Here is a 144,179-nt window from a genome sequence, read left to right as displayed (position 1 = left end):
TCCTTCACTTGGAGCCAATTCCTTAACAATCCAAAGTCCATCCTGACATTTTCCATTGACTCATTTTTCTAGATACTCCTAGCCACTTAAGTTATTGCCTTTCACTCCATCACATTTTGTGCTTGGGACTCACTGTAAGTTCTGTCCTTCTAGATTACAAACTTATTTTCTCCCTGTTGCCATTTTGCTTTCTTTCTTCTGGCAGGATGTGCACCAGTTCACTGAGGCAACTCCCATGTTGGCTTAATTAAGTACTCTTCCTTGCAAGGGAATTCTGGCTTTTATTTATATCTTCCTAGGACATTACATATAGCTGATCAAGTTGTGATAAGGTAATGCTCAATTTGCTTTCCATGGAGGATGTGAGGCAGATTCTTCCTGGTGTGTTTGTGTGCGTGTGTGTATCCAGATCCATGCATATAAAATAATTTTGACTCTGAAAAAATAAACATGATTTTGAAAGATTCCACCAAGGCTCATGTGCAACCTTGTTTTAATATCAACTGAATTTGTACAAATCCTATCTGATACTTGTTTTGTAAAGACCTGAGTTGTAAGAGATTTAATGTGACAGTTAAAATTTCATTGAACACTCTAGAAATTGATTTTCAAGTTATTTTTCTTTTCCTTTTCCTTTGTTATTTACTTTTAGACATATTATTTTGTTTTGTTTTGTTTCCACAAACACAACTGTATTCAAAACTAGTGCTTTTGGAAAGCAAGTTCTTTCTTGAGGAAGTATATGTCCAGCTGAAAATGCACAGGACACCTGAGTATTTGAAAAACAGTTTCTTTTGAAAAAAATCAACATCAAATTAAATAAAAAACTATGGGTTTGTCATGGAAACTTGCTTTTCAACAAAATTATGGTTTACTTTCTGACGCACAATTAAACTTATTTCTACTTTTAAGGAAGGTAATAATTTTTGTCCCCCAAATTTGACATGAGCATAAGTATAAAAGGACATTTTTTTTTTATAAATTGTGCTATGAAATTTTTAAGAAAAACAGAAAGGCATAGAGAAGCAAATGGTCCCTTGTATGAATTCTATGAAGCATATGTTGCAAAATGCACTGCCTTCTAAAGTTTTTTTTAAATTTTTTTGTTCATTTTTATTTATTTGAGAGTAACAGAGAAAGAGGTAGATAAGAGAGAGAGAGAGAATGGGCATGCCAGGGCTTCCAGCCACTGCAAACAAACTCAAGATGCATGTGCCCCCTTGTGCATCTGGCTAACATGGGTCCTGGAGAATCGAGCCTCGAACCAGGGTCCTTAGGCTTCACAGGCAAGCGCTTAACCACTAACCCATCTGTCCAGCCCTAAAGCTTTTTAAAATACAAATATTCCTCATGATTATGCATTAGCTTGACAGAAGATGTGTGCTCTTTCCTGTTTATTTTCAATCCTTATTGATAGAAAAGCTATATTTTTTTAACTTAATTGTTCTTTTTGGATACATAAGATGTTGGTTACTTCCTAAGACAAACTACATAATAAGGCACTCTGAGGAAGTCTTAGCTCTAGCTTGTTTCTCCTTGCTTTCTCCTATTGTAAGTCACCATGATTTATTAGTATTCCATTTATCCTTCCCCTATTTTTGATTGCTTCCAAAGACAAAGTACATAATAAGGTGTTGTGGTGAATGCAAAATGTCCATAGGCTTATGTGTTTGAACACTTAGCCCCCATGGTGGGACTTCTTAGGAAGGTTGTGAAAACTTTATGAGGCAGAATCTAGTTGTAAGGAGTGAGTCACTGGAGCACAGGCCTTAAAACATTTCAGCCAGTCCTGCTCCCTGTTTTGCCCTCTGCTTCCTGACTGTGCTATTAAGAAGCAGTTTTCTGCTCCTGATAGCATGCTATACCTGTCGTGATGGACATATACATTTAGTTATGCCATGAAATAAACTCCTTCCTTAAGTTGCTTGAGGCCAGGCAGTTTATCCTAGCAATGAGAAAGTAACTAATATACAATATACTGAAGAAGTCTTAATTGTATATTGTTTCCCCTATTGTCTTCTTGCTATAAGTTGCCTTTTCTTTCTCATTTTAAAGATTTATTTTTATTTATTTGAGAGTGAGAGAGAGAGAAAAAGAGAGAGAGAGAGAGAGGGAGAGAGAGAATGGGCATGCCAGGGCCACCTGCAAGTGCCACCTTGTACATCTGGCATTGTGTGGGGACTAGGGAGTCAAACCTGGGTCCTAAGTCTTTGCAGGCAAACACCTTAACTGCTAAGCCTTCACTCCAGCCCCAAGTTACCATTTTAATTAGTTTTCCCCTTATTTTTCCATTCTTTTTGCAGTGTACAGTGATTTCTGAGCTTTCCATTTAATCACATTTTGAAAATCGCTTCAAACCAAAGCATAGTGATTCTCCTCTGACTTAGGGCTACATAGTACTTTATTTTAGGGATGTACCATAGCTTATTTCAACTAGTTCCCCATTTATAGGTACCTGTATTGCTTCTATTATTTTGTTGACATAATGAGAAATAATAAGTACTTTGGTGAACATAATTTTTGTGAGTTTGATAGGTAAATAAAAGAGTAGGAAGAGATGTTTCTGTATAGTCACACTGTGTTATATCTAAAGCATTCTGAATGGATGTTGATTTTACAACTTCTGGTCATTGTAGAAGTGTTTCTTGCATCTAGTGACTTTGAAGTTGGATTTATATCATTCATTGCCTTTGTAATCATTCAAATACTAACCATGACAAATATTAGGGGATTTTCCAATATACTTTTGACTATGTGATTTTGTCAGACCTGTTGGCTTTAGAGTTTCACTGGGTCTTCTCAGTAAGAAAATCATTGCCTTGCATTAAGGGAGGGTGGGTTAATGGCATGAAAGGTCTGGCTGAGACTTTCCTACCCTTCAACTTTTTTTAAGTTTTTCTTTTTAAAATTGTTTTATTAACAATTTCCATGATTATAAAAAATATCCCATGGTAGTGTCCTCCCTCCCCCTATTTTACCCTTTGAAATTTCATTCTCCATCATATCCACTCCCCCTCTCTATCAGTCTCTATTTTCTTTTGATGTCATGATCTTTTCCACCTGTTATGGTGGTCTTACACAGGTAGTATCAGGCACTGTGAGGTCATGAATATCCAGGCCATTTTGTGTCTGGGGGAAGCACATTGTATGGAGTCCTACCCTTACATTGGCTCTTACATTCTTTCTGCCATCTCTTCCACAATAGACCCTAAGCCTTGGAAGGTGTGATAGAGATATTTCAGTACTGAGCACTCCTGTCATTTCTTTTCAGTACCATGATGCCTTCTGAGTCATCCTAAGGTCACTGCCATCTGAAAAGAGAAGATTGTCTACCAAAAGTCAGAGTAGCAATAATATGAGGATATGAACATTAAGAGAAGTGCTTACTGAGCAGTTTGATAAGCATAGTATATACATCTAGCCAGACAGTAGCAGATGTTATACCCCTAGGGCTCATGACTACCTCTGTTTTAAGTTTTCAGTATCAGGGATGTGTTCCTTCCCGTGGATCAGGCCTCAAGTCCAGCTAGAGGGCAGTTGGTTTCCACCAGGACAGATGTGCACTATTGCACCATTGGCTCATTTGGCCTGGCTGGCCACATATAAAGCTTGCAGTGTCTGCTGTTGAGTATCTTCACTGGTGATTTCTCTTTCTCCCATAGAACTGAATGCAGAATAGCTTCTTCCAGCTTTCTGTCAGGCAGCTTTTATTTTTTATAGACAAGTTCCATAATAATAGACATAAACCATGATAATTCCATGCCCTTTCCCACTTTCCCCTTCACAAATCCACTCTCTATCATATCACTTCCCCCTTTCAACTAGTCTATCTTTTATTTTGATGTCATCCTCTTTCCTCCTATTATGAGGGTCTTGTGTAGGTAGTGCCACGCACTGCAAAGTCATGGATATCTAGGCCATTTTGTGTCTGGAAGAGTGTACTGTAAAGAGTTCTACCCTTCCTTTGACTCTTATATACTTTCTTCTCCATCCTCCACAATGGATCCTGAGTCTTGGAAGGTGTGATAGAAGTATTTCAGTGTTAAACACTCCTCTGTCATTTCTTCTCATCACTATGTTGTCTTTTGAGTTATCCCAGACGTTACCACAATCCAAAAAGAGAAGCTTGTTTAACCAAAAGTGAGAATATCATTAATGTATGGGTATGAATGTTAAAAGAAGTGTTTACTGGGTAGTTTGGTGAACATAATATATGCTCTGAGGCAGACACCCACAGGTGCTATATCCCTAGGGCTCATTACCTCCCCCATTGTAAATTTTCAGTACCAGGCATGTATTCCCTCCTGTGGAGTGAGCCTCTAGTCCAATTAGTGAGCAGTTGGTTTTCTCCATAACACAGATGCCACTATTGCAACTGTTGGCTCAATTGACCTGGCTGGCCAAACTTAAGGCATGTAGTATTCACTGCATAGCTTTATCTAGCTTCCTGTCAGTTGGTCTATGGGGAGGAGGTTTTCAACTGAGTTCCAGGCTGATTTCTCAGTGACCTTGTAGCCCAAGTATGTGGGGTCCTTAGCAATAGGGTCTTGTCATCTATCCCTGGTGAAAAATCAAGAGTTTTAGTAATGGCCTATAATGTCTTGGTGGCATCAGTGACCTCCCTGGCCAGAACCTCACTGGAAGATATTCCATTCCTGCTACTGAATTTTTCTAGTAATAGTCTATGGCTCTGGGCCCATCATTTTCCAAAACCATAGGGCACATATAACTTATTCATAATTTTTAATTTTTTTGGTTTATTTTTATTTATTTATTTGAGAGCAACAGACAGAGAAAGAGGCAGAGGGAGAGAGAGAGTGAATGGGCGCTCCAGGGCTTCCAGCCACTGCAGACAAATTCCATATGTGTGCACCCCCTTGGGCATCTGGTTAACGTGGGTCCTGGGGAATCGAGCCTTGAACTGGGGTCCTTAGGCTTCACAGGCAAGCACTTAATGGATAAGCCATCTCTCCAGCACCTTATTCATAATTTTTAAACATCGATTAACCCTTCCCCCACCCTTCCTTTACTCAATTTCTTCCCCTGACCTTATCAGATTATTTTTATTTTTATTTTTTTTTAAATATTTTGTTTACTTATTTGATAGAGAGAGGGGAGAGAGAGAAAGAGAGAGAAAGAGAGAGAGAGAGAGAGAGAGAGAGAGAGGGAGAGAGAGAGAATGGGTGTGCCAGGGCATTTAGCCACTGCAAACAAACTCCAGATGTATGTACCACCTTGTGTAACCAACTTTATGTGGTTACTGGGGAACAAAACCTGGGTCTGTTAACTTTGCAGTTAAGTGCTTTAACTGCTAATCGATCTTCCCAGCCCCAGCCCCAGCCCCAGCCCCAGCCCACCTTCAGCTTTTTTTTTTTTTTTTTCCCAGGGTAGGGTTTCACTCTAGCTCAGGCTGACCTGGAACTCACTATGAAGTCTCAGGGTGGCCTCGAACTCATGGTGATTCTCCTACGTCTGCCTTCCCAGTGTTGGGATTAAAAGTGTGTGCCACCACACCCTGCTTCCTTCAGCTTTTAATTACTCTTTCTGAACCTCTGAGATTCGAATGGCCAGGTTACTCAGTAGAAACCTCCCAAAAGAAAACTTGCCTTCCAAGCTCACAAGAAGATAATGTGCTGAAAAGTAAAAGTAGTCCTTTGTAATGAGATATATTCACTATTGATGTTCTAATTAATTCAGGTTTTCTGTGCAATATCTTTCCTGTAAAGAAGTCTGCTTGGAAATGACAATCAAGTCAGGTAGCAGCCAAATGAACTGGCTATTTCAGAGTTGTAGGAAGGAGACTCCAGAGAAAAACATCCAAGACAGGACCACGTCCTCCTGTGGAAAAGGCACCACCTTTCTGATTCTGTAGACTGAAGGTCTTCATTTTTTTTTTTCTTGTCTTTTGCTAAACCCTTCATGCAAATTACACTTTTCCTCTAAGTTCTGATAACATCAAAGTTCATCTAAATTATTTCTGATAGCTAAGAGGCTTGAGGCAAAGTGATTTAGCAGAATCATAGTTTTAAATCTCAATAAAGTAAAATAATTTATGCAATCAGGAGAGGCAGTCTTCACAAACACCACTAATTCTGTGCAGGAATGATAGTGAGCCCAGCATTTTCCTGGTTTGATGTCACCTATAAGGTAAACCAATGGAAATACTATGATTAAGGAGAGAACTAGGGATAATGAAAGAAAACAATCTTATACCAAAGGAGGCTTATTTGAGATTAGAAAGAAATCACTTAAAAGCTTCTGAAATAAAATTGCAGCAATTAATTTATGCCTTCTGTGAAGAATTTGCCTTCATTCTAAATACTTGCCTTCATTTTTAATGACTCTTCCTTATTTATGGCTCTAACTACAACACATCCATTTTTAATAGAGCTAGAAAGACATTAATGTTATTCATTCTATTTTTCTTGCTTCCTATCTTCTTTCCTTCCTTCTTTAGTTTGTTTACTGTAAATGGGTGGCTTACTCTGTGTCATTCATTGAGCCAGATGCTGCATCTCTTCTCTGAAAATACAGTTTTTATTGCAGCTATTGTCTACTCTCTTCAATAGTGTTTGCAAGATACATTGCTAAATGCATGGCATACATGTTTGTTTTATGTACTTAACAAGCTTTAATCCTACATACTAGCTACGTAGGTCAGTGCAATTTCAATATTACATAAAAAGACACACATCTTTGCTGAAAGCAAGCATAGATACTTAGGAAAATGTCTCATTGTTTATTAAAGTATTTGATCTTCTTTTGCTGTATTGGAAATTTCCCCAAATTCTGTTCCTCAGATTAGCAACTGAAGGGCATATTCAAAAATATGTATGGCACAATTTTTAGTTGAAGTTTATTATACATAAATAACTTTGTTCCAGTGTTTGCATTCCATTTCTTATAAACAAATAACTACTAACCATCTGTGAAGTGAATGAAAAAAACATTATATTACCTGTTCCTACGCCTCCAAGGTTCAGCTTTGCCTCGGTGATGCACATTTTGTGAAGCATCCATTTAGTGATTTCCCTTCACAGTAAAACAGAGAAGGTTTTGAATTTGGATTGGAAAAGAAGTGATGCATTAATTATAGTTTTCTTTTCTAAGTGTCTTATTTGTGCTGTTCAGCTGCTGTAGTTCCATTGTTATGTGCTGCCACCAAAACCCCACATGCTTTAGAAAGACATTGAGTGGCAGCTTAATTAATGCTTCATTTGAATTTCGACAACCATGTCTTAAAAAGGTGCACTAAACAGCAAGTAGTGCTCCAAGTGAATGAAATGAGCAAGGTTCCATGCTTCTGAGATGACAGGGAAGGTTGAAGGTGCTCTGATTCAATAGAGTTTCTGTTCTGCTTAAGAAATGTTAACTGATGAACTTTACAAGCTGCTCGGTTTGTGTGCTTTGGAGAAAAGACAGTGGAGACAGCATTTCTCTCTTCTAGGAGCTTTTAACTGACTAGGGAGAAGAAGGAATTACAAAATAAACTGCCATATACAGCATTATATGCTAGATAACAGGGAATTATAAAGAGAGTGGATGAAGTCATTTTTCCTGCATAAGAAAATGAATAATCCTGGCTGGGGAAATGGCAAAGTTGCTGTTGCACTTGTTACATGAAAACTACAGTTTGGATCCCCAGCACTCATGGAAATGCCTGGTAGGTGTGGTGGTCTGCTTGTGGGAACAAGCAATTCTCTAGCAAGCTATAGATCATCACTATATGAGAAAACATTTTGATCATTCCCAAACGTTCAGGTGATCCAAATAGACTATGTAATAAAGTCTGTCACTATACTTTTCATTTTCTTGAGAATTCACGCAATGGAATCACAAAGCATGTACTATTTATATTTCAACTCTGTTTTGTGTTTAGATTTTTTTTGGCATAGAATGCTTTTACGGTCATCTGTATTACAATCTGGGCCAGTCATTTCTTTGATTGGATTGAAGAATGGGATGCATTACTTGGATACATCACACTTGATACAGATATATATTCACAAGTATTTGTATTATCTCTATTTTATTTAGATAGTCTGAGTAAAGCTTTGATGTTCTTTCTGGAACAAATATTTGTGTGAGTATATTTTACTTCTTTATAAGTAATAGGTATAGTTATAACTAGGAGGACCAAAGATGGTGGCTAAAACACAACATTCTTACCAGGAAAGCATGAGAACTCCAGTTCCTCTGAAGTCTAATGAAGCCTTAACAGTTTTTTCTTGTTAAATTTAGCAATCCTAGTTGTGGGTGGTGGTACTTTTTGTGTTTCCAGTGTACATTTTCTTGATGAATAATGATGTTGATCATCTTTTTGTGCTTATTAGCCATCCACATATCTTCTTTGATCTGCCAAACACTTTTGTCCATTTAAAATTTTGCTTCTTTATTTTTGCACCGAGAGAGAGAGAGAGAGAGAGAGAGAGAGAGAGAGAGAGAGAGAGAGAGAGAGGGAGAGAGAAAAGGAGGAATATGGGTGCACTAGGGCCTCTTGCCACGGCAAAGTCCAGACATAGGCACCACTTTGTACATTTGGCTTTAAGTGGATACTAGAAAACTGAACCTAGGCCATAAGGCTTTGCAAGTAAGTGGTTTTAACCACTGAGACATCTCTCCACCCCCAAATTTATTCTTGTAAATATATGAACAATTAGGCTTTTATTACAACATCTTTCAAATAAAATTTGTTTCCTTTCCTTCCCTCTTTTCCCCATACTCTTCTCCTCTTGTGCTTCTCTTTACCATAGTCTTTTTCTGCCTTCAGGTCACAAGTGTCCTTTTTGACTCCCACCTCCACTTTCTCTTAGGCTCCTCCCATAATTACTTATCTTGTTTTATAGTGAGGGTGGTTTAAATATGAAATATCCTCCATAGACATTGAATAATTAATCCCCAGTTTGTGGCTCTACTAAGGAAGATTGTGGAATATCTAAGAGGTAAGCCTTACTGGAAAAAGTAAATCACTGAGGGTGGGCCCTGAGGTTTTTTGCTCCAGCCTCTCTTAGTCTTTCTCTCTCTTTCTCTATTTCTCTCAGTTTCTCCTTCCTTATTGCTCCTATGATGATGTGATGGTGGTTCTCCTGCTGCTGCCATTATTGACTCTTCCCCTTATGACTCTAAGTTAAAATAAACTCTTTTCTTCCATAAACTGCTTGTAATTGGGTAGTGTGTCTCAACAATGAGAAAGTAGTTGATGCAATATACTACGCTAAGTCTTACATCCCCTTATTTTCATATTAAAGTTAGTGTATGCATAGGAGAGAGGACATGTAATTTTTGTCTTTATGACACTGGTTTACCTCATGTAGCATGTTTTCCAATTCTATCTATTTTTATGCAGATTTTACAACTGAATAAAATTCCACTATGTATCTGTACCACATCTTCATTACCTAATCATCAATTTTTGGACATCTAGGTTGTTTAGATTTTAGGTATTGTGAATACAGAAGTAATAAATATGGATATGTAATTATCTGTGTTACAGTCTTTTGGGCATATCCCAGGAATGGTATAGCTGAGTCACATGGCAATTCAACCTTTAGCTTTTTAAGAAACCTCCTCACTGGTTTTCATAAGTGATTGCACTAGTTTACACTCCCACCAACACTGAGTAAGGGTCCCCTTTCCTCACAGCCCTGCCACCACTTGTCATTTTTCCCCTGGTGATAGCCATTCAGACTATAATGAAATGGAATCTCAAAGTAGTTTTAACTTGCATCCTGCTGACAGCTAAGGATGTTGAACACTTGTTAAAATGTCTGTTTGCCATTTGTGTTTCATCTTCTGAGAATTGCCTGTTCATTTCATTAGCCCTTTTATTGGTTGGCAGTTTTGTTTCTTGGCATGTCATTCCTGCATTTCTTCTGGATTTCAATCTTCTGTCACAGGAATGCTGTAAGCTGTCTGTCCATTCTGCTGATAGTGTCATTTGCTGCACTGAAACTTTAATTTCATGTAGTCCCACTTGGTGGGAATTGCAACTTTTTCATTTCCTCTAGGTCTTCATATTTTTGGAATATAACTTTTCTTGGTATTCTCTAGTAAGCTCCTGAACTTCACTGTGGTATGTTGCAACTACTCATTTTTTTTCTTATTTTATTTGGATCTTCTCTCTTTCTTTGGTTTGTTAAGCTACGGGTATATTCTTTTACCTCTGTTGTTTGTTTTGTGAGTTTTTGGGCATGCTGTGATTGATGTGGTTAATTCAGTTACAGGTCTGCTTTGTTCATACATCCATTTCTTGGTGGACAGTCTTACATGTGGTTTTCTTGATAAACATTTTTGTTCTTCTTCCCTATATAGTACTCCTTTAAGAATAGTGCTGGTTTGGTTGTCATGAATTACCTTAATTTGTCTTTGTCTTAAAATATTCTTATTTTTCCATCATTTAAAAATATTTAGCCGGGCATGGTGGCACATGTTTTTAATCCTAGCACTCAGGAGGCAGATGTAGGAGGATTGCTTTGAGTTCAAGGCCATCCTGAGACTACATAGTGAATTCCAGGTCAGCCTGGACTAGAGTGAGACCCTACCTCAATAAACCAAAAAAAAAAAAAAATTACTTATTTGCAAGCACATACACAGAAAGAGAAAGAGAGAAAATGAGAAGAGAGAATGAATATGGGCACATCTGGGCCTCTAGCTGCTGCAAACAAACTCTTGATGCATGTGCCACTTTCTGCATCTGGCTTTCCATGGGTACTAGGAATCGAAACCAGGTCATTAGACTTTGCAGGCAAGTGCCTTAACAGTTGAGCCATCTCTCCAGCCTCCATCAGTTTTTAACAAATATTTTATTAATTTATGAGAGAGAGAGAGTGAGACAGAGAAAGAAGCAGATACAGAGAGGGGGAAAGAATGGGCATGTTAGGGCCTCCAGCCATTGCAAACCAATTCAAGATATATGAGTCACCTTGTGCATCTGGTTTATGCAGGTACTGGGGAATTGGGCCTGCATCCTTAGGATTTGCAGGCAAGCACCTAAATTACTGAGCCATCTCTTCATTCCTCCATCAGTTTTGAAAGACAACTTTGCTTGGTATGGTTCTCTTGTTTGGCACTTACTTTCAGAGCTTGAAATGTTTCATTCATGCTTTTCTGGCTTTTGGAGTTTCTGATAAAAGACATTAAATGATTCTGGTAAAAAATTTGACCTAAGAGTCTGTAATTGAATTGAATATTAGCTCAATTTAGAAAAAAGTTTACCCATTATTTTCAGTTTTTTGCATGTGCATTGCATATATAGTGTGGTATATGTGTGTTGTGTGTTGCATGTACATGTATGTGATTATGTGGTGCCCCATTCACTCACCAGAAGCTCCTCATGGGTTTGAATTGGCTAGATGCAGAGGTAGGGTCTCGCTCTAGCCAAGATGGACCTGAAATTCACTATGCAGCCTCAAGATGGCCTTGAACTCACAGTGATCCTCTCCCTCTGCCTCCTGAGTGCTGGGATTAAAAGCTTGTGCCACCATGCACAGCTTAATGAAAGATTCTTAACGATTCTATACATTGGATTTTTAAACAACTTCAACTGTTAAACAATTTAAAATTCCAAGTTTTCACTCATCCACTATTGGTGGGAATGTAGGATGGTACAACCACTTTGGAAAGCAATATGGAGACTCCAGAAAAAGCTGACTATAAAGATACCAACAGACCCAGTTATTCCCTTACTGGGCACCAACCCTAAAACCTTCAAACCACAGGCCAGAGAGATTTGCTCAACCATGTTTGTAGAGGCTCAATTTATAATAGCTAAGAGCTGGAATCAATCCAGATGTCCATCATTAGAAGAATGGATAACTAAGATGTGGTATAGCTACACAATGGAATTCTATACAGCAGTAAGAAAAAAATGACACAAAGAAATTTGAGGAAAATGGTTGAACCTGGAACAGATCATTCTCAGTGAACTTAACCAATCACAGAAAAAAAAATCGCCATAGTCTCACTCATCTATAGCACCTAACCTGAATCTACCCAAGATACCTTTCATACCCAGCAAGCATTACATGGACTAGACACTAGGATGGATGGGAGGGAGGGGAGGGCATCGAAGGGGTGGCAAACACTAATCTAGACCCAAATGGCAATGGTATCATAAAATTCTACTTCCTAAAAGGCAGACCAAATGGCTGAACCTTCACCAGGCCCTTATAGGAAACACCTGAACCACAAGACACTGGAGAAAGTAGGATCAAGTCTAACCTAAATCTTCTACATCTTCTCTCCCTCCCTCTCCCTACCCCCCCTCGAACTCTTGTATATTAGTTATCTTTCCTCATTTTCTTAGTGGGCAGCATGGGGCTACCATCCACAATGAGCTTTTGACCAGAGAAACCTACAAGGTTTCCTAAAAGAATGACAGATTTCTGTCAGAGTACTTGATGACCCACCAAAGGTTAGTGGTATGACCCTATTGCTGAAGACACCATATGCAGCTGACCAGTAAAATGGAATGGCATGGCTGGAAGCCAGGAGAGAGTCAGTCCCCAGACAGTTAGCATGTCTAGTGCCAGAAGGTGCTACATGGGTGACTGGAGGAAATGACAAATATCTGTCCAAGCAACTCATGGTCTAACCTACTTAGCAACAAATAACCGGTTGTGATGTTCACACAAGTGTAATAGTGGCACACAGCCATGGTGGGGAACCAAATGCTCTTGATTTGGCTAACTGATCCCCTCAGTAGTACAGGACCCATAGCTGGAGCTGGGAAACAAATCAGAACCATATCCAAACATAAGCCCGCTCTCCATTATCAAGCTACCATCAATCATGGGGTACAAGAGGGCCTGCACCTATTAAACTCTCTATAAAAAAGTAAGGGTTATCTCATTTGTCCTGGTGCTAACTTACTATCTGTTGGAGAATATGCTTCTCTTTTTCAGATAGATGCAGATCTTAAGGAGAGCCACCCCATTATACCTCAAAAGGGCCCTGACTGATACTAAGGAAAATTGGCGAAACAAGCAAGGGTGCTGTTTTCCTGATGAACCGGATACCAGCACAAGGGGGAAGGAGACCAACACAGAGAAAAATCAACTCCCACCAAGTGAGAGAGCCAGAGCCCCAGAGGCCCCCAACACCTCAGCACTGAAGCAGACCAAAAATGAACCCAAAATGGCTCAGGGAATTTTTTTGGAAGAGGGGGTGCAAAGAATGTCAGAGCCACATGGTGGGTCATTATATGCAGAGACATTTATCCTACTAATAACTGTGGGCTAACTCCACAATGCATGACCCATATACCTCAACCAGGAGGGGCCAATGGGGATGGGGTAGGTCATGGTTGAGCCTAATAATGGTACCAAACTGCCTGTATTTGCTGAATAGAAAACTAATAAAAAAATTCCAAGTTTTCGTTATGATGATGCATATTATACATATGTATTATGCATATGTATACATTTTTTCATGTGCGAATAAATCTAATTTGCTTCTGTGGTTATGCTCTGATATTTATTTTTCCTTCCTACTTCACTGGTGAGGCCCTTGGGATAAACATTGAATAAAGTGATGTGATAGTGCCTATTCTTATTAGTTTCTCATTGAGAAGTACTCATGCTCCCACTAATAAGTATGAAAGTGGCTGTAGGCTTTTAATGATTAATTCCATTCAACTCAACTCCATTGTGATCAGAGAACACAATTTGTATAATTTCAATTATTTTAAACCTTTTTTTGTTTGATTTACTTTTTTTCTTGATATTTATTTATTTGAGACACACACACACACACACACACACACACACACACACACACAGAGAGATAGAGAGAGAGACAGAGACAGAGACAGAGACAGAGAGAGAATGGGAGTACTAGGGCCTTTAGCCACTGCAATTGAACTCCAGACACATGTGCCAACATGTGCATCTGGGTTAAGTGGGACCTGGAGAATTGAAACTGGGTCCTAAAGCTTCACAGGCAAGTGTCTCAATCACTAAGCCATCTCTCTAGTCCTCTTTTAAACCTTTTTAAGATATTTGATGTATTTTGAATAATTTCAATTCTTTTAAACCTAAAAGATTACTAAACTCTTTTATTATTTGTTTTTTTGTCTAGTATATAATCTATCTTCATGACTGTTTCTACAATTTTGAAGGGAGTAAATATTTTGCTGATTTTGTTGAGTGAAAAAATTTTCAAATAACAATTAATTCAAGATGGTTGTTTTTCATGACTTCTGTATCCTTACCGTTGTTCTTTTTACTTGAACAATTCCATAGAGAGGAATGTTATAGTCTATAATTACAGAGTTTAAAACTTAATTAACTCTGCAAGTTTTTGCTACATGTATTAAAAACTCTCTTATTAAATACCATATGTAAGGCAGTCATATTCTTATTAAACTGGCTCTGTCACCATTATTAAAGCCTCTCTTTACATTGGCAGCAATTACTATTCTTGAATCTACTACACTGATTTTATGACAACCTCTCCAGCTTTTGCATTATCAAATTTTCTCTAGAAATTCACTTTTATTGATTGATATTTTTATAACTAAAGTGTGTTTCTCATAGTCTGTGCTAACTCCTGTCCAAAGACTGCTTCAAGTATTTTGACCCATTTTCTGGTAGTCTATCATAATGAGGAAGTGTTTGGATTCAGTATTCCTTAGGAAATGTGAGGGAGCCAACCCCTCCCCAAAGGCATGTTTCAGGTTTTAATCATTAGCCAATCCTCTCCTGGCCCTGTGGTGGGACTCTACTACTGAGCCACTAGGTCTGAACTTGGAGATATATCCCCAATACATGTAACAGACTAAAAGGCTTAGCACCTGTTCTGTGAGGATAGACCAAGGACTATAACAAACCCATGTCTTCTGGTGCCTATAAAGACCATTAATATTTTTAGTTTTAGAGGCTGGGATTAGGTAGATGTGAAAAAAAATCAGAGTTGATGACTGACCTTTTAAAATTGTTTTGATTAGTAGATTTAATTTGTTGGATAAAATCTTCTGATTTTCTTATTGGGTTTTGAATATAAGACTTCTATCAAATTTATATAGTGGATGAACTATGAGTAATAAACAGGTCTAGAAGAAGTTGTCTATAAATAAAATATTGGGATTGGTAATTCTGAAATCTTTAGAAACTTTAGAAATAAATGAGAATATAACTTTAAATGGTAAATGGCCTTTTATTAGTTAATATTTAAAGTTTATTCTATGAGTTATTTTTCATATTGAAAAATGAAAGGTGATTTTCAGAAAGAGACTGATGACTGGTATAAGAATTTGTTAAAATTATGTAGTTATTTTGATTTGATGCTACAAATAGATAGACTACAATAGATATTGCTGAGTTAGGATTTGTGTTCATTTGGAACCAGATTATAGGAGTGTTAAGTTTTGCATTATTTGAAGCACAAATTTATAGGAAAATCACTAAGGGAATCTCTAGTTATGAAGGATTTTTCCAAGATAAGTTTTTCTTTCTTTTTTTTCAGGCTCTGGTATGCCCTTTCTCTCTCTCTCTGTCTGTCTTTCTGCATACCTCATTCTCTCTCTCTCAAATAAATAAAATATTTAAAAATACATGTATTATTTATTTATCAGCAAAGAGAGATAGAAGAGAGACATACAGGGAGAAAGGTGTGCCAGTGTCTCTAGCTGCTGCAAACAAACTTCAGACACATGTACCACTTTGTGCACTTGACTTTGCAAGGGAATCTAACTGGGTTGTTAGGCTTTACAGGCAAGTATCTTAAGCACTGAACCATCTCACCAACTTTTTTTTCCCCCCTCATTTTAGTTGTTTGTGTTTTTCAAGGTAGGGTCTCGCTGTAGTCTAAGCTGACCTGGAATTCACTATACAGTCTCAGGATGGCCTCTAACTCACAGTGCTCTTCCTACCTCTGCCTCCTGAATGTTCAAGAAATGGTTTTCTTTATGTATAAATTTATGTTTGCATTTGTTTGTAAAAAAAATAGGTTAACCTAGTTACTCTGTACAACTAGAATAGTGAATTTTAACTAAATTCAAACTTTTCAGCTCTACAATATATTTAACTACTTTTTATGTGTATATGTGTATGTGTGTGCACATGCATGTGTGTGGGAATTCAAGTAGAGACCAAAGGATAACCTTAGGTGGTGTTCTTCAGAAATCCTTCTTTCTCCTCCTTCTCCTCCCCAGTGCTGGAATTACATGTATGTGACACTACACCTGGCTTTTTTTGGAACATGAGTTTTGAGGATGAACTCAGATTTCCATGATTTTCAAGGCAAGTACTTATTGACTGAGCCATTTTTCCAGCCTCACTATAGCTCTAAGTTTGGCAGCTTTAGAGCTATATATAACTACCCACAATTTAATTTCAGTATGTGACTTTCCCCTCATAATCTAAAGTTTAATTACTATGACTCAATTCTTTTAGAAACAACTTTAAGAAGCAGAAGTTAATTTTGGCTTATAGTTCTTGAGGTTTCAACCCATGGGCGTTGGCTCTGTTGCTTTGGGGCACATGTCTGTTAAGGTAGAACATCATGGCAGGGTGCAGTGCCTCTGCTCATGGCAGGAGAAGCCAGAGAAAGAGAGGCAAGAGGAGGCCAGGGATCGAATCCACCCTTCAAAGTTCTAGGTTCAGTGACTTACTTTCTCTTACTAGGCTCTTCCTCCTGTCAGCCCATCCAGAGTGAACTCAGAACGAATTGGTTATAAACTCATTGATATAGTTAGTGCCTCATGGTCCAAAGTGGGCCACTAACATATGGTCATTTTAAGGGACACTTCATATTCAAATCATAACAATGTTTTTGTGAATTTCAGTAATTGCCAATTGTTATAAAATAATGTTCACTTGATTTCCTTTTAATTTGTAAAATGTCTTCAACATTTTCTCTAAGTATTTGGGGTTACTCTATGTGGAAATGGTGGTAGATATAGAAACCTTCTTCAAAGAATTGTAGAAATTTTAGATTTCTAGGTGCCTAAGAAGCATTAGTCAGAGAAATGTGCATAATTTCAATTTCAATGTGCAAGTTTAGCAGTAAAATATATGATAAAGGGAGGGGTTATGTATAGAAAAAAATATATATGTTTTTTCCTTTGAATTTACATTACTTTTTAAAAAATTTTAAAAAAATTACTTATTTATTTATTTGAGAGTGACAGACAGAGAGAGAAAGAGGCAGATATATAGAGAGAATGGGCATACCAGGGCCTCTAGCCACTGCAAACGAACTCCAGATACTTGCACCCCCTTGTGCATCTGGCTAGCGTGGGTCCTGGGGAATTTAGCCTTGAACCAGGGTCCTCAGGCTTCACAGGCAAGCGCTTAACCACTAAGCCATCTCTGCAGCCCTGAATTTACCTTCTTTACCAGCTTAATATGGGCAATTATGATCTAGGAGAACTTGGATGTTTGACTCCTTTGTTTATAGTTAGTAAATTTTAAAAAACCCTTTAGGTTGAGAAATGGGAGTGATACAAGCCTATTATGATCACAGTGATAAGGTATACCTCAAATAACTAAAACAGTCCAACTATTACAATTGGGAAGACCTCAACTCAGAATTTTCCTCAAAATAAAATTCTGAAAACAAAAGACTTCGTAGGAAAGTAAGTGTGACTACAATGCATTGCATAGGTCCTCTGTTATAAAAATGCCAACTGAGTAGTGAGTCATAGGGGAAATATGAATGTAGTTTTTATTTTATTTTGTTTCTTGAAACTTGTCTTAAATATAGCCCAGGCTGGCTTGGAACTCAGTATGTAGCCCACACTTGCTCTGAATTCAGAGCAATTCTATATCAGTCTCCAGAGTACTGGTTACAGTTACAGGTAAGAGTCACCATGCCCAGATTTGTATTTTATTTGTGCTTTAAAATATAGTTGTTTCTTATTTATTCATCATAGAAAATTAATGATGAAAATTAAAACTTAAAAATTAATAAATGGTCTATTTCTTAGGCATATGCATACAGTTATGACTGCAATCTAAAAGTATGAACCACACCTGTTTTGATTAGACTTAGTGTCTAATCCTAGTATCTAGGAAACAGGAATTTATGCCTTATGGATTCGTTGTTAATATTGTAATGTACTTATAGTGTATACCAAACATTTTGAAATAATTTTCTCATTAAAATGAGCACAGTGTCATTATATTACAAATAATTGAACAACAGTTGGAAAATATTCTCTTTTTGGAAATTTAAAGTGGGTGATGTGTGAGGCTACACTGTTGTTACTTTTTTTAGAAGGCTCATGATACTATTAGACTTTATGAGAATATAGTTCTTAGATAAAAGTAGGAAACTTTTCAAAGTTACAATTTGGAACTTTCACTTTAAGCAAAACCTGTATATTGTCTTTCATTGGGTTTCATCATGAGGTTGTGAGGAGAAACTGCTTGTTTTTGACTGATTAGTTTGATAGATTCTTGGTTCATATTAACAGTTCAATAAAAGTCTGGTGAATGTTTGATTAGTAGTCCAGTTGTGTCAATGTCACCAGTGTGGTACCCTCTCCTACTGTATATAGCCATTGTAACACTAAGGACTAAAGCCACCTCACTCACAAAAATATTGGTATCTATGTACAGGAATGTATTAGGTCTCTGTGGGTCGTAGTTATGCCAGAGACCATCTCAAAACTTAAAATTTTGGTAGGATTTTTCAAAAAGGAAAGTCTGAACTGGAAGAAACCTTGTAGGATGATGCTGTAGGGTCTCTGTCTGATGAGAGTACAAAGAAGTACACACAGGGAACCAAGTAGATAAAAACCATTTATATCATTTTGTGTGGGAAATTACAGCAGGCAGAGGAAGAGTTGGATATTGCAACATCAGCCTTAGAGGGAATCCTGGATGGCCTGCCTGGATGACTAGGGGAAGCATGACCACAAGGGATGTTGGGGTGACATATATGATAGATGCAGGATGTCAATTATGGGAGGTAAGTATTGCTCTGGAGACAGTAGGAGGCCCTGTCCATTCAGCTTCATGTCTGTGCTTTACAGGCTGCATGTGTGAACATGCTTACGGCATGTTTGTTATCCCAAGTGTGTGTAGTCTGCTTAGGTAAGCAGAAGTAGCTAGAGGACAATGCACAAAAGGTTTTGGGATCTATTTTCAGATTTCAAGGTATAGAGAGTCAGAGGATACCATTAGGTTGAACCAAATAAGCATGCTTATAACTAGCCTCTCCCCACCAGCATTCCATTATGAGTGCAATCATATCTGACTTCCTCCATTCTAGTATCCTATTATGAAAAAGTTTAAGTATGTAGCAAAGTTGGAAGATTTCTTTGAAGAACAGTATTAACATTTTTTATTGAAGTGACTAAACAATTTAATTTCCATTACCTGGTGAGCTTTGGATAGGTGGCCTTGGTTGAGAGCTGATGTGGTTCTCTCTTGGCTCTCTTGAGCATGAAAAACCCTAGTGCTTTGGCCATTGCCTATGGATGCAAGCAGCCATGGAAAGTACAGATTGAGCACGAATTATCCCGACACAGTTCTCCACTGTCACGAGAAAAGCCTGTAGTAAAAATCCTTCCTAAACAACAGCATACCAACCAACCAAACACTTGTCTCAGGAATGAATATCTGTTCTCTTCATTAGCTGTCCTGATACTTTCATGAAAAGAGCCTTTAGGAAGTCATTACTGTAGGCTTTCCTTTGTATTTGCATAGGTCACATTTTTCTCATTATTTTCAATTGTTAAAATGGGATTGCTTGAGGAAGTAATATTCAGGCTAATAATGAAATGGAAACTGATTTGAATGCAAAATAATCTTTTCTGACTTTCCCTTGTTAATAGATGGGATTCAGGTTGGAGACATTTTTGGCCTACAAAAGAAGACTTATTTATGTCTAACTCCATCAATATTTTACATTATTACTCATTATTCTTTAAATCAATTGAGTATTTTTTATGTTTGCCTAAAGATGGCTTCTTGAGAACTATAATAATAACTAAATCATGACATGCACCTTGATTATAAAAAGAAAAAGAAAAAAAATGTCACCCACCTCAAGGCCAAGCTGCTTTCTGTTAAGTAGAATTGGGTATAACACAGTTAAGGTGCATTTTTTTCCTGAAGTATTAAGTGATTTAAAATAATTATAGCAACATTTATGAGAAACTGTTGGCATTTTAAGCTTATGGAATTGCTTTTTAAATGTGCATAGAATATAAGGCCCTAAGGCTACAAGCATCAAACCAAAACTAATAACTGTAAGCAACACAGCGCCATGCCTGACAGACTATGATTTACTGGAGAAGTTAGTGTTTGGATAAAGTTTTTGCAACTAGAGAGAAGTACATATGGATGCTTTTCTTGACACTCTTAGGATTAAAGGGAGAGAACATTTTGTGGAGAAGCATATTGCAAATGTATTTACATATTTGCATATAGATGTGATTTTTTATGCAAAATTTAAAATGGTTTGCAAAGTTATTTTATAATATTTTTTGGCCCGATGACCCCAAAATGTAATAAAATCTTTACAGGATTCAAAAATACTTTCTATTTGGATAGTCATGTATGAAAAGAGTATGAAAAGAACTGTGAAGGCCATTCATGTGAACTGTGTGGACATGCAGCTATGCAACGTATTAATCTTCTCTAGCCTTTTCCTTATCATACTTATATCACTGCAGAACAAAGGACTTTTTTTTTTTAAACATCTTTCTTGTGCTCTCTGAACCATGCAGGTGGCTGACTCTTGATCTTAAAATATGTGTCATTTTCTGTGATGAGTAACTATTTAGCTTTTTTTCTGAGATGTAATTGGAGATTTAGCCCCTTCTTCCACAAAAGACTTTCTCAGTTTAGCACTTTTATCTGCTACGAAGAGCTAGGTTAAAATCTGAGAGGTATAACTATGTTCCCTCTATTGAATTTTGTTTTTGATTGGCACTGTAAGGTTCAAAATTTTGTCTTAGTTCTTTGTAACAGTGATAATATCTGTGCCTTCAACCCACCCCCCAACCCTTGCCTTGTTCTTTACCTCAACAAGAATCGTGTGATGTAGATTATATAAATGTGTCTTCTGTGGACTTCATATGGAAACTTTTGTTAATAAGATGAATACAATTCTTTCCTTTTTAGTTATAAGATCATTGGAATGGATGCCTGAGTTTGCTTTTGGTTTATACATCCAGGGAACTGCAAGGCCTATGGGCATTAGATATCATTAAAAGATATCATAGTTACTATATGGGGATTCATGGTCAGTCTAAAATTTGGTTTTAAGATTCTTAACAATGTCCTCACTGATGTGTTAACTGAATTATTACTTTCTGAGTGACATTGAAAAGGTCCTATGGGATTATCCTGTCCCCAATATGATCTTGATAAATCATTTGTGAGAAATGATATTTTGTGTAGCTATAACCTTGAGAATGCACAAGATCATTTACACTTGACTATGCTTTCCAGGGTCTTGCCGAAATGATTTCAGCACACTTCTCAGAAAATAAAATTCTTTAATATTATGAGTTTTGTAGATGAAATCTGAGAGGGCTTTAAGACGTAATATGCCTTTGAGACCCAATATCCTACTCAAGTTCTAGGAACCTTCTGGGTTCTCCTTGTAGGTCATTTATAGTCTTCTCATAGTTTTCTTGAATTGTAGGGATTTACATGAGGTCTCTCTATATGACACCTTTGAATTTCTTCCTTGAAATCCCTTCTTTCCAAGGACAATATATACTGCTGAGGATGTGGGGAAAGAGGGATGTTTTAATCACTGCTGGTGCTGGTGGGAGTGCAAACTAGAAAAGCCATTATGGAAATTTTTTTTTGTTGTTGTTGTTTTTTGAGGTAGAGTCTCGCTCTAACCCAGGCTGACCTGGAATTCACTATATAGTCTCAGGGTGGCCTTGAACTCACAGTGATCATCCCACCTCTGCCTCCTGAGTGCTGGGATTAAAGTTGTGTGCCACCATGTCCCACAATCCATCTTTCTTGCTGCTCTATTTACAATAGCTAAGAGTTGGAATCAGCCTAGATGTCCATTGACATGAATGGAGAAAATAGGGTACATATACACAATGAAATTCTCTTCATTATGGCAAAAATGAAATTATTAAATGTATATGAAAATGGATGAGTCTGGAAAAATATATTTTAAGTGAAGTGACCCAAGGTCAGAAAGTCCAAAACAGCCTGTTCTCTCTGACAGGTGGACCCCTGCTTGTATGAATATATAGGGCAAATAAAGGTAAAACCTATCAAGATAGAATAGTAACCAAAAAGGAGCATAAAGAGATGAGTAGGAAGAGGGCTAAGGGAGGGGCATAAAGACACATGTGACAAGTAAATAGAAACAAGGAGGGGAAATGAAGGAAAAGGGGGTTAGGGAATGAAGGGAACCAACCAAACAAATTTTACCAGAAGATGCCAGAGTTAATGACATCCAGATCTCTGTCTGCTACCTTAAAAAGTAAAGGGATGTGGGTGTGGGGAAGTTAGTAGGCCTTGTCCTCTGCTTTCCAGGACCAATCTGTACAGCCTCTGCTTTCTTTATTCCAAGTTTCTCTCTCTCTCTCTCTCTCTCTCTCTCTCTCTCTCTCTCTCTCTCTCTCTCTTGTTTCGTTTCCCCTGCATTATAGCCTTTTGTGTTTTTTTTTTTCTAGTGTTACCTGAGACATTACCTTGAATAGATGAGAGTTGATGAGGATTTTTTTGTTGTTGATATACTTCTTTTAGAAAAAAATTCAAATATAAACATATTTCCAGTGAGTAGAACAAAACAATCTACTGTACAGGCTGGTATAGGCACAACCCACTTTAAGTAATGTATGCATGAACCTCTTAGAATATTTTTCTCTAATAATTCACATAATTTCACAATTGTATATGGGGGTTCAGACCTTGTCTGAGATGACACAATGAATTAGTAGCAAAGGATATGCCCCTGATCTAAATCCCTATCCACAGTTATGTTAATGTATAAATTCTCATCTATTGAAAATTGACTATCTAGAATGTGCCTACAGTAGTTAACTGATGCTTGACAGTGGTTATATCCTGATGAACTAAGTTGGGTAGCTAAGTCTCTAACTTGGTTTGGAACTGCTGATTGGAAGTAAGACCCCTGTGCTATGTATATTGCCACATGGGCCATTTTGTATCTTTCAGTTACACTCTGCCCATGTTGGTTTCGACCACATAGATAAGCATGAAAGGGTGCTTAAGGAAATGAGTGCCTTATGGAATCAGTTCTTAAAGATACATGACATCCAACCCCTAGATTAAGTTTAAAACATGCAATCAAAGAAACCAGGTAAATAATTTTTTAATAAAGTATTTATATAACAAATGAAATGAAAGGCTAGAATACTTCTAATGCCATTTATATTCATTAATATATTACAAACACAGCCATAACCTTAGTGAGTATAAGTTTTGTGTTTTACTACTGGCTAGCCAATGATTATGCTCTTTAAAAATATTTTTACTTATTTATTTGAGGAAGGAAGGGAGGGGTGGACAAGGAGAGGGAAGAAGAGAGAGAGAGAGAGTGTGTGTGTGAGTATGGGTATAATAGGGCCTCTTGCTGTTGCAAATGAACTGCAGATGCATGCACCACTTTTTACATCTGGTTTTAAGTGGGTACTGGAGAACCAAATATGGACTAGGAGGCTTTGCAAGCAAGTGCCTTTAACCATCTCTGTAGCTCAGTAATTACATTTTTATCATCTTAAAACCATATGCATTATCATTTCACTGCTTTTGTTGGATTACAGAGGTATGAATTAGGGTCCTACCAAATTGAAGACAATGTGTTGATTTGGCCTGGAATCTTTTTCTAAGTTTGTTCAGGTTGTTTGCAGAATTCCACCCATATGACTGAGGCATGGCCTCTACATTGTCCTTCAAACACAGTTTGCAGCAGTCTCTGTCTCTCCTAGGCCATGTAGAAAGTGTTCTTTAGTTAAGTCTCCCTGTTTTTGGGGAGGGGGAGGTTTGAGGTAGGGTCTCACTTTAGCTCAGGCTGACCTGGAATTCTCTATGTAGTCTCAGGGTGGCCTTAAACTCACAGTGATCCTCCTACTTCTACCTCCCGAGTGCTGGGATTAAAGGTGTGTGCCACCACACCTAGCTTCCCTGTTTGTTTTTAATTTCTTGGGCCCTCTTGTTTTGGAAAGACTCATCTGGATAGTTCAGGTTCACCTTGAATGCACCCACAGTTTTTTTTTTTTTTTTGAAGCAAGTCTAACAGACTGGTCTTTCTTTTTTAATGTGAGAAAACATGAGAGAGAGAGAGAACTGGTGCTCCAGAGCCTCCAGACACTACGATTGAACTCCAGATGTATGTGCTCCTTTGTGCACATGTGCGACCTTGCACAGTTATGTCACTGTGTGTCCAACTTATGTGGGGCCTGGAGAGTCAAACATGAGACTCTAGGCTTCACTGGCAAGTGTCTTTACTGCTAACCCATATCTCCAGCCCATTTTTTAAAAATTATTTACTTATTTTACAGTGTTGGCTCTCTACTACTCAACTACATCTCTAGTCCTACATTTAAATATATATATATATATATATATATATATATATATATATATATATATTATAACAAGTTATACTCTTTTATCCCCTTTATCCTGCAGGCCCTCCTCAGTGGGGTTATGACATTTACTGTGGGTCATGAAGGCCTCTGTCAGTTCCTGTACGGTAGTGGGGGATTGTGCCCCAGGTATTTCTAAGCACTGTAGCTCTTACAATCTTTCCACCCCTCTTCCTCAACGTTTGCTGAGCCATGGCAGGCCTGTTGGCAGCATGATTTAATGTTGAGTTCTCTGAAGCCTCTGGGTTTCTGCTTTGATGGATTTTGATTGAACACCATGTCTGTCACGATTTCCATGGAGCTAGTTGACATGCTAGCAGTAAGAACAGTATTTGTGCCCCCACTTCCTCCATAATTTTTCCTGGGCCCTGGCAGATGTGGAGGAGTTAACAGGTCTTGTAGTGCACAGTTGGCTATCTTCTTGTTTTATTAATGGATTTTGGTTCTTCTTTGTTTTCTCTGCCATCTGTAAAATAAAACAGATTCTCCAAACAAGAGTGACAAGAGTGAGTACAGCTTGGGTTAAAGGGGGTATGCACAGTTAATAGTTAATTGAGAGAGTTTTATGTGTGTGTGCAAACCCATTCTTCTCCTGAGAGCAGTGGGACTTCTCTCTGAAGTCTGTGAGCTTCCTGACCATGGGATTCTGTTTTCCAGTACCAGATATGAGTTCTCTCACGCTGTGTAGGCCTCATGTCCAATCAGAGAACAGTTGATTACTCACAGAGGCAGCATGCCAATATTGTACTTCTTGTCTAGCTAATTGATTCTGTAGTCTGCAGGGTCCCCTGCTTATTCATGCTGTTGGTGACTGTTGTCCTCCAGCAACTCCTATGGGGCTTTCCAGCACAGAACGGGCTAGCCAGGAGATTTCCACATTTTTTGGGGTCACATGTGTCTATATAGCACTTATGGTGGTGGTGATTGTGTGTATATGGACAGATAGCTTCCCTTCTAGTTTATAGAAAATTTACTTCTTAGGGCTATAATTTCACCTAGAAAGTTCTTTTCACCTTTGCTATATACTATAATCTAGTTACTGGTAGAATAGACTATCATATTCTCATATTCTGTCTATATGTTAAGGGGACAGGTTATTCACAGCATGTATAGAAAAGGAAGGGACTAAGAATTCTGCCTGTCACACTTATCTGTTTAAATATTAAAAGTTTTAAATATATAGTATCCGGGAGAAAATGTTTTATTACTTTAGATTTATGTACTCTTTTTGAGACAGCGTCTTACATAACTCAGGTTGTCTTTGAACTCACTATGTAATCAAAGATGACCTTGAATTTCTAATCCTTCTGCTTCCATCTCCCAAGTGCTAGGATTACAGACATGTGCCATCACTCTCTTTTCATGCACTTCTGGGGATGGAACTTCAGGTTTTGTGCATGTTAGGTAGTCACTTTCTCCAGCAGGCCATATCCTTAGCCCAAATTTTAGTATGTTTAAATAATATATAATTCTCTTTAAAAAATAAATTATTTAATTAATTTATTTATTTGAGAGAAACATAGAAAGGGGCTGATGTGGGGAGAGAGAATGGGCATGCCAGGGCCCCCAACCACTGCAAACAAAATCCAGACATATGCATCAACTTGTGTATTTGGCTTATGTGGGTACTGGGGAATAGAACCTAGGTCCTTAGGCTTTACAGGCAACCACCTTAAACACTAAGCCATCAGTCCAGCCCTATAGTTTTTCTTTTGAGATTAAGACATAGTCCTTGATTCAGAAATAGTCAAAAAATAAAAACGAATCTCCAACAAACCTGCAGCTAAGATAGGTGAGAGCCAGGCTTCATAAATATAGTGCTGACTTATCTGAGTATTGTTTTGAGTGATATCTGCATTTCCAACTCCAGTTAAATGAGGGTAATACTAGGTAGGGTTGGGGTTAGGGCAGGAGAATGGACGGAAGGAATGGTGGGAGGTCAACTAAAACAAAGAATGTATGAAAAAGCACTATGGAAACTTATGAATGTGTAAGCTAATTAAGATTATAATTTAAAAAAACAGAGCTTGCAGGAATGTGCCTTTTATTGTTGGACAATGTTGCTTTCATAAACTATGGGTTATTAAAGAAATTGGTGCCAGATGTGAGATCTCTCTGTATATATGAGTTGTTGGTAAGAGAAGCACCAGAATTCCCCCACTCAAACAATACAGGTTACTGTTATTGCTCTTGGTTACTCACCAGAACTAGATGGCAAGATCCTATTGCTGAAGATGTGGTTGAAATACTGTGGTTACAAATACTGAGAAATTAAGCTGGAACTGAGCTTAGAACTTATTTCTTGCTGACTGGCTTTCATAGCGCTGGAAGGTTCTATGCAGGCTGTTGGGGACCATCAACAGTTCAACCCACCTGTGAACCCTTCATGCCACAATACTGACCTGCCAGGCAAAATGTGACCACTTGTTCAATAGTGGCATGACTGTTGTGGAGGTAACCAACCTCTTTCAGTTGAATTTGAGGACTATCCCAGAGGAAGAAATTTATGCTGAGTACTGTCAATATTATCAAAATCTCATGGCTGGGGAGGCCATATCCACTAATAGAGGAAGCTTTTAGTATTGTTTTACTGAATGAATGCATCAAAGTGTCTTGTACATATTTATTTATATTCATATATATTGATTAGAGCTACTTTCAGCTTTGTCCAGAGAAGCGTCTTTTTACACTGGGAGGTGGTTAATGCAGAAACTGATAATAGCAAAGTGCTGAGGATAAATGATTGCTGAGTGCTAAATCCTAAATATCTATGCCACCCCCTCCTAGGCTCAGGGAATATCGGAGAGGGGGGCAGAAAAAAATGTAAAACCCAAAGAATGAGGAGGACCCTGTGCTGTGGAACCCTGTCTGTCAAACATGACATGGTCCTTGCATTCAAGAACTCATAGCAGTTTTTGTTGCCTACAAAAGACCTCTACACAACTGGGCTTATCATCATCATATTATGAAGCCCACCCCACCTTGAGGAAGTATTAGCAATTAATAGTTGTTTGGGGAAGGCAAATCATTTTCTTCAGTGATATAGTCACTAGTAAATTGCCCACGTGCCAATCAATAATCCTTTTATGCTCATGTGAGCAAATCTAGCTAAACTCCGTGGAACACACACATGCATACACACACTCATATGCACATACAGCTAAATATGGAGGAGATTATCTGGGAAGAAGAGAAGTTTCAGTGTGTGTGAAAGTAAATAAATTCAAATTAAATAGCATATATGATAGGTTTTTCTTCTCTCCTCCCAAAATCAAATAAAAAGATGACTCCTGAATCATGTTACTAATAAAATGATCTATTTGATCCAAATGGAAATGGTGAAGAGCATGCATATAAGAAATATATGTTCTGGGGCTGGAGAGATGGCTTAGTGGTTAAGTATTTACCCGTGAAGCCTAAGAACCCTGGTTTAAGGCTTAATTCCCCAGTACCCACATAAGCCAGATGCACAAGGTGGCATATACATCTGGAGTTTGTTTGCAGTGGCTGAAGGCCCTGGTGTGCCCATATTCTCTCTCTGCCTCTTTCTTTCTTCAGCTGGCTGTTGCTCTCAAATAAATAAATAAAAATAAACATTTTTTTTTTTTAAGAAGTATGTGGTCTAATCCTCCTCTACTTAGTGAGATTTGTGGACATTAATCCTGTTTTAGATCAATGTTTGTATTTCCTGATGTATTTTGCTCTGGAAATAAAAGGTTTTCCTTCATCACTTTGGATTTCCCTCTGAAAAACTACTGCTAATACTTTGCCATAAAATTGATAAATAGTTTTCTTTGTGGCCATAACTGAATATGGGTTTGTATTTGAAAATTTGCTACTTGAATTTGATTTCTATACTACGACTGTTTTGTTTTCAACTATGAGGCATTGACTAGCAGTAGAGAAATGATTTATTTTTTTAAGAAATGTCTGCCTCAAATACCTAAACTCATAGCCAAATTTTATTAACTTATAAACTGAAGTAAATTGTTTATTTATATTTATGAAACTGTGGAATAATAAAACCATAAAAATATATTTTAAAAATCAATGCCAATTTTATCTCTTAAATTCATTTCTACTTGATCTCTATAAAGTCTGGAGTGTGTATTTCCAATAAATCTTGCTTTAAAATAGCTTTGTGTTAGTCCAACATTCAAAAGCTTCATTGAGGAGACACATTTTAAGAACTAGTAAGTGGGTCACCCATGGGCCATGTAGAGTCAGTTTCAAAAAGCAGGTAGAGTCAGCTCATCTCCTCATTTAGCTGACAACACATGGATTTGGATGAACCAAGCCAGGGGGTCAACAGATGCCTCTGCGTTTCTTTCTCTGAGCACTGTGGTCATATTAATGCATCATCTGTCCATCATTCATCCTCTTGGCTCTCTACCTGACTCATCAGCAAAACTGCAAGCCCCACTAAGATGCTTACAGTATTCCTTCTTTCAAAACAGTGAGCTTGTTATGTTTTTTGGGAATGGTCCAAGTCCTTCTCAAAAGTGAATGTGAGGATTGTCCTCATTTAATTTACTCAGTATAGCAAAATGACCTTCAATGTGTCACTAATAAAGAAAAAAGAAAGACTTTAATGAGGGCCCATGGAGAAGAAGGATTGCTTGGAGGTCATTCTCAGTAACAGCTTGGCTTTTTAGGGCCATTTCTTTCTCATCTATGATACAAGTTTTAGTTTTCTTTTAATACACTTATGTTTGATGATTCTTGGAAGAAATTGCGCAAAAACTCTCATTATCAAGAAATCTATTAAAACATTTAGTTATTAAAATTGTGTATTTTTGTTTTTTGTGTTCAGGGCCTTGCCTTCTAAACATGTGCTCTTCCACTGAGGTAAATGTCCCCCCTTGATATTTTTGTTTTATTTTTTAGCCTCATGACACTTATTATCTACCTAGAATCTCACATATTTAACAATATTTTGTTCCAGCTATTTTTAGGCAAACTTCAGCTTACTATTAGGCTGACTGCTTAGGAAAATTGCTTGCTTACTAAATAAATTCCAGTGGAGGTTATACTAACCTTAGTTGTTGCAAACAGATGAAAAAATCCATTTACTAGTAGAATGTCGAACCACAGAATCTAAATTGCTAACTCTTAACTGGCATGGTGGCATTTAAATCCCAGCACTTGGGGGTCAGAAGTAAGAAGATTCAAGTCCAGCCTGAAACTATAATGTAAACTATATTGTAAGTATATTGAAACTATATTGTATATTATTTGGACAAACAAAATAAATGTATAAATAAATATACTCCCTCTGAAGAATATTACTCAGATCTGCAATCTCTGTGTAGAAAGTATCTAAATAAAACACTCTTTTTTGTTTTAGTTTTGTTTTATGTTTTTATATTGACAATGTCTATACTTATAGACAATAAACCATGATAATTCCCTCCCATCCCCAATTTCCCCTTCACAGCTCCACTCTCCATCATATCCCCTCCCTCTCTCCATTAGTCTCTTTTTTATGTTGTTGTTATCATCTTGTCTTGTTATTATGAGGGTCTTGTGATGGTATTGTTAGACACTGCAAGGTTGTGGATTTTGAGGCCAATTTCTGTCTGGACATGAGAACAAAGGTCTTGAACTAGTGTCACATTATTTTTCTTGGCTTTAGACAAGATAAAAACCTTTATTTATAAATGTTCTATTCCACCTCTAAAACAGTGCAGACCATTGTCAGAGTGCTTGGTTACCCACCACAATAATATGGCAGGATCCTATTGCTGAAGAAACCACAGGGCAATGAAAAATCAAGATGGGATTGAGATGAAAGCCAGCTCCCTGTCTGATAGCTGCCATAGTACTGGAAGGTGCTACATGAACTGCTGAAGTGAAAATCATCTTCAATCAGTGAATCCGACAAGCAGCAAAACCAACCAGACAGACAGGATGCACCTACTGTGCAGTAACAGCACATAAGTTATGGAGGCAATCAACTGCTCTGATTGGATAAGAGGCTCTCCTCAGTGGGGGGAAATTCACTCCTGATACTAAGAATGGAATGAAAAACCTATTGGGGATGGAGAGGTAGCTAAGTGGTTAAAGCATTTGCCTGTGAAGCCTAAGGACACAGGTTTGATTCACCGATACCCTCATAAAGCCAAGTGCACAAGGTGGCACATGCATCTGGAGATCGTTTGCAGTGGCTGGAGGCCTTGGTGTGCCTCTTCTCTCTCTCTGTCAAATAAATAAATACAATATTAAAAACAGAGCCGGGCGTGGTGGCGCACGCCTTTAATCCCAGCACTCGGGAGGCAGAGGTAGGAGGATCGCCATGAGTTCAAGGCCACCCTGAGACTACAGAGTTAATTCCAGGTCAGCCTGGACCAGAGTGAGACCCTACCTCGAAAAACCAAAAAAAAAAAAAAAAAAAAAACCCAAAAATAAACCTACTAAGTGTGTGTGTGTGTGTGTGTGTGTGTGTGTGTGTGTGTGTGTGTAAGCCCAGTGACTGATCCTGATCTCACTTTTGGTTAGAGAATCTTATTTATACAGATGGCTGCAAATACTGGGAAGACTCAACACAACAAAATGACAACAAGAAATATCCCTGGGCTCAGCACTGGGGAAATCATCCCTATGACACAAGCCAGGGTTCAGGGAACACTTCAGAGGTTGTCATAGAAAGAATATGAGTGCTGTTCTCACTGCTAGCCAGAAAACTGCCTCTATGGACATGGGTAGACACTGAGGAGACTCAAAACTTATCAAAGTAGAAAGTAAGAGCGCAACACTAAAGGTAATTTCTACCATACCCTCTGAGGCTCAGAGAACATTGTGGCACAAGAAACAGAATTTAAGAGTCACAGGGTGCATAGGCTTACCGTGGGGCACTGTCCTGACATGAACTGACTGGTACATTCATGACCACATGATGGTACTGATACTCTCACAATACTTGCATGATTCTGAACCCATCAGCATTGTGACATGGAGTGGAGGATGAAGGAGGACAAAGAGAAAGAGACAACAGTATAGAGGAGGGAATACCTTTAAAGAGGAGAGTCCTCAGTGAATGGGAAGTAGTGGAAAGGAGGCTAAAAAGATTAAAGGAATGGGAACATATTCAAATTACTATCTGTGAATATATTAAAGTTCTCAAAAAAAAGAGAAAATGTAAAGTATACTAAAAATGACCTGAAATAAATTCAGATTCTGATAAAATCAAGAGAATGTGGTGATGGCCATAGAAATCAAAAGCAATCTGATTCAGTCATGAGAGGATTAACACAAATAGATGGAAAGAGATTAGCTGCATCACACTTTGCTCGACCTCTGCATCTTCAGTGCTTGGCTTCACAGATTATTAAGTACCTCAGGAATGGCCATATTTTATGTAGTCTAATTTCTAGCCACCCTAGATCATGATGGAGCCCTCCCTCCCTCCCTTCCTTCCTTCCTTCCTTCCTTCCTTCCTTCCTTCCTTCCTTCCTTCCTTCCTTCCTTCCTTCCTTCCTTCCTTTTTATTTTAGAGAGAGAGAGAGAGAGAGACAGACAGACAGACAGAAAAAAAGAGAGGCAGAAAGAATTGGCATGCTAGGGCCTCAGCCACTGTAATCGACCTCCAGATGCGCCATGTGGGCATGTGCAACTATGCACTTGCCTCACCTATGTGTGCCTTGCTTACATGGGCTCTGGAGATTCAAACAGGGGTCCTTAGGCTTCACAGGTAAGTGCCTTAACTGCCAAGTCATCTTGGCAGCCTACCATTTAAAAAAATATTTTATTCATTTGAGAGAAAGAGAGAGGGATAGAGAGAGAGAGAGAGAGAGAGAGAGAGAGAGAGAGAGAGAGAGAGAGAGACAGAGAGACAGAGAGAGAGAGAGAGGGAGAGAGAGAGAGAGAGAGAGGGAGAGGGAGAGAGAGAGAGAGAGAGAGAGAGAGAGAGAGAGAGAGAGAGAGAGAGAGAGAGAGAGGGAGAGAGAGAGAGAGAGAGACAGGGCCTTTTGCCACTGCAAATGAATTCTAGACACATGCATCACCTTGCGCATTTGGCTTTATGTAGGTACTGGGGAATTGAACATTGGTCCTTTGGCTTTGCAGGTAAGCACCTTAACTGTTGAGCCATGTCTCCAGTCCTTTTTTTTTAATTTTTTGAGGTAGTCTCACTGTTGTCTAGGTTGACCTGGAATTCATTATGTAGCCTCAGGCTGGCCTCAAACTTATGGCGCTCCTCCTACCTCTGCCTCCTGAGTGCTGAGTTATTATGTTTATTTTGCTCACAATTTGTGCAGGAGTTGGCAGAGCCAGCATACATGGGGAATGGCTCAAAGGATAGAAGCTATGCTTTCTTTTCTAGGTGCTGACTAAAACCTTGTCTGGGGTTGTTGACTGGAACAATTCATTCCATATGTCATCTAGGAACTACAAAAGGACTAGAAGAAAGGAAGAGGAAGACAGAGAGAGAGAAAGAGAGAGAATGGGGAGGGGGGGTAATATTCTAGAGAGAAGAAATAGAGAGTGTCAGTGTCCCAATGATTTAATGTGTTGGCTAGGCCATGAGGCTGTATGGGGCACAGGCTGATATGAGATAATGTCTTAACAGGTAGGAGATAGGAAGGAACGTTTCATGTTTCAGTCAGGGAAATAGTGGTGTAGTTGAGGTTTGGGCCTGTTCGGTTTTGAGTTTCCCCTGTGTGCATCAACATCGTCAACATAAGAGTCCCCAGGAGGAAATGACAGTATGTATGATTTGGTAATATTTTCTTTGATTTTTTTTTTTTTGTTTGTTTTTTTGAGGTAGGGTCTCAATCTGGTACAGGCTGACCTAGAATTAACTCTGTCATCTCAGGGTGGCCTTGAACTCATGGCAATCCTCCTACCTCTGCCTCCCAAGTGCTGGGATTAAAGGCGTGCACCACCACACCTGGCTCTCTTTGATTTTTGAAAACTATCCATTAAAATTTTGTTATAAACATTCTGATTTCTCTCATTTAAAATGGCTTTACATTTAAGAACAATGAAGAAAGTCTATGACTAGACTATGTTTAGTGAATATTCTAGTATTTTATTTTGCTAGTGAAATATAGTTGCAATACATATTGTAGTAGATGTTGGATTCTCAATGAGTGAGATGGCTTTGTGCCTGATGGCATATGGAAAATTCAAAGATAACTTGATCTGACATAAGTTATAAGAGATTGGTATATATTGCTTTTAGTAACTTTTTTTTTTTTTTTTTTGCTTTTCTATCATCTATCTATCTAGACTCTCTATCTAGAGATGAAAGTACAAGAAACAGCTCTCCCTCTTCCACAGTTGCTATATTCACTCACTCTTTAGGTAAGCTAATCACTCAGTATAAGAACAAAAATATCAATAGAAATATTTCTGAAATATAAGAGGGGGACAAAAGAAAATATTTGGAGAAAATAGAAGAAAGTTTTCCTTCCATAGAGTTGAAGTCTGCAGCCTTTAATTGGATGATTAAACCCACAGAAAAAGACCCTTTGGCTTATTTCAAAGATCACTGAAATACACACTTTCCAATTGTTCTGCTTAAGTGCTTCACCTTAATGGCTTTAATAATAAATTCACTTTTCTGGCAAGAGATAAATTCCTTTGAATATTTCTTTATTCCAAATAAATGCAGGATTGCTGGAGTGCCCTGATTTATAAACTGAAGAAGAGTCTGGTCTAAGGGGCAATATTTGGTGTTAGAATAGATGACATTGCTGTTTTCTGGAGACTGCGCAGTATGAGTACAGGGCTTATCATGCCTTTCATCTCTGTGGAATCAATGTCTCTACCTTTTTTAGCTCACATGGGCTAGGATACAGGTTTTTCCTAGGGCCTTCTTAGATTCTTAGATCCCAAAATTAGTTACTCTATGCTCTGGGCTTCATACTGCTCTGTAAAACGTAGTAACTTTTCTGGAAACTTTTTTTTTTTTTAACTCAACCTTATTCTCAGGTTGTTTCCTTCTTTTTTTTTTTTTTTGAGGTAAGGTTTCACTCTAGCCCAGGCTGACCTGGAATTCACTATGGAGTCTCAGGGTGGCCTTGAACTCATGGCGATCCTCCTACCTCTGCCTCCCGAGTGCTGGGATTAAAGGCGTGTGCCACCACGCCCGGCTTGTTTCCTTCTTAAGAACAGACACACTTTTTGCTTTTCTGTTTTCTTTGTAGCACTAGCTGAGAGACCAAAAAGAAATAATGTGTAAATAATTCAACAATGACACTGCCATTGTTGGACAAATAATTGTGAACAAAAGAGGAGCCCGGGCTCGGCTCAGATAAGGAACTAACTGATTAACGTGCTGACCTTTACTTCTGTAACTCATGCTCACATGCTCAACAGGACATTCCAGAAATACTTAGCTGTGAGGGCCTCTGGCCCCTTGCAAAAGATAGGATCTACAAGCAGTCTGCTGACCAGAGATGAGCAACTAGAAATGTTCCCATGCACGCCTTCTTGGAACCAATCATTTTAAAAGATGCAATGTGATATAACCCCTTTTTTCCCTTCCCACTCTTTTCCTTTATAAACCCCTACTTTTAGAAGGTCGGGGCTCTCTCCCACTCCCGCTGCATCGGTCTGTGTGGATTGAGTCCCTGCTTAAGCTTGACATTAAAAGAAACCTGTTGCTTTTACATTCAAGTGTCTTGGCTTCTGTGGCGGTCTTCTACGTGATTCCTGGGTGACCGGGGGTTTTGGCTCCTGGCCAGGGGTCTTGGCACAACATAGCTATAGTTCCTGAAACACTGTGGAAAGCTAAAGGAAGCAGAAAGTCTGTGTACTTTGAGATCTAACATGCCTAGTCACCATTGTCTTCATATATCCTAGGCATTTTTTTGCTATACCATATCTTTTAGCAGGCATAAAATGATTCATAAAGTTTCAGAGAGTATTTAGGAAGAGCACATACTAATTATCTGTCAGAGCAAAATGTCATGATCCTTTGGAAATTATTCTATGCAGAGAAAGGCAGTCCAAACATGCACTATAACTGAAATCCATTCTTCCCCATAGATGTGTTGACAAAAAACATTACCCACAGCAATAAAACATATGCTATTTGATTTCCTGTCATAATTAGGGGAACCAATATGTATAAAATTATTCAACTTATATCCAACACAACTAGTTCAAACTAATGAATAAATGTATTATGACAGAAAGTGTTACTTGAAGTCATATTCCAACAATGAGAGATGTTTTGAGCTGTAAGCTAACAAATAAAAATGTCAAGCAGATACGTTATTTACAAGCACTGGCCTCCTTGGCACCAATCTTCAGTATATTGATTCTCCTTATTTTATGAAGATTAAAACCGACTAAATATTAGAAGAACTGTTGATATTTTCTATAAATATAGAAGATACAACAATCATACTGATGACAAGTGTTGATTCTTATTTGCAAAAAGGAAATTTCTTATCTATTTAGAACAGAAACAGAAAAGTTACTAGTGGTATTAAATTCATTAATTTTTCTTTGACTCTAGCCTTACATCATACATTATTTTGACAAATTCCTGTTAGAATAAAGATCAACTTTATTTATATTCTACCTTAATCTATGGATAAATTCAGATGGTGTACAAGGAAACTACAAAAAATAGCTCATAAGTTGATGAAAACATTGGAAGAAGACTGGAAGAAGTAGGAGGTAAGGGAGTGGGAGTGAACAAAGGGTACCATGATAATGGATGGAACAGTTGCCAAGAAATTCAGCAGGAAATGCTGAACAGCACTAGACAACTATTGGTTAATATCCTTGTTGCTTAATGTAACTGAATGCCTACAATTTGCATGCAATTTAATGTAGTCTCTTGCACTTGAATCTAACCACAATACTTTATGTATTACAGTAATGAGTATGCTAAAGTATGTTGCTACTTCCTTTCTGTAGTCTGGTTAAAATGGATATCTTTATTGTCTGGTATTCTTAAATCAGAGGACAAAGTATCTTCATGAGATTATTCTTTATCATGTTTGAAATATTCTTTTGTAAAAATTATTTTACTTTTATTTATTTATTTGGAAGAGGTAAAGTGGAAGAGAGAGAGAGAGAGAGAGAGAGAGAGAGAGAGAGAGAGAGAGAGGGAGAGAGAGAGAGAATGGGTATGCCAGGGCTTCCAGCCACTGCAAACGAATTCCAGACGCATGTGCCTCATTGTGCATCTGGCTTACATGGGTACTAGGGAATTGAGCTGAGGTCCCTTGGTTTTGCAGGCAAGTGCCTTAACCACTAAGCCATCTCTCCAGCCAATGTTTGAAATATTCTTAGGAGTGAAATGTCTGAGTCTACGGAATGCAAATGTCCTGCTTTAGTTAAAGTTGACTCAGAATACATGCGAGTTTTGTCTTTTCTGCACCAGTGGCACATTTTATAAATACTGTTTTGTGTTTTTGTGTAATTATGTATAATACTTAGATTTTTCTTTTGCTTTTGAGGAATCACACATGAAGTAATATGGCTTGGATCAAGAAGAGGGCATAATAAAAATAGGCTTGATAAGACTTGGAGTCTGGGTAAGAGGTCATAGCAGAATAACTCTTAGTCTGAGAATCTGAATAACTAATAATGCCATTTGTAAAGAAGGGGATACTGCCAAAGTAAAGTATTTTGGAGAGAAAAAGATAAGTTCACTTCAAGTTGAAAAATAGTCATTACTTCAGAAGGGATTATCATGTTTTAGATTTCTTAGGTTTGTCATTCTCACATTATTAAAAACCATTTTTTAAAAGCATCAGATGATATTCCACATTAGCCTCATCACAATGATAAATCAGTGTGTTTTGAAGACAGTCCCAGACACTATTAAAGTGACTGAGAGAAGACATAGTTTTCTGAAAAGCTGCATCTATATGCTGAATCCATTTTTCTTGTTTTTGATCTGGCAAATGTGAATTTCTGCAAGGGATTATAAAAATTCCATGTAGAAGTAAAGTCATAAAGGTGAGAAAATAACAGTTATTTGGTGATGTGGTTATGGTGAACAGGATGAAGATAGCATATTATTATTATTATTTGAGGTAGGGTGTCTCTCTGGCCCAGGTTGGCCTGGAATTCACTATGTAGTTCTAGGCTGGTCTTGAGCTCACAGTGATCCTCTTATCTCTGTCTCCCAAGGGCTTTGATTAAAGGCATGTGCCACCAAGCTTGGCTCAAAAGACAGCTTTTCTATAGGAAGTCATACAGGAACAGATACCCAAGTTCTGCCCTGGCAGAAAAAGAGCCAGCATCTGACCCATTTAAGCTGTATGCAACAATACTTCCAAGCTGCAGCTTTTTGCATCTTCAAGTTTAGCACAACTGGGTGGTCTGGCTCCTCCTGAGTCAGCATCTTGAGCTCAGCAACCAATCAGGTCCCTTCCTTACACACCTGAGTCTGATGATGGGGCTCATACTGAATGGATATTTGATACATACAAAGGATCCTGCTCACATGTATAAAATCCCTTGCTTTTCCCTTCTTCCCCTGAAAACAATGTCTTTCTCATTAAATTCCTTGCCTTCACAGCCTGGTGAGGGCCAGGAAGCATGGCGAGAAATGACCTGCCTTGGTTATATGAGTTGGCCAGGCCTTCTGGTGTCTCACTCAGAGTTGCTAAAAGGCTGCACATACAAGGAACATCTGGCTGAGACTCAAGTGCACCCAGACTGTAGATATACTACCATCCCACTCCAACTTTGGTCACATCTAACAAGGCAATCAATACAGATTCTACAAGAGCATATAATTGCTACATTATTGGCAAAATAAGATGATGTCTTAAGATGGGCAAACCTTAACACAAAACAAATAATACAAGACACCACGTCTAGAGATCCCCACCAAGAACACGTAATCCTATATTCATAGTGTCCACTGCAAAGCTAGAGGAAATTTCAGCAATAGAATTTCAGAATGAAACTGTGATCGGAATATCAAACAACCTTAATAAGGCATTAAACAAAAGGTTGGAAGAAATAGAAGATAATCAACATAAACTACTCACAAAAGAATTTAAAGCATGGGTGAATGAAGAAAACAAATTCAAAACATATTCAAAGGTAATAGAAGCAAAGCAACAAAAGACTTTCCTACACAGTCCAATGAAGTTGAAGAGAATTAAAAAGTTCTTAGTAGAAGGACATGGAAATGGAGGATAATCAACAAAAAATGAACTTAACAAACAATGGAATAACTCAGTGAGGATATAGTCAAAGGCAGGACCAAATTCCAAGAAACAAAAAGCAAGTCAAATCAAGAAATGAAACTGGACTAACAATGGTACCAACTTGACTGTATTCACTGAGTACAAAACTAATAATACAAAAAAGAAATGAAAGTGGAATCCAACAAAGAAATGGAGATTCTGATAAAAAAAATAATGGAAAACAAAAATGAAACAAATCTTTTAAAAGGCTCCCAAGAAAATCCTCACCAACAGAATAGACATGTGGAAGGATAGAATATCAGAACTTTAAGACAAGATAGAGGAAATAGACTGGAACTCCAAACACAATGACAAGCTTAAAAAAAATATTAACAGAATATGAGAGAAATGTGTGAGATACCTTAAAAAGACTAGATATTCAGGTCATGAGCATACAAGAAGGGCAAGAAATATAGGCCAGAGGCATAGAGAACATTTTCAATAAAATTATTGAAGAACATTTTCCTAACCTTACAAAAAAGAGTCCCAACAAAGTACAAGAGGCACAAAGAACACCAGCCAGGCAGGACAAGAGAAGAAATTCCCTGAATCACATCATAATTAAAACTCTCAACCCTGCAAACAAGTAGAATAATAAAATCTGTAGGAGGAAAAACAGCTCATGAATACAAAGGTAAACACATCAGAATTACCTCTGATTTTAAAAAAATTTTATTAGTTTTGTATTCAGCAAATACAGGCAGTTTGGTACCATTATTAGGCTCATCCATGACCTGTCCCCTCCCCATTGGCTCCTTCTTGAGGTATATGGGTCATGCATTGTGGGGTTAGCCCACAGTTATTAGTATGATAAATATCTCTGCATATCTTGACCCAACATGTGGCTCTGACATTCTTTGTGCCCTCTCTTCCAAAAGTTTCCCTGAGCAATGTTGGGTTCATTTTTGATCGGCTTCAGTGATGAGGTGTTGGGGGCCTCTGGGGCTCTGGCTCTCTGACTTGGTAGGAGTTGATTTTTCTCTGTGTTGGTCTCCTTCCCCCTTGTGCTGTTATCCAGTTCATCAGGAAAACAGCACCCTTGCTTGTTTCGCCAATTTTCCTTAGTTTCAGCCAGGGCCCTTTTGAGGTATGATGAGGTGGCTCTCTCCTTAGGATCTACATATATATGAAAAAGAGAACAGATTCTCCAATGGAGAGTAAGTTAGCACCAGGAAAAATGGGATAACCTTTACTTTTTAATAGACAGTTTAATAGGTGTAGGCTCTCTTGTAGCCCATGATTGATGGTAGCTTGAGAGTGGTCTTATGTTTGGATATGGTTCTTATTTGTTTCCCAGATTCAGCTATGGGTCCCATACCACTGAGGGGATCAGTTAGCCAAATCAAGAGCATTTGGTTCCCCACCATGGCTGTGTGCCACTATCGCACTTGTGTGGGCATCATAACAGGTTATTTTCTGCTAAGTAGGTTAGACCATGAGTTGCTTGGACAGATATTGGTCACTTTCCCCCAGTTGCCCATGTAGCACCATCTGGCACTAGACACACTGACTGTCTGGGGACTGACTCTTTTCTAGCTTCCAGACATGCCGTTCCATTTTACGTGTCAGCTGCATATGGTGTCTTAGCACTAACCTTTGGTGGGTCATCAAGTACTCTGAGAGAAATCTGTCATTCTTTTAGGAAAACTTATAGGTCTCTCTGATCAAAATCTCATTGTGGATGATAGCCCCATGCTGGTACTTGGAGTTACAGATCAGTGCCCACTAAGAGAAGGAGGAAAAAGAATATACAAGAGTTATAGAGATGAGAGAGAAAGAGGAAGAGGGAGAGGGAGGGGGGAAGATGTAGAAGCTTTAGGTTAGACTTGATCCCCCTACCCTCTTCAGTGTCTTGTGGTTCAGATGTTTCCTGTAAGGGCCTGGTGAAGGGTCAGCCATTTGGACTGCCTTTTAGGAAGTAGAATTCTATGGTACCATGGCGGTTTGGGTCTAGATTAGAGTTTCCCGCCCTTTGATGACCTCCCTTCCCTCCCCATCCATCCTAGTGTCTAGTCCATGGGATGCTTGCTGGGTATGTAAAGTACCTTGGGTAGATTCAGGTTAGGTGCGGTAGATGAGTGAGACTATGTGGCGATATTTTTTTCTGTGGTTGGGTAAGTTCACTGAGAATGATCTCTTCCAGGTTCAACCATTTTTCCTCAAATTGCTTTGTGTCATTTTTTCTTACTGCTGTATAGCATTCCATTGTGTAGATATACCACATCTTAGTTATCCATTCTTCTAGTGATGGACATCTGGGTTGATTCCAGTTCTTAGCTATTACAAATTGAGCTGCTACAAACATGTCTGAGCAAATCTCTCTGGCCTGTGGTTTGAAGGTTTTAGGGTAGATGCCCAGTAAGGGAATTACTGGGCCTGTTGGTATTTCTATACTTAGCTGTTTCAGGAGTCTCAATATTGCTTTTCAAAGTGGTTATACCATCCTACATTCTTACCAACAGTGGATGAGTATTCCTACTTCTCCACATCCTCGCCAGCATTTATTTTCATTTGATTTTTTGATGTTTGCTATCCTTATTGGGGTAAGGTGGAATCTAATAGTTGTTTTAATTTGCATTTCTCCGATGATTAGGGATGATGAACATTTTCTTAAGTGTGTGTTTGTCATTTGTATTTCTTCCTCTGTGAACTGCCTGTTCAGCATTTGCCCCATTTTGTGAGTGGGGTGTTTGACTCCTTACTGTTTAGATTTTTGAGTTCTTTGTAGACTGTAGAGATTAGGCCTCTATCAGTTGGATAACCTGCAAAGATTTTCTCTCATTCTGTGGGTAATCTATTGGCTTTGCTTATTATATGCTTGTCTGTAAAGAAACTCTTCAGCTTCATGTGATCCCATTGGTTGAGGGACTGTTTAAGACTGTGAGCTACTGGAGTTTTGTTCAGGAAGTCTTTTTCCATTCCAATATCATGGAAAGTACTTCCTAAATTTTCTTCTACTAGTATTCGAGTTTCTGGTCTTATATTGAGGTCTTTGATCCATTTGGATTTGAGTGTAATGCATGGTTAAATGTGTGGATCAAGTTTCAGTTTCCTGCATGTGTTTATCCAGTTTGTCCAGCACCATTTGCTGAAGATGCTGTCTTTTTTCCAACCTATATTGTTCAGGCCTTTGTCAAATATCAAGTAGCTATCATTGCTTGACCCAAAGTCTGGATCCTCAAGTCTATTCCATTGGTCTATACTTCTGTTTTTATGCCAGTACCATTTGGTTTTTATTACTATGGCTTTGTAATATAGCTTTAGATCAGGTATGATGATGCCTCCAGAGGTATTTCTTTTGCTAAGAATATGTTTGTATATGTGAGGCCTTCTGCCTTTCCATGTGAAATTTGAGATCATTTTTTCTATCTCTGCGAAGAGCTCTGTTGGGATTTTAGTTGGAATTGCATTAAATCTGTATATTGCCTTTGGTAGGATTGCCATCTTCCCAATGTTAATTCTGCATATCCAGGAGCATGTGAGGTCTTTCTATTTTCTCAAGTCCTCCTCAATTTCTTTTTTAAGTGTTTTTTTTTTTTTGTTGTTGTTTAGACCTTTCACTTCCTTGTTTAATGTTATTCCAAGGTACTTCTTTTGGTTGCTATTGAAAATGGGACTAATTCCCTTATTTCTTTCTCTGTATCTTTGTCATTTGCATATAGAAAGGCTACTGATTTTTGTGCATTGATTTTGTATCCTGATACTTTTCTATAGGAGTTAATCACCTTCAGGAGTTTTGGGATGGAGTCTCTCAGGTCTATTAAATATACAATCATGTCATCAGTGAATAGAGCTAACTTAACTTCTTCAATTACAATTTGTATCCCTTTTATTTCCTTCTCCTGTCTTATTGCTTGAGATAGGACTTCCAGTACTATATTGAAGAGCTGAGGTGAGAGTGGACAACCCTGTCTTGTTCCTGATCTTAATGGGAGTTCCTCTAGTATCTCTCCATTAAGTATTACTTGTGCCTTAGGAGCTTTGTATATTGCCTTTATTATGTTAAGATATGAACCAACCATGCTAATTCTTTCCAATGTTTTGATCATGAAGTGATTTTGTATGTTGTCAAAGGCCTTTTCTGTATCTATCGAAATGATTATGTTGTTTAATTGTTTAACCTTGTTTATGTGGTGTATTACATTGACAGATTTCTGTATGTTGAACCACCCTATGTTCCTGGGATGAATCCCAGTTGGTCAAGGTGGATAATGCTTTTAATGGTTGTTGGATTCGGTTTGCGAGGATTTTGTTCAAGTTCTTGCATCTAAGTTTATTAGGGAAATAGGCCGTTAGTTTTCTTTTCTTGTGACATCGCTACCTGGTTTTGTAATTAGGGTGACACTAGCTTCATAAAAGGAGTTGGGTAGCTTTCCCTGTTCTTCAATTGTGTGGCACAGTTTTAGGAAGATTGGTTTGAGTTCTTCCATGAAGGTTTCATAGAATTCAGCTGTGAAGTCATCTGGTCCTGGGCTCTTCTTCTTGGGGACTTTTTCAATTTCCATGAGTGTGATGGGTTCATTGACGCGATTAATCTGCTCTGGGTTTAGCTTTGATAGATGGTATGCATCCAGGAATTTATCCACCTTCTCCACATTATCCAGTTTTGTGGAGTAGAGGTTTTTGAAATAAGTCCTGATGATTCTCACAATTTCTCTTATGTCTGTTGTGATCTCTCCTTTTTCATTTTGAATTTTTTTAATTTGAAGCTTCTTCTTTTTTTCCTTGATCAAATTGGCCAGGGGTTTCTCAATTTTGTTTATTTTTTCAAAGACTCTTTGTTTTGTCAATTGTCTTAATTATTTCCTTGGATTCCAAATTCATTAATTTCTGCTCTGATTTTAATTATTTCTTTCCTTCTGGAGCTCTTTGGGTTGGATTTTTCTTGTTTTTCCAGTGCCTTTATGTGGATGGATAGGTTATTTATTTGGGATCTTTCTGTCTTTTTTATGAAGGCATTGAGTGCTATGAATTTTCCCCTGAGAACTGCCTTCATTGTGTCCCATAAATTTTGTTACAATGTGTTCTCATTGTCATTCAATTCCAGGAATTTTGCAATTTCAGTTTTTATTTCATCCACTATCCATTTATTGTTTAAAATTGTGCTGTTCAGTTTCCAGGTGCCATTGGGATTCTTGGTGAGTCTTTTGTTGTTGATTTCTGGCAAGATAGCACTGTGATCTGATATCATGCAAGGAATTATGTCAATCTTCCTAAATATGTGGAGGCAGTCTTTGTGACTTAGTACATGATCTATTTTAGAGAATGTTCCATGGGCTGCTCAGAATAATGTGTAATCTGGATTTGGGATGGAAAGTTCTGTAGATGTCCGTCAGGTCTAAGTGATCTATGGTTTTTTGAGCTCTTTTACTTTCCTCTTTAGTTTCTGTTTGGATGATCTGTCTATTACTGATAATGGTGTATAAAAGTCCCCAGCTATGATGGTGTTGGGGGTTATTTCTGTTTTATTGTCACGTAGGTTTTTGTGAACTGTGGTGCCCCTGTGTTTGGTACATACAGATTTATGATTGCAAAATCTTCTTGATGGATCATTCCCTTGATGAGTACGAAGTAGCCTTCTTTGTCTTTTTTGATTATTTTTGGTTTGATGTCTATTTTATCTGATATTAATATAGTTATACCTGCTTGTTTCTTATTCCCATTTGCTTGGAATATTGTTTTCCATCCTTTCACCCTGAGGAGGTTTCTGTCTTTAGTGGTGAGGTGGGTTTCTTGAAGGCAACAGATAGAGGGGTCTAATTTTTTGATCCATCCTGTTCGCTTGTGTCTCTTGATGGGTGAATTAAGGCCATTAATATTTAGGGTAATGACTGTGAAGTTTGATTATATCCCTGTCATATTGTAATGGTAGATGTCTGTTAGTGTTTTCATGGGCTTTGAAGATTTTTGTGCCTACTCTGAGTTTGGTTATCATGATCTGCTTCTTGTAGGCATTTGAGTTTGATTATTTGTTTCTTCTCTTTGGAGAATTTCCTGAAATACTCTCTGTAGTTTTGGTTTTGCATTCATATAATTGTAAAGCTGAGTTTTGTCATGGAAAGTTTTGCTTTTAACATCTGTATGAGGGATACTTTTGCCAAGTAGAGTAGTTTGGGGTGGAAGCCATAGCTTCTTAGACTTTGGAGTGTTTCTTTCCAGGCCCTTCTAGCTTTCAGGGTTTCCATTGAGAAGACTGAAGTAATTCTGATAGACTTACCATTGAAAGTGGTGTGTTGTTTTTCCCTAGCTACTTTTAGGAGTTTCTCTTTGGTGTCAATGTTTAGAGTCTTAATGATAATATGTCTTGGGGAGTTTCTCCTTTGGTCCAGTGTGTTTGGAGTTCTATTGGCTTCTTGTATCTTGATGGGCCTTTCTTTTAAGAGACTGGGGAAGTTTTCTTCAATTATTTTGTTAAATAAGCTCTCCATGCCTTTGGTTTGAATTTCTTCTCCTTCTGGTATTCCAGTGATTCTGATATTAGGACGTTTAAGTGTATCCCACAATTCTCTCATGTTCTGTTCACAGGAACTTTTGAACTTACTGAAATTTTTGAATTCTCGAACTGTTTCTTCCATCTTGTCTTCCAGATCAGAGTTTCTATTCTCCACTTCGCTGACTCCATTCTTGAGAGCCTCTAGAGAATTTTGGACTTGTTCAATTAAGTTTGCATTTTCTATTACTTTTCTACATATAATTTCCATCCCTCTGTCAAGCTCCCTTTTCACATCATTTTCTGATTTTCTTGATGCTTCTTGGAATTCATTCTTGCATTTCTTTATGTTTTCATTTAGTATGGCCAGCTGATTTTTAAGGTCTTCTTTTTTTCGCTGTCTCTCAAACTATTAACTCTCTTTTAATGTTGTCCAATTTCGTATCTATTTATTCTAGCTTAGTAATGGCAGCATCCACATGATTATTGGTCCTTTTTGCTTTCCTGCAAGTTCTACCAGTAGGTTGGTCAGTGTTGCAGTCCGGTTCGCATTGCTGTTAGAAATCACCCAACCAAGAGTAGCTTCTGGGAAAAAGAGGTTTATTTTGGCTTACAGGCTTGAGGGGAAGCTTCACGATGGCAGGGGGAAACGATGGCATGAGCAGAGGGTGGACATCACCCCCTGGCCAACATAAGATGGAACACAGCAACAGGAGGGTGTGCCAAACACTGGCATGGGGAAACTGGCTATAAAGCCCATAAGCCCGCCCCCAACAATACACTCCCTGCAGGAGGCATTAATTCCCAAATATCCATCAGCTGGGAACCTAGCATTCAGAACACCTAAGTTTATGGGGGACACCTGAATCAAACCACCACAGTCAGGGTTGTATTGCTCATAGCTTCACTTTGATTTTCTGATCCCAATGACTCTTCTATGGTTTGGTTAGATGTACTCATTGTAGGACTGGGTGATCTAACTGGATTTTCTTGCATTTGATTTTTCATGTTATTTCTTTTGCGCTGTGGTCTGCCCATGACAGTGTATGGGCACATAGGTAGGTGGATCAGCCTGGGCTCTAGTGCGATGGGAATCTGAGGAAGCCTGGGGCAGTTGCCAAGCAGCCTGTGCTTTGGTTCCCACTTGCTAAAGCCACCTATCTACTGCCTGGCAGCGGTGCCAAATTTGCCTGAATTCTCATGTGGTAATGCGCCAAAGCTGCTTTCATTCAAGCTTGGTGGGAGACTGAGGTACCAAGCACTGACGCAGCCCAAACTCTGGCTGGGAACGCTGGGACCCTGAAAGAGTCTATGCTCCCTCGCTACAGGACAATGGCAGATATCCAGTGCAGCAGACAGGTAGGGGATGGCACCTGAGCTGGTGCAAGTGAGAGACACAGTCTGGGCTTGTGTGGCAGTTGCTGTGGGACTGGGCTCACTAAACGTTCAGTGGCTGGAGCAGTAATGTGGGCGAGTGTGCTGAGCAGTCTAAGCTTCTGTACACAGGGATTGATCAACACGCTATTGGTGTGTGACTGGTGCCCGATCAGATCATGGCAGCAGTGACGGTTGGCTTGGCGGCAGTGGCACGTGGTGGCTATTTTTGGGAGGGGTGGGCTGCCCACCTATGAGGGGATCCACAATTTCCTGTTTTCCTTCCCTCTGTGCTCTCCCACTGACCTAAAGACCCAGGAAACCCTTAATGTCATGCCTTTCTTTCCCCAGAATTTGCAACGCAGCTAGGCAGTCACCATCTTGGCAGGATGCCCTTACCTCTGATTTTTCAAAGGAAACTGTAAAGACCAGAAGGGCTTGGAATGGATCATTCAAATTCTGAAAGACCATGAATGCCAACCCAAACTACTATACCCGGCAAAATTATCCCTCATAATTTTTTAAAAATTTTTATTTATTTATTTATTTATTTAAGAGCATCAGACACAGAGAGAAAGACAGATAGAGGGAGAGAGAGAGAATGGGTGCGCCAGGGCTTCCAGCCTCAGCAAACGAACTCCAGACGTGTGCGCCCCCTTGTGCATCTGGCTAACGTGGGACCTGGGGAACTGAGCCTCGAACCGGGGTTCTTAGGCTTCACAGGCAAGCGCTTAACTGCTAAGCCATCTCTCCAGCCCTTATCCCTCATAATTTAAGGGAAAAGAAAAGAAAATCTTTCACAACAAAAGACAGTTATATAATTATATGAGCTCTAAACTCACCCTACATAAAGTACTCCATACTGAAGAGAAGAACAAACATACTTAAAAAGCTACAGAAAGGAATAAGTATCAAGCAAAAGTAGAACAGACTTGAAAACATATAAAGATCAAGAAAACAACAAACTCCACAAAGCCTTCAACTTGATTCACACCTTACAGTTATAACTCCAAATATTACTTTCCAATCAAAAGCCACAGACTAAAAACCTGGATCAGAAATATGGACCCACCAATTTGCTGCCTACAGGAAACCCATCTTACTAGTAAAGATAGATACTACCTTAGGGTGAAAGGATGGAAGAAATATTCTAAGCAGATGGAAATGAGAGACAAACAGGGTGGCTATATTAATATTGGACAAAATAGACTTTAAACCAAAAGTAATAAAAAGAGATATAGAAGGCCACTTCATACATATTAAGGGAACAATTCAACTACAGGATATTACAATTATAAACTTATATTCACCAAACAAAGAGGCATCAAATTTTATAATGCAAACCATATTAGACAGCACAGCTCCACAGTCTGAGTTCCTTGGTCAGTCAGTGTGTGGGCAGGTGTGGTGGCTGGAGTAGACTAAGCCCATTTCTGGGCTCCCACTTCCCTGTTCAGAGTGCCTTGCATGGACAGTGTGTGGACAGGCATGGGGGTCTGGAGTGAGTAAGCCAGACCCCTGTGTTTGGGATTCTCCCACCTCCCCAGTCTGGGTTGCCTGCACTGGTCTGTGTCCTGGAGGGCACATCACGTAATAGGCAAGATCCCTATTCCCTTGCTCCTCCTAGTCCCCCAGTCCTGGTAGATTCCCTTGTGCCTTGCCCTGGGAGGCCTGTCCCCTGTGTGAGCTATGGAACCAAGGTTTTTGCTCTGGTATCTTGACTGTCCATTAGGTACCAATATCCCTGTTCACCTGAGTCAGAGAATGAATGAGCCAAAGGACAAAAACTTGCTTTCTCCTCAATAAAATATTATTCCCATAATGGGTAGACAACCATGCAAAAAGTCCAATGAAAGTCAGAAAACAGAGATTGCCACCAATGATGCCTAACTACTATGGAAGTCTCCAAAGTAATGAGAGAAAGCAATAGAAATTCATTCCCAAAATGAACACACAGCAACCAATGAGACCCTGATTAAAAAAACAAAATCATTGAACTTGAAGCAAACTATCAAAGAACCAATAATTGTATCAATGAAATTGAACAGAATCATGTCCTAGAGTGTTCAGCCTTTGACATTAGGCTTAACTTGATTGAAGAAAACATTAGAAACCTCCAAAGAGATATGAATAAATTGAAGGTAAGTCAAGAAATGGAAGATTTCAACAACTGGTTGATTAAGCTTAATAAAGACTTGATCAAATGCAAAAATGAACTATAGGAAGCAAGAAGAAATCAGAACTCTAATTGAAATTTTACCTCAAAAAAGAGATGGACACCATACAAAGTAGCACAGCAAAAAACAAAAATCAAATAGAAATTATAAAAACCTCTCTAGAACCGCTCACCAATAGAGTTACTCATGTGGAAGACAAAACTTCTGACCTGGAAGATGAGACAGAAGAAATTTATTGGGAGGCCAAAAACTTTGTTAAGTTCAAAAAAATCAAATGAATACAATATGAAGGAACTGTGGTACACCCTAAAATTACAAAACATCCAGATCATGGGCATTCCAAGAGAGGAAATCCGTACCAGAGGCATTGAAAATATGCTTAACAAAATTATTGAAGAAAATTTTCTTAATCTTGCAAAAGAAAGGCCCATCCAGATATAAGAATCCCACAAAATACAAAACAGCAGGACAAAAGAAGAAACTCTCCAAGACACATGATTGGTTCACAATGAAAACAAAGAGAGAAGCAATTCAGAATATACAAAGGCAATCCCATTATAATAACTTCAGATTTCTCAGTGGAAACCCTGAAAGCCAGAAGGGGCTTTAATGGAACACCTCAAAATATTAAAAACTATGGCTTCCAACCCAAGTAACTTTACCTAGCAAAAGTATCCCTCATACTAGATGGTGAAAGAAAAAGTTTCCATGAAAAAAGTTAACTCTATGATTATATGAACACAAAGCCACACCTACAGAGAATACTTGAGGGAATACTCAACACAGAACAGTCAAACAGCCAATCTCAGGAGCCAACAAAAAGAAGATCACAATAACCAAAATAAACCAGGCTCAAAATGATACATAAGACAAGAAAGCACAAAACCCCATAAAATACCTCATCATAGCAGGGATTAATTCAAACCTCACAGTAATAACCTTAAATATTAATGGTCTTAACTCACTGATCAAAAGACACAGGTTATCACAATGGATCAAGAAACTGGGCACTTGTCTCTTCAAGAAACCTACCTCCCACTAAAGATAAACAGCTCCTCAGGGTGAATGATTGGAAAATATTTCAAACAAATAGAAATAAAAAAAAATGAGTGGGTGCTGTTATATTAATATCTGACTTTAAACCAAAAGTAATTAAAAAGGACAAAGAAGGCTACTTCTTACTTGTCAATGGAATGATATAGCAGGAACATGTCACAATCATAAATATGTATGCACCAAACACAAGGATACCACAGTTTATAAAGCAAAATATCCTGACAATAAACTAGAAATAAACACAAACACCATCATAGTCAGATAATTCAGTACTCCACTATCATAAAAAGAAACATCGTCCAAGTAGAAAATCATCACGGAATTAATAGAGCTCAACAACATCATAGATCAACTAGACCTAACAGATATCTATAGAACTTTCCAACTCTACAAAATATACATTCTTCTCAGTAGCCCACAGAACCTTCTACATAATTGACCATATATTAGCCCATAAAATGTGGCTTCATAAAGTCAGGACAACTGAAGTAACTTCCTGCATCATGTCAAGTCCCAATGCTTTAAAGCTAGAAATTAACAAGACACATCAAGTACTCCAGAAATTCCTAGGGACTAAACAACACACTTTTATTATTATTTTCTTCTTCTTTTTCTCAATTTTTATTAACATTTTCCATGATTATAAAAAATATCCCATGGTAATACCCTCCCCCCCCCCAATTTACCTTTTGAAATTCCATTCTCCATCATATCCCTTCCCCATCTCAATCATTCTACTTACATATATACAATACCAACCTATTAAGTACTGTTGCAGTCCGGTTCGCATTGCTGGTAGAAATCACCCAACCAAGAGCAGCTTCTGGGAAAAAGAGGTTTATTTGGCTTACAGGCTCGAGGGGAAGCTCCACGATGGCAGGGGAAAACGATGGCATGAGCAGAGGGTGGACATCACCCCCTGGCCAACAGAAGATGGACCACAGCAACAGGAGGGTGTGCCAAACACTGGCATGGGGAAACTGGCTATAAAGCCCATAAGCCCGCCCCCAACAATACACTCCCACCAGAAGGCATTAATTCCCAAATATCCATCAGCTGGGAACTTAGCATTCAGAACACCTAAGTTTATGGGGGACACCTGAATCAAACCACCACATTCCGCCCCTGGCCCCCATAAACTGATATCCATACATGATGTAAAATACAATGCTTTCAGTCTGACTTTAAAAGTCCCCATAGTTTTTATCAATCCCAATGATGTTCATACATCCCCATAGTTCAAGATCTTTTAACTGAGCCATAATACCAAAATATAACCTCAAAAAACCCAGAATGGCACAGAATAAATATTCACACTGCAATAGATGGCATTGGGCATAGCAAAGAAACATTCAACCAATACAAGATTTAAAACAACCGGGGCAAACATCTGTAGCTTCAAGTCCAGCAACTCTAGCCAGTGACAAATCTTCAAGTCCGATAATTCTAACCAGCAACAAGTCTCTGGCATTCCAATTCCGCCCCTCCAGCTAGGCTACTCACAGTCCTGGGAAACTTCATCGGGGCTGGCAGCTCCTCGGCAGTCATCTCATGGTCTCGGCATCTCCACTGGGTCTCCACTGCAAGCCACGGTTCATCCTCATGGCCCCATGGGGTCTCTATGCAGGCAACCAGCAAACCTGCTTCACACTGCCCATGGCCATTTCCAAAACACAAGACCGTGTTGCAAACTCAATGACCCTCTTTCCAGAATTTTTTATACTCCACGATACCAGGTAGGGTGCCAATTTGTTAATCCAGGGGGGAATAAAGCAGACTTTGAAGAACAGGACACTCCTTGAGCACTCAGGCCCCTTCAAAAGAGTCGACATTCTTCTTGTTGCCCCAGCGCAGGTCAGCTAGCCCAGTCTTAAAGGTTGTAATCTCTCAGTTGCAGCTGAATGGGCAACAGTTCACCCAAAGATTTTTCTTTCTGTGCCATATCCCTCTGCACACACCAGTTCATTTCTACGCTAAGCAACCCTGCACAACTTCTCAGGACATGGGCACAAGAGCAAGCTTCTCACACAAACTGCTAGCCCAGTCCAGGCACAGCTCTTTCTCACCCTCATAAGCCAAACCTCACAGTCCATAGTTCTTACTGCCTTCAGGTCTTTCAGCTCTGACCAGGATAGACCATCAAGCTGTACTTACAGCACTGCAAGGCATCTCTTAGGCCAAGGTTTCAACTCCTTCCACAGTCCTCTTGAAAATCAGCTTCAAAAGGCCGAAGCCACACAGTCAGGTGTCTAGCAGCAATCCCACTCCTCGGTACCACTTTACTGTTGCAGTCCGGTTCGCATTGCTGGTAGAAATCACCCAACCAAGAGCAGCTTCTGGGAAAAAGAGGTTTATTTGGCTTACAGGCTCGAGGGGAAGCTCCACGATGGCAGGGGAAAACGATGGCATGAGCAGAGGGTGGACATCACCCCCTGGCCAACAGAAGATGGACCACAGCAACAGGAGGGTGTGCCAAACACTGGCATGGGGAAACTGGCTATAAAGCCCATAAGCCCGCCCCCAACAATACACTCCCACCAGGAGGCATTAATTCCCAAATATCCATCAGCTGGGAACTTAGCATTCAGAACACCTAAGTTTATGGGGGACACCTGAATCAAACCACCACAAGTACCCTCCTCCCTTCCTTTCTTTTCCCTTTATATTTCCTTTTTAACTTACTGGCCGCTGCTACTGAGTTTTTTCCTTCTCACGCAGAAGTCCAGTCATCTGTAGTTACGATCCACATATGAGGGAGAACATGTGGCACCTGGCTTTCTGGGCCTGGGTTATCTCACTTAGTATAATCCTTTCCAGATCTATCCATTTTTCTGCAAATTTCATAACTTCTTTTTTCTTTAATGCTGAGTAGAACTCCATTGTATAAATGTGCTATATCTTCATTATCCACTCATCAGTTGCGGGACATCTAGGCTGGTTCCATATCCCAGCTATTATAAATTGAGCAGCAATAAACATGGTTGAGCACGTACTTCTAAGGAAATGACATGAGTCCTTAGGATATATGCCTAGGAGTGCTATAGCTGGGTCATATGGTGGATCGATCTTTAGCTTTAGTTTTAGGAACCTCCACACAGATTTCCACAAAGGCTGGACCAGATTTCATTCCCACCAACAGTGTACAAGGGTTCCTCTTTTTCCACAACCCGCCAGCACTTATGATAGTTTGTTTTCATGATGGTAGACAATCTGATAGGAGTGAGATGGAATCTCAATGTAGTTTTAATCTGCATTTCCCTGATGACTAGTTATGTAGAACATTTTTTAGATGCTTATATGCCATTTGTATTTCTTGCTTTGAGAACTCTCCATTTAGCTCCATAGCCCATTTTTTGGTTGGCTTGTTTGATTCCTTATTATTTAACTTATTGAGTTCTTTGTATATCCTAGATATTAATCCTGTATCAGATATATAGCTGGCAAAGATTTTTTCCCATTCTTTAGGTTGCCTCTTTGCTTATTCAGTGTCCCTTGCAGTGAAAAATCATTGCAATTTCATGAGGTCCCAGTGGCTAATTTGTGGGTTTTATTACCTGAGCGATTGGGGTTGTATTCAGAAAGTCTTTGCCAAGACCAATATGTTGAAGGGTTTCCCCTACTTTTTTCTCTAACAGTTTCAGAGTTTCAGGTCTGATAGTAAGATCTTTAATCCATTTTGACTTAATTCTTGTGCACGGAGTGAGAGAAGGATCTATTTTCATTCTTCTACAGATACATATCCAGTTTTCCCAACACCATTTGCTGAAGAGGCCGTCTTTTCTCCAGTGAGTATTTTTGGCATTTTTATCGAATATCAGGTGGCTATAGCTACCTGGACTTACATCTGGGTCCTCTATTCTGTTCCATTGATTAACATGTCTGCTTTTGTGCCAGTACCATACTGTTTTGTTACTATGGCCCTATAGTATAGGTTAAAATCAAGTATGGTGATACCACCAGCCTTATTTTTGGTGCTCAGTGTTATTTTAGATATTTGAGGAATTTTTTGTGATTCCAAATGAATCTTTGGATTGTTTGTTCTATTTCCATGAAGAATACCTTTGGAATTTTGATGGGGATTGCATTAAATGTGTAGATTGCTTTTGGTAAGATTGCCATTTTCACAATATTGATTCTTCCAGTCCAGGAACAAGGGATGTTTTTCCACTTCCTAGTGTCTTCTGCAATTTCTTGCTTGAGTGTTTTAAAGTTCTCATTGTAGAGTTTCTTTACTTTCTTGGTTAGGTTTATTTCAAGGTACTTTATTTATTTATTTATTTATTTTTGATGCAATTGTGAATGGGAGTGATTTCATCCTCTGTGTGCTTGTTGTTAGCATATATGAAGGCTACTGATTTCTGGGTATTCATTTTGTATCATGCTACATGGCTGTAGGTTTTGATCAGCTCTAACAGTTTGCTCATAGAGTCTTTGGGGTCCTTTATATATAGAATCATGTTATCTGCAAATAATGATAACTTGATCTCTTCCTTTCCAATTTGTATCCCTTTTATGTGTGTCTCTTGCCTTATTTCTATAGATAAGACTTCCAGTAGTATATTAAATAAAAGTGGGGACAGTGGACACCCTTGTCTTGTTCCTGATTTTAGTGGAAAAGCTTGCAGTTTTTCCCCATTTAGTAATATGTTGGCTGTAGGCTTATCATAAATAGCCTTAGTATATTGAGATATGTTCCTTCTATTCCCAGTCTCTGTAGGACTTTTATCATGAAGGGATGTTGGATTTTTTCAAATACTTTCTCTGTGTCTAATGAGATGATCATGTGATTTTTGTCCTTCAGTCCACTTATATAATATATTATATTTATTAATTTGCATATATTGACCCATCCCTGCATCTCTAGGATAAAGCCTACCTGGGCTGGGTGAATGATCTTTCTGATATATTCTTATATTCTGTTTGCCAGTATTTTGTTGAGAATTTTTGCATCTATGTTCATGAAGGAGATTGGTCTGTAATTTTCTTTTTTTGTTCTATCTTTGCCTGGCTTTGGTATCAGTGTGATGCTGACTTCATAGAAGGAGTTTGGTAGAATTCCTTCTTTTTCTATTTCATGGAAAAGCTTAAAAAGCAATGGTGTTAGCTCTTCCTTGAAGGTCTGGTAAAATTCAGCAGTGTATCCATCTGGGCTTGGGCTTTTTTTAGTAGGGAGATTTTTGATAACTGTTTGGATCTCCATGCTTGTTATAGGTCTATTTAAGTGATTAATCTCATCTTGATTTAATGTAGGTAGGTCATATAAATCAAGGAAATCATCCATTCATTTCAGATTTTTATACTTTGTGGAGTATATGCTTTTATAGTATGTCCCTATGATTTTTTGAATTTCTCTGGCATCTTTTGTGATCTTACCTTTTTCATATCTAATTTTATTAATTTGTGTTCCTTCTCTCTTTCTTTTGGTCAGATTTGCTAAGGGTTTATCAATCTTGTTTATCCTTTCAAAGAACCAACTCTTTGTTTCATTAATTCTTTGCATTTTTGTTTATTTTTCATTAATTTCTGCCTTAATCTTTATTATTTCTTCCCATCTGCTGATTTTTTGTTTGCCTTGTTCTTCTTTTTACAAGGCTTTATGGTGAAGCATTAGGTAATTGACTTTCTAATTTCTTTTTTTTTTATTTAATTTATTAGTTTTCTTTTCAGTAAATACAGGCAGTTTGGTACCATTATTTAGGCTCATCTGTGATCTACCTCCTCCCATTAGACCCTCCTTGTTATTGAAAATGGGTCATGCATTGTGGAGTTAGCCCCCAGTTATCAGTATGATAAATGTCTCTGAAAATCATGACCCAACATGTAACTCTGACATTCTTTCCGCCCCCTCTTCCGCAAGATTTCCCTGAGCCATGTTGGGTTCATTTTTGGTCTGCTTCGGTGCTGAGGTGTTGGGGGCCTCTGAGGCTCTGGCTCTCTGATTTGGTAGGAGTTGATTTTTCTCTGCATTGATCTCCTTCTCCTTTGTGCTGGTATCCAGTTCACAGGAAAACATCACCCTTGCTTATTTCGCCAGTTGTCCTTAGTTTCAGTTGGGCCCCTTCTGAGGTATGTTGGGGCAGCTCTCTTCTTAGGATCTGCATCTATCTGGAAAAGAGAAGCAGATTCTCCAACGGAGAGTAAGTTAGCACCCAGAAAATTGAGATAACACTTACTTTTTTGATAGACAGTTTGATAGGTGTAGGCCCTCTTATACCCCGTGATTGATGGTAGCTTGATATTGTAGAGTGGGCTTGTGTTTGGGTATGGTTCTGACTTGTTTCCCAGCTCCAGCTAAGGGTCTAGTACCACTGAGTGGATCAGTTAGCCAAATCAAGAGCAATTGATTCCTCACCATGGCTGTGTACCACTATTGCACTTGTGTGGGTATCACATCCGGTTAATTGTTGCTACTTAGGTTAAACAATGTGTTGCTTGGACAGATCTTGGTCACTTCCCCCAGTCGCCTATGTAGCGCCTTCTGGCACTAGACACGCTGACTGTCTGGGGACTGACTCTCTCCTGGCTTCCAGCCATGTCATTCCATTTTACGTGTCAGCTGCGTATGGAGTCTTCAGCAATAGGATCTTACACTGGCCTTTGGTGGGTCATCATTTACTCTGACAGAAGTCTGTCATTGTTTTGGGAAACCTTGTAGGTTTCCCTGATCAAAAGCTCATTGTGGATGGTAGGCCCAAGCTGGAGGTGGGGGTTACAGGTCAGTGTCCACTAATTTCTTAATATAGGCACTTAAAGCTATAAATTCACCTCTTAGGACTGCTTTCATTGTGTCCCAGAGATTCTGGTATGTTATGTTCTCATTATGATTTGACTCTATAAACTTTTTGATTTACTTCTTGATTTCTTCATTGACCCATTCATCCTTTAGTAGTGTATTGTTTAGTTTCCACGAGTTCGTGTATGCTCTATAGCCTTTCTTGCTACTGATTTGCAGTTTAATTCCACTGTGGTCATATAGAATGCAAGGAACTATTTCATTTTTCCTGAATTTGTTAAGATTTGCTTTGTGTCCTAATATATGGTCTATTTTAGAGAATGTTCCATGTGCTGCTGAAAAGAATGTATATTCTGCAGCATTTGGATGAAATGTCCTGTATATATCTGTTAGGTCCATTCCTTCTATGACCTCATTTATTCCAGATGCCTCTCTGTTTATTTTTTCCTGAGATGACCTGTCAGTTGATGAGAGTGGGTTGTTGAAGTCACCCATCACCACTGTGTTTGGTGTTATCTGTGACCTTAGTTCTAATAGTGTTTGTTTGATGAATTTGGGATCCCCTATGTTACGTGCATATATGTTTAGGATTGTAAAGTCCTCCTGTTGGAGTGTGCCCTTAATCAATATAAAGTGACCTTCCTAATCTCTCCTGACTAACGTTGGACTGAAGTCTACCTTTTCAGATATTAGGATAGCAACCCCTGCTTGTTTTCTAGGCGCATTTTCTTGAAACACTGTTTTCCAACCTTTCACCCTAAGATAATGTCCATCCTTTTTAGAAAGGTGAGTTTCTTGGAGACAACAAATTGTAGGATCCTGCTTTTTAACCCAGTCTGCAAACCTATGTCTTTTGGTTGGGGCATTGAGGCCGTTGATATTGAGAGATATTATTGAAAGGTGTGTATTTATATTTTCCATTTTAATGTTTTTTTTTTTTTGTGGTTCTGGTTCTACCTTTGCTCTCTTGTGTTAACTAGTATTTGAGTATTGCTTGTGTTTTCCAGGTTCCTTATATGTGTGCTTTTCCTTCTCTTCGGCATAGAGGATTCTTTCAAGTAATTCTTGCAGAGCTGGTTTTGTCTTCAAATACTCCTTTAGCCTACTTTGTCATGGAATGTCCTTATTTCTCCGTCTATTTGAATGGATAGCTTTGCAGGATAATGTAACCTTGGTTGACAGTTGTTTTCTTTCAGAATTTGGAATACATCATTCCAAGCCCTCCTGGCTTTTAAAGTTTGTGTTGAATAATTCTGATGGGCTTGCCTTTGTAGGTAACTTTGTTTTTGTCTCTAGCTGCTTTCAATATTTTTTCTTTGGATTTTGTGTTTGGTAGTTTGAGTATAATATGGTGAGGAGGTTCTTTCCAGGTTTTCTCTGGCTAAGTTTCTAAAGCCTTCCTGTATCTGCATTGGCACCTCTTTCCCAATTTGAGGGAGTTTTCTTCTATTATTTTGTTGAGATCACCTACTATGCCTTTCGAGTAAATTTTTTCTTCTATTATGCCATGAATTCTTCTTTTTTAAAAAAATTTAGTTTATTAGTTTTCTTTTCAGCAATTTTTTTTTTTTTTTTTTTTTTGGTTTTTTGATGTAGGGTCTCACTCTGGTCCAGGCTGACCTGGAATTAACTCTGTAGTCTCAGGGTGGCCTTGAACTCATGGTGATCCTTCTACCTATGCCTCCCGAGTGCTAGGATTAAAGGTGTGAGCCACCATGCCCGGCTTATGAATTCTTATGTTTGATCTTTTCATAGTGTCCCTAATATCCTGAAATTCCCACTTATACTTTCTATTAGTTTGTCTTTTTCTTTGTTGGACTGTATTAGATCTGCCACCTGGTCTTCCAGTTTACATATTCTGTACTTTCCTTCATCCACTCTGCTGGTGAGATTTTCTACAGATTTTTTTTTTTTTTATTTCATTAACTGTGTTCCTCATTGCTAGTAATTCTGTCCGTTTTTTTTTTATTTCTATTTCCTTATTTATGTCTTGTATTGACTTCTTTATTTTGTTAAATTGGTGTCATGTGTCTTCTTTGATTTCTTTGATTTCCTCTTTGATTCCTTTGATTTCTTCTTTGACTTCTTTGAACATATTTACTCTTTCTCAGGCATTTCCTCTAACTTGTTCTAACTGGAGGTGATTTCTGATGCATTACTAGTTTTTGGTGGATTTATATTGTCTTGAGTTTTGGTGTTTCTTGTGTTATAATGTATATATTTCTGCATCTTAGATTAAGTAAATGCTTGGATTTTCTAGTTAGCTGGGTATTCTTAGCTGTATCAATTGATCTGATATTATATATTGTGCTGTCCTGCTGCAAGAAGGTTGAAACAGACCCCGAAGGAGGGAGTGGTAATGAATCTGAGACAAGAAAACAAGGAATGGAACCAAGACAAGTTCTGATCAAGGATCAGGTTTATTCAGGCAGACACAAGCTTATATAGAGAAGGTAGAACTTTCTAGACAATGCTTTAGTTCCTAAGGTCAGCTTCACCAGGTGCCTATGTCTTATGTTGTGTTGGCTTCTAAGGAACTGCTGTTGTAAGCCGCTCATCAAGAGTTGAAACTTCATGTAGCCTTGTTGGGAATATGAAAAAGGAAGAAAGCCACAGGACTGCCCATTCACTCTTGGGAAGATCTGGATGATTCTACACAAGCAAAATGACTTGAAGTTTATGTATAGACACCTCTACCAATCCATCTTCAGCTGACTGAATGTTGTATGATAGCCCTTCACCAAAGCAGGGGTGGAATGTTCCATTTCATCACACATTTTGTAAACCCATTTCACTTTTTGAATCAGCCTATAGATTGCAAGTCCCTTTTGTATAAAACTTTCATTCTTTTGCTTTAAAAAAATTTTTTGTTCATATTTAAAGTCCTGTATTAGCCAATGATTCGTGTTCAGCATTATTTGTAGACATTTACCATTACAAAAAGAAATTCTTGTGTTTTAAATAAAACTGGTATAGGAAAAAAAAATGCCTTTGTAACTGGAGTCATTTCACCTGGGCTGCCTTTTCATCTAGGCTGTAGGATAAGGCCTTTGTGTTAAGAGATTAAAGACCACCTGTAGCTCCCAAAGTCAAAGAGCAGTGGCAGCTCCCCTGCAGTTCCCTACATCTCCCCCTTATTTATTTATTAAAAGAAGTGACTGTTCCTGTCTTAGGTTGTCAGGGGCAGAAGGACATTCTTAGCTCCCAAGGTCAAAGAGCAGTTGTGGCTCCCAATATCTCCTTCCTTATTTTATACAAAAGAGGGGGAAACCCTCTATTCAGTGGTGGGCTTTTACCAACTGGGGGAGTATTGACCTGACTCCTCCCATGGGCTGTCATTTTTTCATCCCACAATCTTGGCCCTTGGTTCCTTTGGGGGAGGGGAGGCAGGACCTATGTGATCATAATAGGTGTGGTACCAACCTGCATGCAAGTCAGGTTTTTCTCTCAGGGAATTCAGAAGCAGTCATAAAGGGACCTTCCCTTGAGGTGCTTTGCCTCGCACCTATGTTGGTGCCCATATCATACTCACTTTATTGTGAGCTGATATGCATAGGTCTGAATCCTATGCAGCTCCTAAAGCAGGGGAGTCCGTCATTGGATAAACATATTATCTTTCAATATGTGCCCTGTCTTAGGTTGGATGCCTCCTCCCCTGATCTCTTCCTTCTCTGTATACCAGCTGAATAAATTCAGGGAGAATTAGTATAAGGTCTGAGGGAGCCAAGGATGTGTTCTATAGTGCATACCTCAGACCTCTGCGTGAACATTCATAATAGACTTCATTAGCCACTTAAAGAAAATAGGCAATTGGCATAAGAGAAGCAGAAGGCAAACTCCCACAGCTGTAAAGCTGCCTATCCAGGAACTTAGAGAGTCCCAACCAGGCAACACAGACTTAATTTCAGCAAGTAAATCATTAGCAGCCTTAGTGGTGTCAAAATCAAGATGACTGTTCTGTATAGCTAGAATTTCTGAATGTAAATTAACCAAACCTAAAGAAATGTTATCATGGTGCCAAATTCCTTCTAAGTGCATTTTGACTTTTACCCAATCTTCATAACTAGCATTGTAAGTTTTTAGAAGTGATGCAGATACATTGGTAATCTGCATGGCATTCCAATTGAGCTCTAATCTTCCTACCTTGAATTTGCTCTCCTAAATAAGTCACTACATCAAACAAAGCATCTATTTTTTCTTCTAACTTCTTATCTATGGCTACTTGAGTTCTCAAAGCAACAGAAACATTTTTATCTAGATTATTAACAAAGTGTGCAATATGAACTTCTTGTGTAAGAGCAACAGCAGCAGTAGTAATAGAAGCTAATAATGTAATAAATGCAGCAATCATGGCAATAATTAAACCTACAATTCTCTTTTGTTTACTTAAACTATTTTTAACCTCCTCTAGAATTTGAATACTCTTGTCAGAATACCAAGGTTTTGAAAGATTAACAGGAATCATGCAGGTTGTTTGACAATCATTACAGTTTCAGAATCATGAGAAACACAATTGGACAGACTACAATTATCACAGGTAACTTTAAACATTCCTTCAGACCCGTGATACCAAGTAATATTTATATTTCCTAATATCAGGGCATAAGGTGGTGTAACACAGGACATAACAGTTCCCTTCGGAAGACTATTTGAATTATTGCTGGCAATGTAACCTTGATACCTCCCATAGCAGCAGCAATTTTTCACATGTAAGTTTGCTGATGTCCATTGTCTGACCACCAGAATCTTGAGTACAGTCCAATAGACTTCACTGTAAGCAAGACGTACATGACACCATATCATCAGGATCAGCAGTGTCCTCTTATTTGATCTCATGGCCTGCATACTGGACCAAACGTTCTGGCAACCATCTGGCTCCATTTTCTTTCTGTGAAAAAATACAAACAGTTCATCATCCCCATATTAATACAGGGTTGGGTCCACTCCATTTGTTAGTCAGTGGGTCTTTCCACATTACTTTAGAATAATTAATCTTGGTTTGTGCATGCCAAAAATGGTCAGTGGCAGAAAACCCTTTTACATCCAAAAGTAAAAAAATTAAAATAAGTAAAGTATGATTTAACCATTTTGTTACTGATCCCTGTGTCATTTACCCCTTTTTAGTTTTTTGTAACCAGATTTTTATTGTTCCATTTGCTCGTTCAATGATAACTTGCCCTTGGGGGTTATAAGGAATTCCAGTAACATGCTCAATATTAAAAGAAGAACAAAAGTGCTTAAATCCTGCACTTGTATATCCTGGACCATTATCTGTTTTCAGTTGTTTAGGTACTAAAAGTATGAAGACAATGAGCAATAACATGTTTAATAGCTTCTCCCATTTGAGCAGAAGCACAAATGAAACCAGAATAAGTGTCAATAGAAACATGTACAAATTTCATTTTTCCAAACTCAGGAACATGAGTTATATCCACTTGCCATAAATGGCCAGGGGTCAAACCTCGAGGATTGACACCATAATGTGGCACAGGTAAAAATGTGAGACATTGTTGACAATTTTTAACTACCTGTCATGCTTGTTCACATGAAATTTTATATTTAAGATGCAAAGTATTAGCATTAAGATGATGAAGCTTATAAACATTAATAGCTTCTTCCACAGAAAAAATTCTAGTAGCCTCATCTGTAATAGCATTTCCCAGAGATAAGGGTCCAGGGAGGCCAGAATGAGCACAAAGGTGTCCTACATAGAAAGGTGCTGAGCAATGGAAAATCAAAAGTTGAACCTGTGCAAACAAATTGTAAACAGTAGAAGAAGGACTTATTCGACTACAGGTTTCTAAATAAGAAACTGAATGGGCAATATATTGGCTATCAGTGTAAATATTAACAGATATAGTAGTAGTATGTTGCAATAAATCTTTAATGGTTGCCAGTTTTACAAATTGCACATATTTATAAAGAGTATTAAAAGTATATGTTTGTCCATTTAAAGAATAAGCAGCTAGTCCAGAAGAAGATCCCTCTGTAAAAGCCAACATATCATCCTTGATAGGAGAAAATTGTGTATTGCAAGGAAAAATGACTTGATGTTGCATGAATACCCTTGTAGATCAGCTTTCTTTCTATAAGGCCGTATAGCTGCTTTGCAAGCACTATTTGCATTTTCATAAGCAAGCTGTTTTACAAAGTCCATACCACTGCCAACATCTCCAAATACTCTCCCTGCCGTTTTTATCAATCTATCTACAAAATCAGCATAATTCTCATCAGGACCCTGTATAACCTTAGTTAAATTCTCCCCTGCAGCTTCTCCTTTTGAAGGAAGATTAAACCATACTTTTTGAGCTGCTGCAGTTATTTGTTGATAAACAGTATGGGGATATACAATTTTATTGTCATTCCCAGCATAATTTCCTTCCCCAGTAAGCATATCAACATTCCAATCACCATTCCCTGCCTGTTGATTCAACATTGCAGTCTTTTTGCATAAGTCATAGAATTCTACTTTCCAAATTAAATATTCTCCTCCTGATAAACAATCTTTGTCTATAGATTTCCAATCATCTGCTGTTAGAATTTTCCCTGCCAACGCTTCTATAATTGACATAGTATATGGCGACATAGGTCCATACTGTGCACAAGCTGTTTTTAATTCTTTTATGTCTTTAAAATTAAAGGAAGCATATTGCCTCATCATTTGATCACCCTGTTGAAATTCAGTTACTGGATAAGCCAATGGGAAAGCTCATGCTTCCTCATCACATTCCTCCATGGCTTTTCTGTATTACCCTTTCTAAGGGGGAGCAATTAAAAACAGGCTGAGTAGAATAAAATGAAGATGTGTGGACAATTTTAGAAGGCTTCTTAATAATACTATCTAACTCATCTTTTAACCTTCTTTTTTCTTTCTCTAGGCTTACTCTCTCCTTAAAAGCTGCCACCTCATTTTTAATTTTTTTTGTCTATTTTTTATTTATTTATTTGAGAGCGACAGACACAGAGAGAAAGACAGATAGAGGGAGAGAGAGAGAATGGGCGCGCCAGGGCTTCCAGCCTCTGCAAACGAACTCCAGATGCGTGCGCCCCCTTGTGCATCTGGCTAACGTGGGACCTGGGGAACCGAGCCTCGAACCGGGGTCCTTAGGCTTCACAGGCAAGCGCTTAACCGCTAAGCCATCTCTCCAGCCCTGCCACCTCATTTTTAAATTTGGCTACATATACTTGTGTGGGGAGCATGGGGGCAGAGGGATATGGTAGGTCCCAATCTGCATGATGATTAGCAGCCTCCTCCTCTAATTCTGCTACTTCTTCTAATTCCTCCTCTTCCTCATCACTATTTTCCTTAGGAATTTGTAAAGATTGCAATGTTTTATTCAATTCTTTGTGAGTTACAGGTGTCCCTTTTTCAGGACTTTGATTTCTAATTTCTTCAATAACATCTAGAGTGTGATTTAACATTTGTTTCACTGAACTATCTTTTGTTCCTGAATCTAAGGCATCCCTTATGAAAGACCATAAGGAAAAGGCAATTACCGGAACCTTATTAGGACCATGAGTTTGTAAAAAGACATTTAATTCTTTCTCTACTTTATCCCAAGCATCTGAATCAAAATTTCCCTGCTCTATAAACCAAGGGCTTGTTTTATTGATGAAATAAAAAAAAATTGCTTAGAGAACTTGATGTAATCCCAATTCCTTGTGCTTTTAAAATCTTTTACTAGAGCAATTAGCTCCTTTTAACTCTTTGCTTGTTCCATAACTGCACCAACTTACCTTATTCCAGAAGACTGAGTGGGCGACCACAGTCCTCTTTTAAATTTCACTTTATTCTGCGGATCCCAAGTGGATGTTGGCGGTCCTCACTGAAGTCCCTCATATTCACATCCCTTGTTCCGGGTGCCACAATGTGCTGGCCTGCAGTATGAAGGTTGAAACAGACCCTGAAGGAGGGAGGGGGAATGAATCTGAGACAAGAACACCAGGAAGGAAGCCAAGACAAGTTCTGATCAAGGCTCAGATTTATTCAGGCAAACACAATCCTATTAATGGAAAATAGAACTTTCTTGACAATTTTTCTGGGTTTTCTTTGGCTTTTTCTCCCCTAGGTTGCTTTGGCATGGTTCTGATGCTACCATCTTAACCAGAAGTACTTGTTCTTCTCTTTTTATTAATTAGTTTTGTATTCAGCAAATACAGCTAGTTTGGTACCATTATTAGGCTCATCCGTGATCTACCCCTTCCCCTTGGCCCCTCCTTGTTGAGGTATATGCGTCATGCATTGTGGAGTTAGCCCACAGTTAGGGGTAAGATAAATGTCTGCATATCATGACACAACATGTGGCTCTGACATTCTTTTCACCCCCTCTTCCACAAAATTTCCCTGAGCCATGTTGGGTTCACTTTTGGTCTGCTTCAGTGATGAGGTGTTGGGGGCCTCTGGAGCTCTGGCTCTGTGATTTGGTAGGAGTTTATTTTTCTCTGAACAACACACTTAAAAAATTTTTTTTGTTTATTTTTATATATTTGAGAGTGACAGAGAGAAAGAGGCAGATAGAGATAGAGAGAACGAATGGGCATGCCAGGGCTTCCAGCCACTGCAAATGAACTCCAGATGCATGCGACCCCTTGTGCATCTGGCTAACATGGGTCCAGGTGGCTAACATGGGTCCAGGGGAATCAAGCCTTGAACCAGGATCTTTAGGCTTCACAGGCAAGCGCTTAACCATCTCTCCAGCCCAACACACTTTTAAATAATGAAAGTGTCATGGAAAAAATCAAAAAAGAAATCGTAAAATTCATAGAATTGAATTATAATGAAAACACAACTTACCAAAACTTATGGGACTCAATGAAGGCAGTCATAAGGGAAAAATTCATAGCCCTAAATGCCTTCACTACAGAAACAGAGACATCAAAAATCAATAACCTGATGGTTCACATAAAGATGCTGGATAAACAAGAAGAATCCAACCTAAAGAGCTCCAGATGGACAGAAATAATCAAGATTATAGCAGAAATTCACGAATTGGAAACTAAGAAAACAATTTTAAAAAAAGATGAAATGAACAGCTGGTTCTTTGAAAAAAATAAACAAGATTGACAAACCCCTGGCTAACTAATCAAAGAGAGAGAAGGGGGGGGGTTCAAATTAACAAAATCAGAAATGAAAAAGGAGAGATCACTACAGACATCAATGTAATTGGAAGAATCATCAGGGCATACTTCCAAAACCTCTACTCCACAAAATTTAATAACTTGGAGAAGAAATGGATGAATTCCTAGGCATATACCACTTACCAAAACTAAATTCAAAGCAGATTATTCTCCTAAACAAAATTATCACATCCATGGGCATTTTAAAGGTAATCAAAAACCTCCCCAGAAAGAAAATCCAGGACTGGATGGCTTCTTAGCTGAATTCTGTCAAGTCTTCATAGAAGAACTGAAACCAATTTATGTCAAATGATTCCACATTATGAGAGACCAGGGAATCCTCCCCGAGTCTTTTTATGAAGGTAGCATCACCCTAATACCAAAATTATGCAACAAGAATAGAAAATTATAGGCCTATATCCCTAATGAAGTTGCAAAGATTCTGAAAAAAAATCCTTGCAAACCTAACTCAACAACACATAAAAGCATTATCTACCTTGATCAAGTAGGCTTCATTCCAGGGATGCAGGGATGTTTTAACATATGGAAATCAGTCAACGTAATACACCACATGAGTCAACTGAACCATAAGAACCACATGATCATCTCAATTGATACAGAGGGGTTTTGACAAAATATAATGCCACTTCATGACCAAAATACTGAAATGAATAAGCATGGAGAGTTTATATATTGACACAATAAAGGCTATTATATAAAGCTCCTAAAGCCCAAATAATATTTAATGGGGAAAAAAAATATCAAGGAGTTCCCACTGAGATCAGGAACAAGACAACAGTACCCACTCTCACCACTGCTCTTCAACATAGTAGTAGAAACAGTACCTCAAATGATAAGAAAGAAATGAAAGGGATTCAAATTGAAAAGGAAAAAGTCAAGTTATCCCTATTTGCAGATGACATGATGACATATTTAAGTGACCCAAAAGTCTTCATCCCAAAATTTCTAAAGTTGATAAAATCCTTCACCAAAGTGGAAGGATAAAAAATCAAAAATTAGTAGCTTTTCTAAATGCAAAGTACAGATTTACAGAGAAAGAAATCAGTGAGGCTGTCCCATTTTCAATAGCAACAAAAAAATTAATTACCTTGGAATAACACATACAAAGGATGTGAAAGAACTATGTAATGAAAACACAAAAACACTCAAGAAAGAAATTGAGGAGGACTTGGGAAAATGGAAAGACCTCCCATGCTCCTGGATTGGTAGAATTAATATTGTGAAAATGGTAATTGTACCAACAGCAATATACAGATTTCATGCAATACCAATAAAAATACCAGCATCATTTCTCACAGAGATTTCAAAAATGATCTCAAAATTCATATTGAATGGCAGAAGGTCTTGAATATACAAACATATCCTCAGGTTAAAAAAAAACAAACACCTGTGTTGGTATCATCATAGCTGATCTAAAGCTACAATATAAAGCCATAGTGACAAAATAGCCTGGTACTGGAATAAAAACAGAAATATAGACCAATGGAACAGAATTGAAGACCCAGACTTTAGGGCAAGCAACTACAGCTCCTTGACAAAGGTGCTAATAATGTAGACTGGAGAAAAGACAGCATCTTCAGCAAATGGTGTTGTATAAATTGGATGACCATATGCAGAAAAATGAAATTAGACTCACTCATTTTGCCATGCACAAAAATCAATCTGAATGGAGTTATGACCTCAAAATAGGACCCCAAACTCTTCAACTTCTTGAAGAAACAAAATAGGAAGCACTTCCTACAATATAGGAATGGAAAAAGACTTCCTGAAGAAAACCCCAGTAGTCAAGGAAATTAAACAAACACTCAACCAATGGGATCTCATGAAGCTTAAAAGCTTTTGCACAGAGAAATATCCCATAAGCAGAGCCAATATATTATCCACTGAATGGGAGAAAATTTTTGCCAGCTATACCACTGACAGAAACCTAGGTCCAGAAATATAGAATCTACAAAGAACTCACAAAACTAAACAATAAATCAAATAACCCACTCCAAAAGTGGGGCAGAGAACTAAATAGGGAGTCCTCAGAGGAAGAATTACAAATGGCCAACACATACTTAAGAAAATGTTAAACATCCCTAACCACTAGGGAAATGACAATTAAAACAACTATGAGATTCCACCTTCCCCAGTAAGGATAGCAAACATTAAAAAAATCAAATGAAAACAAATGTTGATGAGGATGTGGAGAAATAGGAACCCTCATTCACTGTTGGTGAGAATGTAAGCTGGTACAACCACTGTGGAAATCAATTTGGAGACTCCTGAAAAGGGTAAATATAGAGTTACCCACAGACTCTGTTATTATTTTAATGGCATTTACCCTAAAAGCTTCACATCTTAGTTCATAAATATTTATTCAACCATGTTTATAGCTTTTCCATTCATAATAGCTAAAAACTGGAACCAATCCAGGTGCCCATCACTGGATGAATTGATAACCAAGATGTGGTATATCTACATGATGGAATTCTACTCAGTAGTAAGAAAAAAGTTACATATTGAAATTTGTAGGGAAATGGACACACTTGGAAAGATTACTGTAAATGAACTTGCACAGTCACAGAAACACAATCATCACATGATATCACTCATTTGCAGTTCCTAACCAGGATCATCCCAAGTTGCTGACATAACTAAATAGCATCTTGAGGCTTGGACAATAGGGAGGGTAGGGCTTGGGGGAAGGGAAGTGGTGTGGTAGGGGCTACACAACTGAACCCAAATTGAACTGGTATTGCGGAATCCTATATCCTTAAAGTCAGACTAAAATGAGGAAACCTCAAGAGTACCTTAGAGGGAGCACCGGAATCGAAGGGCCTGGGGGAGTGAGACAAAACCTAACCTCAAATTTCTCCTGTTTATCTCCTCTGGCTTTTTCTTTTTTCTTTTCTCCAACTGCTGGCCTGTAATTCCCTGTTCCAGGATGTGGTCTACATCTACAATGTGCTGTTGATCAGAGAGACATAGTAGATCTCTCAAAACAAACAAGACAAACTTCTGTCAGAGCACCTGATTACCCATCAGAGGTTAATGTTAAGACCCTACTGCTGAAGACACCAGATGCTGTTGGCATGGACCATGGACCTTGTTGGAATCTGGAGGAGAACTATTCCCCAGACAATTAGCCCATCCAGTGCTGGAAGACACTACCTGAGCTACTGGGGAAAAGTGGCCAACATCTGTCCAAGAAACTCAATCTAAGTAACTCAGAAGCAAATAACTTGATGTGATGCTCACACAAGTGCAATAGTGGTACACAGCCATGGTGGATAACCAACTGCTCTTAGATTCACTAACAGACCTGTTCAGTGGAAAGGAAACCATATCTGGAACTGGGAAACAAGTCAGAATTATATCCAGATAATGATTCTGTCAAACTCCCACTAACCTTAGACTCTAAAAGTGTCTACCCCCTTTTAATTCTCCCTAAACTAACAATAGTTATCCCATTTAACTGGTGCTGACTTCACTCTCCATTGGAGAATCTGCTTCTCTTTTTCAGATGGGAACTGGACCTGAGGAGATAGATGACCCAATGCACTCCACCCCAGCCCCAGATGAAACCACAGAAGAATTGGGAAAATGAGCAAGAGTGCTGCTTTCTTAGTGAATCTGATATCAGCACAAGGGTGATGGAGAAAGATACTGAGGACACTTAACACCTACCAATACAGAGATCCAGTTGCTCCTAAGTGCCCATCACTGAAGTTGACTTAAAATGCTTTCAGCATGGCTTATGGAATTTTGTGGAAGAGAGGGTGCAAAGATTGTTAGAGCCACAAGTTAGGACATTTTACAGAGATATTGCCCCCACCCACAATGCATGACCCACAGTCCCCATGAGGTTGATGTGCATCGCCGGTGAGGAAGGCCTCTTCAGAAAAGGGGCAGGGGGAGAGAAAGGATGGTACCAACATCTGGTGTTTGCTTACAAAATATTTCCATATCTAATAATAAAAAATAAAAAAATTACAAAATAGACAATAAAGCAAAAATAACTTCAATACAATAATAATAGGAGACTTTAACACCCCACTCTCATCAATACACAGATCATCTAAGGAGAAAATAAACAGAAAGAAGGGAGATAAATAACATCATATATTAATTAGCCATCTATAGAACATTCCACCCTAATTCCACAGAATCTTTCTTCTCAGCAGCTCATAGAACCTCCTTAAAGTAGACCTTATGTTGGGGTATAAAATATGTCTCTAGAAATTCATAAAAATTGCCATAAATCCCTGCATTATATCAGACCACAATGAAGGCCACAGATTAACAACAAGAGAAATAACAGAAAATTCACCAACACTTAGATAGAGACAACTCACCATCAAACAATAAATGAGTAGTCAAAAATTGCCCCCTAGGAGTTGTTGAAAGATTAACCCTAAAACCAGAGGTTTGGCTGGTAAATTCCAGAGTCAGAATTGGATTAAGCCCCACAGTGAACTGTTGGCCATGGAGACTCATGAAATCCCCAAAATAATGCAGGCCATTGCCAAAGCACTTGGTTACCTGCCAGATCTAAAATGTAAGACTCTATTGCTGAAGGCACTTATAGACTGTACTCACAAGACATCAAAAAAAACAGATCCCTCCTGGCTAACCCTCATAGTAATGGAATGGTTAACAACATCCTGGATAACCAGGACAACCTGAAAGTTGCAAAATCAACCAGCCAGGCAAAAGGGACACACCTGTGTGATAGTAGTATGCAACCTATGTGGGTAACCAGCAGTTCTCAGATTGAACATGAGGCATGCTCAGTGGAAGAAAACTGGAACAAGTCAGAATCCTATGGATAGGAAGCTCATAGGCTCCAGAGAGAATATCCTTTGACAAGAAGAGTGGACACATACACCAAAATGTCTCTTAAATAGTTATAGTCATCCCCTTTAAATCAGGCCTAACTTTTGGCTGGAGATTCTATTTTATTTTATAAGTGGTAGAAATGACTGGGGAGATCAAGATATATCAACGCAACAAGAACAGATAGCTGACTGACTACAACCAGACAGGTCACTTCCACCACATCTACCCTGGGCCCAGGAGTCACTGAAGAGGAAGCAGTGACATGAATGCTGCTCTCACTGCTAGCCTTAAAATCAGTTAAAGGAAGATGACTGTAGTCACTGTGGTCACTCAAATCTCACCAAAACAGAGATCCAGATGCTATAGACAATCAAACACTAAATCAGATTTTTAATTTTTATCTGTTTAAAAACATTTTGTTTGAATTTATTTATTTGAGTGAGAGAGGGAGAGAGGAGAGAGAATGAGAATAAGAATGGCTGTTCTAGGACCTCCAGTCACTGCAAACAAACTCCAGGTACATGTGCCAGATTGTGCATCTGGCTTATGTGAGTCTTGTGTTCTTTGACTTTGCAGGTAAGTACCTTAATCACTAAGCCATCTGTCTAGTCAGTTTTCCAAGGCTCAGGGAACATTGTAGAAGAAAGGGTAAAAAGACTGTAAGAGTCTCAGAGTGGCTTAGAATTAGCCTGAGGCATGACTCCCCTGACAGAAACTGTCTGACCAACCCTTCAGGATATCACTGTGAACACCAATTACCTCGCTGAGGAGGACCCTCAGTGGAATGGGGACAGGGAAGAGGGGATATAAGAGTATAATCTTTTAAAAAAATCAAATCAAATTGAACTGAAGTTTTTGGCGGGGGGGAGAGAAAGTGTGTGTGTGAGAGAGAGAATGAATGAATCAGAATGGGTTAGCCAGAGCCTTTTGCTGTTGCTCCGTACACATGTGTCACTTTGTGCATTTGGCTTAACATGAGTACTGGGTAATAGAACCCAGAGTGGCAGGCTTGGCAAGCAAGTGCCATTAGCCACTGAGCCATCTCCACAGGCCAATTTTTGGAAACATAATTTGTGTAAATATTGGCCTTTAAGTGATGTAATTTTGAATAATTTAATGACAAACTGACTCCAGGAAAAAAAATCAAATTTCTGCATCTAGATAATATCTTTATTTTTAAAATATATTTTATTCATTAATTTGAGGGAAGAGAGAGGAAGAGAAAGTTGACTTTTTGCTACTGTGAATGAACTCCAGGTACATATGCCTCCTCAGATATCTGGCTTTATGTAGGTATTGGTGACCTGGAGGTCAGTAGGCTTTTCAAGTAAATGCCTTTAGCCATTGAGCTGTCTTTCCAGCATATTTTTCTTACATGTAACAGATTTTATGTTTTTTGAACGAGGTATTATCTGGCTGTGATGAAGACACATTCCCAGGCATGACTATTTACCAGCTCCTGAAAAGATACATTTGTTCTAGAGTTTACTGGGCTACATAATTACATTTAGAGGTAACTTGTGGTCCTTGTAGTTGAACATATAACTGGGAATTTGCCTTACAGATAAGAGCTTTGTCTTCCTTCCCTTTGTCACCCTTTGAATTTCCACTTCTTGGCTGGATTAGTTGGGAAAAAACATATCTTCGAAATCCTTTAGAATTTATTACACTGCAGGCCAGTTTTTCTTCCTTTCTTTCTTTCTTTCTTTCTTTCTTTCTTTCTTTCTTTCTTTCTTTCTTTCTTTCTTTCTTTCTTTCTTTCTTTTTCTTTTTGTTTTCAAGGTAGGGCCTTATTCTAGCTCAGGCTGACCTGGAATTCACTACGTAGTCTCAGGGTGGCCGCAAACACTTGGAGATCCTCCTACCTCTGCCTCCTGAGTGCTGGGATTAAAGGTGTGCACCACCACACCAGGCTTTGTAGGCCTGTTTTTCATGCACAATACTATACTACTGGAGGTGGCAGCAGGAGTCAGATTTTATTCCACATAGCTGACATTTGTGTGAGTTCTCAGGGGAAAATGCGCTAACTACACAGTATCCAAGTGTAGCCAACAGAGGGCTTAATACTGTCAATGAGCTTTGACCTTAAAGTTTAATATTTTTCTACTACTTCTCACCACCAGTGTCTAAAATCTATTCAGTTTTGTTTTAGAGAAGTCTAGTATCTTGCCCATTTTTCAAGTGTCCAAGAAAATCATCCTTATCAGGTAATTCTTACTTAGTACATATTTTCTTTGTTAAATGTAGCCAATATGGGATAAGGAGATGGCTCAGTGTTTAAAGGCTCTTGCTTACATACCCTATTGGTCAATATTTGATTCCCCAGTACTCACATAAAGCCAAATGCACAAAATAATGTATCCCACTGGCAAGAGGTGCTGGCACACCCATATCCTCTCTATCTATTGCAAATAAATAAATAAATAAATAGATTACTAAAAAAATATATATATATTTATTAATTAGTTTTGTACTCAGCAAATACAGTCAGTTTGGTACCTTTATTAGGCTCATCCATGACCTAACCCCTCCCCTTGGCCCCTCCTTGTTGGGGTATATGGGTCTTGCATTCTGGAGTTAGCCCACAGTTATGGGTAGGATAAATGTCTCTGCATATCATGACCCAACATGTGGCTCTGACATTCTTTCTGACCCCTCTTCCACAAAATTTCCCTGAGCCATGTCGGATTCATTTTTGGTGTGCTTCAGTGATGAGGTGTTGGGGGCCTCTGGGTCTCTGGCTCTCTGATTTGGTAGGAGTTGATTTTTCTCTGTGTTGATCTCCTTCACCCTTGTGCTGGTACCTGGTTCACCAAGAAAACAGCACCCTTGCAAGCAGGTTCTCCAACGGAGAGTAAGTTAGCACCAGGACAAATGAGATGACCCTTACTTTTTTTTTGTAGAGAATTTAATAGGTGTAGGCCCTCTTGTATCCCATGATTGATGGTAGCTTGATAATGGAGAGCGAGCTTATGTATGGATATGGTTCTGACTTGTTTCCTAGATCCAGCTATGGGTCCCTTACCACTGAGGGGATCAGTTAGCCAAATCAAGAGCAGTTGGTTCCCCACCATGGATGTGTGCCACTATTGCACTTATGTGGGCATCACAACAGGTTATTTGCTGCTAAGTAGGTTAGACCATGAGTTGCTTGGACAGATATTGGTCATTTTCCCCCAGTCGCCCATGTAGCACCTTCTGGCACTAGGCACACTGGACTGTCTGGGGACTGACTCTCTTCCAGCTTCCAACCATACTATTCCATTTTACGTGTCAACCACAGTAAGGTGTCTTCAGCAGTAGGGTCTTACCACTAACCTTTGGTGGGTCATCAAGTACTCTGACAGAAATCTGTTTTTCTTTTAGGAAACCTTGAAGGTCTCTCTGATCAAAAGCTGATTGTGGATGATAGCCAATGCTGGTACTGGGAGTTACAGGTCAGTGCCCACTAAGCAAAAGAGGAAAAAGATAACTAATATATAAGAGTTAGAGAGAAGGGGGTGGGGGAGGGAGAGAAGCTGTAGAAGATTAAGGTTGGTCTTCATCATACCCTCTCCAGTGTCTTGTGGCTCAGGTGTTCCCTCTAAGGGCCTGGTGAAGGTTCAGCCATTTGGTCTGCCTTTTTTTTTTTTTTATGGTACTTTTAAAAAAGTAGCCAATGTATAATTTGGAAATAATTTCCAATTACAAGTGCATGAACATTTTTGTTGGTTGGTTTGCTTTTGCTTTCTGAGGTAGGGTCTCACGCTACCTCAGGCTGATCTGGAATTGTAATCTCAGGGTGGCCTCAAACTCTCACAGATCCACCTACCTCTGCCTTCCAAGTACTGGGATTAAAGGCGTGCACTGTCATGCCCAACCTAACTTTTTTGTTTTTTTGATTTTTTGAGGTAGGGTCTCGCTGTAGCTCAGGCTGATCTGGAATTCACTATGTAGTCTCAGGGTGGCCTTGAACTCACAGTGATCCTCCTACCTCTGCCTCCCAAGTGCTGGGATTAAAGGTGTGTGCCCCCATACCTGGCCAGCCTAACTTTTTAAATTAGTGTATATCCATTTTATAAAGCACTAGGCTTCCAAATGACATTTTCATTCAAGTATGTCATACTGTTTGATCAGATTCAAACCCTTGTCCTCTGTTATCCCTCCTTTTTGCAGTTGCTAGTGCTCCATCTACTTTCATGTCATATGTAGATAATGAAGGTTCCAGGTATGAGAAAAATGCAGTATTTGTCTTTCTGAATCTGGCATAGTTTGCTTATTATGATTATCTCCAGTTCCATCCATTTTCCTTCAGTGACATAATTTCATTTTTTGTTCGGGCTGAATAAGACTCTATTATGCATAATGCTATATTTTCTTTACCTATTCAGAGGTAAATGGACACCTAGCTGAATCAATAACTTGGCGATTGTGAATAATGTAGCAATCAACATGGTTGTGCAGCAATCTCTGTAGTATGTTAACTTAGATAATTGAGTCATACAGTACGTGTATTTTTGAATCTCCACTAATTTATGTTCCCACTGGTAATGTATAAGGGTTCTTCTCTTTTGGTGTTTTTTTTTTTTTTTTTTAATAATAGGCATTCTGATAGAAGTGAGAGGGAATTTCAGAGTAGTTTTGATTGCATTGCCCTTATGGTTGAGGCTATTCAAGGTTTTTTTCATGTCTTTATTAACAATTGGTACTTGGTCTTTTTTGAAGTTTCTGTTCATTTTGCTTGTCTCTTTGGTGATTGGAATATTTGTGTTTTTGATATTCAATGTTTGTAGTTTATCAAAAAAATATTTATCAAGCCCAAATATTTTTGACTTTTAATTAGGATATATTAAACATATGTAACAATGGGTTTCATTATATTTTCTCAGAAGTATATAATGTATTTTCATCATATTCTCCCTCATTACCCTCTCTTGTCTCCCTCCCACTCATTATCTTTCTCCTCCTAACTGTCCTGTTTTGATGTCTTTCTGGTGATACACCGAGTTGAACTAGTGCTGAACATATGAGTATGAGTGGGGTTAACTCCCAGATCATGGGCAACTTACTAGTGTCTGCACCACTCAAGAAACTCTCTCCTAGAAACTATTAATGGCTAATAGCTCCTCATGGAAGTGACTTTTTGATGGCTGGGGTGATGGATCAGTGGTTAAAGTCACTTGCTTAGAAAGCCTGCAGTCCTGGGTTCAATTCTATTGTATCTATGTGATTTCCTTGAACCACAATGTCGTGCAACTTGGCACATATGTCTATATGCCTGGAATTTCTTTCCAAGGGTCAGAGGCCCTGGCTTACTTTTACTTTCTTAATCTCTCTCTTTCTCTAATAAATAAATATAACTCAGTATTTTGATTATTCTGTGAACCTTTTTCTTATGGAATATAATATGTATTGAATATTTCAAATATGATAGTTTCCTTTTTCAGTATTGTAACTCAGTCTGAAGGAAATGTAAACTGCAGACAAAGCTCTAATTGATTCACAGAGGTGTTATTCATAACTTAATTGTGACATATCCAAGTCACGGGAAATTATTGATGACAAGATACTAAATAAAATGATAGGTATCAAATAAAATAATTAGTATAAAATGCAAGTGGTGGCTTTTTATGGATTTTCTTATGGCATATGATAGATAACTTTTTCTTCTTTATATTTTTGTGGATTAAAATTCAGAAACAATTTACCTATTCCCAAATATTATTTAAGAACAGATTACTATGAAAGAATTTTACTGACTCTTCTAACAAGAGGATATTCAAAGAGCAATATATTCAATACTGTCTTTTAGAATCAGGTATTGAAAAAAGTGAGCAATACTATGCAATTAGAAAATTTAAAACATTCCTAGACAACAAATACTTTTCCAACTTTATGCTTCATATGTTCCCATATGTTAATTTTCACTTCAGTTTTTATTATAATTTCCTAGTTTTGAAATTTATATTACAGAATTTTAAGGAACTTTTAAGCTTTTCCTGTAAGAATTTTTTTGCAGATAAGTCAGATTCCAATTAATAAGAAAACCATTTCCATTCTAAGATGGAAAATATTAGTCATTTTGAAGATTTTTATTGCCATATTTATTTCTGTAATGGCTCAATTATACTTTGTAAGTTAGAATACCATACTTTTTTAGGTACCAAAAAGAGCATGTCTTTTTGTTATACTTCCTGTGCTTTCATCTTGTCTGTAACATTTTCTCTTACAGTAACTAGCACTAATTCTGATCATATAAAGGGCATTTATGTGTCCTTCACTGTCCTCGAGGACCATCCCCTTTTATTCTGATAAACTAGGCTTCAACTGGAAGTGAATCTTCTATTTCTTAGCTGTCCTTAGCAAGGCAAGGCTGTGGTTGAGCAGATTGACTCATTTTTTAAAAGGATTTGCTTTTCAAACTGGAATGGGCTGAGGTTTGTGGAAGACAGTGAACTAATCCACACAAATAGGGTGCTTAATCTTCATTTGTTAAAGTTGTGGGCACCATGCTTCTTTGATTTACATAATGAAAAGTTAAGTAGATTTTTGCTAGATTCAATTTCTACATATTTTCTATTTTTAAGTTACACAAACAAGGTTTTATAACTTAGCTGCTAAGAATGATAAATAGGAAAAACAATTTAGTGTTCAGTTGAAGTTACTGTGGAAAACACTATTTGTATTATTTTAACTTCCAATTTTCTATAGTAATTACTTGAAGGTTATAAGATGTCTATATAAAATTTTGATGAGATCATGCAAATATATGAGGTGGAAATACATGTTTTAATTAGCTCCACCTGCTGTTTATGAAATTTTCTTTGAAATATATTTAAAATTAATTTGTACCTTAAACAATACAAACAAAATTCTGCCCATTAGTAAGTGCATGAAGTTTTTAGAAATGTATTTGGCTATAAACTGCAATCCCTTTTCTCTGCAGTCTGGTTATTCCCAAAGGTGGTCCTAGAAATTTCAAAAGCTTTTCATTTTTAATTTTTATTTATTTATTTATTTGAGAGAGACAGACACAGAGAGAAAGACAGATAGAGGGAGAGAGAGAGAATGGGCGCACCAGGGCTTCCAGCCTCCGCAAACGAACTCCAGATGCGTGTGCCCCCTTGTGCATCTGGCTAACGTGGGACCTGGGGAACCGAGCCTCGAACCGGGGTCCTTAGGCTTCACAGGCAAGCGCTTAACCGCTAAGCCATCTCTCCAGCCCAGCTTTTCATTTTTAAAGCTACTATGTGATATTTTTATATTTGATTGATGATATGAGTACCTTTAACGATTTTTGTTATGCAATTGAGATAATTGGGATTAAAAATAATAACTTGTAGAAATTACTTAGGTTGGATTTCAGATTTTAAGCCAACAACCATTTGCTGATTGCCTAATAAATACATGCTACCTATTTCTAAGAACCAGGGCACGGTGAAGCTTGATGACACCAAAGAAACAGAACTCATAGCTTCCTGAGTTTGAGAAATATAGTTTATTTTCCAAAGAAGTATTTCTCTCGAATAAGCCAAAATAGTATATAGAAAGATAATTCAAAACCAGTAGAAAGGAAGCAGAAAAGAATGATTTTGAAGGCAGTATACTGCCTTGTTTACATCATGTAAAGATCTGGCAGGAAATAAAGTTGAGTGAGTAAGTACAAAAGTGGGAAGGAGGTTTAGAGAGGAGCTGTGGATTTAGGTGCAGGAAGATAGTTGTTGATAATCTGCACGTGGTAGGGACAACCCTGCCTATTTTCCCTCCCTCCCTCCCTCCCTCCCTCCCTCCCTCCTTACCTCCCTCCCTGCCTCCTTACCTCCCTCCCTCCCTCCTTACCTCCCTCCCTCCCTCCTTACCTCCCTCCCTCCCTTCTTTCCTTCCTTCCTTCCTTCCTTCCTTCCTTCCTTCCTTCCTTCCTTCCTTCCTTCCTTCCTTCCTTCCTTCTTTCCTCTTTCCTTCCTTCTTTCCTCCTTCCTTCCCTCCCTTTCCTCCTTTTATCCTCTCAACTGCCTCTGGAGATTCCCATAGACTGACCTAAGCAAAATCCAAAAAGTAAAGCCAGCATCAACACAAAGATGGGAAGGGACACACAAGACACTGGAGAGGGTAGGATCAAGACTAACCTAAATCTCCTACATCTTCCCTCCCTCCCTCTCCCCCTCTCCCCTCTCTCTCTCCCCTCTCTAACTCTTGTATATTAGTTATGTTATTCCTCAATTTCTTGGTGGGCACTGACCTGTAACCCCCACTTCCAGCTTGGGGCTACCATCCACAATGAGCTTTTGATCAGAGAAACCTACAAGGTTTCCCAAAACAATGACAGACTTCTGTCAGAGTACTTGATGACCCACCAAAGGCCAGTGGTAAGACCCTATTGCTGAAGACTCCATACGCAGCTGACACATAAAATGGAATGGCATGGCTGGAAGCCAGGAGAGAGTCAGTCCCCAGACAGTCAGCGTGTCTAGTGCCAGAAGGTGAACATGGGCGACTGGGGGAAAATGACCAATATCTGTCCAAGCACCTCATTGTCTAACCTAATTAGCAACAAATAACCTGATGTGATGCCCGCACAAGTGCAATAGTGGCACACAGCCATGGTGAGGAACCAACTGCTCTTGATTTGGCTAACTGATCCCCTCAGTGGTACAAGACCCATAGCTGGAGCTGGGAAAAAGAAACATACCCAAACACAAGCCCACTCTCCAATATCAAGCTACCATCAATCATAGGGTACAAGAGGGCCTACACCTATCAAACTCTCTATCAAAAAAGTGTTATCTAAAGTTTCCGGGTGCTAACTTACTCTCCATTGGAGAATCTGCTTCTCTTTTTCAGATAGATGCAGATCCTAAGGAGAGAGCTGCCCCAACACACTTCAAAAGGGGCACGACTGAAACTAAGGACAATTGGCCAAACAAGCAAGGGTGATGTTTTCCTGATGAACCGGATACCAGTACAAAGGGGAAGGAGACCAACACAGAGAAAAATCAACTCCTACCAAATCAGAGCCAGAGCCTCAGAGGCCTCCAACACCTCAGCACTGAAGCAGACCAAAAATGAACCCAACATGGCTCAGGGAAATTTTGCAGAAGAGGGGGTGGAAAGAATGTCAGAGTCACATGCTGGGTCATGATATGCAGAGACATTTATCTTACCAATAACTGTGGGCTAACTCCACAATGCATGATCCATTTACATCAACAAGGAGGGTACAATGGGAGGGGGTAGGTCATGGATGAGCTATCAATGGTACCAAACTGCCTGTATTTGCTGAAAAGAAAACGAATAAATTAAATTAAAAAAATTTAAAAATGATGAGATTCACATGGCATTTAGCATTTGATTTCAATAGTATAAAATCTGAGATGATACAAATATGTAACAGGATTCCTTAGTGTTTCCATGAAATATAAAGGTGACTGTGATAAGGTTAACACACTAGAAATGCAAAATGACTTAATGGCCAATTCAAAAACAGTATAGAATTATTTTAGAATAATGTCCTAAAACATTGAAAGTTCACTTTATATGCTTAGTAATAGTGTCTAGTTTACATTTCTGTGTGAGTCTTAGTTCTCATGAATGCCTGGGCAATTTAGCTTCTGAACCACAGCAGCCTGTGAAGATCTCAGATTCACTGAGGCAAGGCTTACTTACCAAACTGAACCATGTTGGCACCAGAGGAGTGGAGGCATATATGTTCATGTTTTCACCATCTTCCTGTGCTATTCTCAAGGTAAAAAGCTTTGATTGCCATGTCTTCATTAGTAGGTACAGCGGCACAGCAGAATTATTTTGCTTTAACTCATATATTGGTGATGAAATTCTTAAGTTGCACCTGGAAAAATGTAATGACAGAAAGGGGAAATCTTATATTATAGAAATGAGTCACTGCTGTGTTTCAGAGAATATATGAGTACATATGCCTTTTAAATTCTTCTTTAATTATTGAATAGACTCCCTCCATATATAATTTAGTTTTAGAACTTCAAATTAGTGTGACTTATGAACCATTAATTTATAGTGGTAAATAAATTGTTTTCTTTTATGTTCTCATCATGAATAATAAGTAATAATTTGATTACTTAAATATTCATAAAACAAAATATTAACTGAGCAACACTTAAAGCAAGATTCAGAATCTATCAATAACTATCAATGGTTGAATTTCCTAGTATTAGCTGAGCAGGTTGATTGATGTTGATTATGTGAGTAGAAAATATGTGCACCATTCAAGTGTTCCAGGGAACAGCATAGACATGTTGTATATTCAATAAAACTTTTCTTTTTTTCATCTATAGCATTAAGTAGAATAAAAATACCTTAGAATGGTTTTTGAAAGTGTCCCAAGTATAGCTTGTGTGGAACTATATAGTGCATTAATACTGTCTACGGTCACCATACTGTGCAACAGAACACCAGAATTTTTGCTCCTATCACATTTTAAGTATACACTGTGTCACTTAGCTACATCTTCAGATCTATCTTGTACATGCATTCCCCCCATTCTCTCCTTTTGTCCAACTTTCCTCATCCCCCTTCCACTGAACCCCTGCTTCTTTCAACTTGTCCCTCTTCTATTTTGATCATTCATTTCCTTCCTCTCTCTCTCTCTCTCTTGCACTAACCTATATCCATGATGGCATGTTGATGGGCTCAATATTGTGTAGATCTTATGCAACTTTGTGAGTTCATGAATGCAATTTAAAATTCACCATTTCAAAGCACTCTCTCCCTCTGCCCATCATTTGACTCTTACATTCTCTCTGTCACGTGTTCTATACTGCTTCCTGAGCCTGGGAAGATGTGATAGAGATGTTTCATTTAGTGCCAAGCATTTAACTGTCATGTCCTCCCAGCACTTTGACAAGTTTTGAGTTCTCCAGTAGTTACTGCCATCTGCAAAAAGAAGCTTCTCTGACCAAAAGTGAGTCCAACACTAATCTATGTTCATAAATCTAAATGTTTAGAGGGCAATTTCATGGGCACAATATATCCACTTAGCCAGTCAACAGTAGTATTTTCCCCACTAAGGCCTATGACCTTCTCAGTTTTTAACTAGGCTAGTGTCCTCAAATCCAGTCAGAGAACTGTCAGTTACCCTCATAACTGGCACACCATTATTTTATCAGTGGGCACATTTTACCCAACTAGCCAGTTGTGTAGATTACTGGGTCCACTGCTTGTTATAACTTGATGACTTGTGTCCCCCAGAAGTCTGTATAGCACTTGCCAGCACTATGATAGCTATCCAGCAGCAAGAAAGCTTCCAGCTCCAGTTCTAGCTTAATTTCTCAGTATCCTGCAACTGAAGTATGCAGAAATTAGGTCCAACCTTCTAGTTTCCCTAACCCTTTCTTACTTTTGTCACTCGGTACTCATTGGCCAATTTTTCTCCAATCCCTTTCTCACCCCCCCTACTTTCTTCAACCCTTAATAACGTTTGTTTTACTGTAAAGTGTTTTTTTTTTTTTTGTAGATTCTATATGTGAATGAGAGCATACAGTATCTATCTTTCTGTATTTGGACTAACTGACTTAACATAATATCTTCCAGTTTCATATATTATCATGAATTATTAAAATTAATGAAGTTAAATGTGATAAAAATTATGTCATCCTAATATTGCCACTTAGTTTTCAAAACCCAGTCCAATCCTTTAAACTGCCTTAATCCCTTCATCCCAATACTACCCAGTCCACCCTTTATTTACTCTTGTGCTCTGTAAACATTTTTGAGAACCCACTGGAAGTGGAACAAATTTTTGGGAACTTGGTGACTACAGACTGAATTACACACAATTCTGCCCTCAGTACCTAATGGTGAAGACAGACATATAATGACAATCACTAGACCATGTTTCCAGAGCCACAACAAAAGCACCAAGACATAACACACAGGAGGTAAAATGGTGAGGAGATATCAAATAGGTGGGAAATAGTGAGGAGAGACCACCTCTCTTCTTAGGGTCTAGGAAGTAGCACTCTAAATAGTTCTTTAAAAAAAATATCACATGTGTTATTTCATATATGGAATACAGATTTTTTATTGGCATATATATGTGTGTGTGTGTGTGTGTGTATTTTATTAGTTAAGTACACAGTGTGTATACAACCATGTTGGTACCATCGCTAGCTTCCTCTCTGACCTTCCCCCTCCACAGGGACCCTCCACGCTGGGGAATATGGGTAGTGCATTATGGGGTTAGCCATCAGTTATGTGTAAGAGGCAAGGTCTCTGTACATGATGTCCCAACATGTGGCTCTAAAAATCTTTCCACCTCTTATTCTGCAAATTTTGCTGAAACATGTTGGGTTCGTTTTAGGTCTACTTCAGTGATGAGGTCTTGGGAGCCTCTGTGCCTCTGGATATCTGGTTTGGTAGGAGTTGAGTGTTCTCTATGTCTACCTCCTTCACCCTGTGCTGACAGCAGGTTCACTAAGAAATCAGAACTCTTGTTCAATTCCCCACTTACTCTTGGTTTCAGCTGGGGCCCTGGTGAGGTACGATGGGCTGATTCTCTCCTCAGGATCTGTGTCAATCTGAAAAAGAGTAGCAAATTCTCCAACAGAGACTGAAGTCAGCACCAGATAAGTAGAATAACCATTATTATTTTAGAGAGAATTTAATAGGTGGAGGCCTTCTTGTAGCCCACAATTGGTGGGAGCTTGATAATAGAGAGTGAGCTTGGTTTTTGTATATGGTTCTGAATTGTTTTCCAGCTCCAGCTATGGGTTCTGTTCCACTGAGCAGATCAGTTAGCTAAATCAAGAGCAGTTGGTCACCCACCATTGCACTTGTGTGAGCATCACTTCAGGTTGTTTGCTGCTGAGTAGCTTAGATTACAAGTTGCTTGGACTGATGTTAGTCATTTTCTTCCAGTCACTTAGGTAGTACCTCCTGACACTAGACGAGCTAATTGTGTGAGGACTGACTCTCTTCTGGATTCCAGCCAGGTCACTCCATGTTCAGTATCAACAGCTCTTAAAACAGATTTTGAATAATGAATAGGAATTTCGAAACATGAAGATCTCTGATCTTCCAGCTAAGGAAACTCAAGTTTCTGTGTGACATGTGAAGGATTTGGTATTGTTGGAATACAGAACTTTGGATCTGGCTGGATGATATGAAATGATATGGAGAGCAATGAGAAATTGAGAATATAAATGGAGGGTGTTTCAGTCAGCTTCTCACTGCTGGGTGAAAGTGCCCAACTCAAAGAAGCTTATGGCAGGAAAGGGTTTATTTTGGCCTACAAACTTGAGGGGAAACTCCATGATGGTAGGCAGAAACATGACATAAGCAGAGCTGAACATCATCTCCTGGCCAACCTAGGTTACATTCCACAGGACCCACATTAGCCAGATGCACAAGGGGGCTCAAGCATTTAGAGTTTGTTTGCAATGGCTTTTCAGGCAAACGCCTTAACTGCTAAGCCATCACTCCAGCCCTTAATTTGATTTTTCTAATGTTTGCTAACCTTACTGGGGTAATGTGGAATCTCACAGTTGTTTTAAATTTCATTTCTGAGTAGGTAGGGATGTTTAACATTTTCTTAAGTGTATGTTAGCCATTTGTAGTTCTTCCTCTGAGAACTGCCTATTCGATTCTCTGCTGCACTTTTGAAGCAGGTTGTTTTATTTTTTATTGTTTAGTGTTTAGAGTTCTTTGTGGATTCTGTATATTAGTCTTCTGTCAGAGGTATAGCTGGCATATATTTTTCTCCCATTCAGTGGGTAATCTATTGGCTCTACTTATGGTATGTTTGTCCATGAAAAAGCTTTTTAGCTTTATGAGATCCCTGCTTCAGTGCTTGTTTAATTTCCTGGGCTACTAGAATTTTGTTCAGGAAGTCTTTTCCCAGTCCTATATCATGGAGAGTGCCTCCTATTTTTTATTCCAGTAGTTGAAGAGTTTCAGGTCTTATATTGAAGTCTTTAATCCATTTGGACTTGATTTTTGTGTACAGTGAAATGAGTGGGTCTAATTTCACTTTTCTACATATGGTCATCCAATTTGTCCAACGCCATTTGCTGAAGATGCTGTCTTTACTACAGTCTAAAATATTGGCATCTTTGTCAAAGATCTAGCAGCTGTTGTTACTTCACCTAAGTTCTGGGTCTTCAATCCTGTTCAATTGGTCTATGTTTCTGTTTGTATTCCAGTACCAGGCTGTTTCTGTCACTATGGCTTGTAATATAGCTTTATATCAGCTATGGTGATACCACCTGAGGTTTTATTTTTCCCCCTGAGGATATGTTTGTTTATCCAAGACCTTTTGACATTCAATATGAATTTTGAGATCAGTTTTTCAATCTCTGTGAAGAATGATGCTGGTATTTTTATTGGTATTACATTAAGTCTGTATATTGCTGTTGGTAGAATTGCCATTTTCACAATATTAATTCTATCTATCCAGGAGCATGGGAGGTCTTTCCATTTTCTCAAGTCCTCCTCTATTTCTTGAGTGATTTTACATTTTCATTATATAGCTCTTTCATATCCTTGGTTAGTGTTATTCCAAAGTACTTAATTTTTTGTTGTTATTGAAAATGGGGGACCCTCACTGATTTCTTTCTATATATATTTGTCCTTTGCATATAGAAAAACTACTGATTTTTGTGCATTGATTTTGTATCTTGCCACTTTGCTGAAGGAATTTATTACCTTTAGAAGTTTTGAGATAGACACTTCCAGTCACTTATGTATAGGATCATGCCATCTGCAAATAGGGCTAACTTGACCTCTTCCTTTCCAATTTGAATCTCTTTTAGTTCTTTCTCCTGTCTTATTGCTTGGGCTAGTACTTCTAGTACTATGTTGGATAGCAGTAGTGAGAAGTGGGAAGTCCTTGGGTTTTTCCCCATTAATTATTATTTGGGCTTTAGGAGATATATATCAGCTTTGCCACATAGTAATTTAGCAATACTCACTTGTTTTTTTATTTCCATTTGCTTATAATGTCATTTTCCAATCATTCACCCTGAGGAGCTGTTTATCTTTAGTGGTGAGGTGGGTTTGTTGAAGACAGAAGGGCCCAGTTTCTTGATCCATTGACATATATATATATATATATATATATATATATACACACACACACACACACACACACACACACACACACACACATATATATGGCCTTTACTATGTTGAGATATAAACCCTCCATGCCTATTTTTTTCCAGTGTTTTGATCATGAAGTGACATTGTACTTTGTCAAAGCCCTTCTCTGAATTAACTGAGATGATCATGTGGTTCTTATGGTTAATTTTTTTAATGTGGTGTATTGCGTTGACCGATTTCTGTATGTTAAACCATCCCTGCATCTCTGGGATAAAGCCTACTTGATCAAGGTGGATAATGCTTTTGATGTATTGTTGAATTAAGTTTGCAAGGATTTTGTTTTTGATCTTTGAATCTAAGTTCATTAGGGATATTGGCATATGGTTTTCTTTGTTGCATCTGTGTCTGGTTTTGTTATTAGGGTGAGGCTAGCTTCATAAAAGGTGTTGGGGAGGATTACATTGTCTCCAATTATGTGAAGCTGTTTGAGAAAAATTGGTTTTAGTTCTTCAATCAAGCATTGATAGAATTCAGCTGAGAATCTATGTGGTCCTGCACTTTTCTTTTTGGGGAGGTTTTTATTACTTTTTCAGTGTCCATGCATGTGATAGGTGTGTTTAAGAGTTTAATCTGCTCTGAGTTTAGTTCTGATAGGTGGTATGTGTCTAGAAATTCATCAATTTCTTCCAGATTATTTAATTTTTTGAAGTAGAGGTTTTAGAAGTATGCCCTGATGATTCCTCCAATTTTATTGATGTCTGTTGTGATCACTCCTTTTTCATTTCTAATTTTGTTAATTTGAGACTTCTCTTTTATTGCTTGACCAAATTCACCAGGTGTTTGTCAATTTGTTTATTTTTTCAAAGCACAAGCTCATTGTTTCATCAATATGTTAAATTGTTTTCTTAGTTTCCAATTTATTAATTTCTGCGCTAATCTTTATTTTTTTTCCATATGGAGCTCTTTGGGTTGGATTCTTTTTGTTTTTCTAGTGCCTCTCTGTGGACAGTCAGATTATGAGGGTTTCTCTGCCTTTTAGTGTAGACATTTAGGCCTATGAATTTTCTCCTTAGAACTGCCTTCATTGTGTCCCATAAGTTTTGGTAGGTTGTATTTTCATTATCATTTAATTCTCAGAATTTTCCAATTTCTTTTTTGGCTTTTTCCATGACCCATTAAATGTTTAAAAGTGCGTTGTTTAATCTCCCTGAGCTAGTAGGATTCTTGGTGCCTTTCTTATTGTTAATTTATAGGTTTAAAGCATTGTGATTTGACATCATACAAGAATTACAATTTTACTGACTTTATAAAGGCACTCTTTATGGCCTAAGATATGGTCAATTTTGGAAAAGGTTCCATGAGCTGCTGACTAGAATGTGTGTTCTGTAGTGTTTGGGTAGAAAGTTCTATAGAAATCTGTTAGGTCTAGTTCATCTATGCTGTTGTTGAGCTCTATTATTTCCATGTTGTTGATTTTCCACCTGAATGATCTGTCTATTTATGATAGTGAAGTATTGACGTTTCTGACTATGATGGTGTTGGTGTATATTTCTGTTTGATTATCAAGGAGATATTGTTTTACAAATTGTTGTGGTCCTGTGTTTGGCACATATATATTATGATTGTGATGTGCTCATATTGGATTATTCTCTTGATACGTAAGAAGTGGCCTTCCTTTTTCTTTTTTGATTACTTTTGGTTTGAAGTCAGCTTTGCCACATAGTAATTTAGCAATACTCACTTGTTTTTTTATTTCCATTTGCTTAGAATGTCATTTTCCAATAATTCACCCTGAGGAGCTGTTTATCTTTAGTGGTGAGGTGGGTTTGTTGAAGACAGAAGGGCCCAGTTTTTTGATCCATTGTGATAACCTGTGTCTTTTGATCAGTGAGTTAAGACCATTAATATTTAAAGTTATTATTGTGATTTTTTAATTAATCCCTTTCACAATGAGGTGTTTTATGGGGTTTGGTGCTTTCTTGTCATATATAATCATTTGAGCCTAGTTTATTTTGGTTATTATGATCTTCTTCTTGTTGGCTTTTGAGACTGGTTGTTTGACTGTTCTATGTGGAGTATTCTCTCAAGTATTCTCTGTAGGTTTGGCTTTGTGTTCATATAATCATAGAGTTGACATTAATCATGGAAACTTTTTCCTTCACTATCTATTATTAGGGATAGTTTCTCTGGGTAGAATAGCATGGGTTGGAAGCCATAGTTTTTCCCACTTTGAAGTGTTTCACTCCAGGCCCTTCTGACATTCAGGGTTTCCATTGAGAAATCTGATGTAATTCTGACAGAAGTGCCTTTGTACATTGTGAGTTGTTTCTCTCTTGATGCTTAATACTCTTTATTTGGTTTCCTTGTTAAGAGTTTTAACTATCATGTGTTTTGTAGAGTTTCTTATTTGGTCCACTGTGATGTTCTGTGGGCTTCTTGTATATGGATGGGCCTTTCTTTTGCATGATTCAGAAAATTTTCTTCAATAATAATAGACTATGTTCTCTATGCCTCTGGCCTGGATTTCCTCTCCTTCTGGTATACCTATGATCTGGATGTTTGGTCATTTTAGGGTGTCCCACAGTTTCCTCACATTCTATTCACTTAATTTGTTGAACTTAGCAAAGTTTTTGTCCTTCCAATCAGTTTCTTCTGTCTTGTCTTCCAGGTCAAAAAGTTTCTGTATTCCACATGATTAACTCTGTTGGTGAGTGGTTCTAGAGAGGTTTTTATAATTTCTAGCTGATTTTTGTTTTCTGTTGTGCTATTTTGCATTATTTCCATCTCTTTTTTGAAGTAAGATTTCAATTTGTGTTCTGATTTTCTTGATGCTTCCTGGAATTGATTCTTGCATTTGCTCAAGTCTTCATTAAGCTTAATCAACTGGTTGTTGAGATCTTCCATTTCTTCACTCACCTTCAATTTATTCATATCTCTTTGGAGGGTTATAACATTTTCTTCAATCAAGTTAAGCCTACTGTCAAATCTGAATGCTCTAGCAGATGATTCTGTTCACTTTAATTGAAAAGTTTGTTGGCTCTTTGATGGTTTTATTCCAGTTCAGTGACTTAAAAAGTTTTTGTTTTTATTTTTATTTATTTATATGACAGTGACAAACAGAGAAAGAGGTAGATAGAGAGAAATAGAGAGAATGGGTGTGCCAGGGCCTTCAGCCACTGCAAACAAACTCCAGACATGAGCTCTCCCTTGTGCATCTAGCTAATGTGGGCCCTGGGGAAACAAGCCTCAAACCAGGGTCCTTAGGCTTAACAGGCAAGCACTTAACCACTAAGCCATCTCTCCAGACCATTTCAGTGTTTTTTTTTTTTTTTTTTTTTTTTGATCAGTGTCTCAGTGATTGTTGTAATTTCATTTTGGGAATGAATATTTCTGTTGATTTCTCTGTGATTTCATTGGAGGCTTCCATTGTAGGACTAGACATCCTTGATGGAGATCTCTCAGTATTCTGACTTTCATTGGTTTTTTTGCACTGTGGTGTACATATTTTAGGAAGACTTTTTTATTGAGGGGGAAACAAGTTTTTTTCTTTTGTCCTGTGCACCTTCTCACTCACGTGAACAGCAATGTTGGTACCTAGTGGCCAGTCAGGATATCCGAGCAAATGGCCTGATTCCACAGCTTACACAGGGATCAGGCCTCCCAAAGCAAGGCATAATGGACTTATTAGGACCAGAGGGTTGGGAGGAGCTAGACAACAGTGATATGGCCTACTCACTCTGCACAGCACCCTTTTGCACCAAGTCCATCTCAGGGAACCTGGGTCAGGTAGCTGGGAGTAGCAAGGAAACAGTCATTTGTCCTAATCACTCAACACTGTTGTGCCTGCCAGCACACAGTACAGTGCAGAGGACCCAGACCAGGGAACTGGGAGGAGCCAGGAAACAGGGGTCTAGAGTACTCACTCCACACTGCCACACCTGCTTGCCCACTGTCCAACATCATTTTATGAAGCCAGCATTACTCTACTATTTAAACCAGATAGAAACCCAACAAAAACAGAAAATTACAAACCAGTATCCCTAATGGACTTAGACACAAAAATGCTGAATAAAATCCTTGCCAACTTGATTCAATAACACATCAAAGGTATATTCCCCCTTGATGAAATATGTTTCATCCTAGGGATTCAGGGGTGGTTCATCATACAGAAATCAATTAATGTAATTCACCACATAAATAAACTTAAAGATAAGAACCACGTGATTCCACCCCCCCCCCCCGAGGTAGGGTCTCACTCTAGCCCAGGCTGACCTGGAATTCACTCTATAATCTCAGGGTGGCCTTTAACTCATGTTGATCCTCCTACCTCTGCCTCGAAGTGCTGGGATTAAAAGCATGTGCAACCAGATCCGGCTAGAATGATTATTTTAATAGATGCAGAAAGGCCTTCACCTAAATACAAAACCCCTTCATGATCACAAAAATTAGAGACTGGCTTTGGACAGACCATATCTTAACATAATAAAGGCTATTTATAAAGCACCTGTGTTTCTTGGCAACACTATATGGGGAAAAACTTCAACTATTCCCATTAAGGTCTGGAACACAACAGGGGTGCCCTCTCTTACCATTGCTTGTAACATAATACTTGAGGTTTAGGTCAAACAATAAGACAAGAGAAACAAATAAAAAGGATACAAATTAGTAAGGAAGAACTCAAACCATTCCTACTTGCAGACGACATTTCATTATATATATATATATATATATATATATATATACACTTCACTGAAAAAACTTCTAAAAGTGATAAATTAATTATTTCAGTAAAGTGGCAGTATACAAAATCAATACACAAAAACAGTAGCCTTCCTATATGCCAATGATAAACATATGGAGAAAGAAATAGGTAACACTATTCTGATTTCAGTAGCCACAAAAAATTATATACTTTGGAATGTCACTATCCAAGGAAGTAAAATATCTGTTCAACAAAAACATAAAAACACTGAAGAGAGAAATTGAGGAGGATATGAGAAGATTGAAAGATTTCCTATGACAATGATTGGAAGAATTAATATTGTGAAAGTTGACATCCTACCAAAATTATTATATAGATTCAATGCAATTCCAATAAAAAATTCCAGCAATATTATTCCCAGGGATAGAAAAATTAGTATCAATATTAATATGGAAGAACAGAAGACCTCATATGGCCAAAAATATTCTCAAAACAACAAACAAATATTTCTTGCGGTATCATCATACCTAATTTCAAGATATACTACAAATCCATAGTAACTAAAATAGCATGGTAGTAGCACAAGTACAGACATACAAATCAATGGACTAGAATAGAATGCCCATTTCTAAATCCAAGCAAATACAGCTACCTCATCTTTGACAAAGGGGCCTAAACTGCACATTGGACAAAACCCAGCAATTTGAACAATTGGCATTAGAGAAATTGGATAATTACACATAGAAGAATAAAAGTAGACCTACTTTTCTCACCCTGCACAGAAGCCAACTCTAAATGGGTTAAAGATATCACTATAAAACTTGTAACTATAAAACAACTAGAAGCAAAAACAGGGAGTACACTCCACAATATAGATATAGGGAGAGTCTTCCTTAATAAGACCTCAGTAGCACAGGAAATCAGATCATTACTACACCACGGGGACCCCTTGAAATCATAAAGCTACTGCACATACAAACAAACCATCAACCGAGTCAATAGATAACCCCCAGACTGGGAGAAAATCTTCTCCAGCTATATTTCTGACAAATATCTAGAATTCACAAAGAACTAAAAAAAAAAAAAAAAAAAATACCAAAACCAAAATTAAACAATAAAAAAAATCAAACAGCCCAATGAAAATGGGGTAAACATTTGAGCAGAATTCTCAAACAAAGAAATTAAAATGGCCAGCACACACTTAAGGAAATGCTTAGCATCTTTAACTACCAGAGAGATGCATATAAAAACAACTCTGAGATTCCATCTCACAACAGTCAGGATGGCATTCATCAAAAAGTCACATGAAGCTGGCTGTGGTGGCACATGCCTTTAATGCCAGCACTTGGGATGCAGAGGTAGGAGGATCATTGTGAGTGTGAGGCCACCCTGAGACTACAGAGTGAATTCCAGGTCAACCTGAACTAAAGTGAGACCCTACCTCGAAAAATGAAAAAAAAAAAAAAAAAAAAGAAAAGAAAAGAAAAGAAAAGAAAAGGTAAATGAAAATAAGTGCTGGTGAGGGTATTGAGGGTATGGGAAAGAAAAACCTTTACCCACTGTGGGAGGGAAAACAAACTTGTACAACCCCCATGGAGATCAGTATGGAGACTCTGGAAAAAGATGAAAATAGAGTTACCATTTATTTCAGCAATACCATTTCTGGGCATATACCCTAATGACTTTTCACTACAGAGATACTTGCCCAGTCACATTTGTTGTAGCTCTATTTACAATAGCTAGAAACTGAAATCAGTCCAGATGCTCATCAACTGATGAATGGATAATGAAGATGTGGTACATATACACCATGGAATTCTACTTAGTAGTAAGGAAAAATATGAAACAATAAAATTTGCAGGTAAATGGATGGAGCTGGACAAAAATCATTCTAAGTGAGATCATGTAGGGACAGAAAGATAAACATCACCTGTACTCTCTCATCTGTATTTCCTAATTGAGATCATTTAGAGATGCGTGTAACAGGTAGTTGGTATCAGAGATCTGGACATGAAACTAGAATGAGACTAGTAGAAAGAAGAACTAGGAGCAGAGTGTGGTGGTGCACGCCTTTAATCCCAGAACTGGGAGGGGTGTGGTGCAGAGGTAGAAGGATTGCCAAAAGTTCGAGGCCACCCTGAGATTACATAGTGAATTTCAGGTAAGTCTAGGGGAGAGTGAGATTCTACCTTAAAAACAAAATAAATAAAAATAAAAGAAGAAGAAAAACGGAGAACGAAGAGGAGGTATAACTTGACAAGTTGGGGGCTACAGAATATTGGAGGTGGGGGGAGTCTTGAGGGAATTGAGGGTAGGATGGGTAGGGAGGGTATTACACAACAGTTAAGACAACAGGAATCAGTCCCATAGAAATCCTAATTCTGACCAGCATTCCACAAGATATAAGAACCAATCAAGGGGTGGGGGAGGGACAGTTCTGACAGAAGGTGGAAGAAGCTTAACCTTTTTAAAACCATGGACTCTGGCCAGTAATTCCCAAGCCTGGAGTTGGGTTGCCCTCCACAATGAGCTATTGACCATAGATATTGAAAGAGAAACTTTCCACAAAACCCAACCTACAGAGAGCATTTCAGGAAATTGTCCACACAGAAGAATCAAATCACCAACCTTAAGTGCCTACAAGAAGCATATCACAATAACCAAACTTAGAGAAGGGACAAAAGTTTTCAGTCATTGAAAACACCAAACCATGTAAACCAACACAATATAGCTGGGATCAAATCAAACCTCACAAACATTACCCTAAATATTAATGGCCCTTAATTCACCCATCAAGAGACATAAGCTAACAGGGTGCATTGGAAAATTAGAACCCTCAATCTGTTGTCTTCAAGAAACCCACCTCACCACTAAAGAAAGTCACTTCCTCAGGGTGAAAGGATGGAAAATGATATTCCAAGCAAATGGGAATAAGAAACAAACAGGTAGGCCTAGCTGTATTAATGTCAGATAAAATAGACTTCAAACCAAAAATATTCAAAAAAGAGAAAGAAGGCCTCTTCCTACTTATCAAGGGAATGATCCAACAAGAGGATATCACAATCAGCAATCCTTATGCACCAAACATTGGGGTACCACAATTTGTAAAACAAAACATATATATATATATTTTTTTTTGGCGGGGGGACTTCAATACTCCACTATCAGCAATAGATAGATCATCCAAACAGAAACTCAACAGGGAAGTAAGAGAGCTCAACAAAACCATAGAACATTTAGACCTAATAGACATCTACAGAACATTCCACCCAAATCCACAGACTATACATTCTTCTCAGCAGTTCATGGAACCTTCTCTAAAATAGATCATATACTGGGTCAGAAAGGCTGCTGCCATATATTTAGGAAGAGTGACATAATCCCCTGCATTATATCAGATCACAATGCTCTATTGCTAGAAATTAACAACAAAAGACCCACCAAGGGCTGGAGAGATGGCTTAGCGGTTAAGCGCTTGCCTGTGAAGCCTAAGGACCATGGTTTGAGGCTCGGTTCCCCAGTTCCCACGTTATCCAGATGCACAAGGGTGCGCACGCGTCTGGAGTTCGTTTGCGGAGGCTGGAAGCCCTGGTGTGCCCATTCTCTCTCTCTCCCTCTATCTGTCTTTCTCTCTGTGTCTGTCACTCTCAAATAAATAAGTAAAAAATGAACAAAAAATATTTAAAAAAAGAAATGAAAGAAAAGACCCACCAAGAATCCCACTGGCTCTGGGAAACTGAATAGCACACTTTTAAACAATAAATTGGTAGTGGATGTAATAAAAAATGAAATTGCAAAAATTTTAGAAATGAATGACAATGAGAACACATCAGGGAGATCCCAAATCAGTAACTTAACTATCCACCTAAAGGCACTGGAAAAGCAAGAAGAATACAACCCAAAAAGCTCCAGACAGAAAGAAATAATTGAGATCAGAGGAAAAATTAATGATTTGGAATCTAAGAAAACAATTAAGAAAATTGATGAAACAAAGAGCTGGTTCTTTGAAAAAATAAAGATTGACAAACTCCTGGCTAATTTGATCAAGTGAAAAAAAAGGAAATGCTTCAAATTAACAAAAATAAAAATGAAAAAGAAGAGATCACAACAGACGTAAGTGAAATTGGGAGAATCATCAGGAGTTATTTCAAAAACCTCTACTCCCCCAAATGGACAATATGGAGGAAATGGATAAATTCCTAGAAACATACCATCTGCCAAAGCTAAACTCAGAGCAGATTAAACACCTAAGCAAACCTATCACATCCATAGAGATAGAAAATGTAATCAAAATTTCCCCCCAAAGGAGTCCAGGACCAGATGGCTTCTCAGCTGAATTCTATCAAGCCTTCATGGAAGAACTGAAACCAACTTTTCTCAAAATATGCCACAGTCGGAGAGTAGGGAAAGCTCCCCAACTCTTTCTATGAAGCTAGTACCACCCTGACACCAAAAACCAGGCATAGATGCCGCAAGAAAACTACAGGCCTATTTCCTGGATGAATTTAGATGCAAAGATCCTGAACAAAATCCTTCTAAACGGAATCCAATAACATATCAAAGGCATTATCCACCTTGATCAAGTGGTATTCATCCCAGGAATGCAGGGATGGTACAGCATATGGAAATCTGTCAATTCAATACACCACATAAACCAGGTTAAACACAAATATCACATGATCATTATAATAAATGCAGAAAAGGCCTTAGACAAAATACATCATTTCATGACCAAAACATTGGAGAGAATTGGCATGGTAAGCTTATATCTCAACATAATAAAGGGTATATAAAAAGCTCCTAAATCCCAAATAATACTTAATGAAAGAGACTAAAGGAATTCCCATTGAAATCAGGAGTAAGACATGGGTGTCCACTCTCACCGCTGCTCTTCAATATAGTCCTGGAAGTCCTAGCTCAAGCAATAATACAGGAGAAAGAAAGAAAATGGATACAATTTGGAAACTAAGAGGTTAAGTTAGCTCTATTCACATACAACATGATTCTATACCTAACAGACCCAAGCCTCCATTCCCAAACTGTTAAAGGTGATTAACTCCTTCAAAGTAGCAGGATACAAAATCAATGAACAAAAATCAGTAGCCTTCTATCTTCAAATGATAAAGATACAGAGAAAGAAATAAATGACAGCAACAATGATAGCAACAAAAGGAATAAAATACCTTGGGATAACATTGACTAGAAGTGGGTGATCTATAGAGTGAAAACATAAAAACACTCAAAAAAGAAATTGAGGAGGACTTGAGAAAATTGAAAGGCCTCCCATGCTCCTGGATAGACAGAATTAACATTATGAAAATGGCATTCTAACCAAAGGCAATATACAGATTTAATGTAACACCAATCAAAATCCCTACAGTGTTCTTCACAGAGATATAAAAAAATGATCTCAAAATTCATATGGAAAGGAAGAAGGCCACAGATATCCAAGCCTATCCTCATAAAAAAAAAAAACAAATCACTTCTGGAGGCATCACCATACCTGCTCTAAAGCTATATTACAAAGCCATAGTAATAAAAACAGCATGGTACTGGCATAAAGACAGGAGTATAGACTGATGGAATAGAATTGAGGTCCTGGACGATAGCTACTTGATATTTGACAAAGGCCTTAACAACATAGCCTAGAAAAAAGATAGCATCTTCAACAAATGGTGCTGGACAAACTGGATAACCATATGCAGGAAACTGAAACTTGATCCACACATCTTGCCATGCACAACACTCAAGTTCAAATGGATCAAAGACCTCAATATACATCCAGAGACATGGCTACTACTGGAAGAAAATCTGAAAGGAACTTTCCATGATATAGGAATGGGAAAAGACTTCCTGAACAAAACCCCAGTAGCACCAGATCTCAAATAACCACTAAATCAATGGGATCACATGAAGTTGAAAAGTTTCTTCACAGACAAACATACAATAAGCAGAGCCAATAGATTACCCACAGAATGGGTGAAAATAATGGCTGAATATACAACAGACAGAGGCCTAATCTCTAGAATCTACAAAGAGCTCAAAAACCTAAACAATAAAACGTCAAAAAACCCACTCACAAAATGGGGCAAGGAACTGGACAGGCAGTTCTCATAGGAAGATATAAAAATGGCAAACACACTTAAGAAAATGTTCATCATCCCTAATTACCAGGGAAATGCAAATTAAAACAACTATGAGATTCCACCTTACCCCAGTAAGAATATAAAACAGTAAAAAAAAATCAAATGAAAATAAGTGCTGGCAAGGATGTGGAGAAATAGGAATTCTCATCCACTGTTGATGGGAATGTAAGATGGTGTAACCACTTTGGAAAGCAATATGGAGACTCCTCAAAAACCTGACTATAGAGTTACCAACAGACCCAGTTATTTTCTTACTGGACATGTATCCTAAAAGTTCCACATCTCAGTTCAAAGAGATTTGCTCAACCATGTTTATAGCTGCTCAATTCGTATTACCTAAGAGCTGGAACCAACCCAGATGTCTATCATTAGATGAATGAATAACTAAGATGTGGTATGTCTACATGATGGAATTCTACACAGCAGTAAGGAAAATGACACAATAAAATTTGAAGAAAATTGGTGAAACATGGAACAGATCATTCTCAGTGAACTCTTCCAATCACAGAAAGATAATCACCACATAATCTCATTCATCTACAGCTCCTAACTTGAATCTACCCAAACTGCTGACATACCTAGCAAGCATCTTGAGAACCAGACAATAGAAGGTGCTACATGAGCAATTGGGGCAATATGACCAATATCTGTCCAAGAAACTCATGGTATAACCTACTTAGTAGCAATCAACCTGACATGAAGCTCACACAAATGAAAGAGTGGCACACAGCCATGGTGGGAAACCAACTACTTTTGATCTGGTCAACTGATCTGCTTAGTGGAATGGAGCTGGGAAACAAGTCAGAATCATGTCCAAAAATAAGCCCGCTCTCCATTATTATGCTCCCACCAATAGTGGGCTATGTGAGGGCCTATACCTATTAAACTGTCTCTTAAAAAATAGTTATCCTATTTATCTGCTGCTAATTTACTTCCTCCAGAGAACTTACTTCTATTTTTCAGATAGATGCAGATTCTAAGGAGAGAACCATTCCATTATACCACAAAAGGGCCCCAGATGAAACTAAGTGGGGAAACAAGCAAGATTGCTGTTTTGGATTGAAGCTGGTACCAGAACAAGTGTTTAAGAGGTAGATACAGAGAACAATCAACTCATACCAAACCAGATATACAGAGACACAGAGGTTCCCAAGACCTCATCACTGAAGGAGACCCAAAATGAACCCAACATTGCTCTGGGAAGTTTGCAGAAGGATCGGCAGAAAGAATGTCAGAGCCACTTCTTGGGTCATGATACACAGAGGCATTGCCTCCTACCCATAACTGATGGCTAACCCTACAATGCACAGCCCATATTCCCAAAATAGGAGGGTCCCTGCAGAAGGGGAAGGACAGGGAGGATGCTAAGAATGGTACCAAATTGACTGTATTCACTGAGTACAAAGCTAATAAAAATAAAAAATAAATAAATTTAAAAAATTGAAAATAAAAGGGTTTATGGTGATAGCAGTCAATAGAAAATTTGTGATGTAATAGTATTCATTAAATCCAACTGTGGTGGTTTGAAAATAAATGTATGTCCCTCATAGCCTTAAAAGGTATTTTTTCTTTGTTTGCTTTTAAACAGTTTATTATTTTTGTATTTACTTATTTGAGAGAGAGAAAGGAAGAGGTAGAGGGAAGGAGAGAGAGGGAGAGAGAATGGGCATGCCAGGGCATCCAGCCTCCATGTGCACCTGACTTATGTGACTCCTGGGGACTTAAACTTTGGTTCTTTGGTTTTGCAGGCAAGTGCTTTAACTGCTAAGCCATCTCTCCAGCCCAGCCATAGGTATTTTTGATTAAGCTTCCTACTTAGTCTTCAGCAGATGGAGCTCTGTTGGAGGAGATGTGTCACTGGGTATGGATCTTGGAGCCCTACTAGGTGTATAGAGAGTCAGCTTGAGCTCTGACTGTTCATGCTTGCTGGTGCTGGTGACCTCTCTGCCATGGATGTATGAGGTGAGCAAGGTTCTTCTGCCATGATAAAGCTTCCCCTGGATTCTGTATGCTTGAAATATATCCTTTCCTCCTATAAGGTCAGGTGTTTATCCCCAGCAATGCTAAGATAACTACACCACCTACTGACTTTAGTTTCTAAGTAAACTATTCAGACTTAAGCCATAGGAATATATAAAGATAAGCATTGCCAAGAACTGAAAGATATATTTTATGTCTTAAATATTAGAATATTTTAGATACTACATCTTATTTATAACATAGCAATATTAAAGAATTTAAAAATCTTAACTTTAAAGTTTTTTTCTGTGTAAATCATATATTGCCTTAATATTTCTTATGTGTACATTATAATTTCATACTAAAATGTTTCTTATTAAAATATCTATGTATAATATATATGATATATTTGGGTAATATACTTTTTTGGATTTCCTTTAAGAACTGTACATGAGGAAATATTTCTTTTTTTTTTTTTTTTTTGGTTTTTCGAGGTAGGGTCTCACTCTGGTCCAGGCTGACCTGGAATTAACTCTGTAGTCTTAGGGTGGCCTCAAACTCATGGCGATCCTCCTACCTCTGTCTCCCGAGTGCTGGGATTAAAGGCGTGTGCCACTACGCCCGGCGAGGAAATATTTCTTAATAAAAGTCAAAAGTGTTCATCTGAAGCAATATAAAATCATATATCAATAAATAATTAAAAGGCATGGTTTATAACATGATCAATGATCATTTTTTTAAAATTTTTAATTTATTTATTTGAGAGCGACAGACACAGAGAGAAAGACAGATAGAGGGAGAGAGAGAGAATGGGCGCGCCAGGGCTTCCAGCCACTGCAAACGAACTCCAGAGGCGTGCGCCCCCTTGTGCATCTGGCTAACGTGGGACCTGGGGAACCGAGCCTCGAACCGGGGTCCTTAGGCTTCACAGGCAAGCGCTTAACCGCTAAGCCATCTCTCCAGCCCTCAATGATCATTTTATTGAAAGTTCAAGGACTGCTAACAATATAATGGCATATTGAGGACAATAGAACTAGATTTTTCTTTACTCTGCATATAAACGACCATAAACAATTTTCTGTGTTCATAAATTTTAAAATGTCTAGGTTTTAGTACTTCTCTAATGACCATTAGGAAAGGACCATGAGTTCTTTTTGAGGTTTATAGTGGAAAAGTTGGCCCAAGACTCGTTAATGATTTTATTTGAAGTGGCACCAGAAAGTGAACGGAGTTTTTTGTAGAGACTTAACATTGAAATATAGGCAGTGTTCTTTAAATGTAGGTGAGGGAACAATGCCAACCAAACACAAATGGAATTGAACGCTCAAGTTCTTTGGTCAGCCAGGATATTGACTTAGTAGAGAAAAAAGTACTCATTTGGATGTAACATACTATGAGTAGAATAAGGCCCAATTACAGTTCTGGGAATTTGAGAACCAAACACAACTGAGGATGAGGTCAAGTGGTAAAGAATGCATGAGTAGACAAGCATTGCAATGACTGTTTTCATCTACACAGCACCATTATCTTGGCAGTAAACCTAGCTAGGTTTTGGTAACACGTTTGAACTTCAAAGGTTTGATTTAGTTTGGTAATATTAAAAATTAAGAAAAGGGCTAAAGAGACAACTTAATGGTTAAGGTGCTTGCCTGCAAAGCCAAAGGACCTCGGTTCGATTCTCCAGGACCCACATAAGCCAGATACACAAGGTGTCATATGCATCTGGAGTTCGTTAGCAGTGGCTGGAAGCTCTGGCATGCCCATTTTCTCTCTCTTTCTCTCTCTCTCTGTCTCCCTCTTTCATGCTCTCAAATAAATTAATAACAAAAAATTAAGAAAAGGTGTGTATGAGTTCTAAGAATTCAATGGAATTAGTCCACTGACTAGACAAATCAACTGACCAGGGTATAAATCTGTTTTCATAATTTACTTTAAAGGTCTTCTGAAACATTTGCAAATCACAAGAATTTAGACCTAGTCTCTAAAAGTTTAGAGGTGGAATATTGCAGAAATGAGGAAACTGAGTCCTTCTGGAAGGGAACTGGTTATTCTAGGGTTATGCAATGATGCAGTCACAAGTTTTGGTATTGGGAATCAGTCTCGGGCCTTTTACTTTATTGGTTTTTGTGACCTTGATTGAGGCTCTTAGTTCCCATAAAGGTAATTTTCCAATGTAACAAATGTATCAACTAAATTTTTTTTTTTAAAGACTTGTGGTTTTATTTTATTTATTTCTTAAAATTATTTATTTATTTATTTGAGAGTGACAGACACAGAGAGAAAGACAGATAGAGGGAGAGAGAGAGAATGGGCACACCAGGGCTTCCAGCCTCCGCAAACAAACTCCAGATGTGTGCGCCCCCTTGTGCATCTGGCTAACGTGGGACCTGGGGAACTGAGCCTCGAACTGGGGTCCTTAGGCTTCACAGGCAAGTGCTTAACCTCTAAGCCATCTCTCCAGCCCTCAAGTAAATTTTTTTGAGTCAAGCCCAACAGACTGCCTTTGTGTGTGTGTGTGTGTGTGTGTGTGTGTGTGTGTGTGTGAGAGAGAGAGAGAGAGAGAGAGAGAGAGAGAGAGAGAGAGAATAGGCATGCCAGGGACTCCAGCCACTGCAATTGAACTCCAGTCGTCTGTGCCCACTTGTGCGCATGTGTGGCCTTGTGGGCTTGCATCACTGTGGTTTACATGGGACCTGGTGAGTCACACATGAGTCCTTAGGCTTCACAGGCAAGTACCTGAACCACTAAGCCATCTTTCAAGCCCTTAAATACTTTTTTGTGTGTGCATTTTCTCATGACTCTATTGTGTATGTGTCTTCACATGACTCTTATATTAAACTCTTTATCAGCTGCAAGATAATACATGAGTATGGTCCACAGGCAGGCAGAACCAGAATTCAGGTTATCCAACCAATTTTCCTTATAATTCTTTTCTGACTTCTTGCTTTCCCCTTTTCTCAGACACCCCAGGTTTGTATTCTGCAATTTGATGCATGACACATTCTTCCTGAGGAAGAGACATGAAAACACTTACCCCTTCCAATTCACAGGACTCAATTACAATTCTGGGAAATATTTGAGGGGTAAATTGGAGGGCCTCTGTTTCTGAGACATTCAGATACAAAAAATCGTATCTAGTGTCATATAAACATTATTGTAAAAGGTTTAAGTTTTACTGCAACATAATTAGAAATTTCCAGTTTATTTCAATTGCTTTAGGAATTTACTTTTGTTGTATTGTCCAGAATAATGAATTTACACCCCATAGAATGCAGTCAAGAGGTAGAAAATGTTAAGGATTTGAGAAGCATAGTTGTTATAATTATGTGCATTCCAGTGAAAACATAATGTCACATCCCTGTATACCTGTTCTGCTTAGAGAGATGACTACTGCTAGTCTGGCAGTACCAAATGACCCAGACTAGGAGCAACAATATACTATCAGCCTAAGTCTGGAAAGATTTGTGGCTACAGTGGTGGATCTTACAAAGTTATTGAGGAAAGGTGTAATGCAGGCTACTGTGCTCAATGTTTAGTATGGCATAGATTAGTTAGTTAGCGGTCTTATATTTTTTTTTGGGGGGGTCTAAAGTTATGTGCTTTGTAACTGAAACTTCCAGTAGCGATATTTTATCTTATTAATTGCTACATCTAAATACATTACCTTTTTTTTAGAAAATGTGGTCATTATTTTATGTTTTGACTGGCTCTTATTTTTATATTATAAACAAATTCTTTTATAGTATATTTTGTAGCCAACCACTTTACTTAATTTTTTTACTTGTATGGATTTTAGAGTTGATTTTTCTGAAGATTTTAAATAATCATATTACTTTCACATGAAGACATTTATCTTCAAAATTCAAATACATATTATTTATTATTATACATAATATTTATCTATTCATATGGTGATAGAATATATTTTGATTCCATATGTTGGATTTTCTGAATAATGCTGTGTTATTCACAAAAGTGCATCTATCTATTCAACATACTTTTTTCTTTTTTTTTTGTTCATTTTAAAAACTTATTTATTTGAGAGTGACAGAGAGAGAAAGAGGCAGATATATATATATAGAGAGAGAATGGGCACGCCAGGGCCACTGTAGACGAACTCCAGACATGTGTATTTCTTTTGAGAACTGTGTGTTCAATATATATATATTTTTTGCCTATTTATTGATTGGATGAGTTCTGCTACTTAATTTGTCAGATTTTAAACAAAATATGTTATAGACATAGTCCTCTGACAAATGCATATTTGACAAACTTTTCTCCCACTCTGTAGACTGTGATTTCACTTGGGTTTTCTTTACCATAAAGACCTTTTTATCTACATGCAGTCACATTTGTCATGTTTTACTACTATTTACTAAGCTACTGTAGTTATTTTCAGAAACTTCTTACCTATGCCTACACCTAAAAGTGTGTTCTATATGTTTTACTCTTGCAATTTCAATGCTTCAAGTATTGTATCAAGCTCCCTGATCCATTTTGAATTGATTTTTGTGCAGATCTAGTTTCATTCTTCTGTGTTGCGTATACCCAGTTTTCCCAGTTTTCCCAGCCCCATTTGTTGAAGATGCTGCCTTTTCTCCAAACATACATTTTTGGCTTCTTTTATAAAAATTACGTGGCAATAGCTATGTGGATTTATTCCTTGGCCTATAGTCTTCCCCTGGATTGGCTTTAGTGCCAGGTGCTTTGATACTATGGCTCTGTATTGTAGTTTGAGATTGGGTGTTGTGATATTTCTTAGCATTTCTCTTTCTGCTTAGTTTCAGTTTGGCTAGTTATAGTATTTTGTACATCCATATGAATTTTAGGATTCAAAAAAAAAATTTGGTGAAAAACTTTCATTAGAATATTGATGGGAATTGTGGCAACTCTGTAGATTAGTTTAAGCAATACCGCAATTTTCACAATATGTATCCTACCAAACTATGAGTATTAGAGGTCTTTCTATCTTTAAGTATCTTCTTCAGTATTTGAAAATTGTCATTTAGAGTTCAGTTTTCAAGTATTTTATCCATAAGTGTTGTGTCTATGTTCATCAAGTAAATTTGTCTTCAGTTTTCTTTCTTGGTGTGTCCCTCTTTCTATCAGCTTGATAGTTATACATTTATTTAGCTTGTTAATTTCTTCTTGATTTAATTTTTGTAGGTTTTATATGTTAAAAAATTCTCCATTTCTTCTAAAAATGTGTTTAAAAGTAGGCCCTAATGATTCTAATTCTTTGTGTTTTATTGGAATATGTAGTATCCCCTCCTTCTTCCTCTTTACTGTTATTTATGTGGATTCTCTCTCTTTTTTAAAAAATATTTTTTATTTATTCATTTGAGAGCGACAGACACAGAGGGAAAGACAGATAGAGGGAAAGAGAGAGAATGGGCACGCCAGGGCTTCCAGCCTCTGCAAACGAACTCCAGACGCGTGCGCCCCCTTGTGCATCTGGCTAACGTGGGACCTGGGGAACCGAGCCTCGAACTGGGGTCCTTGGGCTTCACAGGCAAGCGCTTAACCGCTAAGCCATTTCTCCAGCCCTCTTTTTTTTTTTTTCTTAATATAGATTTTGAGGAAAGCCCAACAAACTGACTTTATTTTTTAAACATGAGACTGTGTGAGAGAGAATTGGCATGGCAGGGCCTGCAGCCACTGCAATTGAACTCCAGATGCGTACCTCACATTGTGTGCATGTGCAACCTTGCACACTTGTGTCACTGTGCATCTGGCTTATGTGGGATAGAGAGAGTTGAAAAGGAGTCCTTAAGCTTCACAGACAAGTGATTTAACTGCTAAACCATCTCTCCAGCCCCTCTCTTTCTTATAATTACCTTTGCTAGAAGTTTATCACTTTTTTATTTCTTTTTCTTTATTTTAATTTTTTGTCTGAGATCCAACACTTTGTTGGTTGGTTCTACACACTGTTCTCCATCTCATTAATCTCTGACCCATGGAGTGCAATTTTCTTGGGCTGCAATTCAGATCCACCCCCAGTGACAGGCCTTCTATAGCAGGAATCTGCCTGCTATATGCTGAAGCTGCAAACTCAAATTTTAATAAAATACCTGAATCTATGGGGCCATACGTTCAAACTACCACACTGGGCTCAGCTATTCTTCTCATTACTTTTTTTCTTTCCTATGCTTTCATGATTGAGGTTGTTTTTCTTCCCTGTCTGTGTGTAGCTTTATCATGTGCAGTACTAGTTTGGTCACTGCTATCATTACCTTTGCATTGGTAGACAGACATCGAAGCAGAAACATCTTTTAGGAGGGAAGGGTTTATTTTTGAATCCAGGGACACTACCATCAATGGATGAAGAAGTAGGCTCACTTCCATAGGTCCAAGCAGAGACACACCATAAGATAGACAGCAAATATGAGCAGCTAGAACTTCAAACTGCTTTTTTAACACCTCAGGATATGGTTCAAGATCTGCCCCTAAACATACCTTAGAGCTATACTTCAAGATCCACCCACAGTGACCCCTCTTTTAGCTGGGATTCTGGAAACTCGTTATTTAATCAAGAAGATGTCAGGTTATGGGGGTATATACATCCACATTCAAACCACTGCAGTCACCATAACCTGTATTATTTTGTGCTTATTTTGAAATATCCTTATTTCTTCATTAATTTTAAAAGATAGCTTTGGTGAATATAGAAATCTTGGTTGGCAATTATTAACTTCTATGGCTTGAAGTATTTCACATTTCCTGGCACTGAGGGTTACTAATGAGAGATCTAATGTTATAATCATGTGTTTACCTTTGTAGGTAAGTAAAAAAAATTTCCTTTACAACTTTGAATATTATTTATTTGCCGTTGTTTTTGACTTCTTGACTGTATGTGTAATGGAGTTTTTTGTATGTGTGGGTTTGTTTTGGGGGGGGGGTTGGTCATGTTTATTTGGGGTTTGTGGTAGTTTGAATGCATGTTCCCTGTAGATACAGGTGTCTTATTAAAGTTTGTGTCCAGCTGCCTGGCTGGAGGAGGTGTCAATGGGGTCCAGATCCTGGGGTCCAGCCCTAAGTGTTTGGGGCACATCTGATATCCAGCCTAAATGTATGCAGAAATGTTTGAGCTCTGCCTGGGTTCCTGCTGTTTGCGGCTGGTTCCCTGCTGTTTAATGCCTGTTTGCACTTGTTGCTTTTGTTGTTTGCTTGCTGAAGATTTTCTGTTTGATGTTTGAAAACAGCTTCTTCTGCCACTGATGGAACACCCCCCTGGATCTGTAAACTTGAAATAAATCCCCTCCTCCTCTAGACTGGGCAGGGTTTGGATGCTTATCCCAGTAACAAGAAGCTGACTGCAACAGGGTTCAAATGTCTCCTGTGTTTGAATGCCTGTTTCTTTCTCTACATTTGTGAAAATTTTCCATTGTAATTTCTTTGTATACAAGCTCTATGCCTTTACTGATTTTCTAAGCTCCTCATTCTCAAGTTTGTTCTCTTGATCATATCCTTGAGTTCTTAGATGTGTGGTTATTTTTGCATTTTAATTTCCTTTACTGATGTTTGAATGTAATATCTCATCATGTATCCTCCATCCCTGATATCTCTTCTACTGCTTGATGGTGCTTTTTGGTGGTATTTTCTACCATGCTTTGATTCATTGAAACTTTCATTTCTAGCACTTAATTTTTTTTGTTTATTTTTATTTATTTATTTGAGAGAGACAGAGATAGAGAGAGAGAGAGAGAGAGAAAGAGAGAGAGAGAGACAGAGAGAGAATGGGCATACCAGGGTCTCCAGCCACTGCAAACAAACTCCAGACGCGTGTGCTCCCTTGTTCATCTGGCTAAAGTGGGTCCTGGGGAAATGAGCCTTGAACTGGGGTCCTTAGGCATCACAGGCAAGTGCTTCACCACTAAACCATTTCTCCAGCCCCTAATTTTTTTTTTTAATCTCAGTTGCCTTGTTGAACTTTTCTTCCATATGGCTATCACTTTCTTTCTTTTTTATTTTTTTCATCAATATTGCTGACTTTCATTTTGCTTCCTTTTCCCTTTGTGCTTTTGACTTTCATATCTAGGACCTAGAGTGAATTCATCTCTTTGTTTGTATCCCTTTTTAGGTCATTGATCTTTTTTGGGGGGATGGGGTTTCAAGGTAGGGTCTCACACTCACTCTGGCCCAGGCTGACCTGGAATTCACTATGTAGTCTCAGGGTGGTCTCAAACTCATGGTGATCCTCCAACCTCTGCCTCCTAAGTCATTGATCATTTTTTACCAGAAAACTTTTGAAATCTTCATTTATTTCAGTATCTTTGAATTAAGTACTTGAGTTATGATCTTTAAGAGGAGTCATGTTGCCTTGCTTTTTCAAGTTTTTGTTATGATTTACACATTTGTTGATTTGAATATGTTTTGCATTTGGAGGGGGGAGATTCTGAATAGCCTACTTTTGAAGGCTTAATCCATAGTACAATTTAGCAAAGGAGAAATAATTTGCTATGGTTGTGACATCATACAATAGATGATACGATGCACCTAAATGAATTACAGCCAATTAATATTATCAGCCATGTGCATAGAAGTGGAAATGGGAAAAAAGTACTTTAGAATATGCTATGAAGTTGGAAATAGTGAATGAGTGAGATTAGGGTAGGACATAGGGAAATAGGAGAAAAAGAGGAGAAACAAGTTAAATAAGGATAAATAAATAAAATGGTCAGCAGAGAAGAATGCTATGGAGGAGAAGAGAGAAGATCAAGAGATTAGATAAAGAAAAAGGTAAAACACCAAAAAATATTTCTTAATGAAAAGTAAAAAAAAAAATAAATACATATAAGAAAGGAGATAGAAATAAAATCATAAGATCATTAAGACAAAAATACAGGAAAGTCAAAATACTACTGAATGTAGAGGGTAGAAAGGAGTCACATTTAAAAAGAAGAAAGAGATAAATGAATTAAGGAAAAGAAAAAATAGGGCCCTTAAATGGAAAAAAATGCATAGATAAAATTAGTTGAATATGTGAAGAGGAATGAAAAATGAAAACAAAATAAACAAACAAACAAAAAGCAAAAACCAAAAAAAGAAACCCAAAAATGTAATTAAGTAAAAATGTAGGACCAAAAGGTATCAGAAAGGGGGAAAACATGAGATGTTGATAGATTCTTTTTGGGCCCTCAAAAACTGGAGACTGTCATTTTTGTGAATGGGTGAGGATGGAGTCAGCTTGTCTTTTTTATGGTTTATGGTGTGATAGAATTGGTATTGGACAAGTCTCTTATGTTTGCCAAAGCTGTCTTCAACTTTAATAGTTTCCCTTGTTCTCTCTCTCTTCTTTTTTTCTTTTCACAGTTTGGGATTCTGCTGGGTGCACTTAGCTTTGTGTTTTGAAGGCTGGGAAGATTCTCTGACCTTTCAAGACTCCTATATTATACTCCTAGAGTGCTAATGTTTTAGTTTGGCCTTGTCTCTAAAGTGTGTTAGGCATTTAGGAAGGTACCACAGCCATGAGATCTATATAAGGAAAGGCCTGTCTTCTAACTTTCAAAATTCTTTTAGCATTAGTTGGCATGCTGGAGGCATACCACTATGAGTATCCTGTATACCTCTGGAATTGCGGGGTTCTGGTGACTTAACAGCAATGAATGACAGATAGTTGGGTAATTCTCAGCTGATGAGATCTGTTGCTAGCCACCAAAAATGAGACTTTTTTTTTTTCATTTCCCAGTTTGAGCCAGCTTCTTGTTATTGCACCCTTCAGTTTGCCAGTGTGTAGTCATCCTGATCTTGCTCTCCATAGCTGCCTCTCTGGGTCTTTTCTCACCCAGGAGTGGCAGAAGGCCAAATGGAAGTTTCATGACATATGAATATTCCCTGACATTAGGCCCTGAGCAAAGATTTTTTAAATAGTTGATTTCCTCTCAAGACTGTGCCTTCTCATGAACTATAACTTGACAAAATGGGATGTCTCTCCACCACTGACTCAACTGCCAGGGGAATCATGGTGTCACTGTTGTAGTTACTTTCTGTTGCTGGGACAAAGCATCTGACCAAACACAGCTGATGGGAGCAAAGTTTGGATTTTGGCCTACAGTCTTTAGTAGAAGCTCCATAATGGCATGGGAAAACATGGCATGAACAGAGGGTGGTCATTACCTCTGCTACAGCAGTTGGAAAACAGCAGCAAGATAGTGAGCTGAATTCTAGCATGGGGAAGATGTAATACCACTAAGCCTACTCCAACAACACACCTCCTTCAGCAAAGCTCCACCTCCTGAATTGCCACCAGCTGGGCACCAAGCATTCAAAACAAATTTATGGGGGGACATCTAATTCAAACTACTGTCAATAAAACTTGCATCTGGATTTCAGGCTTGTAGGGGTTTTTCTTGAGGGTAGTACTGACCATCTTTTTTGCCTGGTGCATAACCTTTGAGAAACTGTGTTTCAGGCTTAGAAGAGTAGTAGACTTATGTGGCTACGACCGTCAGTCTCTTTTCCCCAGGGCCACTTGGCTTACCTTTTGGAGGTGACGTCTCTTTCCAAGCAAGAAAATCACACAAGTAGAGCTGTGTGAGGTTTCTTTTTACAAAAGTACCCTCTGATTTTATACATTTTCATCTGTCTTATCACTCTTTTTGTGAATTTTGGGCACTTTTCCTTCCTGATTTTGGAATAGTCTATTGTTTCTTACCCTCACATTTCTCCTTGTGTCCCACTGTCAACTTGTGGTCCTCCATCCTTCCCAGTGCCATTAACTGAAGAGACCACCTGGGTCTATTTTGTGTTCTTGATATTCTTCTTTGAAAATTAATTGATCATGAATATGTGAGGTGATCTCTGGGCATTCTATTTTGTTTTATTTGAACATGTGACTGTCTTTATGTCAGTACCATATCTGCCTCTTTATTTTACATTCATGTCTTATGATGCTGCCAGCTTTGTTCTTTTTACTTAAGACTTTTTTGGATATTTGAGTTCTTTTATCCTTTCATATGAATTTTAGAATTTCTGTAAAAAATGCTATTGAAGTTTTCTTTTTAAAATTGTTTTGTTTATTATTTTTATGTATTTATTTGAGTGTGACAGACAGAGAGAGAAAGAGACAGAGAGAGAGAGAGAGAGAGAGAGAGAGAGAGAATGGGCGCGCCAGGGCCTCCAGCCACTGCAGATGAATACCAGATGCGTGCGCCCCCTTGTGCATCTGGCTAACGTGGGTCCTGGGAAATCGAGCCTCGAACTGGGGTCCTTAGGCTTCACAGGCAAGCGTTTAACAGCTAAGCCATCTCTCCAGCCCCAAAATGCTGTTGAAGTTTTGAAGAGAACTGATCATTGCTGTTTTTTCCCCTATTTAACTCCTCATTGTTCTTGGACACAAAATATAGTTTTGGTTTATATTTCCCTGTCTTTAAATCATCTAGTCTTTCAGTGTTATCTATGTATTGGCAATTTATATACCCAGTCCACATGTTCTCAAACTCTGTTATTTGGTTTTCATGGCTGTGGCAAAATACCTAAGAAAAACAATTTAAAGGTGTTAACATTTATTTTGGCTCATGGTTTCAAAAGCATCCACAGTCACTTGGCATTATTACTGTGGGCCTATTGTAAGGCACAATGTCATGGCAGTGAGGTTGTGGAGAAGTAAAGTTGCTTCCTTTGTAGAAGCTGGGACATAAAGATGGGAAGAGGCCAAGAACAAGATATGCCTTTCTGAGGCATGTCTAGGTGACCTGCTTCTTTCTTTTGGGCCTCACCTCCTAGTTTCTATCATTTCCCATCATGCATCCAACAGTGTATTAATCCATTGCTTATGTCAGAGCCTTCCTAATCCAGTCACCTCCCTGATTGGCCTATCAGCTGGAGACACACTCACCTTTTGGAGGATACTTCATATGAAAACCATGGGCCCCAAATGTATTCACCTCAAAGTGCACATCATTTCCTCTCCTATAAGTCTAAATTCCTTATAATACAATATTTACCTTGTAGCTTTCCTAATTAGAGTTGGTGGCAACTTCTTCCTCACAGTTGCTCAAAAATCACAGAGCCATTCTGGACAAATCATTGATATCTTCTGTTGCATATTCTTTCAAAAATACATCCAGGCTAAACCTTAACATTGGTCTGAGGGTCTAAGTTGCTTCCTTGCTTGCAATACATAAGCCTCTTGTTTCATTCCATCTTACCTTCCCCCACTGTAACCTATTACCTACTCAGCAGAGATTCCCTTGCAATGTAGGTCACATATGTTGTTGCTCTGCTCAAACCCCTGAGGAGCTTCCATTTTGTTCAGAGTAAAGCTAAAACTTTTATAATATATACCTAAAGGATCTGGCCCCATTCCTTCTGCAAGCCATCCATTTCTCTTCCCATAACATGCTCTATTCTCACACCAATGGCCTCTTTGCTGTCCTTTGAGCTTCCAGGTATAAACTGGCCTTGCATCCATTGTTTAGCATGCTATCCTTTAAAACACCTACAAAAATAACTCCCTTGTCTTACTTCTGGTTTTGTCAAAATGCTAGCAAGGCAGCAGAAATTCATATTTCTGACACATTTTTTAAATTGCTATCCACCTCCTACTGTAATAATTCCTGATCACTTAGCCTACTCTTTCTAATCTTATGTCATTTGATATCTGCTATCTCACAGTGAAATTAGTTTTGATGTTCATTACTTATTGTTTTATTTCTGTTTTAAAGTAATTTTCATGAGGCACGATGAGAATTACTATTAAAATTGTAGATAAATGATAGGCATTTGTGGGATGAATGGTTAGATATACAAAGTACTACTTAAGGGTGCTAAATTCTGCCTTCCTTTATTACTAGATATGATTTACTGTGTTGCTTAGAATTTAAAGAAATTATTAGTGCAAATTCATTATACAAAGTGATGGTTTTCCCAATGGCATTTTCATTCAAATATATTATGTACCTTGAACATATTCACTCCCTTTTGCCCTTTTCTGTTCCCCTTCTTCCTCCTTCCTGCTGGACCTCTTTTCCTAAATAGTACCCCTTCTACTTTCATGTCACATATACACATGTAAGCACACACACATGTATGCACATGTGTGTGCACACAGACACATATACACACATGTTTGACTCTAATTTTAAAAAAATTGTTTCACTTGGTGGTTTCATCCATTTTCTTGCCAATGACTTACTTTCATTTTTCTGCACAGCTAAATAAAACTCCATTGTGTATATGAATACCACATTTTCTGTATTCAGTCATCTGTTGATTGACTTCTAGGCCAATTCCATAACTTCAGTGTTGGGAATAACACCATTATAAACATGGACATGCATACATCTCTGGTTTAGGATTTTGCCCTCAGCATAAACAAAGTTGAAATTCCTAGTTTCTTCTGACTATAATTTGTATCAATGTGTGAATGTAAAGCTCTCCAACTGAAAGTATTGCAAATGCTAGAAGGTAAATGGAATATATAAAGTGTTTTATACCATGCATAAAAATGCAAGTGAGTCTTTATGATATTTACTGATTTTTAGTGCCAAGAGGAACTCTAAAAATCACTGTGTCCAGTTGCCTAGACCTGACTTGTGTTTGTGTGTGTGTATAAACGTCAAGGCCTTGGGTAAATGATTTCCTCCAAATAACATATTTATGGCAATTAATATAGAAAGGAGGACATTTTAATTTGTTTTGAAGTCATGTCTGTGTCTTTCAACTAAGCACACATGAAAATGTTACATAGATGAAATGATGATAGTGTGCCTTGCAGCATTTAACAGATGGCTGTTTTCTGACACCATGTTTTAGAAAAGTAACGATGACATTCTGCATCAACTAGAGCAGACAGACATTTATAAGTCGTTAAGGCAGTTTGTGTTGGAGGAGACTGGATTGGTGAGCTATAACTGAGAATTCTGACCCAAGTCAGGAATCTATCATTCAAGGTCCTGAAACAAGTATTTTTTATTAAACTACTGCTCTGTATCTTAACAATGTCTGCAGATATTGTTAGTTGTAACAACGAGAGTCCAGTGAATGCTACTGGCATGTGGAAGGTGGAGGTCAGTCAACACTGCACTGAGGAATCTCCATGATTAGCAAACTACATTGCATCAAGTGTTAGCAGTGCTGAGAGAAGAAACATCTTACCTAAGGTGATCAGTCTTTGTACCAATTCTTTTTGTATTTTATATTTTTATATTGTTTATGCATTTGATAGAGACAGAGAGGCAGATAGATGATAGATAGATAGATAGATAGATAGATAGATAGATGATAGATAGATAGATAGATAGATAGATAGATAGATAGATAGATAGATGATAGATACAGAGAATGAGAACACTGGGGCCTACAGCTGCTACAAACAAACTCCAGACACAAGTACCACTTTGTGCATCTGGTTTATGTATATCCTGGAGAATTGAACCTGGGTCCTTTGGTTTTGCAGATAAGCCCCTTAACCATTAAGCAATCTATCCATCCCTGATTGTACCATTTAAAGAATGTTTATTATTATTATTATTAACAATATATTTCGTATGGATACATCACGTGTTGGTACCCTGTTTTCCCTCGTCCTTCCCCCCATTCTGCTGGAGTCACTCCTAAGTGGTGTTGCAGGTATTCCTCATGGGCTTGTAGTTTATGTGTTGTGGAAAAGTTGCTTGCAGTTACTTCACATTTAACACTGTAGTGAAATTTATCACTATAGTGCAATCTAGCAATCACCATGAACACTATAGTGGAACAGTTTCAGAAGTATGCATCATGAATGAGTCCTGTCAGATATTCTGTGTGAAATGGATCAAACACTTGAGAAATAATGCATATTATGTTGCTGTCTGGCAGGGACACATTGAAGACTGGCACCCAAAAGACTCTGATAAGTCAACTGCAATGAGGAGCCATTTCACTTTGCTGAACCCATCTTATTCATGTTACTGTGAAACATTTTTTTTTGTTTTTGTTTTTGCTTGGTTTTTCAAGGTAGGGTCTCACTCTAGCCCAGTCTGACCTGAAATTCACTACGGAGTCTCAGGCTGGCCTTGAACTCTTGGCGATTCTCCTACCTCTGCCTCCCGAGTGCTGGGATTAAATGCGTGTGCCACTATGCCCGGCTACTGTGAAACTTTTTTGATGTTGCCTTTATCAGAAATTTTAAGAAGAGATTTCAAAAAATGTTACTACAATTGACATTTTCAAAGCCCCTTTACACTTGATTATGTTGGATGGAAGCAAAAATTTTAATTATTAGAAGTGTTTTCATTTACTTGAGAGAAGGAGGTGAGAGATAGAGAGAGAATAAATAAGAGAGCAGGAACATCAAGTTCTCTTGCCACAGCAAAGCACTCCAGATATAGGCATTACTTTGTGTGTCTGGCTTTACATGGAAGCTGGAGAAACAAAGCTGGACGAGCAGGCTCTGCCAGCAAGCATCTTTAACTTCTGATGAATCTCTTCAGCCCAAGTAATGATTCTTTAAGATATAACTGTAAGTAATTTGAATATTTATCAATTAATTCCTCTATCTTGATTTATCTTTTTTAATGAATATTTTTTACTAAGTTCCATAATTATAAACAATTAGTAATGTCCTCCCTTCCCCCACTTTCCCCTTTGAAACTCCATTCTCCATCATATCCCCTCCCCCTTTCAAACAGTGTCTCTTTTATTTTGATGTCATGATCTTTTCCTCCTATTATGATGGTGATGTTGTATCTTGTCAAAGGCCTTTTCTGCATCTACTGAAATGATCATGTGGTTTTTGGGCTTCACCTTGTTTATGTGGTGTATTACATTGACAGATTTTCGTATGTTGAATCACCCCTGCATTCCTGGGATGAATCCCACTTGATCAAGGTGGATAATGCTTTTGATGGGTTGTTGGATTTGGTTTGCAAGGATTTTGTTCAGGATCTTTTCATCTAAGCTCATCAGGCAAGTAGGGCGATAGTTTTCTTTTCTTGTGGAATATCTGTCTGGTTTTGAAATTAGGGTGATACTAGCTTCATAGAAGGAGTTGGGGAGCTTTCCCTGTTCTCCAATTGTGTGGCACAGTTTGAAAAAGATTAGATTGAGTTCTTCCATGAAGATTTGATTGAATTCAGCTGAGAATCCATCTGGTCCTGGACTCTTCTTTTTGGGGAGGTTTTTTATTACTTTTTCAATCTCGATTTGTATGATAGGTTTGTTTAGGGCATTAATCTACTCTGAGTTTAGCTTTGGTAGATGGTATGTGTCCAGGAATTTATTCATTTCCTCCATATTATCCAGTTTTATCGATTAGAAGTGTTTGAAATAAGTTCTGATGATTCTCCCAATTTCACTTATGTCTGTTGTGATCTCTCCTTTTTCATTTTGAATTTTAATTGTTTTCTTAGTTTCTAATTCTGCTTCAAGCCTCAGTCCAGAAATATTTGCTCAACCATGTTTATAGTGGCTCAATTCCTAATAGTAAGAGCTAGAAGCAGCCCAGATGCCCATCACTAGAAAAATGGATAACTAAGATGTGGTATTTCTACACAATGGAATTCTACACAGCAGTAAGAAAAAAATGACACAATGAAACTTGAAGATAAATAGTTGAATGTGGAACAGATAATTCTCAGTGAATTTACCCAATCACAGAAAGATAATCGCTGCATACTCTCACTCATCTACAGCACCTAACCTGAATCAACCCATGATGCCAACATACCCAGCAAGTATATCGAGGATTAGACAGTAGAGTAGGTGGGGAGGGAGGGGAGGGAGAGGGAGGGGGTGGGTGACACAAAACTAGACCCAAACAGCAATGGTACCATAAGATTCTACATCCTAAAAGGCAGACCAAATGGTTGAACCTTCACCAGGCCCTTAGAGGTAACACCTGAGCCACAAGACACTGGAGATGGTATGATGAAGACTGACTTTAATCTTCTACAGCTTCTCTCTCTCCCTCTAACTTTTTTATATTTATCTTTTTCTTCCTTCTCTTAGTGGGCACTGACCTGTAACTCCCAGTACCAGCAGGTGGATATCATCCACAATGAACTTTTGATCAGAGAGACCAACAAGGTTTCCTAAAGGACTGTTAGAGCACTTGATGACCCACCAAAGGTTAGTGGTAAGACCCTACTGCTGAAGACACCATATGCCATTGACATGTAACATAGAGTGACATGGCTGGAAGTTGGAAGAGAGTCAGTCCCCAGACAGTCAGTGCGTCTAGTGCCAGAAGGTGCAACATGAGCGACTGGGGGAAAATGACCAATATCTGCCCAATCAACTCATGGTCTAACCTACTTAACAGCAAATAACCTCTTGTGATGCTCATACAAGTGCAATAGTGGCACACAGCCATGGTGGGAAACCAACTGCTCTTGATTTGGCTAACTGTTCTGCTCAGTGGAACAGGACCCATAGCTGGAGCTGGGAAACATGTCAGAACCATATCCAAACATGAATACACTCTCTACACTCTCTATTATCAAGTTACCACCAACTGTGGACTACTAGAGGGTGTATACCTATTAAATTCTCTATAAAAATAATAAAGGTTATCCCATTTATCTGGTGCTAACTTTACTCTCCATTGGAGAATCTGCTCCTCTTTTTCAGATAGACCAGATTCTAAGGACAGAACCACCCCGTCAAACCTCAAAAGGGCCCCAGCTGAAGCTAAGGATAATTGGGGAAACAAGCAAGGGTGCTGTTTTCTTGGTGAACCTGGTACCAGCCCAAGGGTGAAGGAGATTGACACAGAGAACAATCAACTCCTACCAAATCAGATATCCAGAGACACAGAGGCTAACAACACCTCATCACTGAAGCAGACCCAAAATGAACCCAACATGGCTCAGGGCAATTTTGCAGAAGAGGGGGAGGAAAGAATGTCAGAGCCACACGTTGGGTCATGATGTGCAGAGACATGTCCTCCTACCCATAACTGTGGACTAACTCCACAATGCATGACTCATATATGTCAACAAGCATGGGCTAGGGGGAGGTGGTAGGTCATGAAGGAAGCTAACAATGGCACCAACTTGACTGTATTCACTGAGTACAAAACTAAGTAATAAAAATGTCCCAATCCTATGAGATAGCCTTTTAAGTATGAGTCCTGTAAAATCAAAACAGAGGTTGTATACTTTTAATACATAATGGCATAAAATAAACATTTCCAATCCAAAAAGGAGGAATGGGGGCATAGCAAAGGAAGGGCCAACCAATGCAAGATTGAAAACCAGCAAAGCAAACATCAAATCCTGCAGCTTCATGTGTAGGACCTGGAACTTCTGACATTTTTGTCTGTGCCAAACTATATTTTTCACATCTATATATTTTCTACCATGTACATCATTGCATTATTTTTAAATTCAATTTTGACAAGTTTTCAGGACATGAGAAGAATGCAGCTACCTCTCTGCAAGACCATCACACAAACTACCTCTAGCCTGGTCCCAGCAAAGTCTTTTATCCCTTCAGAAACCACAAAGACCAAGCATTCACAGCTCATATTTCCCTCTACATTGAGGTCTCTCAAATTCTCGCTAGGATGGCCCATTAAGTTATGCTCATAGATTGTAAGAGTTCTCATCCACATTTCCACATCCTCCATGTTACTCCCACGAAACACTTCATAAAGACTAAGAACCATACAGTCAGGGTATCACAGCAACATCACACTTCTAGTATCAATGTTTTGCAGCAGTCATCTACTCATCGTTGGGACAAAACACCTGACCAGAAGCAGCTTATGAGTGGAAAGGACTTATTATAGCTTAAAGTTTTCAGAGTAAGTTTCATCATGGTGGGGAAACCATGGAAGAGAAGGCAGCCAGGGCATCACATTTTCTCAGAGCATCAGTACTCTAGGTGAACTAGAGTGAACACTCAGTGGGACTAGACTAACAATCTTCTAGGTCTACCCCCTGTTACATGCATCCTCTGGCAAGACTACACCTCCCAAAGCTCCATAACTCTCTCAAATGGCCACTAGCTGAGGCCCATGTGTTCAAATCTCATAAGGCTATTGGAGATATTTTATATTCAAACCAGTACAGTTGTTCAGCTTGTGGGTATTTTAATCCAAAAGGGATGTGTCATGTTAGTTAAGGAGACCCTTAGTAACAGTTATACAGTTTTGTTTTGTTTTTTTTTGCTAATTTTCAGAGTATGCTTTTGAACAATCTTGTATATACATATTTTACTCATTCTTGATTATTTCTCTGGGAAATTTCTAAAAGTGTTAACATACTTGATGGGAAGGTATAGTATAACAGATTTTCCCAAATTGAAATATTCCATCCTGGAGGGAGGAGGGAGTTGAGAGGTTAACACGTCTCGGAGAGCTGGAACTCAAAAAGTTGTACAACTACTACCCAAGGCTATAGGAGCATTAAACAACAATTTATGGGTAGAGCAATTCTTTCTGAATTTAAACATTCCATATTCCTTCTTGAACAGAGGAGAAAGTAAAGAGGTTGACAAGGCTGAGAAAAAAGGTTGTAAGATCCCCTGCCCAAGGATATATAAAGGGTAAATAATGGCTTGGAGAGGCACTCTGACCAGCTGAACTGTCTGTAGGTTGTCCAGTAAGCTCAAGAGATTCAGCTTCCATGAACATGATTTTTGGTGAAGCAGCTGCTTTTTAGTCACCCATGCTCCTGTAAGTAACCTCTCATCCTGCTCTATACATAACTCTAATTAATTCATTGTTTCATCAAAACTGGTTTTGGTGCAATTGTACTTTAGTCTATTGCCTGTGCTTTAGTTGGGGTGAGTAGATGTGTTTGTCTGTCTCTCCAGTGAAAAAGTTTCCCACCACAGAAGGGTGTATAGGGAGAGGCATGTTAATGGGGGTAATGGATGCATGTTTTAAAGCATTGGTACTGAAAACCTGCTTTCCAGAAAGACTATGAACCTTTGCACTCTCCACATGAGTGAACATGAGTGACGTTAGGTCTTACATGCTTATCTAGTTAGATTATCTCTTTATTGTTTTTAACTTGTAATTTCAAATAAATATTTTATTTTTATTTATTTATTAGAGAGAGAGAGAGAGAGAGAGAGAGAGAGAGAGAGAGAGAGAGAGAGGGAGACAGAGAGAGGAAGAGATAGAAAATGGGTGCACCAGTGACTTCAGCCACTGTAAATGAACTATAGACACATGCATCACTATATGCATCTGGCTTATGTGGATTCAAGGGAATCAAACCTGGGTCCTTAGGCTTCACAGACAAGTGACTTAACTGCTAAGACATCTCTTCATCCCTAACTTGAAATTTTTTTACCTTCAATATTTTAAGAGCAGATACTTTCTGGCTTTCTCTTTGCCAAACTGCTGGACCTGCTTTCATTTCTTTGTTCATGGACTCAGTTCAAATTCTTGGTTCTTTGAAAAGTCCTCTTATTTCAATTAGCACCAATTTTCACACTTCATGGTTTGATATGACCTTATGCTGCATTTAACTGCATTATGTATGCATGTCTTAGCTGTCTATCCAGTTTATAAACACTAAGTCCCAGGTCTGAATACTCATGATGTCCTAGGTACTATGCTGGGTCCCATCACTACCAGAGTGAAGCAGACATGATCTTTGTTTTAGAGATGCACAGTTTACAGAGAAAACAGTGAAGCCAAAATGAAAAGCTCCATGACACATAAAAGAGGCAATAAAAGGAAAACAGACTGGGGCTTCACGAAGTATGGAAGGCTCCTAGGGGACAGATCCTCTGCAGAAGGAATAGGAGTTCTGAGTAGGGAACCACAGGTAGGAGATAGCAGGAAAACCTATGTACTGCCAGGATATGTGTATATTATATGTCAGGGAAAACATATATTTGGGTGTATATAGCATGTTAGGAAAATAAGTTTGTGTGTATTACACACTGGATAATACACACACATATATATTTCTGTGTATAACACATCAGGGAACATATACATGTGTGTGTGTGTGTGTGTGTGTGTGTGTGTGTACATGCATGAACAAGTCATTAAGCACACATAGCTGTGAGTATATTACATCTCCAAAAACACATATTTCAGTGTATATAAAATACCAAGGGGGATAATATGAACTATATGTACATATATGTGGAGAGTAGCAAGAAATGAATCTGTACATAGAAGCAACAATCCCAAGCCTAAAGAACTCTGTGAGTGATGCTAAGAAATTTGAGCTTTATCCTAATGTGATATGAGGGATATGGAATGTGGATTGACTGAGGGGAAGCATGCTGGGAAACTATGCCCCAGATTCTTTTGTACCCACAGTACCAAACATGGTTTAATACTAAATCTCTCTCTCTCACATGCTGTCTCTGTCTTTCTGTCTTTCTTTGTGTATTTCAAATCATCACTTTGTAATTGATTTGTTAAGGATTATTGGACCTGTTGTTTAATTTTATTGGACTGAGGCATCCTAATTAATAAGATAATTATAGTCAGAGCTATACTTCTAGTACTGGGCATAAGTAGTGGGATTGGAGCAGGAAGCACATTATCTAGTGAAACTGTATCTGAGGTGATAGGGATGCTTTCATAGGCTTTCTGCTCCTTTGGTCAGGTCATGTTTATGATGACCTGTTCTTCTACCTCAAGCTTGTTTAATGAGATTTGTGTATGTAGGGCAGGTGTATTTAATCACTTGAGTTTCCTTGGGAGACTTCTTACTTTAGTGTACACAAAAGAGTGATAAATCATGCTAGTAGACAGGAAAGACTTTTCTCTGACACATTATACTTTTTTCAGAAAATGAAAATCATTTTCATTCTACAGAGAGAAAATAAAGTTTTGTTTATGACATGAATATAATTTTTAGAAATTTAATTACAGTTTTTAACATATAATTGTAGACTCTGAAAATATGTCATAACAATTGATTTTTTATTTGCATGAGTATTTCTACTCATTTCATTGTTTAACAATGAGGTTTAAAATCATTTTTAGTTGCTACTCTGCTCATATTTCAACCAGATAAAAGACTTAGCTGTTTTCTAGAGAGGTCATGTTTTTATAGGCAGTCAAGATGCTGAGAGCAACCTTTCACATTGTGCTGGCTTGCTTTACCTACTTGCAGAATAATTTACTACACAGACAAAGAGTACTCAGTACCTGGAGTTATTCAGGAGAAAAAGCTGTTTAAATTCAAACTGATGCATTATAATTTCAAGCAAACTGTATTGACTTTATTCAAAGAACCTTATGAAATCCTTTAAGCAGGCACGGCATCCCCATGAGGTAGTAGCTTTGCACTTTATAGAGAATCTGAAGTTAAATGCTTTTCCCTGAGTCTAGGAAACACATTGAGATGAGACATTATTTCTTAGAAATGCTTCTAGAGCCTTACCTCTTCTTGCTATGAGGACGTGCACACAGAGCAAATGGGCTGCCTGGGACATAAGAGGACTCAGAAGACCTGTCTTTGGTGCTCAGTCTCAACACTCTTTGAAGCAATCTGATGTCCTAGCAAATTCTCAGTGCTAAAATACTCAAGGTTTTGGGGAGAAGGACTGCGAAGTACTGCTCATTTGTAATGTAAACATTTCAGGAGACTCTGATGTCACCTCAAGGTTAAATGTGCTTATATATAGCTGCTAAAGTACTGACTGCCATATGTCAAAAGGAAGAAAACTTATGGTTATCTTCTGGAATTTAGATATTAGAGATACTTGCTGATTGGTGTTTCTCAAAAGAATGAAGGTGGCCAGTTAGGAATAGGTGTGTTTTTTATAAAAAGCAACATAAAGTTACTGTCAAATTTTCATGGAAGGTAATTTTCATTTATTCTGAAACTTTTAACATTTTATTTATCTTATGTTCCTCAAGGACTTTTGCAAAACAGATCTCTTTTTTATGAATATTTATTGTATATAGAGAAAAATGAACCATTTAATGCTTCAGTTACATTAATAATCATTACCAGCAGAGCCTAACCTGGCAGCTCTGACAGTAACAGCCTTCAGTGAAAATCTGTGTCTTGGATGGAATGTGCAAGCCTACCTCCCATACCCTTAATGATCCTTGCATGACTAATACTCAGTGACATTTAAGGAGCACTCATCTAAAACCGTTCATATTCATTTTGGAAATACTCATTTGTGGCATATTCCCCAGCAAGAAATGCAGCTGAAAAATCATTAACCCCTTGTTCATTGGTTCCATAGAATGGTACAGGGGTTTATATGTTTTAATCACATTTTGTCTACAATATCAGCACAATACCATATAGAGTAGAATAAGAAGTTAAAAATGTAACTAACAACATTTTTAGAAATTCAATCTGTAAAATGACAAGGAACATTTTGGGATGTACACTGTTCATACAGAGTAAGAAACATACAATATAAAGTAATCCAAGGGAGACATTTACAAAGGTGACTGGAATAAACCCATGGCAAGGGCACTTAGGTGAGAGTGGAGTTGCCCAGGTTGCTGTCTCATCAGGTAGACACAGAATGACTGAAAAATGCCTAGAGTTTATGTGAGTTAACGTAGGAGCCACTAATTTTATCAGGAAAATCTTCAAGTTATTTTAAGATGGCACGTTTGGAAAGGCATTGAGTGAGATTGTCCCATTTGATTTCAGTACTGCTGAGTCTCCTCTGAAATTTCTGAGTGGATGAGCAGCTGTCTTTCTCTCCATAAGGACACAATGTAGATGTAGTTGGCTAGTTTTGCAAAGCTTTGTTTTCACCTTCCGGTGAAGACATTTTCATGATATCTGTCAGATATGTTCAACCTCTTTTTTAAAAAAAAAACAAACTTATATTTATTTGAGAGAAAGGCCTAGAGAAAGAGTGAGTGAAAAAGAGAGAATGGGCACACCAGGGTCTCCAATCCAACCACTGAAAATGAACTCCAGATGCACGTGCCACATTGTGCATCTGGCTTATGTGGGTTCTGGGAAACTGAACCTGGGTCCTTTGGGTTTGCACTAAGAAATCTCCATAGTCCTGTTCAACCTCATTTTGATGGTAAGTTTTTTTTTTTTTAAACAGCTCAGGACATCTTTTTTTCTTTTTTTTTAACCAATGGATGCAATATTATATACATATTTAGTTTGGGCTATTTCTATCTCCTTATCTCCTGTGAATTTAAATACCTATTCAAACACTCTGTCTTTGAAGCCATGTTTCTATCCAATGTACATTTCAATATTTGAGTTGCAGCATTATTATTTTAGTACACTTATTTTCTACACTTGTCCTTGATTTTCTTAATGTCACTGCTTTATACTATGCCTGAGGCAGGGTAGGAAATCAGCAAGAACTAATTGACGAACGAATATATTTTCTCTATGTGATTATCATTTCTATTCCCTTCCACTCACCTCCAGCTAGGTCTGGATTGAGCTCAAGTACTGAATAAAACTATGTCGTGCCTAAACTATAGCCACAGGTTTTCAGTGTCTTGGTATGTCTCATTTATAGTGTGACAGAATCTATGTAGGAAGGTTTAATGCCAGCTGACCAACTAGCACCAGTATCAGACCCTGTAAGAATCTGATAATCTACAGATACCTATTATAAACCAATGGACATGCTAGGAAAATGTTTATGAATTATCAGGATATATTTATATTTTTCCACTACACATTTTTGTATTTATGTGTATGTGCTTTAAAATTATGAAGCATCAAATACCTCATTTTCCTTTTCTTTCAAAATATTATATTAGTCACCAGGCCTGTGTCAAATCATTTGGAATAGTACGCAATTAGTGGAATGTTTTAAAATGTAGACACAGTAAATGACAGTGTGCCTGTCATGTATAGTCATCTTTGACAAGGAGTCTTAGGATGATGTGCTGGTCAGCAACTGGAGTCAGCTAATCCAAGGTCGAGACAGACTGAGAGAGCATACAACAGAGACAAGCCTTTTATGATGAGAACACAAGGGCAGGTGGATGAGGATGACTACATATGTTGGCTGAGTAAATATAGGGTTAGCTGAAATCTTAAGGAAGGTTTTTGGATTGAAGGAAGAAGACATGGGTCAGATTTGAAAAGTAATTTAAAGTGTGATTGTTAAAACTGAGAATTCAGTGTACATAGAGAAAGAAAGATGCAGCTGGGAGGGGAAAAATGAATGAGGAGGATGTAGAATTAGTCACAGTCGTGAACACTTAGGGAATTCAATACTTGTTGATTTTCTGCTTGGGATGATGGTGGAGCTGTGGGTTCAGCATTCAGTACTGGGCTCAGGTTCATGGAGGAAACAAGCCCAGGGAAAGAGTGCTCACTCTCATGTGGTGGTTCCCCATTTTGGCATGTAACAGGATCACTGTCAGCTCTGTAAAGCACAGATGCACAGGACCCACCTCTGGTAACTAGAATTTAATTGTTTAGTGTGTGGATAGGGTGTTGTGTTTCACTACTTGGAATTACAGAAAGTCATAAATATTTTTTAAAGTGTATAAAATACATTAGAATTCTGTACCCTGTCAGGGTCTAAAGTATAACTTGAATGATGAAATTAAGAATTTATAGGAAAGGAGATTGGAATTTAGAAGTAGAAGTCACTTAAACTTGGAATTAGAGGTGATTATACTTTTTTTAATAAGAAAAAAGATGAGAAGAAAGAAGACTAAACTAGTTAAAGAATCAAATATAGTCATTGTCACAAATGTTTCCGTTGACACCCCCTGAGCGTGGTGTTTTGGATACATCAATAAACACAGAAGTCATAGTTGCTGATCTCATGGAACTTAAAATTCAAATTTTAATGGTGGGGGAGGGTAAGTGGAGAAGGAAGAATGGTGAGAAAAGGGAATAAAAGGTGTATCTTGAAAGAATCGTAGATATGATAAAAGATAACACGACATCCTGGGATAAGGTAAGCAAGACTTTTTAAGAGAGTTGGATCCGAAAGAAGCTGGAAGTGAATATATTCAGGCTGAATTTAGACTGAGATGATCATGTTCCTGTCTCTTTAAGACCTAAATTAACCCTTGGGTCCCTAAATATCAAACGATATGACACAGGTTCAGTGCTCAAAGGCAAGGAGGCATTTTTTTCTAATGAGCATGTTAGAAGTGACTAGGTTCCATGATGGAAAGACCTTCATCAAGGGCACAGCCAAGTTCATGGACAGCAAGGGATTGGGCATTTTTAGGAGAATTATCCAAACTTAATCAAAGAACATTCTCCCACCTCAGGTAGGATCTTATAATTACTATGAATATTGACTACTTTGTGTCCTCATTCCACACTTTTGCTCTCTGGATGGGAGTGCTGACTGCAGTTATCCCAGTCATATTCTAATCTTTTGCTCAGAGTGTGTGGTGAAGATTATTATTTTTAACTCAATAGTCTCTTTATAAACAGAGGAAACACTCAGATAATTGGCAATTTTATATCACTAGGAGTTCCTGGACACTGAGCTTGAATCCATGGCCAGTTACATTGCTCTGTTGCTCCCCTGGAGTGAGGGGTAGCTACTGAGCCATGGGAAAGGTGATGAGTATCTGATAACAATAGGGAAAGATTTCAGTAGTCATTAATGGCAAATATGCCAGTTATCTTTTCTTGGCTACTCAGATTTTACAATGGATGATATACCATCATCTAATTCATCTTAACCAAATTCCAAGTGCAGGAAACCAGTGAGAGAAAATTATGCCCATGAATACAAAGTAAAAGTGAATAAAATTTCTAATTCAAGATTAATTCCAGGGATAAAAATTCTGGAATTGTTAAATACTTGGATGTGTGGAGGGAAAGAAAGAATCAAGAATGATTTTGAGGTACTGGAGAGATGGTTCAGCAATTAAAGCACTTGCTTGAAAACCCTGCTGGCTCAGGTTTGATTCCTCAGTACCCATGAAAATCCAGATGCACAACATGGCACCTGGAGTTCATTTGCAGTGGCAAGATGCCCTGATATGCCCATTCTTTTACACACACTCTCTCTATTTTTTGTCTCTAATCATGGGATGGAATAGTTAGCTATAATGCCTCTGAGAGGTTAAGATGAGATATATTCATCAGAGAAGTGGGACAGAAGCTAGACTGAAATAGGTTGAGATCTAAAGGGGTGAGAAAGTGGAGGCAGCACTGGTAATGCCTCTTTTGATGAATTTGGATAAGAAGCTATGTGCAGAAACCTTGGGGGTTGAGAGGTTGTTGGGTTTGTCTTTATACCCACGGCTGTGGTGTGGCTGCTTTGACAGAACTGATACAGTAGAGGAGAAAATTGCTGATGTACAAGTAGGAGGATTTAAGGAAAGTACCAATGTCCTTGAGAAGGTGGCAGAGAAGCTTAGGAACCTGAGTACACAAGGAGGATTCAGATTTGATAGGAGTGCGGAGAAAGGGGAAAATGGGTGCAGATGCATGAAATTTTATAAGTTTAGACTGGAGTATAAAGCAGACTATTGCCTTTCTTATTTTCTGAGTAATGAGGTGAGACTTAATAGTAGAGCAAGGAGAAAGCATGTTGAGTTATAGAGTGATATCACTTTAGAAAAAGTCAGTCCTGAACATCTACACAAGGTTCATACTTATAAATTTAACATGAAACCAATCAGGCAGGTTGGGTAATTTTTCTTTCAGAAAGTTCAACTGCTTACACAAAGATGTTAATTCACCATCGTATCGAGAAGATTTGTGGAGGAAAAAAGAGTCAAGGAGGTAAGTGTATTCATGGAGCAGAAAATGAATATCAGGCTTTATGTATGGGCTGCAGAGAGCAGGCGGTAACAACAGGTGGGAACTGACAAGGCAAGGAAAGTAAGAGAGTGGAGTTGAGCTTTTACTATGGCTGAGGAGTAGATTAGTGGGGACATTTGGGAGACTCAATTGGAGAGGTGAGAGGTTTCAAACTGAGTTGTTGATGCCTCTGTTGATGACAGTTGGACTGAGTGGGTGACCAAGGTAGGCTGGGAGGTTCAGGAGAAGAGGTTGAAGAGCTGGGCAGTTATAGTCCATCAAAAGGTTATTGAGTTGCTGAAAATGATGATAGAGGTGTGGTCTAGGAGAAATTGTGAGCCAAATGGTAAAATGGTCAACAAATGGCTTCCAATGAATAGTGTCTGACAGATGACTCCAACCAGACTGGGGATAGATTGGTATATGTGGTTGGACAAGGAAAAGGAAGAGGTCAGCAGAGCTGTGTGAACAGCAGTCATCTCCTCCTGTCTCAAGATGCAGCATGGTGAGAGTGCTAAGCAAGATACCCAGATAGAAAAGCTCTTCCTCTAAAATGTTCCAGAGCAGCTGGTGTCCAGAAGCCTTATAAAACATTCTAAGAGGGTAAGGAGTGTTTACTGATGCCAGAGAGGGTTCCAGAGTGTGCAGGAGGAGGGTTCAGGAAATCAGATAAGCAAAGGTGTGAGACAGCAAGCTTAGGGACTTTGTAGGATGGTCATGACCTATACCAGGCAGAGCACTTTGAGGCAAAGGAATTAGTAGAATCTATCTCAGGAGTCCTTGCTGCATCAGAATTCTGATTTCACATCTGCACTCATCATCAACTTTTTGCTCCTAATTTGTCATCCATTTATCTGCTATCACGTCTCTTTTGTTTTAGGAAGAGCAGGCCTTTGCCATACTAGTATCTCTAGCCCACGCTAGATGTCACTGTTGCTTGCCTCCCAATTTCAGTCCTGTGGTATGATTATTCAGTGTGTCACCCCAGGCCAGCCTTTGCCTTACCACATAAAGACACACACAGAAGATGTAATGAGACTCTGGTGCTTATAAAACCACTGAAGTGTTAAATAGCTTAGGGTTAAACAGAACTTCTTATGTATGTATTCTAAGAAACTGATTATTTAGTTTTTTTTTCCTCCTTCTGCATTTAGGAATTAAAAGACTAAGCCTGAACTCAAACTGGAATTCTTTGCAGAAAACACATCTACGTCCTCCTGTGAAAATATGGCATTTTCCACTTAAATTCAAACTTGCTTAATGAGCTGCCTCCTCACCCTCTGTTGTTGGGAGTGGGAAGCCTGGTGTGGAATTACACTTAGTCACCTCTCTCACCTTGGTGTGCGGTGAGCAACTTTCAGGCTTAAGAGTGGGTGTGCAGTTACCACATAAACTGTCTCTTATTATTGTACTAGGGGCACAACCCTGAATGTTTCAGAAACCTTGCCAACAAAGCGAGTTATCTGGGCAATCAGCAGAAGGACAGATATGGGAGTCCCTTTTATTAATAGAACCAGAAGTTGCTGGTGGCTCAGGGGGATATTTTTCTTTCTTCCTGGTATAAACCTCTTTAGCAAAGGAGAAGAACTTTCAGAAAAGACAGTGGGGTGGATAGTATAAATCGTTGTCTTTATTTTTTTTATTTCAAAAGAGTTCCATCATTCATTTAGCCAAACATTCAAGTAACAAATACTTATTGCGCAACCACCATGTGCCCAGTACTGCTTGAGGTACTGGGGACATGATGGTAAGTAAAGCTAAACTGGTTCTGCTCATGTGAGGTTTAACTTCATTGGAGGATACAAGAGACTGAAATAAATAGGGAAGATTTTGTAAGATAACAGCCTTGCAGAAAATGAAATGGAAGTACAAGACAGGGAGGACTTGGGAACATCTAAGCTGGTACCTGGTTGACAGGTTATAACAAAGAGCTGGTTAGGGGCCAAGGACGATTTATACAGACAGAGACTTGACCCAGAGGTTACACTTCAGAGTCCTTGATTTGTTCACAGAAAGGAACAAACACTGGACAGGCCAGCACACATGGGAAAGGACGGAAGACCTTGGAGAGAGGATAGGGTGGGATAGGTTTTGAACTGCACATGCGGGAACTTTGTGGGTCACCATTTCAGGGTTTAGATTTTCTTTTTCTAAGTGCAGAGGTAGATGACTGAAGGTTTTAGAGGAATGGTGAGGTAATTTGATTTATCTTTTAGATAGATTTCTCAGAGTGTTCCCAGGAAACAGGTGGAGGCCAGAGTGGAGAGAAAAAGCAATCTGTTAGAAAGCAGAAGCCATGGATGGGAGGAGGGTAGCAGGTTTGGCCAGGTTTCTGGAGTGATGATCTGAGTTCATTCCTTTAAGAATGGGCAGAGTCTCTAGCTACAAGTTCTAGGATGAGTTTTTCATCACTCAGTTATCAGGAGTGGGGAAGGGGTAGTAGACAGTGGAAGACAAAGGGGATGGGGAGCAGATCTTAAAGAGGCCGAGAAAATTCCAAGAGCATTTTCCCGATAGCTGCATTTTTTATTCTGAAGCAAACTTGCTGATGTTACTCTGAGGGTAAAGGTGAGGTCCCTCTGCCCCTCATTAAACATGACCTAGGCTTAAAAACAGAAGTGCAAGCAGCTCAGCACCTGGAATTCTTGGGGCTGAGGCCCAATGGACAGCATCTGCTTCTCTGGAGATTTCCTCCAGGGACCAAGGCTGAAGAGATGGTTACCTGGGGTACACTGACTTTCCCAGTGTAAAATTCAACAACTCTTCCTGCGGACATCTAGAACAGAGTGAGAAGGCTTGTGAATGCATGGGCACATGTATACTCATCATATGTTACTCTGTGTGTGTGTGGGGGAATGTGCATGCCCACCACATGTCACTGTGTGAGTGCATGCACACACTGCACACCCATCATCTGTCAGTCACTGTGCATGTACATGGACACGTGTGCACAGCCACTATGTGCTGGGTCCTGGCTCAGTGGCAGATGGGTCTCTGTCAGTTCTGTACCCTTACTGTATCAGGATGCACACAGACTGATATTTGACCCCCCACCTCATTCTCACCTTAGCCCTGCAAACCAAATGCCACCAACAGTCACATTTTACTGTCAAAGGGATGAAGAACAAGATGGTTGGAAATCACATCTGTGAGTGACAGATCTGAATTGAGACCCAGATTTCAGGGATAAAAGATGTCATATTGTTTCTTCCCAAAGTCTTTGTACTAGTTACATTTTTAAGTTACCTTTTCCCCCATTATATAGAAGATCTGGAAGATTTTCTTTTTATCTCAGCATTTATTATTTTTGAAGAAACCTATTTTAAAAAGAGCTATAGGCCCATTTGGTTAATTTTTCATAACCAAACTATGTTAACCAAATCTTTGTTGTAGTTAACATGACATAACACAATCACAATAATCTTGACTACTTCTCACTTTCCTAATGTGATCAAAAACAATATTCCTCACTGGCAAATGGGTAAGAACTGTGATGGTTTTTGCTATACAAATAGACATGTGAAAGGCAATACATTCCTGCCAGGTATTATTTTTCTTGTAAGGCATAGAACAAAACCTGTTGAGACTGACAAGTACTGCAAATCAGTCAGAATTCTTTGTTACAGCATCGGATGCTAGCTCTCATTAATATCTGCAAAGAGGGAGCTGCTGGTAGAGTATCAGGAAGTGCTCATGTTTATTGAGAAGCCCTGCAGGAATGTAAGCAACAAGAACCACAGGCAAGGTCATGGTGTAGGACACCCCTCCAGGCTCTGCTACTACCACAGTGTACCACCTCCACCCTGGTAGATGCTTCTTGGAATGCATCCCAAGCTGTCCTTCCTTATTTCTGTCATTTGTGTACAATTTCAACTAGCTGGCAGGACAATCTGATTGGCTAAGCTTGAGTCACTTATGCAACCTATTAGTGACAGGTGGAGGTGGCCTCTGACCCCCTTAGTCTTTCAAAGAGATGATCTTGCTTTTTGCCATCTTGAAAGGCATTTCAGACCCTACAGCAAGGAAGTGGCAAATGTGTAAACTGTAAAATTAGCACATTTTAAGCATACACATTCATACAAGATTTTAAGGTGTCTTAAAAAGGCAACATAGTTATTGAAAGAAACTAGTTCCTATATAGCATAGGCTTCAATTATCTCAAAACAGCTTTGGAGCTGAGGAGGGGTCACTAACTCTGTATTTGCATACAAATGATGTTGCCAGGCATTTGGCCGTGTGTTGAGAATTCCAGTATGATTTTCCATAGTTGTTGGAACAAAGGCAGGCTCACACCTTCTTGCCATTTATTTCATTTATGTCTGATAGGCTTTGTGGGAATAGTTGTCTGTAATCCAAGCCATCAGAAAGCCTTTTACACTTTCCTTCTGGCAATGTCTAATTTTCAGTGTGCTTGGAGTAATTAGTTTGCATTTTTTTTATTGAGCTCATTCAAAAGCAGTTCCCCTCCCCAAAGGAATGTTGCATTTTTGGGTTTTATTTTCTACTCAGAAATTAAGCATTTGTATCACCATATTCTGAAATGTACTCTGCCAACCTATTAGTACCATGCTAAAACTGATGTGGCAAAGTTTTAATTCCTGCAGTAATTATGTTTACCCTCTAGCTTTAGAAGCAGACAGCAGAGGACATGCAAGAGAAAATAGAAAATCTTTAATGTAGATGGTCTCTTCTATTATGCAGGGATTTTTTATGATCATGATAGGAGGATAGTCAAATTGGGCCAGTTATATTAGCTCCATTAAAATGAATAAAATTGCATTATTAAAAATACAGCCAAAATAAAATTAACAGTGCTAAATGTTACAGAAATTGCAACTGTCAGCATAAAGCATACAGGAACTAAAGAATAGGATTTCCTTTCTCTCTCTCTCTCTCTCTTCCTTTCTTTCTTTTCTAAGCTACTTAAAAGCAACCAATTACTAATCTTGTCTTAACAGTGGCCATTCAATATACTCTTGACACAGTGGGAGATTTGATTCACAATTTATTTTTGCCTCCCACTCACTTACAAAATCTGAAATTTATGTTATTCTAAAAAAAATTATATTAAACATAAGTAGAACCCCAAGATTGCCTTTTTATTTTATCAGCATGGTGCACAAAGCATCCATAGAGCCCAGACAGACCTTTGAAAAAGGCCAAATATTTGGGGAAAAATGAGTAGAAAATTCAAACAAAAAATTTAGGTGTGAGCATCGTAGGGAAAAAAAAATCTTCTCATTTGAAAGATAACAAACAAATGTATATTTTACGCTCTCAACTTGTGCCTGCTATTGCTTCTCAGTATAACATGAACTCCCCTGTTCTACTTCTTACATGCCACACTTCCCTCATTTATTCAACTTAATCTTTCAACAGACTCATGAGGTAGGTGCTGTGAGCTCCACTGTATAGTTAAGGAAACCGAAGGTTAAAACAAAGGCTTCCTTGGACGCAACCTTGGCCTCAGTGTCTCAAAAGAATCCCTTTGCGGATCCCTCATGTAGGCTACTCCTTTTAATTTTCACAGGAGGGCCATGCTATGGCTTATGAGGTGCTGTTGAGGGCAGAGGTGGTGTTCTAATTGTTTTATATCCCATGCTCACATCAAAACTACAAACTTCCTGATGTCTGCACAATGACAGTGAGTTTCTAGTATGAATCACTGGGCTTTACAGTGAAGCTCAGGCACATGACATAGCAGATGGGCTCATCTTTGAAGATTTGCTCTCTTAATGTCATGCCTGTGTCATAAGAGAGCCCTTTCTTCAATGAATGAGTTTGCCATGAGAGGTGTTGTGCATTTTTCTAAAATGTTAACATATTTGATTTCCAACAATGATCTATACAAAAATGTATTCCATATGTTGAGAGGTATTAGTAGGAAGGGACAAAAAAGGGAGTAAGTGGAGTTGTTTACTTTTAATTTATTTCAATCTTGATCTACAGGCTTTAGATTTTCTTCTGTAGTCTGTATTTGATACTTCTGCACTACTACAGGAATGAGTCATTTCATTTCTATTGACCTACATACAATCTTAAGTACTTGGAGTTGATGAGTGAGAAAATCATTCTCCCATGTAGTTCTCTCAATCAGTAGGTTAAAACAAGACCAAAACTTTAGTTCAGAGGAAGATTATTAATTTGCATACCACAAATACTCTGAATGAGAAAGAAGATATTTCTATGTAGCTAATATAAGTTTGTTTGACATAAAATTTGATTACAATTAGATTATGTCTGGTACATATTAATGTACTTGTGTTATTAGGACATATAAGCTGAAGATCTTACACAGACCCCTTCATTATATTGTTCTTTCATACTCGGTGATACCATTTGAGGACATTACATTACATCATATTACATTATTAAATTAAATGTTTGAAGATGTTTTGAGGAGATGAGATAATGTTTCCAACAAAGAAAGGCTTTATGGAAAAGCTTGGCACTTAAAAGAGATGTCTGTATTCAAAATGAATGTGAACAATAGAATTTACTCTTTTCTTATTCCAAATATTTCATCTGGCATGAAGCGTCTACATTACACATCAGTGGCATCACTTGAAGTTTTGAGTTGGGGTAAATCTGATTTAAAGATAATTTTCTTAACAACAGATTAAATATTGTATCTTTTTGCATTGAAGTACTACTTTTTTCACTATATTCCTGGGGACATCATTTTATTTTAAATGGGATCATCTTGGTGCCAAATTATATATATATGCATATGTATATGCCAGTTTATATATATAAATAAATATATATGTATATATAGAACTGTGTGATATATATATATATATATATATATATATATATATATATATATATATGTTCTAAGACAAGATCTTATTCTGAAGATAAATCCTGGAGTGCTCTGTGTAACTCAGATTTGGTAATTGGGGTAGTTTGAATGTATGTCCCCCAAGACATTCATGAGTTTATTAAAGCTTGTAACTTAGATCTCCTAGGGTCCAGCTCTAAGGTGTCTTTGGGGAATTTCAGTCTTAAGATTTGTAAAGTACTTGAGCTTTGCCTGGAGTTCCTGAACTGTGCTTCCTTGGGTGCTGGTGGTGGCTTTTCTCTTGGTGTGGACCTGTGAAGGTGGGTCAGCTTCTTCTGCCTATATGGAACTTTCCCTGTATCTGTAAGCTTCAATAAATCCCTTCCTCCCATAACTGTGCCTGGCCTGGAGGTTCATCCTAGCAACTGAAGCTGTCTACTACAGTAATCCTGCATCAGCCTCCCAAGTGCTTACAACTATTTGCTGACCATGCATATTATAGGATTACATGTTTTTGCATGAAAATGCTATAATGCATGTACATAATGACCAAAGCAATATCATCATTACCGTATAGTGACTACCCTGGAAATGAAATAACATATTAATATTCCATTGAAATTAGTTTATCCACTTATGGTATAGGCAGGAAAGAGAGATGAGAACGGTGTGCAATCTAATGGTCTGGACGCCTCAGCTATGTCACAAAGACACAAAATGGAAGCTGCTTCTTGTTAATGGAGTGCATTATCACAGTTACATACTATTTAATATTGTCTATTCTTTGCAAACTATTTGTATTTATAATTTATTTATTTTACATACCTATTCTTTGATTGCATTTTTTGGTCAAACAAGTTATTTGAGTACAACTAAGTTGACTTACCTCCAGAAGCTAGCTACTGGTGACTATTTAGCTATGTTCAATTTTCAGAAGTAGTACCCATATACCTGTGATTTGGTCTATAAAGTAAGTGATAGAGAGGATAGTCATTTTTTCAGGTTTTTAAAACTGAGCATAAAGCTTATTATCAAGGAAGGACAGAAGAGTGGGGGATGTCAGAGGGGCACTGGCTAAAATGTTTCTCTCATTTCTGCCCATAACATTCTGCTCCCAACCACTAAGTTCACTCTAGGTACTTCTGTATACTTCTCAATATTTCAAGCTTTTTAAAATGCATTATTTTCTGTGCTATTCTTATCTCATCTAGGGGAATTTAAAGCCTTAAATCCATCTAAGTCTGAAAGTTGCTGAGACTTGCTTGTTAAATGGCCTAATTCTAGCAAGCAGAAACCCAGGTAACCTTGTACTTGTTTCTCTTTTCTGATTCCATTATGTTCATGCATTGCTAAAGTCTATGGTCAACAATGTATATGTTTAAAATGCATCCCTCTCAACAATCATTTAAAATGTCTCTGTCCTTTTCTTTTGAAAAAATTTGTTTTTATCTTTAGTAATTTATTCTGAGCCCATAAATAATAATTATGTTTATTTATAGTACACAATCTTCTATTTTGATCTATGAGTATACTACAGGAAGTTTCCATCATGCTGATTAAGATAATTATCACCACAGCTATATTTTTGTGGTAAGAATGTTAAAATCTATTCCTTCAGTAATTTTGAAATGTATGAAATACTATTAACTATGGTTATCATGCAATTCTATATTTACAAAATTCATTCCCCCAGGGTGACTGAAACTTTGTTCCTTTTGATGAACACCTATTATCCCTTCCTCCCTGCCTCCTCTCTCTTCCCTTCCTTTTTCATTCTTTCTTCCATTTCCCCTCTCTCTCTTCCTCCCCATACCTCCTCTTCTTCTGTTAACTATCTCCTTCTTCCAATTTTTCCTTTCCCTCCCCCTCATCTCCCTTATCTTCCTCCATTGCTCCTACTTTTCTGGTGTGTGTGTGTGTGTGTGTGTGTGTGTGTGTGTGTGTGTGTGTGTGTTTGCATATTCGGATGTGGAAACGTGCACATGTGTGCATGCAGGTGGAGGCTCAAGGTCAATACTAGTGTCTTCCTTAGTCACTTTGTCATTTTCCACCTTATTTTGTAAGACACCTCTTGTGGAACCTAATCACCAATTGTGCTAGAATAATTAGCCAGTAAACCTGTCACTGCCTCTCCAGTGTTGTAATTACGGGCATGTGCTACCACGCACAGCATTTTACGTGGCAACTGGGAACCCAAACTCAGGTCCAAACTCAGCACTATTCTCTGAACTATCTGTGAGCCTTCCTTATCCTTTCTCCCCTCTCCCCTTCCTTTCCTCCTTCCCTTCTTCCCTCCATTATAGGCCATTTTTTTCACTTAATAAAGTACATGGAATTAAAGATGAGCTTCCGATTAAAGGTTACTCATCTATTATCTATTAATTAACATTTGTTAAAATTATTTGAATCCAAAGTCATATGAAGAAATAATAAAAATATGTTCATTTGTATGTATGTATGAATTATTTATCATCTTGCTGGAGAGATGGCTTAGCAGTTAGGGTGCCTGCTTGCAAAGCCAAAGAACACAGGTTTGATTCCCTGGGTCCCTAATAAGCCAGGTCCACAAGGTGGTGCATGTGTGTGGTGCTTGTTTGTGGCATCTAGAAACCCTAGTACCCCCATTCTCTCTATTAGCATCTTTCTTTCTCTTTCTATCTCTCCAAAATAAATAAATGAAAATAAAAATATTTTCATTTTTAAAAATTTATATTTAATTTTGGGGACTGGAGAGATACCTCAGTGGTTAAGGTGCTTGCTTGCAAAGCCAGACAGCCTGGGTTCAATTCCCTAGTACTGCATAAAGCCAGATGCACAAAGTGGCACATATATCTGGAGTTTGTTTGCAGTGGCAAGAGGCTTTGACATGCCTATTCTCTCTCTCTGTTTCCCTTTCTCTCTTTGCTTACAAGTAAATCAATGAAATGTTGAAATATTTTTTATTTTTGACATGTATGTGTAGTATGTGTGGTGTGATGTGTTGTAGCAGACCGATTCAGTTTCACTGAGATGAACTTCCAGACCAGACACAGTTATGGAGGAAGGGATATTTATTGAAGCTTACAGATCCAGGGGAAGCTCCATAAATGGCAGAAGAAGCTGGCCTGCCTTCACAGGCCCAAGCAGAGAGAGAGAAGTTCAAGCCAAAACTCAAAAGGCACAGCACACTTCAGGAACTCCAGCTAGGCACACTTTGCATATTTTTAGATTGAAATCTGAAACCCAACACCACACCTAAAGATCCACCCAGTGACATTGCCTCCAGCCAGGTGGCTGCAAAATACAAACTACAAACAATAAAAAACTGTATATATTGGGGGCCATCTATTCAAACCACCACATGTGTGTTTATATGTAGTATATGCAGAGGTATGTACTCCATGTGGACTTGAGCAGAAGTCAGGGGAAAATGTTGAGTGCATTCTTCTGTTGCTCTTAATCTTTTTTTTTTTTTTTTTTTTGAGATGTTGTCTGTCATGAACTGAGAGCTGTAATTTTTCAGTTAGACTGGATGACCACTGAGTCTCAGAGATTCTCTTGTCTCTACCCCACAGAGGACCAGAGTCAAACATACATAGCCATACCTGACATTTTTTTTTTTTCTTTTTACATGGGTGCTAGGGATTGAACTCATATCCTGAGGCCCTCGTGAGTTCATGGATCTTACCTGCTGATTTATTTTTCTGGCCCCTGTACATGGAATTTATGATACAGTTGGACATATGAACCCTATGTGCTTGTGGATTGAGTTAAATAATTTTATTTATTTATTTATTTACACACACACACACACACACACACACACACACACACACACACACACAGAGACAATGGGCATGTCAGGGGAACCCAGACACTGCAAACAAACTCCAGATGCAAGTACCACTAGGTGCATCTGGCTTTATGTGGTTACTGGGGAATCAAACCTGGGTCATTAGGCTTTGCAGGAAAGTACCTTAACTGCTGGCTATCTCTCCAGCCGAAGTTAAATAATTTGTAAAATATAAAAGTAGTAGTACTATTATAAAACATCTTAAGAATTTAGAGAGACATTGGAAGTTTTACAGAGAGAGTTATATGACACCAAAATGAACAATGAATAAGTAGATGAAAATAGCTAAGACATGATCAGCTACAAGTTAATTTTATATGAAATCATGAGATGACAATCAAATTTTTAGTTGTGTAATTTTGTATATGTTTAAATTTTCCCATGTAAATCAAATAAAAGTATATTAGGCACACATTTCAAGGTTTAAAAAGTTAAAAATGAGATGAGGTAACATATTGCTGTTAGAGAACACAGTATGCATAGATGTATGGCCAGAGATAAAAGAGAATGATGGGAAATAGCAACTGAGTTTATTTAAGTGTCATTATGCTGTTTTAGAAGAAATGAAAGATATTGATTTAATTTAGACATTGAAAAATACTGTGGTGAATTTTCTACATAGCCAAGTATGACCAAAGAGACGAATCCAACTGCATAAGTAATTGGATCATTTGCAAATATAAATGTAAGTATTATTATTATTTAATTAAGTCAATATATACTTAGTTATTTTTTCAGATAGTTACCAATTGCTCTGCTATATTTCTTTTTTTTTTTTTTAATTTATTTATTTGAGAGCAACAGACACAGAGAGAAAGACAGATAGAGGGAGAGAGAGAGAATGGGCGCGCCCGGGCTTCCAGCCTCTGCAAACGAACTCCAGACGCGTGCGCCCCCTTGTGCATCTGGCTAACGTGGGACCTGGGGAACCGAGCCTCGAACCGGGATCCTTAGGCTTCACAGGCAAGCGCTTAACCGCTAAGCCATCTCTCCAGCCCCTATATTTCTTTTGTGTCTCACTCACATATTTCTCATACTCATTTTCATTCTCTCCCATATGCATCATTCAAAGTTCATTCAGGTGTTGGTATGTTGGTGAGCAAACCCTCTGGTCTGTTGTATAACAGTGCTTTGTGTTTGTTTCTTATAAGGATCTCTTCACCTGTAGAACTCTATTTGACTTTTTTTCTTTCTAAATGAAAGGAATGTATTCTACCTTCATCTGACTTGCATTGGTGCCCCTAAAATGTCTGATGTCAGTATATCTATACTTTGATTGTGTTTTAAGGTATTATCTTTATATTATTTTCCTTAAGCTTTAAGTGATTTGTAATAAATTTAATTTCATAGTCTAAGGTGAGGAATAATTTGATACCTAGATAAAGAAAGTTCCATGCAGAGAAGATTTAGTGTCTTCTTGTTCATGTGTGTGTGTGTACATTGTACTCAGGACTTCAGTTGTCTAAGAATGTGTTCTGCTATCATGTTATAATAGCTAAGAATCATTTTAAAATTTTAGCTTGAGATTTCCCAATAAAATAGATGATATGAGTTCATATAAACCAAAAGGAGGACTAGATCATGTTTACAAGTTCTTAAGGGTATTCTCCTCCACCCAAACCCATAGAAGTTCTTTGTGTTGTCCTGTTGTGAGGATGGGATTGGTGGTTGAATAGGATATTCAAAGTAATTCTCACATTTACATAGAAATTGTAGAATGTACATACATACATATATATATATATATATATGCACAAATATATACATATATGTGTATATAATATTTCTGTGTATAAATAGGTATACGAGCTACTATAGCTTTTTGGGTGAAAGTCTTTTTATGTTTTACGTGCTATGACATGCTAGCTCTGATAATTACTGCAGATTCAAAGGCCATGAAAATTGAAATAAAATGGGTCAATATTTAGCTAATGCTCACAAGGTGAGGGCTGATTTTAAGGCTTCTAACATCTTTTGAGAATTTTGCATTCATTCAGCATTTCTTACTTTCATGTCAATTCATATATGAATTTAAGGTTTTAAGAAGACATTTGATCAAACATTTGGGTGATTTTTGGTTGTTGTTCTTTCAGGGTATTTAGTTCACCATATTGTTTTGAAGTGAATGACTGCTGGGGAATTGACGCTAGCTCTTCAGAAGATTGGTGAGTAGTAGGATAAGAAAAGAGTGGAACCTGAGGCTATGATGTATGATATAGTCTATTTCTAGGCCCATCCAAGCCCCTTCTTTTTGTCTTTTGCTTACACACCTCCATATTAACTAATATGGAATCGTATTATCTAAACTTTTCTCTTTAGTAGAGATTCAAACTCTGTTTTGACATTATAGAGCTGATGAAACTGTTTTCAATGTTCAATGTTCAGCGATAAGCTGTTTTCTAATGGTTTATCATTTTTGTGGACTCTGCAGTATTTTGTCAATGTTCACTCTGTTATTATGTTCCAAGGCTTACAATACTGTGTGAGCTCACTCCTTATCTTTGGTCTCACTGAGTGAAACTGGCCTTTGTGGAATCCATCTACCTTTTCACAGGAGATGGATTTTCCAGATATGTGAATTCAGCATAGCTGAATGGAGCAGGCATCCCAGCAGGAGCAGCAGAAAACCATGAAATCCACAATTTTAAAGTGTCAGGATAGTATTTCATGGATCCATCCTGTTACTCTAGAATCAGATCAACTGGGAACACACTTTCCAGCCAAATTCTGACAGGTGCAGCAACTGCTACAGCTCTGTTCTTCTTTCTCTAATCTGCCCATCTGCTCACAGGATTCCTCTGTTTCACTTTGAAATATTCCCTCTTCTGCTTTCTTTAGCCTCAAATACTCCATTTTGTCATTTAAGACAAAGTCCACACAAACAAGTCAATGCCAACGGGAACAAAGCTATTATATGTAATTAGAGTAGTAAAGGCAGCCAGTGTGAATAATTCCATCCTGCAAACTGGTTTTCCTGTGTATGTTTCTCTAATTATCCAATATTCTCTGCATTATTAAGATTTTTTTTCTGTCTGTACATAAGCAAATAAGATAGATAATTAAGTTGTTAGTAATGGATAGAAATGTTTGAATGGATTTATTCATACAGAAGTTTTTTTCTGTGCAGTTTTAAAGTATTAATCACTATTTTCCCCTTTATAGTAGTTGACAAAAATATGTTTCCCACTTCCAGGAGCTTATAAAAGGCAATATTTATTAGTGAAAATTTTATTATTATTAAAATTTGACATGAACAATTTTGTTGAATCCTTAGAATAAGAAGAAAGAAATGCTTCATTGCTGTTATGTTGTATATGTAGGATAGACTAGAAAGAGCTTTAATGATGTATAACAATACGGAATACACTGGATTTGGAGAATGGGCCAGAATTTTCTCTTACTTTACAATGCTCATATTAACATGACTTATTTTTCTCATTTTTTTTGGAAGGGACACATTAGGACAGCTTGGGTCCAAGTATCCAAGCTTTTAATGTATTCTCCAAACTGTTTTCTCTATTATAAGGTTTATGTCGTTTTCCTTTTTGCTATCCAGGATTCTAGACTGGATGGAGTTAGGATAGAGAACTGGGGAAATTTGGAATTTCGAACGCTGATGACACCTTAAGGCTGTGTTTGTAGCAGCCTTTTCCTTTCTGGATTCATGGAAACCATGTGGTTGATACCTTCCTAAAGATACATCTGCTTAGCCTAATGCCATCCTAGTTTCTGAGACTGACAGCAAAAAGGATCAAATGTGTCCCCTGTCCCCTTTGTCCTTCTTCATTGTGCTTCCTTCAATGCTTAGATTTTTTAAAGCTTTTCTTCCTATACTGGGAAACTCAAGGAGAAATACACTCTACTTTTACTGAGTTGTTAAAAAATTACAAGGCTAAATTATCCATCCCCCCCCCCGTGTTTGAATATGGAGGACAAAAAATTTTGCCAAAATTTTGAATATCTTAGTTATGATGGTCACTGTGAGTAATGTAGGTGGGAAGAAATTCATTAAGCTTTCCATAAATAGATTGCTATATTTTCTAGGTTTTCATGAAGTTGACATTAAGCCAATATCCCTGAATTATAAAATATTACTCAGTTTGTGGATAAAGTGTCCCCTATATTTTTATAGTTTTTAATTTTTTCAAAATTATGAATTCCTAGATTTATTTAAGAAAAAGTGATATCCAGGGGTAGTTAGAAAGATTTAGGCCAGGAGACTTCTTGCTCACTTAAAAGAGGACAGCAGTACTTAGATACCTGTGTACATAAATGATCATTTCAAATGCATTCTGTCCTTATATACTATAATTTTATTTAGCTATATTTTTATACAAGGCATAGTGAAAAATAACTATATATTCAGTATAATCCCTACTTCCTCTAGCCAGGCTGATCAGAATGTTGTCTGTAGTCCCAGGCTGGCCTCCAAACACAGTGATCCTACTACCTCTGAACTCAAGTGCTGGGATTAAAGGTGTGGTCAACTGAATTCCTACCTCTTATATCAAAATTTGTCTTTCCTGGCTTAGTGACATATAGCAGGCATGTCTTCCAGTTAGTCATGCAGCATGGTATTGTGTTACCAGGGCTTTGTGTTTTTTTAACTATTGTGTTTAGGCTTTTCATATCTCTTCATGCCTGTGAAATATTGGCCTGTGTCTCTGGTTTGATATATTAAATGCATTTTCATCTGATAATATCTTAAATTTACGGTAAGTTTATTGGGATACTCCTTATCATATATTTGGATAATTGATTTTGCTTATCAAGTTGATGGGATTGAGAAGTGGCTAGAAAATGTATTAGTAAAAAATGCTTTGAGTGAGGCTGTGATAGTGTTTCCAAAGGTGATTAGATCATGAGGACTCTAACTTAATGAGTGGCTTCATCCATTGATAAATTATATTTTTGAATAGGCTTGCCCTCTAAATATTTACATTTTTGCTCATATATTAATGCTACTCTCACTTTTGTTTAGAGAAATTTTTCTTTTCAAGTGGTATTTACTACTGGGGAGACTCAAAACTCATCACAGTCCTGAGAAATGACAGCTGAAGGTTTAACACTAGATGACACATCTCTATCATACCCTCCAATAAGTCAGGGACCATTGTGTAAGAGGTAGCAGAAAGAAGGTAAGAGCCAAAGGATGGGAAGGGGTACTTTGAAATGCTATCTTGTAGATACAAAGTGGTCCTTGCATTCATGACTTCACAGTGACTATTGTTACTTGCACAAGACCTGCATAAATAATGGTCCAATCACCATATTGTCATGAATAGTGGAGGAAGAACAAAGAGAAGACATCAAGATAGAAGTTGAAATGGTTGAAAATACGAGGGGTTTAGTCAAGGGTAATAAATAAGGGGGACAAAGGAGGGCATTGGGAGATGATGATATAAAATTTTAAAATATTTAAAAATAAAATAAAATCTCAGGTAAAACCCCATAGATTTTGAAAGGGTAATTGGGAGGCAATGGAGCTGTTGAAGATGGGTCATGGATGGAGGAAATATGTCACTGTGGCTGTGTCCTGACCTCTCTCATGACTCCTCCATTCTGCTTACTCCTGTTTTTATGCCAGTACCATGCTGTTTTTATTACTATGACTTTGTAATATAGCTTTATATCAGGTATGGTGATGCCACCAGAGGTATTTCTTTTGCTGAGGATATGTTTGGATATGCGAGGCCTTCTGCCTTTCCATATGAAATTTGAGATCATTTTTTTCTATCTCTGTGAAGAACACTCTAATGACAACAAATGCTGGCGAGGTTGTGGAGAAATAGGAACCCTCATTCACTGTTGGTGGGAATGTAAGCTGATACAACTAGTATGGAAATCAGTATGGAGACTCCAAAAAAAAAGGATGACTATAGAGGTACCAACAGGCCCAGTTATTCCCTTGCTGGGCATTTAATCTAAAAGCGCCAAACCTCAGCTCAGAGATATTTGCTTGACTATGTTTATAGCTGCTCACTTCATAATAGCTAAGAGCTCTGCAATCAACCCAGATGTCCATCATTAGATGAATGGATAACGAAGATGTGATATATCTATATGATGGAATTCTACACAGCAGTAAGGAAAAATGACACAATGAAATTTGAAGAAAATTGGTCAAACTTAGAACAGATCATTCTCAGCAAACTCACCCAATCACAGAAAGATAATCATCACATGATCTCACTCATCTGTGGCTCCTAACCTGAATCTGTCTGAGATGCTGACATATCTAATAAAAATCTCAAGGACTAAACAAGAAGGATGGTGGTGCAGGAGGGGATGGTAAGAGGGGGAACAAAAAACTATACCCAAATGGAAATGGTACCATAAAATCCTACATCCTGAAAGACATACTAAAAAGTTGAACCTTCATCAGGTACTTAGAAAGAACACCTGAATCAGAGGGGCCTGAAGAGGGCATGATAAAGACTATCCTCAATCTCCTCCTGTTTCTCTCATACCCCCTTCTTTCTGTTCTCTCTTTCTCTTTTATATTATCTATGTTGTTCTTCCTTCTTTTCCCTTGGCACTGACCTGTAACTCCCAGTACCAGCATGTGGGTAACAACCACAATGAGTTGTTGATCAGAGAGACCTACAGTTTCTAAAAAGAAGACAGAATTCTGTCAGAGTACTTGATGACCCACCAAAGGTTAATTGTAAGACCCTACTGCTAAAGACACCATATACTGTTGGGACGGAACATGGAGTGACCTGGCTGGAGTCCTGAAGAGAGTCAATCCCTAAACAGTTAGCTTGTCTAGTGCCAGAAGATGTTACATGAGGGACTGGGGAAAATAACCACCATCTGTCTAAGCAACTCATGGTGTAAGCTATTCAGCAGCAATCAATCTGACGTGATGCTCACACAAGTGCAATAGTGGCACACAGCCACTGTGGGTTACCAACTACTCTTGATTTGGCTAATGGGTCCACTCAGTGGAATGGAAGCCATACCAGGAATGGGGAAACAAGACAGAACCATATCCAAAAACCACTCTCCAATACCAAGCTCCCACCAATAGTGGGTTACAAGATGGCCTACACCTATTAAATTCTCTCTAAAATAAAAATGGGTATCTATGTATCTTGCACTGACCTCACTATCCATTGGAGAATTTGCTTCTCTTTTTCAGATGTACGCAGAATCTGAGCAGAAAATCAGCCCATCCCACCACACCAGGGCACTAGCTGAAGCCATAGATTTAGTGGGGAAGTGAGAAATAGCTGCTTTCTCTGTGAACCTGGTATCAGCACAAGAGTAAAGGAGATAGACACAGAGAACACTCAACTCCTACCAAATTAAATATCCAGAGACACAGAGACTCCCAAGACCTTGTCACTGAAATAGACCTAAAACGAAACCAACATGGCTCAGGTAAATTCATGAAAGAAGGGCAGAAAGATTGTTAGGGTCAAAAGTTGGGTCATTATGCACAGAGACATTGCCTTGCCGCCATAACTGGTGGCCACTCCACAATTCAAGACCCACAATTCCCATGAAGGCATGACATAGAGAAGGCTAATGATGGTACCCTGATGGCTGTATACACACTAGTTATGCAACTAATAAAAAAGTTAAAAAATATTACACCTAAGTCCCATTTTTTTAAAGCTAAAGTTGTTGCTAATATGAGTTCAAGGGACATTCAATGTTGTAATGTTGCATGTA

This window comes from Jaculus jaculus, chromosome 7 (assembly GCF_020740685.1).
Source record: "Jaculus jaculus isolate mJacJac1 chromosome 7, mJacJac1.mat.Y.cur, whole genome shotgun sequence".
NCBI classification, from domain to species: Eukaryota; Metazoa; Chordata; class Mammalia; order Rodentia; family Dipodidae; genus Jaculus; species Jaculus jaculus.
This window is presented reverse-complemented; position numbering follows the sequence as displayed.